The sequence below is a fragment of the Pseudopipra pipra genome, chromosome 6 (genome assembly GCF_036250125.1).
Source record: "Pseudopipra pipra isolate bDixPip1 chromosome 6, bDixPip1.hap1, whole genome shotgun sequence".
NCBI classification, from domain to species: Eukaryota; Metazoa; Chordata; class Aves; order Passeriformes; family Pipridae; genus Pseudopipra; species Pseudopipra pipra.
Window position 1 is genome coordinate 59,942,755 of NC_087554.1, and position 144,179 is coordinate 60,086,933.

The 144,179-nt window shown below is 41.2% G+C and overlaps 3 protein-coding genes and 2 long non-coding RNA genes across 14 annotated transcripts; 2 read left to right on the forward strand and 3 right to left on the reverse strand.

Moving 5' to 3' along the window:
* Positions 1 to 3,181: 3,181 nt before the first annotated feature.
* Positions 3,182 to 37,894, reverse strand: PPM1A (protein phosphatase, Mg2+/Mn2+ dependent 1A). Of its 3 annotated transcripts, none has more exons than XM_064659459.1 (6): positions 37,664 to 37,894; positions 22,709 to 23,560; positions 20,804 to 20,921; positions 15,719 to 15,827; positions 13,462 to 13,519; positions 3,182 to 11,169 (listed from the first exon to the last, which is right to left on the reverse strand). In XM_064659459.1, exons 2-6 carry the CDS (start codon positions 23,540 to 23,542, stop codon positions 11,122 to 11,124), a joined length of 1,167 nt encoding a protein of 388 aa, XP_064515529.1. In that variant the 5' UTR covers positions 23,543 to 23,560; positions 37,664 to 37,894; the 3' UTR covers positions 3,182 to 11,121. The 3 variants fall into 3 exon arrangements, with proteins under 3 accessions (XP_064515529.1, XP_064515530.1, XP_064515528.1); XM_064659460.1 differs by having other exon boundaries at positions 3,182 to 11,097; positions 37,664 to 37,892; XM_064659458.1 differs by lacking the exon at positions 3,182 to 11,169 and having other exon boundaries at positions 13,396 to 13,519.
* Positions 37,895 to 52,701: 14,807 nt separating this feature from the next.
* On the reverse strand, positions 52,702 to 58,197 carry LOC135416370 (uncharacterized). Its single transcript, XR_010431566.1, has 2 exons — positions 57,909 to 58,197; positions 52,702 to 53,581 (listed from the first exon to the last, which is right to left on the reverse strand). It is a non-coding gene; the product is annotated as an uncharacterized LOC135416370 (long non-coding RNA).
* On the forward strand, positions 57,536 to 75,477 carry DHRS7 (dehydrogenase/reductase 7). Of its 2 annotated transcripts, none has more exons than XM_064659467.1 (7): positions 57,536 to 57,696; positions 62,463 to 62,615; positions 67,909 to 68,015; positions 68,346 to 68,585; positions 72,822 to 72,944; positions 74,348 to 74,563; positions 75,266 to 75,477. In XM_064659467.1, the coding sequence occupies exons 1-7, from the start codon at positions 57,567 to 57,569 to the stop codon at positions 75,299 to 75,301; spliced, it is 1,005 nt and encodes a 334-aa protein (XP_064515537.1). In that variant the 5' UTR covers positions 57,536 to 57,566; the 3' UTR covers positions 75,302 to 75,477. The 2 variants fall into 2 exon arrangements, with proteins under 2 accessions (XP_064515537.1, XP_064515538.1); XM_064659468.1 differs by lacking the exon at positions 57,536 to 57,696 and adding an exon at positions 61,550 to 61,595.
* A 1,817-nt stretch (positions 75,478 to 77,294) lies between these two features.
* On the reverse strand, positions 77,295 to 94,010 carry PCNX4 (pecanex 4). Of its 6 annotated transcripts, none has more exons than XM_064659463.1 (12): positions 93,869 to 94,010; positions 90,660 to 90,712; positions 89,293 to 90,019; positions 87,486 to 87,665; positions 86,883 to 87,397; positions 85,967 to 86,067; positions 85,696 to 85,818; positions 85,083 to 85,446; positions 81,824 to 81,927; positions 80,335 to 81,371; positions 79,616 to 79,802; positions 77,295 to 79,263 (listed from the first exon to the last, which is right to left on the reverse strand). In XM_064659463.1, the coding sequence occupies exons 3-12, from the start codon at positions 89,979 to 89,981 to the stop codon at positions 79,012 to 79,014; spliced, it is 3,552 nt and encodes a 1,183-aa protein (XP_064515533.1). In that variant the 5' UTR covers positions 89,982 to 90,019; positions 90,660 to 90,712; positions 93,869 to 94,010; the 3' UTR covers positions 77,295 to 79,011. The 6 variants fall into 6 exon arrangements, with proteins under 6 accessions (XP_064515533.1, XP_064515531.1, XP_064515532.1 ...); XM_064659461.1 differs by lacking the exon at positions 93,869 to 94,010 and adding an exon at positions 93,267 to 93,731; XM_064659462.1 differs by lacking the exon at positions 93,869 to 94,010 and adding an exon at positions 92,643 to 93,234.
* A 1,796-nt stretch (positions 94,011 to 95,806) lies between these two features.
* On the forward strand, positions 95,807 to 112,678 carry LOC135416371 (uncharacterized). Of its 2 annotated transcripts, none has more exons than XR_010431567.1 (3): positions 95,807 to 104,818; positions 105,924 to 106,371; positions 109,452 to 112,678. It is a non-coding gene; the product is annotated as an uncharacterized LOC135416371 (long non-coding RNA). The 2 variants fall into 2 exon arrangements; XR_010431568.1 differs by having other exon boundaries at positions 106,337 to 106,371.
* Positions 112,679 to 144,179: the final 31,501 nt, after the last annotated feature.

Consider the following 144,179-nt stretch of genomic DNA (forward strand, 5'->3'; position numbering starts at 1 on the left):
TCAGACTTCTACAGAACACTCTGGCAGCTTCAGGCCCAAAAGAGATGGATAAGGAAGAAAAATCAAAGGGATTGAGTGTATGGGAGGGGTGGCAAAAGGAATGTGCTTCACTGCATGTAAAGCAAGAGCGAGGCACAGGACAAGACTCAAATGATCTCTGTATATAGGAAATATAGAATTGGGCTAAAGGTTGTAGTTTACCTAGAAACCAGGTGATAAGGTGAGTACAGCCCCTTATCAGATTTTAATATGAAAGGTTTGTCTTAGCTATTAGATCATGAAAGCTGGGCTGTGGCCTGGAGCAGGTTTATTCTAGCACTGAACTCATGCCCACGCTGAGGTTTTCAAGTGCAGGTACTGAGACCCTCAGCTTAACATCTGAAACAGGGCAAGGTTCAGCCTGTTAGGCAGGCACCTATCAATGTTTCCTAACAGAACAGTAAGGTTTTCATACTGAAACTCCTGTAAGCTTTAAAAGTGTAAAAGCATAAAGTTAATATACTTCTGTAATAAAATATTTACATTATTTCAATTCATGCTGTACATTTAATTGATATTTTCACTAAAAGGCTTCTAAATCAGCCTTCTGCTTTCTTTTTTTTTTTTTTTTCCTCCCTGAAACTGATTCCTGACATCCCACCAGTCTCCAGTTCATTACTGGGAGTCAGCAACAACCAGCTGGGTTGGGAATACTTTCCTATTCCAGTTGTATATAGTCTTCAAAGACAGCTGAAGGTGAGCATTAAAATCCCCCAAAGACACAAAACATTGCAACAACAGCAAATAAAAAGATCTGAAAGCACTCTGGGGTGTGCACTTCAGGATACTTATAGCAGGAAGTAAAACATTATCAGGATTAAGACTGATTTAAGTTGATGGTGTCACTTCACATTCTTCAGGTAACAAGACTACTACTGTATCCATGACAGGTGTGAGCACCACAAAAATAAAACACTTTTCTAAAGAAATACTTCAAAAGATTTCTTGCACTTTGGAAAAGACAATCTGGATAAGCAGGAAATGAAGGGGGGAAAAAAAAAAAGAGGACAGGTTTGACCAAATATCCTAATCCTCCTGTCCAGATCCTAGCCTAGGGACTCCACAGATTATTTTAAAAACAGACCAGAATATCTTTTGTTTCCTTAAAAGCCTTTTTAAATTATTTTCTATTGCATGCCTGTAATGGACCCTGAATTATTCTGATAGTTTATGGGACAGGGCTGAAATTTCAGAGGAAGGTGACTGTTCTTATCGAGTTATATTTGGTGTTCATGAGCCAGCAGCAAACTCTGACCTTCCATTTTAGAGTGAAGGGGAAGAGCCACGATGCAGCTTCAGCAAGATGACACTTCCTAAAGACACTCAGCAGGGCACTGCACAGTGTCACAAACACTTCTACTACTAAGGAGTAAAGGCAAGAAAACTCATAGAGCTAATTGTGTTTACTTTGTATCTGCTCTACTGTACAAATAAACTCCCTGTTTCAAATGTCTGCTCAGCAAACCCTTAATTCCAGACAAGTCCAAGTGGTAGGTCACAAAGTTTTCAGTCCTGTTTAATAGGATTAAAAACCTCTAGCAAATATCTTCTTAAAGCAGAGCATGCACCCCAGAAAAAGTTGCTAATTGGGAAAAGAAAATAAATCTCTCCCATAGCTGTGGCTGCTAAGTAGGACCTTTGAAAGACTGCAGGTAATTTTAAGCTCTCCCACTTCCAGTAAAAACATCGGAAAGCTTGCACTAAAATTGGTGAGTGCAAATTAACTTCATCAATATATGAATTCTTGTTATATTGATGAACTCCCAGTCCTGCAAACCCACAAAAGAGAGCCAAGCACCAAGTTCACTCAACTCCCAGAGCCTCTCCTGTGCATGTGTATTTGCAGGGATAACTGTCATAGTTATTTCTGTCACAGAATGTTTAAAGTTGGAAAAGACCTCTAAGACCATCGAGTCAAACCTTCAGTAACTGTAAACAATTCTTCTTGTTACTCTGCCAAATTCACCTTTGTTCCCTCAGAACGTATTAGAACAATCTTTTATATTCTTAAAAATTGTTGAAAACTACAACTGAAATGAGTTAAATGATTTAACTGGGCTTCAGGGTTCTGCTTCTTTTAAAATAACTCACATAAATGCAGGCTGATTAAATTCAGCCACAATGAACACCTGCAGTTAGCTTAATATTTCTATCTAAACTGCTCTGGTGACATTCAAATTTATTATCACGTCAAGATTAAAAAATTATTTAATGAATCGGCGATGCAATTCAGAGGTGTATTATTCTTTGGCTTTGGGGAAAAAACATTAAAATGTAAATTTGCAGTGGGATGGGATAAAATATTCTTTTTATAAATGCTGAGCTAGAAAGGGATAGATATACTTTGTCTCCCATGTTTGCTCCATTAATGTGAACCAAGGCTAATAGTCAATCTGATCATAGTAATTCCAGTTTTTTAATCCACAGAAAATATTCCTTTATTTTGCTAGACAATTCAGTAGTTCTGATTTTTAATCCTGATAGGGATAGGCCTGAATCTTTAAGATCTTTTAAAAGACAAGTTTGCTCCAGATCACAGGTGACAGAATCCCCTCCTGGCGCCCTCCCAGGTTTAATTTATTTAGTCCATGCCAGAATCCTTTCAGTTCTCTGCTGTCTATAAAGATTTCCGTGGAAGACAATTGTGAGTCTCATTGGCTCATAAAGGCTCATCTGTTCTCCAAATCATAAAGGCTAAAACCAGTGTAAATATTTATTTTAGCCTTTAGAATCCTTAAATTCTTAGAAATTACATTACAAAGGTCTAGCTTATATTTTATAGTGCTGAATCTGAATCGGGGCAGAAGTTACAAATGTATTTTGCTCCTGTGTGACGTGGTTTTCCAGAAGCTGGGCATCCTAATCAATCCCTAGTTCTCTTGAAAACCCCAGACCAGGTGGGGAACGCCAGGGCTGAAGCCAAGCACACACTGCTTTATGTTGGAATTTCAACATGTAAGGGAAAAAACAGGTGAAAATGGGGAGTTTTATTGTTGTGACTAAGAGTGATCAAAACAGGCCCTCGATACTCCGTCTAAATCTAACTCCCTTGAACCAGAAAATAGGAGGAGGCCTGGGAAGTTTGTAAATCGGGGACAGTAAATGTGGGAGTGGTTTGTAGCATTGCACTCAAATACACACACACGATGTAATTGCCTGTTTTATTTAGTGGAATCACTTTTGTAGATTAGAAATATTTCCAATTCCCGTTTACTCCAATGCAAGCCTCCACCATCGACAGGCGAAACGCAGTTTGTTCAACTGATTCCAAACCAAAAAAATAAAGAAAAGGAAAAAAAAAAAAAAGTACAATCTCAAAAGTTAAGTTAGAAACTAAGTTCACACATTTTCTTTGGGACCAGGAATCTGTACATAGTACAAAATATACATTTATTGAACTTTCTGTAAACACACAGTTTGAATTGTGTAAAACTGTAAATAGTGGGTGAACTACGTGGAGAATAATTTATTATATATTGTTATACATTCTACTTAAGGAAAATAGTTATGCTCTTGTATATTACTCTGTTAAATTTATAAATTCCATAATGAAGCTGTGTAATCTGCAAACATGCTTTTCAAGCTTAAATCTCTCCATTCGTAACACACATTTATACAGGTCATCAATGAAAAAAGTTACACTTTCCACAAAATAGATATAAAGAGGTCATGAATTTTCTAAAAAGACAGGCACAGCATGTCACTACAAACGAGACTCTTTATGATACGATGTGGAGTCAATTCTGTGAGAAGACAGGTGAAAACTCTCTAATTCAGCATGTTTGTACGTGGTCTTAGAAACAAGACAGATGCTAGAAACCAAAATCTCTGCTTATAAAGATTTATAAAATAAGAAGGTCCTGGAACTCAAATGTCATGCTTTTCAGACATCCAGCACTCCCTGGCTTAGGAGAACCTTGGCTTTTTTCTCATACTAACTCTTCATCACTAGTAATTTAGTTTTCTGAGCACTGAACTACCCGGTGCCATTGGCCAAGAACATTTGCATAATTCAGCACTTACTCCAAAAACTAGATTCCTGGCACCAAAGAGTTAGATCCGGTTCTTAAATACAACTCAACTCTTGGTACCCAAGGTCACTGCAAATCACACCATCAGCAATAACAGGCTGGGAAATCCCAACTCCCAGCACCCAAAGGCTGCAGGGCATTAACCCACAGAATGTGGGGTAACAGGTACTGCAGCTTCTCATGTACTGGGGATCTGGTATGTAATGCCCACTTCCCAATTTCAGAGGCTGGAAATTTCAAATTGCAGCAGACTCGTCAGTCTGGCATCACTCAGCAATGATAAAAGGTTCCCCTGTCAACACTGATAAAGATCCTTTCATAGAATGATTCATAGAATGGTCTGGGTTGGAAGGGACCTTTAAGATCATCCGGTTCCAACCTTTCAGTAGGTCCACCACTGGACATGGAAATAATGTTATGCAAATTCAGCACATTTATTCCTACATTTTTAGGGCCTCATTGTTCTTCCATCCCAGGTAACCCATTTTGGGTTTCATCCTTTTATTTATTTACAGCTAAAAGCATTTCATCAAACCTCCTAAATTGTGCCCTTATGAGGTTTTAAAAGGAAAAAAAAATCTTAGATGCTTAAAGACTTAATGAAATTACCTCCAAATAATCTAACATTTTGCTTTAACATTACCACCTTCTTCCCTTTGGCTCCAAAAAGCTTTTTCAAAACCTAAACTGGATAAAGATTACATTTGTTTTTCATTCCAAGAGAAGTGGGGCACTTAAGGCTCCAACAACACATGTGCAAACTTTATATGTTGTGAGCAAAGCTCCATCAATGTCAGCAGAATGTAAATGTAAGTTCGTGCCTGATTTTCCCAAGACTGTTTTAGTCTAATTTTAGTGTGAACAGAAACATTGTGCCTCCAATCTGAAATCCCCAAACAATGAAATCGGCTCCCCAGTATTTGCACTGCTCAGAATGGGTGGAATTCACTTACACAGGTGAAACTAAACTCTGGACCTTAGTCTATAGGAATTGATAGAAGTACATGATGTTTTATGACCCAATGTGTTTCCTCATTTTTCTTAAAGTTATTTCTAAAACTATACAACAGTGGCATCTCCCTCAACTCTGGAGGCCTCCTCACAATCCACATGGAGAGTCCTGTCCACTTTGGCTGTAAAACCCCCACGCTCCCACCAGCTCTTCAGAGCCAAGAGTCCATGGAGGCAAAAAGGGATTTCAGCTGTGGCTCAATGTTCTTGAGCACACTGAGAAGTGCAGATGTCGTGTTCCTGAAGGAAAATGGCACTACCTGACACAGCACCCACCCCTGCAAGTAAGTGGCTGCTTACACAGCAGTAAGGACCATTGGTTTTATTCTTCCTATTTTGGGGGAGGGGGGGAAGAAAAAAACAAAGCACATGCCTAGTGATATTTTAAAAAGCATTTGGGCAGGAGTCAGTACAAGCTAAGTGTAAAAATGTCACTAGGTATAAACCAATACATACTCTAGAAATCTGACCTGTCATCCCACCTCCACTGAAGTTCTGACAATATCAGAATAGAATGATTTCCTTAATTCTGTAAAAGGCATTTTTAAACTTAAGCCCACTTTCTCAACTTTTGTCATTGCAAAAGTTAGGAGGTTTGTGGTCATTGCACTCAAAGCAAGCCTCTCCCAAAACCCTTTCCTAGGACATCATTATCACTCCTGTTCCCTTAGCTTGGAAGCAAAGAAGTGTCTACATGAGGGGGAAAAAAAAGATCTGGTTTACTGCTACTCAAAAGGAACATCACATAAAAACACAGATAAAGCAATGAATATACATAAAGCCTAAGTCATTATAGGTCAACAACTGAAACAATCAGGAGATTAAAGCTCAGGACACTTTTTTCACTTATTAAGCAAATAGTAGAAGTATTTGTCATTTTTCTGAAAACAAGTTTTCAGGGGGAGACAACGTGAACTCAACTTTCAGCATGTCTGTTTTTTTTTTTTCCTACTTGAATGCATTTAGTGGTCCATAAGAATAAAGAGGAGCTTCAAGTTTTCCTACAGCTTCCTGAACTCCTGTGAACAATTGCCACGGCCCAGGTGACTGCTACCTCATTTATAAAGCAATTTATTAAGCAAAATAAGGCTACAGTGTTTCAGATGGGCACACCTGGGTCTGCAGAGACCTGCAGACTGTGCAAACACTCCACAGAAAGAGCTCACCAGAAGATTAGATTCTCTGATCAGTATTTCAGACAGGTCAGTCAAAATTATTTAGCCTCAGAGTGGTACTTCTAAATTTTGCTCCTTTTTTTACAGTTTATGGCAGGAATCACATTCATTTTATGCACTACAGAATCCTAGAAATCCATGTCTGGAGCCTCTTTTTACCACTTCAAGAGGTAAAAACCCTGTCCAGCCAAATAGAGAGTTTACACCCTGAGCTCGTCTACAAAGGCTCAGGAATGATCACCTCAGACACGGGTAGTGGTAGGAACAGGGAGCCACACTCGTTATCTAGGAGACATCATTTTCACGTCTTGTGAAGCTTGGCACAGAGTAACAATTCATTTTCTACAGAAGAATGTCAGGTACGGCTCTGTAGCTCTAAAGTTTTGCCGTTTCTGAACCTATGCAAGGTACATCAGGTTTGTATTAAATACTGTCTCTGCCGAAGGATGAGGAAAAGGGCACTCTTTTCCTAAAGGTTTGCCCCTTTCAGACACGGCCAAGTTTAAATATCAAGAAATTCAAATACGCCAAATCATTTGTGCATAAGAGCAATTCAAGAAGGTGCAGGTAGAGATGAAGGTGAACATCTCAGCATGATGAAATCCTGATGTACATTGAAATAAGGTGACCTGTAACAACCATATCATTAACCTAATTGTGGCAGCCGTGCTGTCTCTCCCACAGGACAGAGCCACACACCCCTAGAGAACACAAACACGAGGTTTGTCAGCACGGAACGCGCACACAAGACATTAAGACCAAAGTTTGATGATTCCAGTTTTAAGAAAAAGAACGTTTACCAAAGCAAAATGTCTCTCCTAAGTACAGAGCGGGGAAAGATCTGCAAAGGCTTCGATACCCCCTACACAGCCCATCATTTATCTGGGTGTGGTTTCCCACACCACGGCAGGACGGGTGGTGCAAACATTCCTTGCTCCCAGTCCTGCCTCCCCACCCTCCATCTCGCCCTAGCACCAGCACCCCACAGCTGGATTATCAGCTTACCCAGCTGAAGAGGACAGGGCTTCTCTTTGCCCTAACTCCATGCCCACATAAGGGCAAGTACTGGCACAAAGAAAGGCAGTAGGGACAAACTTGGAGCAACGTTTAGTCTTGACGTAACTTTATCATGAAACCATATCCTTCGTTCATAAATTACTAAAAATGGAATGCAACAGGAAGTCCGTCCTATCCCAATGTATCAAAGTAAGATGGGATTCTTATCAGGGAATCAAGTAAAGGGAAAACTGTTCCCTAATTTTGTTAAGTTTCCGATTCTTGAACTGAGCAAAATAGCTCAGACCTATATTGAGTTGAGACAGCACCAGCTTTGCAATAAATAAAGTAATGGACATTGAAGTCAGTTTATTACAAGGAAATGTTAAAAAGATCAGCTTTGGCACCTGCACGACCTCTCAAGGTAACTGCTGCCATTGCTCATCTGCTGCTCAGTATTCAGCAGGCACCTTGCTAGCACGACACAGCCAAGGATTAGTGCAGCTCAATGACAGGCAGAAGGAATTTCTCTCTCCAATTCTGATTTTTGCTCTGATGGCTGTGCCTCAAGGTCTTGGTGGTGCTGCTCCCGGGCCAGGTGAGAGCAAGCCCAGCTGAAAGGCTCTGGCTCTACAACTCGATGGGACCTGCTGATTTCTGCCCCACCAGGGACTCTATTGATAAAAGGGATTTACAAAGCCTTGCAAATCTAGGACCCTGATCAATGCCATGGCATTCAGTTCATCCAACATTTGTTTAAAAGACATTTTAGAAGCCTCTGTCTTGAACATATTTCAATGCTGAATTAGTGAGAATTATTTGAAACAGTTGTCTATAAAGCAGTACAGGTATTCTCCCAGAACGATCAGCGAAACATTTAATCTGACTACAACAAAACTCACAGAAACTGAAGCCAGTGAAGCTGTCAAATGTAGAAGGAAAACAAAGTTGCATGGCATACGAAGCAAAGTAGCTTTACAAATGTCATTTCCTTTTAAAAACAAGCAAATTGGGACCATCCTATTTGAACATGTATTTAAAAATACATCTTTTAACATCACACAATTTTCATTTCCATCACACAGGAATCTTTTTCCAAGAGGGAAATAAATAGCACACAATACTTCAAAATAAAAATTGCTGCCTTGCCCCTGAGGTGCTAATGTTTTTAGCATTTAAAAAAAAGTTTCTGGTGCAAGAAGGAGATGCACAAAGGTGCAAAAGTGCCTTTTTTTTTTTTCTTTTCAGAGCAGTGAAAAGTACAGATTGCCTCTTCTCTAGGATGCTTTATATACTCAACTTGTATATTCTGTAATCAAAATCTGTATCTAAAATGGCAGTGTTTATGCATACATCATAATTCAGTGCTCTGACCTCACCAAAAAGCTGAATGTAGGCGGGAGAGAGAAAGGCCTGAAACGGGCTTTCTTCCACTACCCTCAAACCTACTCACATCGCCTGTAGCAACAGCAGAATTATCTCCTCTCTAACCTTTAGGAGACCTCGCCAGAAGAGGCTTCAAATATCTCCTTTGTCACTGAGACAGTTTAAGTGATTATGGTTTGAAGTAAGTATGGCTTTTCACACCACAGTTTTGCTTCCGATTCGTACAAGTTTAAAACTCAAAGGTTCCACAGTCCAGTTCAAGGTTTTGCAGTTTCCAAAACTAAACTTTAGTCTCTATGAAAAAGGACAGAACTTTCTCTGCCTAGTCCTAAATTAAGTTTAGCTTTTCGCACTAATACGCCATGTATTATTAAATATGCTCGTTAATTAGGTGCCTGTGAAGCTATAACTTAACATTATTATAGTTGTGCACTCTACAACAAAATTAGACATTTTAAGCATTTATTCATAGGTAGGTAAGGAACTGGTTCTTTAAGCAAAAATTGCTATAAATTTATAAATACAAATAGTGCTTATGTTTTCTTCATTCATGCTTGAACAGATTACAAACTGAATACAATGAAGTTACGTTTAAGCACCCCACATAGACAAGAGGGATAAAAGAAAAGTTTGCTGGTATATACTATACTTAGTTCCAAGACACTATAAGTTACTTTTTTCACTGTTCAGTGTTCCCTAACTCTGCATTAGTTTTAAGGCTATATATACAAATATGTATATGTCAAAGTTAGGGAAAGACAAATATAGCAAAATGCATTGTACTACGTTTTCCTATCAAAAAGTAATTATACACCAAGTTTTGATTCTGTCTAACTGCAGTAAATGTTACAATCTACTTGTTTTACTGATTTTCCTTTTGGGGAATCTGCCTACTAAATGAGTAAACTACATATTAAATACAATATTCTCAACCAAAAAGACAATACAAGGTGCACAAAACAGCAGTTTTGCAAACACGACTGACTTGAAAACTTAATTTTCGTATGCTCAATGGGAGAAAGCTAAGCTTAAATCAAATTAGTTTATTATCTTATAAAATTTTAAATTAGAATTTTAAACAACGAACAGTTAAATATTGTCAACATGCTATACCTCAAATCACAAGTACTGTTTAACCACTAGTCTCTCATTCTAAGTAAGTGGGTCAATTAAAAACACACACCATAAAATGTTAAAGATTGTCAGGCTTTGACAAATGTATTTTTATCAAACAGTAGGCAAATTCAAACCAATGCACATCTTCAGTAGGGAGGAGAAAAAAAAACAACAAAAAACACCACCAAAAAGCCTGAAAAAACCCACACTTGTAAAAAATAGGGTAACGGATTAATCCCACATCATCCTCTAGCATATGGCTATGTCTTGGGCAATAATCAAAATCCTTCCCATTTTAAAAATGGGCTACCAATTAATAAAAATATTCTTCCACAAGTAAAATATCATTTACAATGGCACTGACATTTTCAAAGGCAGGAAAAAAGGAATTACACATTTATGGGTAAAGGTCTTGTTTGTTAAATCAAGCTTTATTGATAAAATGGAATTCAGAGTATTTTACTTGGAACAGCAGCAGACCCAGCCAATCAGGATTGTAAAAATGCTGCAGACTCCTACTGGACGTAGAAAGCTGCCTGTTCGTGCTCAGTGATCAGCAGTTTCAGGTGAGGGTTAACGGGAAAAGAGGTGCGAAGAATCAAGGCATTCTGATCCCAAGATTTGTAGGAAGAGGACACTGTTAACAGGGCATGATTTAACTCCCACTGAACTGAAAATCGCAAATCCCTTCGACTCCAACGTGAGAGCAGGAGTGCATCCAAGAAAATGATATCCATTTGTTGAAGAATGTGCACTACTTTTAAGTTATTTTTCCATTGCCAAGCAAAATTCACACACTGTAATTTCTGGTAAGTTGCCCACGAGTTCAGCTTTCATATAAACCAAAAAGTTATCTTTACAGTTTTGTGCACCTCCTGAGCACCTAGCTGGCTAGGCTGCTGCTCCTTGCAATCCAAAACCACAACATGAATTTAAAAGGGATATATATTGTTGCATCACACAAGCCAAAACATTTCTTCTAACCTTTATAGTGATTTAAAGCGGTTCATAATTAAATATGAGCATTTTGTACAAAGACAATTGCACTTTACAAAAACAAAATCATACAACATAAATTGCTGGAGTCTGATTTACAACATGAATTATGGTTTGAAATCACGTTTACAGAAGTCTGTTTTACAAAAATGATCAGTTCCTGGGCTAGGTGTCGTACTGCTGTAGTCACTCTCACCAACACATCATATTCCCTTCTTTAATTAAGGTTGAGGATGGATGTTAAGAAGGGTCACTGAGGTTGGGCTGCACTTTCATTTGCAGGATGAAACGTGAACTCCACAGCTAGATGAGCAGTTTTACCACATATCATCAGTTGAGGCAGAATCCTTAAAGAAAAAAGAAGGAACCCTTTAAAGTCTGGAGTGCCCATTGTTGCAGGAGTTTCTGGATAATCCAGACTGAAAAGGGTGGAGACTTAAATCATTTCATGAGTCTTGTTTTCTCTCCCCTTTCAGAAAGAGCATTTAAGAAGTATCTAAAAACCATATATTCTTAATAAATGAAACATTAGAACCAAGACATTTAAAAATCTGACCAAGTGTTTTATCAAGTCTCAAAATAATATCGCAGGAACATTACTAAGAAGCATTTTCAGAGTAGTCAGAAGTAATACAAAATGGATACACTCAGTAAACAGGTGTGATAAAAGAGCAGGATGTGCCTCATTACATGTGTTACCACCATTGTCATCTTTTGTGTTCTCAGCCCTCCCTCACTGCAGAGGAACACAGAGACTTAGCTAGAACTCAGAGCTATTTCAGCACTTAGAATTTAAGGTTACAGATGTGTAGTTTGGACAACTGCAGAAAACCCTAATTTTGGATAGTAATAAAACCACAAGAGGAAAAAATAAATGTATGTAACAAACAAAAAAGGGAAGTAGAAACATGTCATGCTCCAAATCATAACCATATGGCCACCTGAGTGTCATCAGAGAATCACAGAATGTTAAGGGGTTGGAACGGACCTTAAAGATCACCTAGTCCCAACCCACCCTGCCACAGACAGGGACACCTCCCACTAGACCAGATTGTTCAAGGCCTTATCCAACCTGGCTTTGAACACTGCCAGGGCTGGGGCACCCACCACCTCCCTGGGCAACCTGTTCCAGTGTCTCTAAAATTTGGTCCATTTAGTCCCATGGGCAAGAGTGGATTTTGTGTAACTACCACAGTCCTGGAAAATGTTTAACCAATCCCTGGTTTAACCAATGTTTAATTTTACTAGGTGGTTTTTAATCCAGTTGCCTTTGTGTCACGTCTGTTTCCTTCTCCCTTGCTCAGAGTGCTCTATATTCAGCTTTCTCTCCCTGCCCCCTCGGGGGTTACACAGGTTAACCACAACTAACTGGGACCACAGCTAAATCAACAGCTAAATCAACAGCTAAATCAGCAGCACAGGCATCAAACTGCTTCTGTGCAGCCACCTTTGGTTTGGTTGTTTCAGCATTACCTGCTCCCCTTTCCTTAAGTAATTAAGGGCCACCATGGGCTTTAACAACAGTGTATCCTGGTGCTTCCACAGCTACACTTCCCCGTCATTACTAAGACTGCAGGAGGCAGAAATATTACTCGTCTTTAAAGCACTGCCTTACTGCTCCTTGGAGAGAAAAGAGGCTAATTAAGTCTCTAGCAATGCCACACATGATAATTTCTTAGCACTGAAGTTCTGCACCCTTCACTCAAACTCGCACACAGAAGCCATTACAAACCATAGAGGGGAACAGTTGGCACGGAGGTGTAGTAAAAACAACACAAACTGAAATTACCCTTTGCAAAAGTACCACCTCCAGTTTTTCCTTCAAGACCAGAAGTAGCAAAGGAGAACAATTATACGAAAGACTAAAATGGTTGTTTCATGTGCCAGGATGAAGAATAAAAGCAGTATGAGTAAAAATGCACGAGCTGCTTGCCAACTATTCCATATGCAAATTTCGGTATCCAAGTCACGAACATCATCACAACGTTTGTGTACTGTACATTTGTAGGACAGCAACATTGTACAGAATGTATTTTCAAGGCAAAGCATTCTCTTTCAGCCACTATTTAGGAATTTTTATGCTAAAAATAGAACAAGGACAGACAAATAAATGAATGCCCAACTCTTTATTGTCTGGATGCATTTCACTTATGTCACATTTAAGCAATTTTTGCTGATGGGTAAAAGGATCAGTTTAACTACTTCATGACATACAGCACTTCTGCTGACAGAACGTTGTTTCTGGTGATCAAGCTGCAATTGGGACCACAGCTCATATTCTAGAGGTTTTCTCTTTGTGGGTTTCCCCCCCCAGTCCACTTAGTGAATAATATATTCTTAAAGCTGATAATTACATATCTGTTTAACCTTTAAGTAGAGGCATTATCTTCTTGATATTTGGGGGACAACATTGCCCATAAAGAGGGGAAAAACCGCCATGACTCTTTCCACCATTTGGCAGCATTTGGAAATCCAGGCAGAACTTAAATTATGACATTCCAGAGGACAACTGAGTCAACCACACTGGAGTTTTGAGACTGTGATCAGCAGAAGGCAGCAGAAAACCACCACAAAACACAGTCCCAAGAGCACAACACTGCTATTCCTTCCTTGGGGAAGAGGTCTTTAACAAAAACTAGCAGTGTTTCTTTACAAAGCAGCTAAAATGACTGGGGTGGGGGTAAAGGCAATGTAAGAGAAAGGATACTTACAGCATCATCATTCCTGTAGGGGTTCAGTCTGTTATAAACGGCTTCAATCACACTCCGTCTAGAGCAAAAAAACAAACCCCACAAGATTTTAAGGTTGTGTCTTTCTTTTTCTCTAAAGTCAAATTCCCTAAGTACAGTTTTAATTTAAAATGTAAACTTTAAAAGGCTGTAAATTCACAGAATACTCTTCTACAATGATAGGTCCAATACTCTCCAGCAACTTTTCTCCAAAAAGACATTAAACTGCAAATAGCAGCTTTGTGTTTTCTATCTTCAGACTGAGGAAAATTTTGTCTGGCAAAACATATTAAAAATTATTTCAATCATCTTGACAGTTTCCTCCTTTTAAAAGAAAACATGCTTAGCATATTTAAGATAGCTTGAAATTAACCTTCATCTCTGGGATTCTTGGTTTTTCTAATACTGATAGAAAATTGATAAGAAATGGATGGATAAATATTAATAGAAAATTTGCAATCCACATGTAAGTGAGCAACATGATTTTTATTTATGTAACACAGGGTGAAAAAGTTTTCTTGAAAATTGGTAGTAAATTCAAAAAAAAAAAAAAAGAATCCAATGTGAAGCTGAAGAAAGAGGAAGCCTTTGCCTTTCCCAGTATATAAGTAAACAACTTTGGAGGGAGACCAGGAAGGAAAGAGGGGAGTAAAAAACAGGAATTATAGGCTGGACTTTAAAAGCAACTTTCTTCCAGATCCCCTTCTGCAAAATCAAGTGTGACAAAGTAGAAGGAGACTGAAACTGTGATACAAAACAAACTTCAAAGAACCACCTTTAAACTGCTGATGAATGCATGCAGAGCAATCACAAAGGAGTACATGAGAAGAAAAAAAAGCAGATGACAGGCTTTGGAATCATCCCATAATACTGAAAAGTCAGGAACTACCATGAATAAACATCACAGTGAATGATTATAGGAAGAAGAGGCTAGATTTAAAGCAATAAAATGAAGCAATTACAGACAAAGTATGTTGCATGTATGAACTGGAAAGTTTCCCTTATCCCTCAAGAAATAGGTATCTTTGATTCTAAATAAAGGCAGATTTCTTGAAAAGCATTATATTCCTTCCAAATTGGCAACAGTGCTTTAAGTTACACTAACATCCAATTAAATTCACATTTTTATCAGTCCCTATTCAAACCAGCATCACTAAGACACAAAATCCCACAGAAGTCTGTCACTTCAGCATTTCTCCACAACCACGATGCTACCACTAACCAAAGGAGATGAAGGAAAACCAATTCGTATGCTGTATTTCATCAGTAACTGACTGATACTTCAAGACTACAGCAAAATGTCCCAAATAGATGCTATTTTACATGAAATTGCCATCTCTTCTTTTCCAAGTCAAACAGTTCATAGAAGAACAATTTTGTTTTGTAGAAGCCGTCTTTACAGTTATTTTATAATTATTCAATTTATTCATTTGTCATTTATTCAATTACATGCCTAAAGTCTTCACGTTTTGGTGTAACAATACAAAAATTACACTCTGAAAGGTCAAAAATACTCTGTACCAAATGTGCCCAATTCATTTTAACACAGCACAGACTCATGAACAATCTTTTGAACCAAAAAGCACTTGGTTTGGGGTGCAAACGAGCTAAGGACATTGCTTCCTTAAAGACTGAACATTTGAGAAGCCACAGAGCATCATCACTGAACTCTTCAAAGACAAAGCTGTAAATTTAACTTTCCACTTTTTTTTTTATAGACTTCTATCTTGTTTTCAGATTTGTCACAAGCAGAGAGAAAACAAAAGCAAATTTTTAAGTGATTACAACATGGCTTTAGCTACAGACAAGGAAAGAAAGCTGCCAAACAAAACATCTTATGCATATCACTTCTTGTCAAAGTGCAGAAATACATATCCAAGTAATCACTAAATTCAGTGCATTATTTTTGCACGTTCAAATGTAACCTCCCCCCAGAAACCCCAGTTAATTAAAAAAAACCAAAACACTCAGGCCACCCTTAAAAAACCCTCATTGCTTCCCAAAACTACAGTTTGACATTTAATTTTCGCAGTGATTCATAGTTAACTCCGTTCTTATGCCTGTTCTTTTCACTCAGAACAACTGAGTAATAAAAATTAGAGAACAGATCATCACCTTTTGTCCTGTACCCTTCTTCCCTCCCTTCTCCCCCTCTCCCCCCCTCCCCACTTTTAAGAGTGGCCTTGCAGTTAAGCTGGGATTTAAATCAAAAACCACATGTACACTGATGTGAACTCACTTGCTTGCCAACTCCCCCCCGGGCGGGAGGTTTGGGATGCTCTCAGTTGCTAACGTACGCATCACGTGGACTAAGTCTGGCACTCCTTCACCCTGCTTCTTTATGATCTCTGGGAATCAGAAGTACTTTTTTTGTAAGTGCAGTCCAAATTTAACTTTAAAAGATTGAAACACTCAGTTTTATAAAAAGGCAGCTTAACATTTAAAAAAAAAAAAAAAAAAAAAAAAAAGACAGATCGTACTCAACATGGTAATTGTTACTTTTGGTTCCAAAAGGAAAAGAGCCTGTAACAGATTTGACAATGATACACTGCTGTTAACATGCACACTTGGTTTTGGAAATACACAGCTACCTAGTAACAGTGGGGAAAAAAATTCTTTAATGGCTTTCCTGCTATACACTAGATAGAAGACGTAATATCTCCCCAACGAAATGCCCAGGGCATGAGGCAGATATTAACATCAGCTTTATGGCTGCAACAGAAGATAAAATATTATTGCCATCACAGAAAGCATAATATTTTCAAGAAACAAAACGTCAGACATATTAAAAATAACCCCTGTGGCTGTATGTGCATCAGCCAATACTTGTATCTCACTGCATCACAGCAATATGCAAATTTTAAGAATTATTACATACAAATTAATAGCCAGGGACATCACATCCAATTGACAGTTCCATCCTCGACTCAGGGGATATTTAAATATTGAGCAGATACTTAAAAGCTGATCCACTCCAGCTTCTGGGTGAAGAGAATCTGTATTATAGCCACAGTCTCGTTTGCCAAGAAATTAATTCTTTAACTTTATTCTTAGGCCTGGTTGGATTTTTTTTTTTTTTTTTTTTTTGGTGTTTGCTTTATTTTTTTTTTCCTCAAGCCATAAGCACACAATTTTATTTGAATTGAAGAGATTTCAGACCACACCACCCCTGAAGAGCCGCTCTTTAAACAGGGATTTTAGGAAACTTAAAGAACAAGCAAGAAATGCATCTCCTCGGTTTCTCTGTAAACAGGAGCTCTCAGAAATTGCAAAATACATGAACTATTAAGACCTGGTGCTGTTGATCTTCAAGTGAATATTGCAACATGCATACAATAATTTGTACATATGTGCACATCTATACATGCACATATGTACAGGCACACTATTTTTCATGTAATAGAGCATTTACACAGTTTGAAAGTAGTTGGAATTTATCAGTACCGTTTCTGAAAAATAGTCTAGCATTCAGTTTTTGCCCTAAATAATTCCAGAAGAACATACCAAGTTTCCATTTTATAATCTGTGAGATAAAGCACATTGAAATCCTTTAAAACCAACATGTATCCAGTCCCTTTTAGTTAAAAAAAAATAAATTAAAATCAACAGTTGTGAATTACTTCTTGTTCGTGTTATAGTTTTTCAGGGCTGTGTGTGTTTATAAAAAGCATCGGCTCTATTTTGCAGTCAGGCTGTGTAAATTATTTGCAAGGTATAGTGGAAACACTGTCTAGTCCTCAACCAGCATCAGACTCTGCAGCACAAAGCTTTAAGCTGTTTACTTCAAAACCTACATTTCAAATACATGACACCGCACACCAGAGACCCCTCAAAAATTTGCCATTTCCTCAAAATCTACAGCCAAAATTCATTTTACCATCTAATGTTTAGTAAATAAATAATCTAAGACTCTTAAATCTGAATAAGAAGCCAAGATCTCAGATTTGGTTTGCCAAGTTCCTTTATTGTGCAATTTTGAACATCTAGTATATGCTACATTGTGCTAGTGCTAAAGTTCTGCTGTACAAAAATAAGGAATTTATAGTTGACCTATGCTACACAGTTTCACAACCTGTAACTGCAGTACATTTAACATACAGTCTCCACTAAATGAATACATTTATACTTTGATAAAACTATAGATACAGACTGAATGAACACTGAAGACACAACAAATGGAGTCGGTCTGCTAGCTGTGTTTAATTTATTGGAATTATCTTGTTTCAATACACCTTCAACCCTCCCCCCAATCTTTAATTTACTTTTAAACCTTCTACACATTTTCATGGCATCAAGTACTGGAAAAAATGTACTTAAAACCCTAAAATAAAGAATTCAAAAATGGGAATTCCACACAAAGTTTAAGAAAAAGCCAGGGCTTTGTTTTTGTGAAAATAAGGGAAGGAACATGTAACAGCTAGCTTAAAATTATTTATCTCTATATAGGTATAAATATTGTAAGGATTATTTATTACGGAATGGTTTTATGTAAAAAAAAAATGAGAACAGAAAAAAAAGCTTAGACAAGTTTCTTTTTAGAGTCAACACATCAATAACACATATTAGTGCAAATAATAGCAACACATTTTGGAATGACTGGTTACTTCTACCATGAAGTTCACATGATATTTTAGGGGTAACATTGATTTATTGCAAGTAATGGCACAAGGATGCTTCTCCACACTTGCTGCTTCTTCCATTATTTATTGTAGCTATGAATCTGGACCACAAACACATCAGAAGCAGTTGAAGGAGAGTGCTAAGTGACATGGTGAGTAGAAAACTTCCTATGTTTTCTAAATCTGAGTCGTCTCTCCTTATTCAAGATGACCATCAGTACTAAGTCCTATTCAGTCTTAAAATTTGCACTACTTTTTAACAGTATAAGGATATATTCTGGGCTGAGGGAATAGAAATACAACCAGAAAAAAGATTAGCACACTAGTAAGCATCGACTCCCATTACTTGTTGGACTTCACTGAGTACTGAAGTGCATAAAAATACATAATATGCATTTTGACCAACTTTCCATTTTAATTCATTTTAACTTTAAATTGATGTTACAGATTAGTAAGATCATTCTAAAAGTACTCCTTATATGTTCTAGTTGCTTCAGCCAAAAATTAGGCTTTTAAAGTTAAGCACTGCTACTCTTATAGTATCCTAAGATAAGAGCAAGATTATTCACTGTAGTGTATAAAGTTTCAGATGCTGTAGCAGTCCTACCTTACTACTCAATAAGGCATTATCCATTTACTTTGGAAACAACTCAACTGCACAGGAATTAAGTTAAATGTAACCAAATTAATCAATTCCTGTTCTTGAAGTTCTGCTTTATTTCAGCCTTTCAACTTCTCTCATGAGTAAGTAAAAGGCCAAACTCTGTACACAGCTGATACAAATTGCTGCTGGGGTGAGTAGTGTTTACTACATATTTATTAATTTAAATAATATCTTTGTGCAACTATAGGCAAAAGATTGAGAAGAACTCTCAAAAAGAAGCAAAATCCTTGAGGGCAAGTACAATATATTTCCTCAAGGTGTTCAGACATCATTCCATTAAATTAGTATTAAAGTGCTTTATAACTACATACAGAATCCTTCTGCCTCTATGCAATTATCACACTTTGCTCATTCCTGAAATTTTCTATTTGTATAACTGCAAAGTACCAGCAGCCAAACTCATTGTATGTACCATAACCACATGCAGGTCCAGTGTTTAGGCTCTTCCTTTGTAAAATGAAGCAGCTGTACAAAAATGCCAGCTTTCCTCATTGTAATACTCCTGGGATACAATGAAGATGCAGCCTTGACTTGAACACATTTCCATATTCTAGGTCATGGGTTTGTCTGAACTCAGACAAAATATCTAAGATAAGAAGGCAACACTTGCCCAAATTAGGACTGTTACCATGCTGTAAATTAATGTGTGAACGTACAGCACACTTGTTCTCCACCAAATCTGTGGGTGGGCACACACACAGCAAGCTCTCCAAATGCCTGGTGCAAACCTGCTCCCTGCTTTGCAAGGCACGAAGCCATCTGACACTTCCCTCACGCAGCGTGACCGTGCACTCGTATTCCTGCTGCGCTGCCAGGGAGATTCACACCATCGCTCTCCGGGCACCAACTTCTCCTCTCAGGCAAGTGTTAAGATTAAAGCACAGAAATGTCTGCCTGGACATTTGTTCAGGGGCAGAACAGATGCAGTTTGCCAAGACCTTGTGAATGAGGCCTTTGAAAAACGTGGTACTTTCTGAAGGAGCACCTACACAGGTTGTAAGTGCTTTAAAATTGCACATTAATTTGTCTGAACCCACAATTCCCATGTAGGCAAGCTCTCTGTGAGATTTCTGAAGCTGCACTGTGTTGTCTTCACGCAAGTTAAGGAGGGAAAAAGTGCATAATATACTCCTCTAACTTACTAATCACTGCTACCATAGTTGTGAAGAAGTCTGCCTATTGTGCCCGGTGTGCTATTAAGGATTCTTGGGAGTACACACACAAAACTAGACTTGTAACATATAGGTCTAGAGGAGTCCACTTCAAAAATAGACTTAACCTATGCAAATAATGCATACAGCATGTCTTATGTTTCAGAAACAAACTCCAAGCTGTGGTTGGTTTTAAATACCAAAAGGCACTATAAATGCAGTTTGAACCAGAAATTCTTTAAATCGAATTGATTTCAAGTATCATTTTTATGTGATCCAAAAAGCCCAAGGCTTGCAGTTTCAGTTTATAGAACTCCAGAAATACAAATTAAAGGAAAAATTTTGAAGTTACTATCAGAGTAAGATGAGTTCCCAGCTTGTTTGTCATGAATGCTTAAAGATCAGCTTTCAAATAAGTAAATATATTAGCTTAAAGATTACAGTAATCAAGTTGTAATGCTACTATAACTGGTAATAAAATATTACAGCTAACTGATTTGTATTTAATTATATGGAAAAATGGCACTCAAATTACCATCTTCATAGACACTTTGCAAGATATTTTGATTATTTCATTTAACTCCATGTAACAGGAATCAGGATTCACTGGTCTGAAGTTAGTGCTGTCAACAGACTCAGGAAGAATTCTGGGCACGAATGCTTTCTCTGCCATCCTGAATAGTTTTCTGGGTTATAGGCTGCTGCACTTTCATAGCAGAGCTTTTTCAGGACATATATGAGTGCCTTTTTCAGAGGTACACAGGATGGCCAATGGCACTTGAAGGTCTATTAAGAAGCCTGTATGTGTTAAGGGTTTAGCTGTTGGAAGGGGAAGGGGGCCAGGGATCTGTTTAGAAACAAAGTTACTTATTTTTTTTTAAATGATCCACCTTCTACTCTGCTTTCCAGGTACTTGTCCAACTCTGCCTCTCTTTTCACCGCCTCTGGCGATACCTTTGGTGCATTCGGAAAACAGATCAATATCACACTCATGTTGTCTCGACTTCCCTGGTGGAAAAGAAAAAACGATTTGAGAAATGTATACACACACACCAGGCTAAATACACATCAAAGCATTTTACACACAGAAATTCACAAATCATAAGGTATTAGAATCCAACATTTACTACTGTGGAGGAATATTATCCTTTGCATTAATTTCCCCTTACAGAATTCCATGCCCGTTCATCCGGTACAACTGTTAAGTCACTTTGTTCTTTCCTCTTTTGTGGTCTGAAGACTACATGGAGCCAGTTACAGACAGCCCACGGACTAAAAACTGACATTAGTCATGAGTGATGTGTAATCACAAAGTTGTGTTCCATCTTGTTTCAAATACTATCCGATAGTTTGGGGTAAACAGCTGAATATTAGATGGGTGAACAGAACCATTACTGCTTAAAAGCAGTAGGCAGGAAAGCGCTGAGTTCAGACAGTGCTTCCACCTAAAATCACAGCTATTAGGTTCCCCCCCAGCCCTTTTCTTTTAAAACAAGGAAAGTTACAAGTGAGAGAATTTGTTTGAAGACCAGCTGGGAGGTGCCCAGGCCTTTACAGAAACATTCTTTGAAATGGAAACATTTAAAACCCAACTAAACAGAACCCCAATACTTGAATATGTTAAAATACAGCCACATTCTGCTTATGCAAAGTAATTGTTCAGTTTACTTTCAATACCCCTGTGCTCTGGTCTACAAAACATGCATCCATATGCCTAACTTTTAATGATAACTAAATCCACTGATGTCAGCAAGATCAAGAACCAGCGTTCAGAACAACAGTATCTGGGTGCATGGGAAGGTGCTGACAGCTGGCTCCTGCAAAGCTTACAGCATCCACAAGCCACTGTTCCTTTCCTGGAATTTGTTTTCAGGACTACCAAACAAAAATTGCAAACAAAAACATAAGGATTATCAATCTGCCAAAGTGTTGGAAAGCAATTACATTCTTCCAAACAGGAAACAATGACCCTGTTACCCATGTGGCAAAAACAGAGATGCTGTCTTGTCTCTTTAGAATCAAAAATGTTGGTTTTTTACATTATGACTTCTAGCTCCTTTGGAAATTAAGTATCAAGCTATGAAACTCAGTGCTTGGAACCTCTTCTGTAACTGCATCACCCTGCAACTTATAAATACAAAGTAAAAGTTATTGCTGGCAAAATTACACAGATTTGTTAAACCAAAAGGTCCAAGCTTCTACTTGAGCTGCTTTCAGAGCTGTATCACACAACACTGAGTAAGAAATACAGTAATTAAACCAAAATAAACACTAACATAGGAAGACAGGTCTTCATAGTTAAGCAGGAATTTTAAACTGCAAAATATGAAGTCAAGGTTCATTCATTCTGCATTTATCTTGGTGTAATTATATCAGTAATATTACTACTATATGTCCAAGAAAGGAGGGGAAGATTAGGAGTGGAAAAAATGATCTCTGGCCTGATTAAGTCTTAAGAGCTACGGTTTTGTAAAGTATGCTATAAAACAGAAGAGGGTAGTTACTGTCTTGCCCATAAATACCCATCAGCTCCTAGTTTTCCATCAATCACAATGTATCTGTACATGATTATAAACTCTAATTAACCAAAACCACCAGAAAGACATATTGTTTCTGTTGTGTGTTCATTCCCCCTCTATCACAATTTCTGTGGGAGACACGGTCATTACTGTCAAAGTCGTGTTAACATAAACCATTGGACACTTAGAGACTGGAATCAAAACTTATTCTTAACTTGTTCATAAACTTCTAACAGTCAAATCACAGTAAACTCAGCTTCTCTCAAGTCTGGCTACCTTGTACAAGCAGGTGTCAACTATCTCATTGCAAACTTTCTCAAGGTCATCAGTGACTTCAAGTCTGGATCTTACAAAGTCACACAGCTCTTCATTTCCCATAACATCCCAGATACCATCGCACGCCAGGATGATGAACTGATCGTCTTCTTCTGATCTCTCGATTTCATAGACTTCAGGCTCGGGTGAGACCAGCTGTTCTGTAGGACCTTTCCCATGGACACATTTGTAATCAAAGTCCCCAAGCGCCCTTGAAACAGCAAGGGAGCCGTTCACACGCTGAATCATTACGGAGCCACCTGCATTCTGTATGCGCTCCTTCTCCAGCGGATTGCTCGGTTTGTGATCCTGTGTGAAGAAGTGAACCTTCCTGTTTCGACAAAGCAACCCTCTCGAGTCTCCACAGTTGATGAAGTATGTGTGTTGGGGGGAAATCATGACACCCACAGCTGTTGACCCACTTCTGTCTGCGCCATGTTTCTTCTCCGAGATGACTCTCATGTGTTCATCAATTTGCAGAAAACCTGTTCTGATGCCGCTCTTTACACTTTCCACAGATGGTGGCCCATCTGGCCCTTTAAAATCCTGGTTGCTCGTGATGTGATCTAATAAATGCTCACAGCAGTACTTGGCAACCTGTGATCCAGCGTGCCCATCATATACAGCAAAAAACGACCATCCATCAAGTCCGTTTGGCAAACCGATCACGGCCGTGTGTGCGTCCTCCATCTCCACGCGCCAGCCCTGCATGCTGCTCAGGCCGTAACGGAGCCCGTTCCCTTGCCCCTGGGCATTATGCTTCTCCATCTTTGGCTTGTCTAAAAATGCTCCCATGATGACCTTCCTTCAGTTCTGCAAGGAAGGAAAAAAAAAAAAAAAAAAAAGAAAAGGATTATTAAGATATTTCCTTGTTTGAAAATCCTACTGGAAGCTGTTAAATAATGGCACAAATAATGTTAAGATGACAAAACACCAGAGCTATAAAGCTAAGATTTTTCTGTGTCTCGAGTCAAATCTGCATTGCTTTCATCTAATTTAAACAAGGGCACTACTACTAGCTGAAATGCACTTTTCCTATTTTTGTATTTTCAGCTGTTTTACTTGAAAAATTTATATTCCACTATCATTCATGGTTCTGACAAAAGCCTCTAATATAAGTATGTATGAAATCAGTTTCAAAGAGGACTTGTTCACTGGCACACATCTGAATAGCTGTTCCCTGCGATTACTGAGCCATGAAAGAGTTCAATGTTTCCAGAACAGTGGCATTCCCTAGATCCCTACCTGCTGGCCACAAATTCCTGCTCGAACTCTGCTTTCCTCATAGTGATGGGGAAGTGAAAGCAAACTGATTAGCTTTTCTTTTAGGGGGGCAGGTTCAGGGGGTTTTGGTTTGGTTTGGTTGTTTGGTTGGTTTTTTTTTTAAACAGATAAATGATCTCAGTGACCAAGACGATGCCAGAGTCTGTGTAAAGGAAAAAGCAACACTGGATAATCTAGGAGCAGGGCTGGGAAGGAACAGAGCAGCTGTCCCTTTAGGCAGCAGCAAGCCATTAGTTTGGCTCAGCCATCTTGTGAAAGCTCATCCTTAGATTTTCAGTTAAATTACGCAGCAAGCTTCTCAGATGTCTGTGCTGCAGATTTACTTAAAACCTTAATGTATTCATGCTTCACTGAAAGACAACTGCCCCTAACAAGTCTGAGGAAATCTGTTTGGAAATAAAATCGCATGCATTGTAAATTCATGTGTGAATCGAGATTCAAGCCAGACCAATACACTGCACACCCTCTCCTCCTCCACCTCCTCATTGGGATGTGATGCAGCAAATATTTGTGCTTAAGAGAATAAGAGTTATATTTGCAGGCAGCGTCAACTGACTGGTTTATCTTCATGGCTTTCACACCCTAACCATCCAACCCACCCTTCTAATCCACATCGGGTTATTTGTGCATTCATTATTAAAAAACCATACAAAATAGGTCACACATTTTACATACTTGCAAATTGTGCCCTGGGAAGCATCAAAGACTCTGCAAATCACTGTTATACAATGCAAGGTAATGGAACAGGATTATGAGCTTTTCTACTTGAAGACAGTGGGCAAAAATTAACTGTGAGAAGAGATTCTGAAGCACATTTTACCTGAGGCCCAACTAAGCAGCTGCACTAGCAGAAAAATCAGTACACCAGGGGCTTTAGAAATCTTTAACTTGCATGTGGAATATATTTGACCAGTTTTCTAAGTGACCACATCACTTTTCGATAACATCACTTTCTAATGCAATACAGCACCAGCTCTAAGTGACACCATACATCCAACAAAGCTTTTCACATAGCTTTTTTTCCAGCCACTATCAACCTTTCTAAAACATCTGTGTTAGAATAAACAGTCAAGAAATGTTTATATTTGATCTCACCACAACAGTGATTCAAATGTGAGGCACGGGGACTGGTTATACACTCTCTGGCTCACATGCTTTGTTAACAAAAACAAAACACATACTTCAGCGGTATGGAGGTGGCAGCAGCAGCAATACACCTCTGCTTCCTCTCACCCAAACCCTGCTCTGAAGTTCTGTCTCTTCTCAAGCAAACAAGAGATATTGATGCCCAAGCAAACTGTAACTAACCAACAAAACAGAGTGTGTACTGAGCGTGTCTTGTGTCCCAGCACATGCAGGAGAGGTTCACATTACTGCAGTTGCTAGGAAAAAAATATGACTTAGACTTTTTTATCTTCACATGCAACTCTACTGAAGTCAGAGTGATCAAAATAATTACAGAATGCTGCTACACATCACATGGGGAATTATTTTGCAGAATAATACTTTTTATTCATTCCACAATAGCAGCAGAGTTTAACACCTCACACTTTTTTACTGTCAAAGAGATCATAAAACAGAACGAAGATATTCAATTATTTCATCTTTAGAGCTCAAAAAGCAGAAACTGCCCAGGCAAATACCACATTTTCGTGAAGTATTTGACATTATTGGTGTGTTTGAAACAAAACAGAAAAGATTAAGAACAGGATACAGTTAAACTGACCACAAGCACTGTCAAAATTTGGATGTCAAAACTGGCAGTGTTCCTTCTGATCTCTCACCTTACTAAGTACACAAGATCCAGAGTTGTGCTTTGTAAGCAGTCTGTCCTATTTAGTAGTTTATCATGTAAACCCCAATAAAAATACACACAGACAGGCCACATGAAGTTTTAACAACTCCTACAGAACTGGCAGAACACTTCCAAAGTTAACAAATCCACTCTCCATTTAAAACCCACATTGCCTCATCCCTCCCCAGAAGGTAACCTGAAAGCTGAGGCTCTTCTAAATTAAGCCTTGCAGGTGAGATGTTGACCCGGGATCCTTCAAGGGCGTGAGTTCCCACCATGGATGCAAATACAAGCAGGCAGAAGTAAAACCACAATGTGGTCATGCAACAACCCCTTTGGAAATTATCCCCAGCCCATGGCATGAAGTGATCACCTGCAGAAACTGCAACAACAGAGTGTACTTGTCGTCCCTGCAACACTCCAGCCAATCATACTTCCACCAGAACTTCAGTTCTAAACCTGCAGGAAAGGAGGCCAAGTTTTTAAAATCTCACTATATCCAAAGAGAAAGCATCATTTACTTGTGGATAGAATGAACATGCCAGGCTTTTAGGTTTTTCCTGGAATTTCAATTCTCATTCAGAAAAAATTGAGTCAAATATGACCAATCTCTGCTTAGGAGTTGGAAGCTACCTGCTACTTCTCTCCCCACACCCTTAAGTGTGGTTAAAACCTGAAGAATTTAGAGTGTCTTGGTTAGGAAAAAAAATAATCTTAGTTTTAAAAGAAGGGACAGACACACACACAAAGACTGATGTAAGAAAGCCGTGCCTCCTTCCTACTAAAAATACTTTTTAGACTTGTTTTTGAGTACTTATCTACGGAAATATCTTTCACACACCAGTGTCTACCTAAATTACCAGTACAGTTTTTCATTCTTTGATGAGGTGCTTTGTGCACTACAGTGATTAAGTTGGAATGACACCTTTGGTTAAGCATTTAACTCTGTATGCAAATCTGATTAACCTATAGCAGTGCAAGTGCCCAAGTTACAGCATGACTTTGTTATGTAAAAACACTACAGAGACGTCAGACCCAGAACACACTGGGTGCACCATGTGCAATACATAAAGGAACAGATCCTGAACATGGCCTAACTCAGCCACTCTTTTTATTTCTTTAGTCATCTTTCTTAAGAGGAGTCCTCATTTTATGACCTTCATTCTCCAAATAATTCTACTACCCTTTCCCTTCTTAACCCAGCCACACATTTCTACAATCATGTTAGAAAACTGGTCTCACAGCAGGAGATAGAACCAGTCCTCTACTCTGGAAGCCTCAGCTTCTGGGATGCTTGAATAATTCACATGTGCTAAAGGAGAAGACATTTTCCTGCTCCTATTAATGGCAAAGTAAGAGAAAATGCACTTTAACCATAAAGTTTAGTGGCAAAGATACACCATCCACTTTTATTTTCTTAGAGAAGGACCATTCTGAACAGTACTATAAGGGTGGTGCCTCATAAAAAGATCAGAGGTGCAACATTTTCTTCAGAAATGGTAACTAACACATCTAGCACAGCAAATGCCACAACAATTAGCCAAGCAAACTTCGATTTTAATCTAACATGATTCTTTGTTTACCATCTTCATATCACGGACTTGCATTAGTTTTATGTCCTAAAAAAGAAGAGCTTTCTGCAGTCAAAGTTTCTGGATTTTGGCTCTGAAGAACAGAGAGGCTTCTGAGCAAAGCTAGAAGTGAAAATGGACCCCTGTGAACAGAAACAAATATGCAGGAGATGCATCTGTGAGTGCATTTAAACCCTGAGTTCTGAAACCCTGATTTTGTGGAGGTCAAACTGAAGGACAGCATCTACAACAAGTGCACGGAGAACTCAAGCTGCAGTTTGCAGACTGCAGGAAAAGCAAGAATACTGTACAGGGCCTATAAAAATCAACACAAGTAACAAGACCTTGGATAAAGCACAAGAGTGCCAAAATTCAAAGGACTGCAGCATTAGAAACAAAATTGGAATAATGAATGGAGCATGCCAAAGAGTCAGTAGCTAAAACTCCTTGAAAATAGACACAACTGGAGAACAGAGTGGCAAAGAAAAGGAGAGTAATTAGTATACCAGACCATGGACAACCAGGGACAACCACAGATACAACACTGGAATGCATGAAATCTCTTTGCCCCTTCATTTGTTCCTCAAATTGTGCTATCCAGGCAGCACAACTGTAATGCCCATTCTGATACACTGGAAAATAAATTTTACTGTTTTGGTATTTACTTATTGATTTGCTTGAAGGTTCAAGTGAAGGTAAGTCCTACATTGTTCACAAAGGACAGTTAATGTAACTCCACATACCTCTATAAAAATACAATTTATTTTTCCAAGGAATCTGGACAAGGATTTGATCGTTTCGTCCAAGAAAACTAACCACCCCCATCCGAAACTTCTACTTCAACAATATGTAAATTAATAATCCTCTTAAAACAATGTGCAACTTGTATTCCTTCCACTAGGATAAGCTGCTTATATGAACCACACTGAAGTCACAGGCACTTGTTCTAACTAAGCTGAGAAATACCCCCATACTCCAATTTCCTGGAACAATTCTCTCAGTGACATTACAACCCGTGTGTTGTAATGAGCACCATAAAGAAAGATTACAACCTTTACTTGAACTGCAGGACACAGAGCAAGTCACCAAATTATACAGACTGCTACTGAATAGAAAAAGGGCATTTGTTCAACTTCAACTCCAGCCTGATCCGCAGAATTTTCCCCTCTGCCTTAAGCAGGCTGGATGCAGTAGCCAGACAGCATGGAATTGTGCAAACGTGGAAACATTTTCAGGAGTTAGAGCCTGTTGAATGAAAAACTGACAGAATGTGCTGGATGCCCCAAATCAATTAATTTTAACAAACAACATGTCAGAGATCATCCCAGGGATCAGAAGAATGACTAAAATAAAGCAGAACACGCAGATGAGGAGACATAATTACACCACAGTCATGGGCTGAATGAAGTCATGAAAAAGCTTCTTGCCAATGAAACTATTTAAAAACTATTGGAGGCTATATGACTGAGTTCTGGCACTTACAGCTCAAAACAGCAGTAAAATACTAAAAAATTACAGCTGATGTTTCTGAATGTGTACTTTCAAATACAGGAATAAATGGCCAACTAGGAGACATGAATTTTCTATGAAAAAGATGTAAAAAAAAATAATAAATACAGAAGCAGGGCTATTTGAATAAACATGGACTAACACAGAATTTCCTCACCAGAACATTTGCTTCTTAGGGATGCAACTGTAGTCTGTGTTACACTGCAGTAAGACAACGGTGAAGGGAAGAACATAAGAAACTACCCATGCTTCTAATAACACCAACAATTTCTTGGTTTAGGAGAGATGTAGGAGCTGTGGCATGTGGCAGACAAAGGGAACAGGAAAAGGCAGACAGCTGGAAACATTAGTTTAAAGAAAGTAAAGAGAAATATCAAAACTCTCAGAAACAAGCCTTTGGACACGCAAGAACATCTACACATGGATGCAAGTGAAAGACAGGGCAGAAAAAAAAAACCAACCCAGAGTAAGCAAGTTAATGACTTTGTGTGTATGAGGGAAAGTATGAACTGCTCCAAACTTTCTCAACTTACCCTCCCTCTCTCCTGGTAATTAAAACGCAACAGTGACTGCAATTACAACTTCCCAGCACAGCAGAAAACACTAAATCCCTGCACCTCTGCTACCAACACCTCCGAGCTCTGACCATTTAATAGCTGGTCCAAGGCACGGCCATTTCACCAAGCTGGGCTGTTTTGCAAGTTCTTTTCTTTTTTTGAACATAACTTCTCTTCTGCTCAAAATCCCTTCTCCTTCCTAGGAGCTGACAGCCTTTCCAAATGCCTCCCTGTACTAAGCAGCAAAATATTTTATCCCACGTGGTGTGTATGGCAGGGCAGGTAGGATTTAGGAGAGGATTATTAAAGCCTTCTGGAACACAGAAGGTAACCATTCCTGAGTTAACACCCTCCCTCCAACAACATGTTTCAGCTTCTTCTTAAAACATCATTTTCTGCTCCTACCTACCCTTCCTGTAGACAACTAAACCTGTTCCAAGGTTAAACCAGAAGCTTCTCAGTATGAATGTGTTTTGGCTGAGGTTCAAACTCTCTCCAGCGGAGAGATGTGTAATCTGATTTCTGAAAAAGGAAGCCCTGGACATTGAAAAAGATAATTCGCCTCTAACAAATTGTTCCTGTAGAAATTTGGAAGACAGTGATGTAGTTTCAAGATTTCTTTATGGAGTTAATTTTGCAATATGGTCAGTTACTGAAGAAAATAATTTCTTTCCAGAATCAGTGAGACCACTGCTGGGAATGAAAAAAAAAAAATCACTACATTGATTCTGAGAGGAGTTACAACTTGCATCCACAAGCAGCAGTCACTTATCAGGATCCTAACATGACTGGCACCCTCAGAACACGACTAAGGGAGTATTTCTTGACCAAAATAGAATTTTTACTTCTTTCTAAATATTCATACTATAAATTACAAGTGGGAAAGCATAAAGAAAAAAAAACACACTAAGCAGCAGTACCAGAGCATGAGCAGCCCAATCACCATGAAAAACTATGTAGACAACCAAAATAGCACAAACAAGTACTATGAAAATCAATGAGGTAACTCTGCATAAATTCATATGCTGCTGTCTGAACAGTATGAGAATGAAAACACCAAGGTCCTTGCTTGAAAGCATTAATAAGCAAAAAACATGCCCATGCTGGTGGTTAGTTCAGCACCTTTCTGGTTATACTTCATTTTCCCAAGATTTCTTACTTAAAAGTGTAGGAAGATAAACAAAAGACACCCATTTTAGACAGTAAGCCTAGACAACCCCTTTGTTAATAGGACAGACACTCCTGCAGACTCCAGCCAAAATTCAAAGCCCCATTGAAGCAACTGCAAAAAAGAAGTGGAAGATCCAAGGAAGCTGCAGTCCCTGTAGACAGAAGTCAGGAGAAAGAAAGGCCTTGCTTCATTTTATACATCAATGAGATGCAGTAAGATTCAAATTTTTTGAAAGAGCAAGGCAAAGAAATAAATTGTAAGGGCTCCAACCGAACTGCTCATGTCAGGGCTACGCAGCCATTCCAACAGAACCACGCACAGCAACAGTTTCACCACAAAGAAAACACGGGTGAAAAGGAAACAAAAAGACAACCCAGAAGAATGGAGCCACAGAAATCACGAAAGTTGATTTACAATTTTTTCCAGTATTTGTAATACCACGAGTGCTCTGCCACTGTCATCTCTCATCATGACAGATCATTACCCCACTCCTGGACACTGCAGGCCTAATTGAAAATTCTTACTTGAGTACAAGCCACCTAAAGTCCAAGAATTTTAAACCTGACCATACCAAAAGCTTCAAATAATAGCTAAAACACTCCTATTCTTTAATTTCTTTTTTTGATCTCTCATTTACAGTCTCAGCATCTTTGTTCACTGTACTACCAATCACAAAATTCCTGCCATTTAAAAAAAAAAGTTTAAGATTCATAGAGGAATGCTTTATTTAGTGGAAGAATCACATCATTCCACTACTATTTCTGTGTCAGAAAGAAAAAAACAAACCCAACCAACCAAAAAGCATTTGCTTTTTTTTATCAAGTTCAGCTAAACCTATTTAGAAAAATCGAGACAGAATTGGAGTCAGAGCCTGTCCTGCCACTATCCCAAAAGAGGAAAGTGAAGATATTTGTTGAAAAGCCTCAAGACCAGGATGGCTTATTGGAATAGCCAGAACTGCTCAGGAGGTTCCAATGTGACTGAAGTCAAGCTGCTGCCAATTTGTCTTTGTGTTTTAGCTGAAGTGTTAAAATAACCAGGAAAAGGATGCTCCACGGAAAAAGGTCCCAATGGGATTATTCACTGAGACGCAAAAAACAAAAGGAGGCTCGAATAACTACAATTTAAAAAACAACAACACAGCAATTGCATTAACTGAACTATTCCTGAAATATGGAAACAAAAATTACTCACAGTCACTTTCAGTTCAGGAAACTGCCACGTTTTTTACAGCCGGTATTGTTGTCTGTAGTAATGTGTACAGGTTCTTATAAACCCCCTCCATCCGTCTGTCATACTGATTCACTGATAACCTCACCACAAATGATTTGAAAATTAAGTTAATACAGTCCTATATACTTCAAGAAAACTGAACACACGGACTCATCCCACAACCTGCTCTTTAATTTTTCCTCCCTGTGCCTCCAGTTTCTCACCAAGGTCACTGCTCCCTTTAAAAAAATAATTATTTAAAGCTTTCAAACTTCAGATCTTCCTAACTTCAACCACCTGTTTGTGATTTGTCTGATGAGCCATTTATTTATCAATATGGAAGAATGAGACCCAAGTGAAAAAAATAAAGTTTATACACATAGTGCCTGGGAATAAAATAAACTATTTAGAGAAAATGCCATCAGTATGTATGTGCCCAATGATTAGAAGATGATGTTTGTATGAAGGCCCCAAAATTTCCTGTTTAGTCAAGTACTCAGTATTATGAAATAATACACAAGCAATTTCCCAGTGCTTTCACTTTACATGAAAATATTAGTGGGGTTCTGATCTCAGCAATATTAACACTATTCTGGTGAGGCTACAGGAAAAGCAGCTACAGGAGAGACTTAAAACCTGATGACTACACAAGGGAATCAAATGGTAATAAAATAGGAAATGTTGCAAAGTGTACAGCTGTAACCTGGCTCTGCTTGCAAGGAAATGACATCAAAACCATGCCAGGAGCACATTAAGACCTGGAAGTCAAATCCTCAAAGCTTAGGAAAAGCTGGAATTTGTTCATTTGTACATATACAGAGCTTTGATTTATAAAGCTCTTTTGCCCTCACGTCCCCAGCATTCCTTTGTTCATTAAAGAACAAAGTTAAAGGATGACTGCTGCAATAAAGTAGATTTTCTCCCCAAGACTGCATAAAAATATAAAAATGACATACCAAGATAAAACAAAAAACCCCTATTGTTTTAGCCTTTTATGCAGACAGAACCTTTTAGGACAGGTTTTCCTCTGAGGGAAACAGCGATTACCAAGTTCACTTCTATCAGTGCAGAGATGATTTGCCCCTGATGAACAAGGCAGTAAAGGTGCTCTGCTCAGTCCAAGAGTTCATCACAGCTCTAAACACTCTGATCACTGAATGAGGCCATTGCCAATTCACTTGTTCTTCAAAATATAAGCAGTGCTAATTTCCAGACTGCCCAAGCTCACAGGCCTCACTCTGCAGCCTCAGAACGGTTCTTTACACAGAGAAGCAGCACAATATTCTTAAGAAGGGTCTGTCCAAATACTCACTAGAATTGACTGGGGGAACCAGAAAATTACTGATTGATAGAAACTGATTCATTCTTCATTAAATTTTCCTACAATTTAATGCTAAGTGCTTACCTGCCCACAGTTTTCCACATCCTGCACCCCTTTCAAAGACTGGGTTTTACTTAACAGCTGGAGAATTCCTTGAGCTCATCTCCAAACACAAAGAGCGTGGGCACAGTTTACATTTCTCGTGGCCATTGCCATTTTAGAGTAAAAAATTTCTAAGTAAAAAATACCACAGAATATTATGGACAAATTGCTCTGATATATGGTCAGGAATACAGGCCACCATTCAAATTCCAGAGCACAAGTACAGCTGGCAGTTAAAATGAACTGCACACATAGAGACAGAAAACCCTTCAAGTTACAGCTGAGGCCCAAACATGAGAACACATTTCATCCTCTAGGTCACAGTCCAGCAAGGCATTTAAGCATGAGAGCAACATCAGACATCTGAGTAGTCCCACATAATTCAGTTGCACGTGGAGTATCAGCACAAGCACACTGAAATGCTTTGATTTAAACTGCAGCTATCAAAATACAAGCCATGTTACATTTGAGTTTGTTGGGTTTGTAAACTATTATCTTCGAAGACTTTAGAGAGCTTTTTACCTACTAAAATAGTCTTACCTGAACTGAGAACTAATCTGTTTAGCAACAAAGAGGATAATGTACTTTTTCCCCTACGTGTAAACTGCTTTTCTCCACATTTCAATACTGAAACATGGTTAGCTAGTTTGGCTTTTTCCTTTGTATCACTCTTAAATGCTCCTTTGATATATATATACACATATATCCTGATACAAAGTTTACACTCTAAACAGTAGAAGTGTACTTCACTGGATGTGCCAATGAAGGAAGTTTTTATTCTGCTGTTTTAGTCACATCGAAACACTTTTTGAGAAGAGCTGTTAAAAAAAAATCTGAGTGGCTGTTTCACATATTTGTAAACACGCTCTGTTTTGCAGACTCCAGCAGCAAGCTGAAATACCCATCAGTGAATTTTACCAGTATATGTGTTTAAACACAAACAGAAATAGACAAATAAATAAGACAGAGACTTGACAGAAATCTGTAACTTAAATTTGTGGTTTAACACCAGTGGTTGCTACCTCTACTCAGGAACAAAAATCAGCCTGCTCACTCCCAAGGTATCACATTTGCTTTCTCCTCCTGCTCTGATTACAATTTTCTTGGTCTAAACATTCTTCCTCGTCTTAAGAGTCAAATGATTTACTCTGGCAATATTAAATCTTAATAAATGCTGAATTGTTCCTTCACAGACAGCAACATTACGAAGCTTCGAGTAGATAATTTTACCTCCACTGTGACCCACATCACGTCATGAATTCTCCTTAAACGTTATTTTTTAGCCTCTGGCTAATGGAATGTATCTAAAATGCCATAAAATGTAAATTTACCTGCATTCCCTGGACCTTCTAAATATCCCAAGAACACCGGCATTTTTTCAGGGATTACAAATTGTACACACATACTTGGTACTTTGCCATTCATTCAGTGAAGAGCACTAGAGTTAAGCATGTGAAATTTTACAGGGGTTTATTTCTTTTCCTAGTATTTTAAACTGAAACTTGGATCATGTGACTAAAACTACAGAGATCAGTGAGAATTCAGCAACAAAGTAGTATCCAAAAGGAGCTTAATTTTCAAAAAACCAAATGAGACTACAAGTTGCATCATTCAGAAAAAAAAAAGATAATAAGTCAATTTTTTTTTGAAGTAAAGTCAAGTATGATTAACGAGAAAAGAGGAGCAAAAATCACGAAGGGCCACATGCAGTAGCAAGAATAAATGCTGTTTGGCTCAGGTTTACCTATGATAAGCCACTACTGTCTTGACTTCAAACACTGCTACCAGTCAAGTCTTAAAAACGCCTCTGGTTTGCAGAGACAAAACGAATACAATTATTTTACAGTACTTTCCATTCCAAAACTTGCTTATTTAATAACACAACCTGCATCATTCCATCACTTGATTGCAATGCAGTTCTGCTTAGCCAATTATGTAAGTATTTTTTACATCAGAACAGACCTGAACACTTAAAAATTAAGTCAATAGCAACGTCAATATTTTTGTAAGAAATATGCCGTTCTTAAATGACTTTTATATTTAGGTCATCTTGTGAAAGAAGCTGCTTTATGTTCCATAGTTTCACTAAAAAGGAAAAGTGCAATAAGATCTCTTATTGACAGCTGCATTCAAAAACATACCAGTTACATAAGTTTGCAAATTATACTGTGACAGAGTTAAATTTCTAAGCATTTTAACGACAGTACTCAAAATGCTGTCTCAGCAAGAATGACTCAACTCCACCACATAAGCTGCACTCCAGATAAGAAGCAACTAGCTCGATTTTATAGAAAAAAAAATATTTAGTATTCTGCTTTAATTCAAATTGCCCTGAGTTGTGCTTGTTTAGACCTGCAAACTTCACCAGTCATTTGGCATTTCCATCTCTCCTCCTCTGTTTCAACAAAAGTAACTTAAGCTTACCTATAGACAGTTTAGGAAATACTTGGAACACAGGAATAGTTTTCGACTGTACCTCAAGGGGAGAGATTTGCCAGACAACCACCAACCAGAGGAATAAACCTGTAAATCAGAGCTAGGCCTTGCCTTTATACGACAAAAACATGGCTATGCCAAACAGTTAGAGAGGACAGAGCAGCTCTCTCCACATTTACCTGAGGCTTTTATCAGAGATCTCTGTGAGAAAAACATTAATAACTGGCATGATGCATCAGCAAGTCTTCTTACTCTTAGCCCAGTCTCATACACAAAAGGTAGACCCAGAAATGCCTGGAAGAGAAAACTTTAGGAGCAGCTGTCCCTACCCCAGGCAAAAATGCTGGTAACACCTACCAAAACTGTCCTTCAACACCTTCCTTGTGATTGATACTGTGATTGGACAGGTAAAGTGTAAAACTTCCCTGAGCCATGTTTCTTCCCCCATCCTGTGTCTCTGATGTCATTCATAGAAAAAACTATGAATAGTAACAGAAGGGAAGGTATCACAGAAGAAATGTGGGTAGAAATTGCACAATTCGTGGTCATTTGGCAACTCACGCAGGGTCCTGAGTAACAGCAGCCAACCAGCCTTAATTGCACTGGTACTTCACAAATCCTGCTTCAGCCACCTAACCACTGGAACAGCTCAGCAAAGTGCTACACGGGTTCACATTTGGGAAGTTATTTCCTAGAATCACAAGACTTAGAACTCCTACTTTATAAATTCATTCTGTTTACTCTGATGCTAAACATCCCAGTCTAAGGAAAACATATCACCTACCTTCCTTCTAGCTACTGCTCTCGGTGGTCTAAAATCACCTTCTGCTTAAAAAAAAAATAAACCCAAAAAATTCTTTTGGATGCCATACAGGACCTTAAACCTTAAGGTTACTAGACAGGCCCTCAATGAACAGCACTTTCTCATTTGACAGAAGGTACAGCTCTAAAAAAAAAAAATCTAGTTCTTCCCAAGTATTACTGTAGACTTAAACATTAGTTTTGCTACAACGAAAATTTTGCCATCCACATGGGCAACGCTGAAATATTTTAATCGTACTAAATAAATACAAATACGTATCGAACAGACGTCTGCAAAATCAATTCCCGTGAAAAACTATTAACCTCCAGCCGGTCTTAAAGCTGTATCACAGCCACTAGCACACAATCTAATGTAACAAAAAGCTTCAGACGTATGCTCAGAACCTCTGGCATTTCACACGCAAGCCCAATTAACCCAGCACAACTTTCTCATGCGGGGGGGGAGCGCTCGGTTCCACGGACTTTTACCACGCAGGCCGTGACAGATCACAGACCGTCACAGCGCAACCTTTGCTCAACGACATTGTTTTCAAAGGCACCGAAATCTCTCCCGAACTTTAAAACGCCCGAAAGGCGTTGGCGAGGGGAAGCCGCCCCGCTGCATCACTGTGTCACTATTCGGGGAGCGCTTGATGCTCCGACCCTCGCCAGGGTGGGGTGCTTTATAAATAGATGCGTGGTGGTTTTTTTTTTTTCCTCTCCTTCCCCAGTGCCGTGCCCCGAGCGTTTGGGTGGCGATGGGAGAGAGCAGGCTGTTTATAGCCTTTTATTTAATGAACTCCGGGCGAGGGAAGAAGGGGGGGGCAGGGAGAAAGGGAAAGCTGCTGGTTTTCTACCTGAGCCAGGCCCAGCCCGCGCTGCTCGCCCTCCTCTCCCGGTGCCCGGGGGGGGCTGCGGGGACACCCCCGCCCTCAGCCCCTCAGTAGGCGCTGCAATGCAGGGGCTGCTCGGGGGGATCCCGGCAGCGGCGTTATCCCAGCGGGATCGCACCCCCATCGCCGTTCCCATTCCGATTCCATCCCGGCTGTGCCGCCGGGGATGGCGCCGGGCTCCTCACGCCGCCCCCCCGCCCCCGCGCAGCCACCCCCGGTTGTTTACGGGCCCCGCCGCCCCCTCACGGCGCAGCGAACACTCACCGCCCCGGCCGCGGGGTCTGCGCCGGCTCCGCGGGCAGGGCCGCGCTCCCGCTCCCGGCGGTGAAGGACGGGGACAAGGAGGAGGAGGAGAAGGAGGAGGAGGAGGAGGGGGGCACCCGGCTGGCGGCCTCGCCTCAGCTCATTCACAGGGCGGCTCTGTGCCCAGGGGGAGCCCAGCGCTCATCTCGCCCCCACCGCCGCCGCCGCCGCCGGCCCCCCCCTCCGTCCCCGGGTCCCCCGTCCCCCCCCGGCCCGAGATGCCCCCGCGCCCACCCGCGCAGCGCCCCCGCGGAGCGCCGGCCGCGGACGGACGGACGGACACACGGACGGACACACGGACGCTCTCGCGCTGCGCCGCTGCCGCCGCCGCCGCCTCCGCCCCTCTGCGCAGGCGCGCGCGCCGCAGGGGAGGGAAGGGGGAAGGTGGGGAGGGGGGGGATGAGGAGAGACGGGAGCGCGCGCGCGCGCGCCCCAGCGCGTCCTTTCCCTCCTCGTTCTCACCCTCGTTAAAAACAAAAAACAAAAAAACAAACACGAAACACTTCCCCTCCCCTCCCCAAAAGAAAATAAATAAGCGTCAAACGGAGGTTTTTCGTGGGGTTAAAAAAAAAAAAAAAGGAGGGAGAGGAGGGGAAAAAAAACCCCCAGCGCACCACGGCGGGTACCCGGATGTGGGAGCGGGGCCGTTACGGGTATTACATCACCCTCCGCCCCGGGTCCCGCGCCGCGCCGCGCCTGCGCGGGACCGGCGCGAGGGGCGGTGACGTCATCGGCCCCACCCCTCTCCCTGAGGGATGAGAGCGACGCGAGGGTGGGAGGTGGCAGCTCCTGGTTGGGATCCTTGTCCCGATCTCGGTCCCGGGCCCGTGGCGGCAGTAGCTCAGCCCACCTGACGGCGATGGAGCGGGCGGGCGGTGGGTCCCGAGGCGCTGGGGGCATCAGCTTCGTCTCCCTGAATCACAAAATCAGTTAGGTTGGAAAAGACCTCTGAGATCATCTATGATCCAACACCACCATGTCAAACAGACCATGGCACCAAGTGCCACGGACAGTCTTTCCTTCAACACTTCCAAGGACCGAGACCCCGCCGCCTCCCTAGGCAGCCCATTCCAATGTCTAATCGCCCTTTCTGCGAGGAAATTCGTCTTGATGTCCAACCTAAACCTCCCCTGGCGCACTTTAAGACTGTGTATCCTGGTTCTGAGCGATATCCTCTTACCCGCCTGAACCGGAGCCCCGCAGATTTTCCCGCTGGAAGCACGACCGCTGGCAAAATCAGCAGCGGATTACCAGTAATGAACGCATAATGGGTTTAATAATCCCACGGTTTTCAGCCACCCTTTGATCAAGGCTGGCCTGTGGACAAAAGGGATGGCGGTGTGCTCAGGCTGTGGCAGAGACTCCCCCCGACAGCCTGCAGAGAACAAACTGAGAGGAAAAGCCTTTAAGACAGACCACTGTTTGGTCTCAAGAAAGGGGGGGGGATGCCTGAGGAGGCTGCGATGGGAGAGGGGTGGTTCGGGGGGGAAACTGCTAATTCCGGCAAGCCGTGGTTAAACCTTGTGGCTGGGGATTTCCGAGCTGGAGTGGGTGCCAGGAGGAGGGAGTGCTTCAAGGGGAGGATTAGGAATGCACCGGAGCTGCGAGGCTGTGAAGAAGGAATTGAATGCAAAGGGAGAGATGCTGAGGAGGACTGGGAAAGGTGAAGTGGGTGCTTAGCAAGCTTGTCTACTCTAGGTAGTTTCCATCTTAAACAGCGACGACAGCAAGCAGCCATACATGTAATGGCTTTACATCGAAAGAGAGTAGGTTTAGATTTGAAATTAGGATGAAATTCTTCACTGTGAGGGTGGTGAGGCCCTGGCACAGGTTGCCCAGAGAAGCTGTGGCTCTCCCACCCCTGGGAGCGTTCAAGGCCACCAGGCTGGATGGAGCTCTGACCAACCTGGTCTAGTGGAAGGTGTCCCTGCCCATGGCAGGGGGGTTGGAACGACATGGTCTTTTAAGGTCTCTTCCAACCCAAACCATTCTAAGATTCCCTAAGATGAATGTTTGGAAAGCCCTCCAATTGCTGGTTATGTTCCCATTGTAGATATCCATCGGTGCAACTTCATCAGGGACTGAGGGCAGTTTATCGAGGGCTTTTGCACAGATTAGACCAACAACATCAAAGCCCTACCCAGAGGTAGCTAAAAGAGCTGCGAAAAATCCAACAAAACCTCATAGTTGTGGGGCTTTCCTGTGATAGATAAACTGACCGTGTTTCGGCGCGATTACAAAATCTCCAGTTCCCGTTGCAGCCTGTGCCTGGATGGAATGTTTGGACCCAGACTCCCTGTATTCACCCCCATCGTGATCGTTATCACGATACTGAGCACCGCGGTATTGCTAATCGTTCTGTTAAAGTTTCAGGGCCTTTGATTTAGAAATTTCGGGCTTTTGTAGTTAAATGCAGTAAACTCTGTTAGTGGAAACAAACCTTTAGAGAGATTTAAATGCAAAATATACTGAAAATATGCAGCGTATTCCACAATGAAAGGGAGATTATGGAAGGTCGTGGAGTAATTCCCATAATCTCCATCAGTGCAATTTTGATTTTCTTTTTGGTATCCAAAGATAATTGACTACAATTTGAATGCAGTTCAGGCTTTTAAAGCTGCATTTCCCTTTCCCCTTGCCTTGCCTTGCTTGGCCTCGCTTTTCCTTGCCTTCCCTTCCTTTTTTTCCTTTCCCCCCCCCCACCAAATCTACAATATACAGACAAGGTAGAGGTTACACAGAATTCCTGCAGGCATGTGCCATGTTTCTTTAACCTCTACACTTAAACATAAATTTAATCTTTCACCCTCCTTTTCCACTTTAATAAATCTCTCCTAACACTTTGAATTATATACAATCATGGGTTTCATTTAGATTCCATGTTATCCACAGCTGTGTTTTGAGTGGTTTTTATTTTAAATAAAAGTGATTGAAAACATGGCTCTGCATATTGTTTTGTGATGTCCCAGTTTTAAGCTGCAGGAATGTAATGACAGCAGAGAGTTTGCTGCTGTCATTTTCTATTTATATGCTTTTTCAGGGGAAATTGGATGAAGTCAAATTACCACAATATTTTCTTAAAGTGTAACTTTTATTTAGTTTCCTAGTTTTGCTTGGCCTGTTGTACTGACAATGGTAATAAATATTTGCAAGAAGTTCAAACATCGCTTTTAATTAGGATAAAGCAGCTGTGTGTAACATACCCCTCTACTAAACTTATTTGTAGCTGATGAGACTACATCTCCCAGTGTACAACTCTTTATTTTCTCTTTAGCTGTTCATCAAGTTGTGATACAGATGGTTGGGACCTGTAGTCACTAGAGTCATTAGCACCACAGCAACAAGAACCATTGTGAAACTCAACACTGTATCATAAATCATTAATGAGTTATCGAGAAGAATCGTATTTCACTGTTTGGAACAAGAAAATTCTTTTAGCTTTATAGGGCACATTTAAAATGATGTGCTGCTCCACAATCTATTTTTAGAGAATATTATTTTTGGACAATGCTGTTTCCTGTCACAGCTTTAAAAAAGTCTTTAGATGGGTAGTAATTGCCAAGAGTATTTCTGAAAAAAAAAAATAAATCTAAGTATCTAAATAAACAGATATTTGCCACCTATACACATTTGGTTATTGCAGGCAGGAGGATGATTTTGTCCAATCTATTCATTAAAACTCAATTTAGAAAATTCCACACTTAGCCCAATGAAGCCGTTCCCAATGACATCATTTCCCATAAAAAGAGAAAATGGGACCGCAGTTGCTACTGGGATCACATGGCAATGTGCTTTTAGCTGCACTTTGGAATCAGTTTCCATCTGTAATGGCCATACTCTGGAGGAGCCTGCTGTAATCTGCCTGTTCTATTGCCCAACACTCCTGTTAACTCTTTCTGTTTTAATACCAGCGGGTTAAACTTCCTTTATTATAAGGTATATCATGAAGTATTGGAATTTTGTCTGTGTGTTCCTCAAACATGGGACATCCAGAACCAATATCACAGAGTCACAGAATAACTGGGGCTGACAATATAACCAAACTGGGACCTCTGGAGATCATCCAGTCCAACTCTCCTGTCAATGCAGGGTCAGCTGAGGCAGGTGACACAGGAACATGTCCGGGTGGGTTTGGAATGTCTCCAGAGAGGGAGACTCCACACCCTCCCTGGGCAGCTGTTCCAGTGCTCTGCCATCCTCAGTGTAAAGAAGTTCTTCCTCATATTGAAGTGGAACTTCTTGTGTTTTAGTTTATGGCCATTGCTCCTTGTCCTGTCACTGGGCACCACCAAAAAGAGCCTGGCACCATCCTCTCGGCACTTGCCTTGGAGATTTTTAAATGTATTAATGAGATCCCCACTCAGTCTTCTCCAGACTAAAGAGGGCCATCTCCCTCAGGCTCTCCTCATAAGAGAGATGCTCCAGACCCCACATCATCTTTGTGACCTCCACTGGACCCTCTCCAGTAGCTTCTTGTCTTTCTTGAGTGGTGGAGACCAGAATTGGGCACAAGTCTCCAAATATGGCCTCACTAGGGCAAAGCAGAGGGGGAGGATTACTGTTGTTACCATGAACTCTTGTATTGCACTGTTTACATTTCTTGACTCCTAAGTGAAAAAAAGCTACTTCTCTGAAACCTTGGTTTCAGGTTCCCTTACCTATTGTCCCTTTTTCTCCTCTCTTATATGGTCTGCCATGAATAGCTGACATAAGTGGGAAATAATACATTCGAAGTTACTTTGCAGCCTAAAAAGCTGTTAGACTGTGGGGTTTTGTTTTGTTTGGTACAGAATTTGTATCACCTAATAAATTCTCATCTAAATATCAGACATATAATCAAGCTGTTGTCCAGGCTGCCCTGGTGGAAGGAGAAGGAGACCTGCAGGTGATCATTATTCCCGTGCTTTCGCTGATGTCTGGAGCAGGTTGTGTGAGTTCTTTGGAGGTGACTTCTTTTGTCTCCTGTAGTTTCTGTGAGTAGAGAAGAAGCTGAGGTGACCACCTGGACTAGAACCTTCACTTTTAGATGGCTAAAATTAATAAATTATTTACCTGAGCTGCTTAGAAGTTATCTAATAGAAATCTTCATATTAATGATAAGTGTGGCCTGTAACAGTGTGATCTTGTCAAAACTTTATATTTGGCTTGGGAAGTACCGATGCCCTGCCCTATCCATTCTCCAGGGGGATGCTCCTATTTTTGGAATCTAAAAGCCAGCTGCATGACTGTGCTGCAGGCTTTACGTCTTCCCGGTGCTATTCCTGCAACATCCCGGTGTGATGACATCTGCAGGGATTTGCTCAGGCAGCTGTGCCACTGGGAACTCCATAAAATGCCAGTAGTGTAGCGATGATTAATAATCACACGATGTTTAAGTCATCCAAAGCACACACCTAGGGTGTATCCTGTATCCAAATGGAATTTATCTGAAGGATGTCACAAAGACTTCGGTCTTTTGAAGAACACCACATGCAAACGTCCTGCATTCTTGAAATGCAGCAGCTTTGATATAATTCACGTCCTGAAAAGTGCTTCCCAAACCGCCACACTTCGTCCCCTCTGAGAGGAGATCCATGCTCCCCTGATCTCTTTTAGAAACAACATTCAGAGCTATGGCATCAGTTAAAAACCAAATGCTGGTAATTTTCAGTCTACAAAATTAGGTACAAAGTCATTAGGGCATCACAATGTGGTTTTTCTTATTTTAGCCGTAAGAGAAAGCAAGCAATGCTCAGTCATGAGTTTTATTTTTCCAGGGAGAATTTGCTGATGGAAGTAACCTGCAATTCAGGAAAATCAGCAAAAGCAAAGTACAGTAAAGACCAAAATATCAATAGAGGCAAAATCCTTTTATGCTGAAAATTAATATAAACCATATTAAAAATAGAGGCATAATAACAATATAAGGCATGGAAAAAATAAGCATAATAAAACTACAAAGCATAAAAAGTATAAGCGCAATAAAAATATAAAGCATATAAAATATATTAATATAAATGAATATAAGATAGTAAAGACTAAAACTAAAATACTTAATATAAATTAGTATAGATTAATATTCTCAATATTCTATAATATTGTTATTTTTTTTGTCCTCCATTTTTCTCCAACTCTTTTCTCTATGTAATATGACAAAAGCATGGCATCTCCCGATTCCTTCAAAAGCCCAAAGTAAGATGACAAAAATCCAGACAGCTCCGGAAAAGAAATGCAGTTTGTTGAGGTATTCAGAGCTCATATGTGAATCACCTGCATTTTACGTGGTTCCCTCCATCTGCAGCAAAATGTCACTGAAGACCTGGTGGCCAGGAAAATTTGCTTTTCATGTGAAATGGGGAAATTAAAAAAGAATGTCAGTACAGTCTACAAACATTTTAAAGAAAATGAAAAATGGGGGGGGGGAAAAGAACCATTTAAATACTGATTTTCCCCCCTCCCTTTAGAATCTCAGCTGCCTCAGTAGTTGAAATGGAAAAGTCTTGGTAGAAAGGCTGTGTGTCCTGAACTTGGTGTGGAGAAAGGGACAAAACAGCCATGTTTGATGTCTGAAGAAGTGCTGGCACGACTTGCCAGGCTATGCCAACTCATTTTGGTGCCTGTCCCTGTTCCATCCACCAGCTTCATGGTGGTGGGATGCATATGGTCTCTTTGGGATCATCTGTGCTTCCCTTCAACACAGAAACCATCAATCAGCTTAAAGCCACATTAGGAGAAAACAGAAGTTGATTTGAAGTATTTCGAAGGCTGGGTCAGATTCTCACACAACTGGACTCCGGCAGGGATACCTTCCACAGTTGTTTCCAAACTGAAGGGGATACACTTCAGTTAATCTTCATCACTGAACACCAAGATGTGCCTGTGTCTTGGTGTTCAGTTTCTCACAGTTTATTTTTCTTGACAAGATCTTCTCTTGCTGTAAGGCAAGCTGTGAAGTAGAGAACACCCAGAATATTTTATCAGCCAGGCTTTCGCCTATTCCGTGCATTAGATGTTCTTCTCTTTCAAAAATGTGAAGGTGTATGGGAGTTGCTGGTTTCCTTTGCTGTCAGTAATCCGTGCAGGAAGGCCTGTGCCCTCCCTGCTGTCAGTGACAAAGCTCCCACTGACCTCAGCATTGGAGGATCAATCCCTCAGTCATTAGCACGTTGTAAAAACCACTGTTACCCAGCCAATTTTAATGGGCCTGCCCACAACTGTCAGTTGTTTAACCTAAAAATTAGCTTAGCAATCACAGCTGAAATTACAAGTCAGACTGTTGATGCATAAGAATACTTCATCCTGAGTCATCAAGAGTCTTATGATGTTCTTAAGAGTTTTATAATTATTAACATTCAGGCAAGAGATCCTAAAATTTGATAAAGACTGGAATTTCCAGATGTGAAGGAGATTAGTTCTGATGGGAGGATAAGATTTATATTCTGTAAACTCCCATTTTTTTGTCTTACCAGTCTTTTTGTTCTTTAAATAGCTGGGTCTACTCACGCTCTTTGCACAGCCAAACACAACTTAGGTTTTTCTACATTCCTTCATATATTTATGTCTCTTTTAACAAGCCTGTTAGCTCAGACACAGCTGAGGAGATGAATTTATTGTGTCAATTAAACAGTTAAATTAAGCTAAAAGCAACGTGTCAGAATCCAATAGCCAAGGCATGGAGATATTTGAAATCTAAAGATTAATTAGTATTTTGCAAAATAAGTTTTCCACAGTACCAAGGATTCTGGAGAGTCCCAGATTTAAAGGGTAGTCCTGTTCTGAAGCTGGATTTTGCCACTTATGCCTTTTTTTACTTGACAATATAACCAAAGTATAAATTTAGTTTCATTACATAGGTGCTGATGTGGTATGACTAAGAAGTAAAGACATTGTTTCATGTTTGCTGGCATAAGGGACATGGTAAAAATGGATATGAGATCACAAGCTGTATGTGATCATTTTCGTAGGAAAGCAAAACAATTTGTAATTTGTATTTTTAGCATTTTTATGACAACCCTCACCTCACCATGACGGTTTTGTGTTTCTTTGGCGATGGTACAGAACAAAATGTTAGCAAAGCAACAGGGGCCATTAAGAAAAGAAACTGCTTGTTGTGCAGATCAAGCTGAGAGTTTCAGGAGGAGGAACCTACCAAAGAAAGGAAAATCTCGTGTTGCAGGTCACATTAGCCTGTGTTCTTTTGTAGAGTGTTTAAGTGCAGCTTCATATCAGAGTATTACTCAAAACATGGGTGCTACTTGGAGGTAATTTGAGCCTCCACCCTCCTCAGGAAATTTCAGTTAATCCCATGGATTAGGAGGCCAACTACTTCTTGAGAGATTTGGGAATGTGATTTCTTTTAAGGATTTGAAATGTGCTACTTTCCTTGCTTTTTTTCTATCTTTGTGGTGTATCACTTATGTAGTTATTAAGACAAATCTATGTTTCCATCCTATTTGTGTGTGTAAAGGCATATACTATATTTTTACAAACTCACTGATTTAATTTTTTTACCTTTCTAGGAATAATCAAAATAATTGGCCAGTCCTTGACATTTATTTTGTCATAATTACTCCTTTGTGTTGTTTTACTCTGGTTTATGCTCAAGATAAATAATATGACCCCTTGTAAAAGACAAGTTAAGGAATAGGGAAAAAGCTTGTTTTACAAAGATGAGAAAAACAATGAGGTGAAAAAGGGAAAGCACTGGCCACATTAATTTACAGCAGCCTGCTGGAGACAGTATTGGAACCATTAGCTCACCCTACAGAGGTCACAAGATTGCCATTCTATGACAAAAATTTCAATTATTATAAAACAGTGTCTCAACACGAATATAGTGGTTGACCTGAGCTGAACCCACATTAGATGAGAGAGACTCATTACCAATAACACTTAGCAAACGGGAATTCTGCAAGTGTAAACTGAAAAGCAAAGTTACACCCCTTCAGAGCACTGAGCAAACCCCTCAGTCTGCTGGTGACTCTCTGGGAAGGATTTGTGAATGCTCAAAAGAGAGCAGTTCTCATTGAGCTGCAAAGGCAGCCTACTAGAAACCCACAGTAAAAAAAAAAAAAAAAGTAATATCTAGTGTCATCTACAAAAATAAAGTTTAGTATCTTTTCTGAACACTAATCCTAAAAGCATTGAAGTTGATTCAGTGCCCTTAAGTTAAATTCAAGATTCCCCCTGACTTCAGTGAGTCTGGCTTGGATTTAAATTTCTTATTTGCTTGGGGAAGCATTAGTACTGTCATAGTAACTTCCATCAGTTTAAGCTGGATTAATGATACAGTAGTCATTTATCATAAAATCATGGAATAATTTTGGTTGGAAGGTACTGCTGCAGGTCATCTAGTTCAGCTCCTGTCTCAAAGCAGGTCCAATGAGGAGTTGCTTAGGTCTTTGTCCAGCTGAGCCATACAATCATGGAATATCCTGAGTGGGAAGGGATCCACGAGGATCATCAAGTCCAGCTCCTGGCCCTGCACAGAACAACCCCAACAATCCCACCATGTGCCTGAGAGCGTTGTCCAAACGCTCCTTGAACTCTGTCAGGTTTGGTGCTGTGACCACTGCCCTGGGGAACTGTTCCAGTGCCCGACCACGCTGTGGGGGAAGAACCTTTGCCTAATACTCAACCTAAATATCTTTAAGAAGGGAAGTTCCACTTGTCTGGGCACCTGCTTTTGTGTTTCCCATCAGAATTTCCTGTGTTGCAATCTGTGTCTGTTGTCTCTTGCCTTATCACTACGTATCTCTGAAAAGAGTCTGTGGTTGAAAGCAGCAGTAAAATCTTCCTTTATCCTTCTCTCCTTACAGCTGAGCAAAGGATCTCTAAGTCTCTCTCCATCTGGGTAGCTCTCCACTGCACTTTCTCCAGTATGTTGAAGAACTTACCCAGGAAAGGTAACGGGAGGCTGCTTACAGAGCTTTGATTGAAATACCTGTGTCCAGTATCTTGCCTGTTGCTGTGACATATAAAGTGATTTTTATGTGTTTATGGAAAACAAACCATTACTGTCTTTTGTGACAGTCCTGAACCTCTCTGGGTTGACACCCGTGCTACCATACATTTCTGCCTGATTCTGGGCAGTGCAGGAAACGCTTTTAGGTATTAGTATTAGTTAGAGCAGTCTTAGAGCTCCTTTTTTTTTGGTTTTGGATAGCAGAAAGGAACTGCTGGAGTAGCAGGTGCACCAAACTCCCCCTCTCCCAATGCCAGCACGTCCTGTCCTTCACCTGATCAGGAAAGCATTGTGCTCCAGTTCATTTCTCTGACACCCAGGGACTTCCCCAGAAGAATAATTAGATCAGCTCTCTCTTTTATTGTGCTGCTGGAATGGAAGCTAATATTTAGCCACTGTATTTCCTTACCTTTTCATCTCCTTAAAATATGTACAGTCTGAGCAGGAACACTGCCTATGGCTTTTGTTAGCTGAGATACACAAAACCCCCCAATCTCCAGTGGCTTCTAGAGCTTACATAATATCTTCATTAAAATGCCAATCACAGGGTGATGCTAAGAGCCAGATCAGACTGGGATCAGCTTTTTGGGCCATACTCACTTTTGGACTTTTTGCCTGAGAAATTCCACAGGTTCACATGCTTGATTATGCAATTATTTTCTTGAATTAATTTAAAAATCTTCCCCCATGCTGAGTTCACAGCCCCAAAGCTGATCTTCCTTATGATTTATATTCTGATAGAAAAAGGTTTAGAAAGAGAAATCTGGATTTTTCTCTTAAAAATCTTGGTTGGTAATGAAAAATCTCTGGTATTTTGTGTTTTGCTTTGAGAAGACCAGCAGAGGGGGCCTGAGCCAGAGAGCAAACCCCGTCCCACATTTGTGCTGGAATTGTGAACAATAACAGTTTAAAACATGCAAAACAAAATCCACTTTAATTTAGTTCTCTGTTAAAACCAAAGAGGAAAACATTGATGAAAATGAAGGGAAAGTAGCTGTCTTAGGGAAACTGCACTATTAAGAGGCTGTCCAAAAAGTAGTACTAATTATTAAAGGGAAAAAAGATAATTTGGGGATTAGGAAAGGAATTTTAGTTATCTGATTCTGTCACTGGATAACAGTTACTAAAGGACTGGTTCCCTGAAGTATCTTTTCATGGGTTTTGGGAGACATTCCCTCTGTAAGTTACTCCATAAATTACCTCTGTATAAGGAGATGAAGGAAGAGAAAATATTTCAGGGCAGGATTCAGAGCAGGCTCCTAATTCATGTTCCTTGGCCACCCCCGCGGTGGAGTTTGTTTCTGCTGACAGGTGATCAGGGAGACAAAGCTCTGCAGTATCAGCCTCCGGGAAACCACCTTCCTTTCCTCCTCCTCTGTCTCACAATATCAAAAGCTGCAAGACAGAAAGTTTTCCCTGTTCCGTGTGAGCAGTCCTTTCAGTACTAGTGCACTGAGAGAGTCCACACAGGAAGAAACCCTTCTGGATTCATCACAACAGGTTGAAGTGGAATAAATATTGTATATATTTATACAGAGAAAGAGAGAATTCCAAATGTGGAAAGGGGATGCAAATCTTTCCATTGGATTTGGTGACCTTGAAAACCACCCTAAGATGATGGATGCAAAACAGGGATCTAAGAATCCGAATTTAAAGATCAATGATAATGTCTATCTCCTCTTCACCAGCAGAAGATTATCTGTTCTGTACCAAGAAAGCAAGAAAGCTGTTCTTTTAAAGCAAAATATAGAATCACGGAATGGTTTGGGTTGGAAGGGACATTAAAGGCCATGTAGTCTGTCAGGGACTAGATGCAGGGGCAAGGACACCCAGATCAGGTTGCTCAGAGCTCCACCCAGCCTGGCCTTGAACACTTCCAGGGATGGAACAGCCACAGCTGCTCTGGAAACCTGTGCCAGTGTCTCACCACCCTCACAGGGAAGAAGTTTTTCCTAATGTCTAATCTAGCCCTGCCCTCTGTCAGTGTGAAGCCATTCCCCCTTGTCCTGTCACTCCAGGCCCTTGTCCAAAGTCCCTCTCCATCCCTCCTGTAGCCCATTTAGGCACTGGAAGGGGCTCTAATGTCTTCCCAGAGCCTTCCCTTCTCTCTTCTCCAGGCTGAACAGCCCCAACTCTCTCAGCCTGTCTCCATAGCAGAGGTGCTCCAGCCCTCTGATGAAATATTGGCTTTCCCTCACTTCTCCAGATATGATTTATTCATATGGCACGGTACATTCAGGTATCTTCTACCCTTACCCATAGCCCTTCCTCTGAGGAAAATCCTTCATATATTTCTGTCTTGACTTCTTCTAATGTTTCATTCCAATAATCATGGGGAATTATGTAGAAATAATGTCACACAAACAAAGTGCCATTATTGTCAATTCACCTGACCACGTTCCATATTTCTGATATTTATATAAACACAGGTGATTTAGTCACACCTCTTAATGTAAACTAAAGAAAGTATATTATGAAAAGGAAATGGATAATATGACTCAAGGACTCTGGGTTCCATCACTGTCCCATCATAATAAACAAACCTTATCTTCATATAAAGAGAGGCCCATCTCCTGCAGAAAAAGTTGCTTTTTTTTTCCTGGATCTCTTGTTTTATTACTTCTCTGAGTAAAAGTGCTTTTAATGTCAATAAATAGAAAGAGAAGTCAAAGTAATGGGGTCTAGATGAACATGCAGAGCTCAGGCAGAGCTGAATAGAGTTGACCCTTATGTGAAGGACACATCTGGGTCTCTTAAGTCACATCTGAATATCCAGTTTGGCCGGGGAGAGAGACTTGATGTGCAGGAGCTCTTTGTCTGGAGGCAAATGTTGTCCTTTAAAAGCAGTGTGCCCCCTATTAAACAGATACAGTTAATGCAGGTGCCAGTGAAGGCTCACGGAGCACTTTGCAAACAAAAACCAAAGCCAAGCAGTTTATAATCAAATTGAAAAATCATGGATGTGAAATTGGGAAGAAGGGCAGGGCCAAGCGTAGCTGCAGGTGGCAGGGATCACTGCAGAGTTTTACAGCTCCAAACACAAGGGTCACCCCAGGTACAAAGTGGAAAATGGCTCTTGCTTCTTATTTTGAGGAAATCCTGTCTAGGGAATGCCACAAGAAGTCACCAACAACCAGGAATCATCTACTTCTGTGTCTGAAGATGCTCCTATTTTTGTTCTGGCTGTCTGAATAAGCCTTGTTTTGCCACTGTGTATTTTTATATTATTATTATGATTTTGTATTTTTCTATGATGCTCTGTTGTAATCAGATGTTTTCCTATATATATTTTTTTCTGAAGGAGGAAACAGTGAAGTGTAGGGAGGAGAGGAGGAGAGAGGAGGAGAGTTACATCACTTTAACTTATGGTTTGCATAACTAAACAGTCACAAAGGCTTGTATAACCATCTTTGCTACGCCTTTGCTAGTAAGTAAAATGATCTATGGACTTCCTAGTCCTGAGACCAACTGGACTGACCTGTCTTCTGTGTGTAGCTGATGTCCCTCAGACATACCCCACATTCCTTGGGCTGGTGTTTGTGTGCAAAGCCATACCATGAACCACGCTGACAGATCGAAAGCATGGATGATCAGATGCCAGTGTACGACTCCCTGCCTTGGCCCTGTTTGACTGACTGGTACAGATGCAGCTTATTCTAGCAAAAAAAGAGCAATTTCTCTGGCTTACCTTCTATTGCTTGGGAACAGGTTGTAGTAAACTGTAAAGCAGTGGCCAGGGAGCAGTGCTGACAGTTATATTTACTGCTGTAAAAATGGATAGAAGACACAGTAGTTCAGCTTGTTCTGTTTGTTCAAACTGGAGAAGGGAAGGCTTCAGAGAGGCCTTAGAGCACCTTCCAGTGCCTAAAGGGGCTACAAGAGAGCTGGAGAGGGACTTTGGACAAGGGCCTGGAGTGACAGGACAAGGAGGAATGGCTTTAAGCTGACAGAAGGCAGATTTAGATTAGGTCTTAGGAAGAAATTCTTTACTCTGAGGGTGGTGAGGCCCTGCCACAGGTTGTCCAGAGAAGCCATGGATGACCCATCCCTGGGAGTGTTCAAGGCCAGGCTGGATGTGGCTCTGAGAAACTTGGTCTAGTGGAAGGTGTCCCTGCCCATGGCAGGGGGGTTGGAACTGGGTGATTTTGAAAGTCCCTTCCAACCCAAACCATTGTGTGATTCTATGATAATTGGAATTAGACTTCGAGTTTTAACTTGATAGGAGCTCACACAGAAAAGTTTAACTAAACAAACTGAAATGAAATGGATGCAAGTCATAAGTAACAATAAAGAATGATTTGAAGGAAGAAAAGATGGGAGTTATTTCCTTCAAGTCTCTGAATTGCCTGAGAAAGGCAGCAGGCAGAAAGGGGCTATGTGTGAAACAACATGGAGATGGAACAACATACTAAAAGCAACAGGAACAATTTCAGTGACATAGTGTCAGCAGAATTGTACCTCAAATCAGTGTCAGATCACAATGATTGCCACATTTAAAAGGCACAAATGGATGTCCCTTAACTAAGATACACTTTTAGGTTTTCAGTAAATGCTATTACAGAAGAGACAACACTTCCTTAAATAAGAATTTGCAGTTAAACCAGGTATAAAATAAAAACTACAGAAAGAAGGTACATACCCACTGTCTGATCAGACAGATGGATGTAAGAAGTATTTTTGGCACTCTGTTACATTTACATGGGACTGTCTTTGCCTGGATGTGTGTTTATGTCTCCTCTTCTAGAAACACTAAACCATATGGCACAGGTAATGTTCTGAAGCTGAGAGCCTGGAGGCATGGCCTTACTTTAGTCATCATTCATTTTATGACAGATTCTCCCAAAAGTTTTGTTTTCATAAACTAAGCAAAGAGCTTTTCTCCTTATAAACTATTCTGTTGTGCTCACAGTGAAAGAGAAAATAGAGGAACAGGGAATACAGTGCTGCTTTACTTACTGCAATTCATTTTAGTGTTATTGTACCCTCATAAATAATTTAGTGAAGTAAGAGCATTTATCAAATCTATGTTTTACACAGACACTGAAATAATCTCAGATAATTGCACTGGAGCTTTATTTGCTCTAACATGGATCAAAGAAATTGCATCACAGTACTGTGGAAAGTACTTACACCCAATGCTCTCACAATACTGTTAGCAGGGCTGGCAGCAAGTCATGTGAGGCCCACTTTGTGAACATTCCAAGAGGAAGCACCTCACCCATAAATCTGTGAAAATTTACTAATTTTATAGAATCATAGGATCACAGAATGGTTTGGGTTGGATCTTAAAGATCATCTCATTCCAACCTCCCCTGCCATGGCCATCTACCTTTCACTAGACCAAGTTGATCCAAGCCCCGTCCAACCTGGCCTTGAACACTTCCAGGGATGGGGCAGCCACAGCTTCTCTGGGCAACCTGTGCCAGGGCCTCACCACCCTCACAGTCAAGAATTTCTTCCCAATATCTAATCTAAACCTGCCCTCTGTCAGTTTAATACTGTTGTCCTTTGTCCTGTCACTACTTGTCTTGTAACATGTCTGACTTCATGTTTCTTAAAAGCCCCTTTACATATTAAAAGACCACAATAAAGTCTCCCCGGAGCCTTCTCTTCTCCAGGCTGAACAACTGCAACTGTCTCAGCCTTTTGCCATAGCAGAGGTGCTCCAGCCCTCTGTTCATTTTCATGGCCCTCCTCTGAACTGCTCCAACAGTTCCACATCTTTTTTTCCCAGGAACTCTGTAGCTGGACACAGTACTTCAGGTGGGGTCTCAGTAGTGCAGAGTAGAGGGGGAGTGTGGGCTGCAAGCTCACATTGCCAGCTCATGCCCAATTTTTCATCCATCAGTATCCCCAAATCTTTCTCTGCAGGACAGCTCTCAGTCCTTCCATCCTCCAGTTCCTCTTCTGCACAAGGTCTTCTCAAGACCGCACAGCTGGAGTAAAATATACATACAGAGAAAGAGCAATCCAGTCAAATATTTATTTCTGCCATATTGCCTTAGAGACAGAAGGCAGCTTATCTTGCTTTTATTTACACTAATTGTGTCAATATAATTAGTGTAACTCTTGAGAATAAGGCATGTTATCATATTGTGTGCCGAGTTTAATTGTTCTGTTATCTGCTGCCACCGAGGAAACACGGGAACCTCAGCAAGGGTCACAGCAGGGTGTGGAGCAAGACTGTGACCTCCCACATTAGCAACTGTTCGTGATTTTGTTTTCAGAGCCTTGTACTTCAGCTTTGCATTGGCTCTTGCACTTCCCAACCGCGGTTAAGTACTTTGTGCAGATACTGGGATATGTTTGCTGAACTCCAAAGTGCTCTCTGCATCAGCCACAGGGCAAAGTGCAACAGAACCGTCATTCATTCTGCTGATGTTCAGGTTGACCTTGGTTGACTTTTAAAAACTGTTAGCAGCAATGGCCTCTTCAGAAAGTGAAAATTAACTTCTCATGTGGAAACTAAGTTCAGGCATTAAAAGGGGAAATATTTTTTGTTTTCCTTGGGAATTCAGACATTAGTCAAATCCAAGGGCTTTGTTATGATGTGATCCTTTAAGAGGTCATAGGATCATAGAATCGTTAAGGTTGGAAAAGACCTCCAAGATCTTCAAGTTGAACCTTTGACTGATCACCACCTTGTCAACTAAACCACGGCACTGAGTGCCATGTCCAGCTGTTTCCTGAACACTTCCAGGGATGGTGACTCCACCACTTCCCTGGGCACCAGCTCCCCTGGTGCAGTTGAGTCTGTGTCCTCTCGTCCTGTCACTTGTTATCTGGGAGAAGAGACTGACTCCCATCTGGCTACAACCTCCTATCTGGGAGTTGTAGAGGGTGATGAGGTCCCCCCTGAGCCTCCTTTTCTCCAGGCTAAATCCCCCAAGCTCTCTCAGCTGTCCTCATACAACTTACTCTCTAGACTCTTCTCCACTGTTGCCCTTCTCTGGATTTGCTCCAGCACCTCAATGTCTTTCTTGCAGTGAAGGGCCCAGAACTGGACACAGCACTTGAGGTGTGGCCTCACCAGCACAGTAAAAGGGGACAATCACTTCCCTGGTCCTGCTGGCTCCACTATTGCTGATAAAGGCCAGGATGCCATTGGCCTTCTTGGGCAGATGTTCCACTTTGCTTTGGTATTTCGTGAAACAGCTCTTCTCTAAGTAGTTACTGTCCCTGAAGCAACAAAAAGAGTTTATATTACTGTCCACACTCAATGCTGAACTTCAGCAAGGAAGGCCAGAGCACTGCTGGCCATAAAGGTTGGACTGGAAGTGGCAATCCTGGATGCCCATCAATCTTTTGCCAATTGCTTTGGGGTTAAGCAGAAATCTCTCAGTCTGGCACGATTTGCATGCCTTACAGCAGCCACGTGTAAAAGTTGCAGCCTGTGGTAACTTCACTGCTGGTGGGGATCTCAAAAGAAATCTTTTGAATAGACTTGAATAGATATTTCTTTCAGTATACTTATCTATCATTAAGATAATACTAATGAGAGGAGCACATTTGCTTTTTATAAGTTGGAAAACTGCAAAAATGGACATCACCTTGTAAAGGACATTGCAACTTTTCCCAGTGCTCTCCTTCCCAAGCTCAGGTTGACACTGAGCATGCTTTCATGCAATGAGCAGGAATTTCATGCCTGTCTTGGGGACAGGCAGTAAAATCCCCACTGATGGCAACTGCACAGGTCTACAAATGCACGAAAACTCCATAACTGAACCTTTTTTTTAAACAGGAGAAATCTGTTTTACTCATTTTGTTGTAAAAGGGTTGAAGTACAGAGTGAACAGGATAAATTCTCACCGCTCACCGATCACACGATGCTGAGACCTCGTGGGCTCCTCCTACTCATCCTTTCTGTGCTCAGCCTGAGCTGCTATATGCCTTGTCTTTGGGGATATCTGGGAAAACTGTCACTGGGAATATACTGTGCAGGTTCAATGTGCATCCTTTTCTGACTTTGTAGTGCCTATTTGGGTATGCTGTGGCACAAAGCTCCACATTTGTGTGTGCACCGCCTGCACTTAGCACAAGGAGGAAATAAGACCCAGAAAACACTTCAAATTACTTGCTATTTGTTTATAATATTTATGTTTTGTATGACATTAAGGTTCTATTATGATGTGCATTGCAGTAACACAAAATAAATAGTTCTCAACTCATAAAGCAGGAGAAAGCAGAGAAATATAAAGAATAACTGTAACCCCTAGCTGTGTAACTATGAACAGTCATAGTTCCTGTGACTTCCTTCCTAACCTCCAAAGGCCTGCTTCTATTCTAAAACACCACAACCATTTAATTTACCATTATTGGTTTGGAGATGGTTGAGGATTGGTATTATTTACAGAAAGAAAGTATGTTGGCAGTGTGTTTTTATTTTCTGTCACCTTTCCCTTGTCGTATGGATTAGGTTTGGACTGATTTGCTGAAGAGTCAGTCAGAACCTAAAGGTTCAAAGGAAGACAATGGCTGTGTTTTGCCTCAAAAAGCTGTAATGCAAATGTGTTAATTAAGGAGTTGATTCATGAAACCTTGGGTCATTGGTGGAACTGGAACAGATCAGGCAGCTGTGTGTTGTAAACACATCCTGTGCTAAGTCTTCTACAGGCCTTAACCTGCAAGATTTTGGGAACTGGCTGTGTGTCCTGTCCTACATAAGCTCTGCATGCATTTGTGTCAAGTGTCTGGCAAGAAGGCAGGAATTATTATGAGTTACCCTTTTCATAAAACCATGGAATCACAGAACGGTTTGGGTTAGAAGGGATCTTAAAGATCATCTCATTCCAAAACCCCTGGCATGGGCAGGGACACCTTCCACTAGACCAGGTTGCTCCATCCAACTTGGCCTTGAACACTTTCAGGGATGGGACATCCACAGCTCCTCTGGGCAACCTATGCCAGTGCCTCACTTACCCTCACAGGGAAGAATTTCATCCTAATACCTAATCTAAACCTACCTACTTTCATTTTAAGGCAATTCGTCTTGTCCTATCACTGGAAGCCCTTGCAAAAAGTCCCTGTCCAGCCTCCTTTTTGCATCTGTACCTCCTGTTATGAAAGACTTTGGTACATCAAAGCAGTAAGAATGGCGTTTTTCCCCTCTGCACACAAGCACCGGTAAGTGAAGAGCTGCAGATGAGTGATGTGATGTCCACACACGTCGCAGCCCATGTTTTTTAGCACTCGTGAGTATCCACCACCACGGATTTTTGAGCCTGGGGGTTAAATCCAAGGTGTGCAGTATTGGGTCCATGTGAGAACTAGGTTTGCGTTCACAGGTGGCAGAGCAGGAGGCACATCCAGGGGCGGCATTCCCGCAGGAACCTGGAAAGCCTGTGGTCTGTGACAGGGGCCAGGGGTGGCTGCAGGTGGGTTGGAAGCCCCCGTGGGGAGATTAATCGCCGGGTTCCTCAAGGGACAGCCACGGGGCTTTCCAGGAAAACGGCCAGTTTCTTTTATCTTCGAACATGGGTGTTTGAAACACCAGTGTCTGACCTCCGAGCACCAGTGTTTGATCTCCGAGCACCAGTGTCTGATGCCCGAACACCGGCGCCAAGCCCCGCAGGCCGCCCCGGGGGGCAGCGCTGTTTACCCCGGGGGAAGGCCGGGCAGCCCCCGCTCGCCTGGGGGCACGGCGGGGAGGGGAAAACAGAGCGCCCCGCTCCCAGAACCCGACCTTCACCCCGCGGCCACACGCGCGGGCTCTGCCCTGCAAACCCCGCGCTTATCGCCGCAGCCTTGACCGGCCGGCAGCGCCTCCCGCCTCTGAGGGAACGCAGCGACGGTGGAAGGGAGGGCTCGGCAGTGGAAGGCAGGCGGGAGGCGGGCAGGAGGCCGGCGCTGGCGGCGGGCGGCGGGGGCGGCTCCCGATAAAGGGGCGCCCCGGGCGGGCGGGCTGTGGCCGCGGCTGAGGCGATGGCGTGCACGCTGTGCCTGGTGCTGGCGGGCGGGGCCCTCCTGGCGCTGCTGCTGCAGCTGCTGCGCTGGCTGCGGGCCGACGGGGACCTCACGCTGCTGTGGGCCGAGTGGCGGGGGAAGAAGCCAGGTAATGCCGCCCCCGCCTGCAGCCTCCGGGGCGGGGGGGAGAGCGGGGCGGCCGCGCCGCGGTGTGGCCGGGGCCGGTCGGGCGGGCGGCGCTGCTGCTGCTCTGAGGTGGCGGCAGCGTGTGGGGAGTCCCCAGAGAGCCGCCGCTGCTCGGTGGCACCAACCCTCGCCGGCTGTCCCGTGGGCTTATCCAGAAAAATACCACAAATTTACCTGCCCCTATGCCTGGATAAGACCGCCCGTGGCGATAAAGCGGCTCCCTAAAAGCCGCGCCGCGGCGTCCGTGGGGTCCCCGCGCGTCCGTGGCGGGGGCTGGAGAGTTTGCCACAAAACTTGCTTGTTTTGGACAGTTTCTGGGCAGGTTCCCAGTCCTGGCACGGGCCCGCGGGGAGCCCGTGGAGAGGGGTGGTGTCGAGGGGAGGTTCGGGAAGGGGACGGGCGTGCCCGGGGCGTGCGGCGGCTTCGTCGTCTGTTTTAGCTTCTGCTTCGTCTTGTCCTGACATCTCCAAGCAAGCAGGTCTCGGTTTCGCAGGGGTGTTGAGAGTGTTTACTGCGAAGTAAACATGAAAATTAATGTTGGGTTTAAAGGGGTTTCCTCTTCCGAGGGTTGTTCCCTGAGCGGTGCCAGGGACCAGCCCCACGCGATGCTCTCGGGGGCTGGACACGTTTCTGTACGGTGCTGCCTTTGTCACCCGTGGGTACGAAAGTTCGATGAAATGCTGCCAAAACAGGCATTTTCAATTCTAGCTCTTGAGGAATTATGTTCTTCAAGTGTTGATCTTTCTAATCCGACTGCAATTCTTCCCACTTTGGGACAAAAATCTTCGGAAATCATAGGCTTTGTTTGCTTAATAGAGGCTTTTTTTCAGAAAAGCCATAAATTTCTGGATATCCCCCCTCAGCCTAGCCAGCAGTGGTGATTTGGGGCTGCTGTGAGCTGCTGGGTGCGGGTGGTTGAGGTGGAAGCAGGGAGTGGGGGCAGAAGCTGATCCGAAAGAAGGTGGGATGAGGGATGCTATAAGATGTCCCATGTGGAAGTTGAAACTGGTTGTTGGGTTGAGATAGGGAGATAGGACTGCATCAAATGAAGGTGGATCAGGAATGATGGAGTAAGGTTTGGCTTGGGACCGCGATTTGGTGGTGGGTGGTGGTGCAGGTGAAATTTGGCATTAGGAATGGCTTGAGAGAGGAGAAGGACAAACTCGTTGAGACATCCCTGTGTTTTGCTTTCAGTAGAAGGCTACTGCAAATGTGTATGCTTTTCTGTTCTCCATTATATGGACTAGCACAGGTAATAAAGCTCTAAAAATTACTAAATTTAAATCAGTGTGAACAATCTTGTGTAACTTTGGATATACATCCCAAGGTTTTATACTAACTCCATCAGGAAGATAGTTCCCTTGCTGTAAGAAAACTACAAAAAATCTTCATGTGTGGAGTTTGCCCTGAGCGTTTCCATGACCTTTACAGAGAAAAAAGATAAATCCTGACTAGTACAACCAGAATTGAAGCTCTGTCTTGAGGGATCTACGTGCAATGCACATCAAGGTGTAGGAGCTCTCAGGGAGACAGCATTACTGAATGTAGCCTTGAGAATTATTGGAAGCCTGGAAAGCTTTTAAGTAGTGTCTAAAAGTTACCATATAAAGAGGAATGTAGTCATTTTTTGATGGAGTTGTTTCAACATGTAATACAAGAAGAATCAGGCAGAAATTTGACTACGTAAGAGGTGAGCTGTGCTTTGGCACCCCACCCTACCCCCAGCCTCAGTGCTTGTAAGTAAGTAAAATACATAGCTGAAATGGTACCATTTGGGAAATCAGGTAGGAGAACAGAAGTGACAAACAGTGGAAAAGATGTTTATTTAAATAAATTTCTCTTACTCATCCCGATATTGTGCATGTAATGTAGTGTGTCTACATAAATTACATGTGGATCCCATAAAAAAACCCTTGACTTTTAGTTAAAGCTGTTGTTAGAGCTGTCACTCTTGCAGTCATTGTATTGTGTTATCACTTCTACAATATTATTATAGATGTTGAAGTTTTTGGACATGAAAATATTTGGGAGAAAGCAGACTGATCTCTTATATTTCTTGTGCTGTAAACTGTAATTACAGAGAAAGGCTTCAAGGTAGGTAGGACTGGTTCCATTTCAGCGATTCAATTCTATAGAGAAAATCGACTTCTGGATTTTTTTATTGGCAGATGCTGGATTGCTTCCCACCTTCTGAGTATGTTTGTGGTCAGGAGAGAAGGATTTCTGGGTACCTTTCCTTGTGTGTTGTGTTTCCTTAGCTGGACAACAGTCACTCTAAACCCTGTGCTTTTTACAGGCAGCCCTGTGTTATCAAGTTAAGGGGGATCCGTTTATGTATGAAAGCCTACTCCTAAATTTGGGGATAATGGTGTGGTTCTTTAGGTCTGTGGGGAGGATGTTCTGCTGTAAACTTCCCCACCTCAAATATTTTTCCTGAATGAAATGACATGGCAGCCTTGTGCTATAAGAGCCATACAATGTTTGAAAAAAACCCTCTAAATAGAGCTACAAACCCACCTTTTGGATTACTTGCAGTGTGACTCTGTCTGACCTTTCATTTGTTATGCCTGGTAACACAGTAGTTAATGGTTAGTAATAGTATAATCTGCTTTTATTTTTTAATTTCGCACGGTTAATTTTTAAACTTACTTCCAGTAACAGCAGGACACTTACTCTGGAGCAATCTGATGGTTTGATCCTTGTTCTGCACCAGGATTGGAGGTTTTCCATTATGGTAACTCTCAGTAGCTCAGTGCTGGGTAACTCAGCGCTGGGGAATCGGTGGAAAACTTGCCTTATCTCAGTTAATTATTCTGTTCACAGAACAAGATCCTGAATAACTGCTGTGAAGCTGCCCAGGACAGGTTGGGAACTGGGAAACTAAGGGGTAGGAGGAAGCGGATTTGTTTTCAGTAGCAAGAGGAATGAGTGTGGTAAGCAGGGCTGAAAGTATGTCCATGTGTTGTTTTGTTCATGTAGTGTTTGTCTACTTGTGTTTTCTTGTCATTAGTTCAATGAATTGGGAATATATTGGAATAAAACTGTAGTAAAAGGGTGTGAATAAGCTTTACAGGCAGCAGCCATTTGGTATAATGATGAATACAGTGGATATTCCTACAACTTCAGCAATATCTCTTTCCACCTCCCAAGCTCATAACCTTAGAATACATCTCTCCTTTGGGAAGTGACTGTTGTTGCTGTTGTTAGTGTTTTTAGAAACAAACAAAAAAAACCAAACCACAAAAACTTGTTTTTCCGAGGGATTTTTCTTTGGCTAAAATACAGTCAGCTTAAAAAAAGACAAATACCACTCACTGCCAGTCCCACAAAGTCAAGCTGAGCTCTGACAGTCAGTCTGGAGTGCTCTCTGCTCTTGTCAAAAGAGTAGAAGGTTTTGGTGCTGATGTCTTTGTGGGTTTTTTGTCATTAAGACTCCAGAAGTAGAAATTTGAAATGCAGTGTGGTGTAGAGAAAACCAGGAAATGAATCCCTGGAGTAAGCAGGAAGTAAGAGCAGTGCCAGCCACCAGCTGCAGTGAAAAAGAAGTACTTTTGCTAAATTAAATGATGGGTGAGTTTCAGCTTAAAAAGCTGAAAAATGCTACTGTGGCCCTTTTCAGAGTGGAACTGGCCTGAAGCCTCAGGAACTGCTTTTGGCTCTGCTGTTTGAATTATGCCATGACATCTTACTGGCTGGCAAGATGTTGAAATACTCCTCTTCATGAACTTGAGAAAGAGAAGGAGGAGCTCCTGTCAGCAGTGCTCTGAGACAGATCTTCCCCAAGACTACTATTCACTAAAACTGATCTTGGAGAACACAAGTGTCAGGCAATGGTACATTCTGGAAAGTGCTGTGATATTAGTGAGTGATCATTCATCCTTAAATCATGTTCTAGAATTAAATGGGTGATTTTCAGCCATGTGTTGTATTTGATGGTTTTGGATATATGTCTGGAAAGCTAAGCCTTTTCCCAGTACCCAGGTGTACCATGGAGTGGGAATGATTGTAAACAAGGGGGAACAGGCCTATCAGCAAAGGAGTAAGAGGAGTAAGATGTTCTTATTTTTACTGCAGGTTAAAAAAGCGTGTCAGGGCAGGAACTGTGACTACAGGGGGAATTCACACGTGAACTTACACCTTGGGAACTCTTCGTGGTGTGCTCTGGCCAGTGCAGGAATTAACCTGCATCAGATACAAAACAAAGTGAATTAACACTTTTGGGTTTTTATGATCTGCTGTCTTTGTTCAGAGGACTCTGTTCTGTCAGCGGTTACTTAGGAATGTTATTGGGATGAAACATTATTTGGAAGGGTTTGCTTAGGCTTTTCTTTGGATTTACAATACAGTAACTGTTTCCTGTCACTTCCAAGAATTCTCTTTTCCCTTTTCCTCTGAAGCTCTGTTTGATGAGGTTAGTGGAGCTGCTGTGTGTGGATGGCTTGCAGAAATGCAATCAAATTTCTTCCATCAGGTAAATAATCCATGTTTATTCAGATTACCCTTGGGACAAAGTTCAAATGGCAACAGGACAACTATGAACAATTTCACAACTTCATGTGACTAAAAAATAAAGAAGTCAGGATTTTGTAATGCCCTCAAACTGGAGCATATATCTTAAAAACAGTATCAGAATTCTTAAAAACAGTATCAGATTGTACTCCTGCAGTGAGTTAGATGTTTATCCTGGCATTGGCAATGTGTAAACTGCTGTCTTGATTCCTTTGACAGAAAATGAGCTGCGTGGCAAAGTTGTCTGGGTGACAGGAGCTTCAAGTGGAATTGGAGAAGAACTGACTTACCAGCTGGCAAAGATAGGAGCCCTGCTTGCCATCTCTGCAAGAAGGGAGGATGAGCTGGAGAGAGTGAAAAAGAAATGCCTTGGTAAGTACAACTTACTACTTCATGCAAACAGCTCCACTCTTGCTGTGGTGGAATTGCCACAGAAACACTAACCCACATGTCACAGGAATAAATTTAATGGTGAAAGTCAGCTTTGTACAGAGCTTCACTGTACCTTTGAAGCTGGTATTTTCTTTTTTTGAGTGAGAAGCCTTTATGTGGACTTGCATTACAAGTTCCTTCATAAGCCTCTAAAAATCTCCTTATCAACTGCAAGTGGTCTTGTAAGATACTAGATTAAGAAATGCAATAAATACTGTGGGGAATGGAGGAAACAATCTCAGGGGTATCATCCTGTAAAGAACCAAACCATGTGGGTGCACCCTGCTGAGAAATCTTTCTTCAGGTTTGTGTGTGTTACAGGAGAGCAACGACTGAGTTTGCTCTTTAGAACAGGAACGAGTAGAAATGTTCAGTAGAAGTTGTTCTAAAAATGTGCAAGAAAAAGGATCTCCTGTAGATCAAAAGGGACAAATGTGAAGTGGAATGTTTTACTATTCCATTTATCTTTCATATGCCTGTGGAGTCAGTAGTCTGGTTTCATTTCTCCTGTTTCTCTTTTTCCCTCCTGTTTTCTGTTTTGGCAGCGAGAGGTATATACAGTTAATTCACGCTGACAGAGGTCTTGAACATGGTTAATGTTACACCTCTTTCAGGCTGTTTATCCTCTACAGCTCAGGATGGAGTGTTTTATAGGGAATCTGTTATCACACCAGCAGCTCCTTCCTAGTAATGTTGATAGAATGTCTACAGTCTGCTTGGAACGTGTGCTAGGGAACACTGAAATGTTTTTCTTGGGTTAGCACCTAAACATTTCTAGAAAGCTAAAAGCTGCAGCAGCCTACTCAGAAAATCTCTCAAGGAACTTTCAAAAATGCACAACTCCTTAGTTTTGTTTACTGATGGTTCCAAAAAGCAGCCACTTAGAGGTTTACATTTAAAAAGAAGCAGGGGACGTGCGATGACAGGGTGGCAGTCATGACAGAATGTCAGTGCTGTGTTTAGTGGTCAGGAGAAGTATGCAACTACATCTGCATCTGTGGCTGTTTGTTATCATTGCAAAACTGATAACACAAGATAGGCTGGCAGGAGCTCTAATCCTGGATAGGCATTTTCAGGAAATACTTGTATGAGAGGGTTATGTGTCAAGGGAATATTCAGAAATACTATTTCAATTCTCGTGCACCAAGAGCACAGACTTATCTGAGATGATTTCTGCTTCTGCCAACTTTTAAGTGACCCTGTGAATGTCTGAGCTGTGCTGTGTATGAGCTTTAAAGTCTTGTGTAGCCCTGTGCTTTGCAAGTATTTGCTGCTAAACTTTAACCTTTAACTAAAGGTCTGATTAGTAGGAATATTGGAAACTCTTCAGTAACACAAAAACAAAACAAGGGCATGAAGTGATAGAACAAGGGGGAATGGCTTTAATTTGACAGAGGACATGTTTAGATTAGATATTTGGAAGAAATTATTCCCTGGCACAGGTTGCCCAGAGAAGCTGTGGCTGCCCCATCCCTGGAAGTGTTCAAGGCCAGGTTGGGCAGGGCTTGGAGCAACCTGATCTGGTGGAAGGTGTCCCTGCCAGTGTCAGAGGATTGGAACTGGATGGTCTTTAAGGTCCCTTCCAACCCAAATCATTCTCTACAATTCTATGACAGTTACTTCATGTTTTCTATCTCCAACCTTCCAGTAGTGGAAGAGAGTAATTGAACACACTTCACTCTCATCCTTTGCTTCTCAAGGCCACATAAATCCAGCTACTACCCCTTTCCTTGACCATCTTAGTGGCCCTATTCAACACTATCTCCGGTGTATGTATATTTGTTTTGAACTAGGGGGGTCCAAAACTGGACACAGTGCTTCAGATACAGTCTAAGAATGCTGTGTAGAGGCTCTTAAAAATCACTTTCCCTCAGTCTGCTTTTGTTAGTGCAGCCCATTAGCATTTGTAATTGCCAGAACCAATTGCTGACTTACTCTCAGCTTGCTCAGGACCTCAGGTCTTGTTTGGGGAGCTGATCTGTAACCAGCTGGATGTTGGCCTGCAGTACTGCAGAGCATTGTGCTGACCCAGGTGGGAAGTTTGGCATTTGACTTTACTGAGCTTAATGAAGTTTGTCAGACTGTTCTTAGGGCTTGTAAGATGCCTCTCCATGGCAGTCCTGCTCTGCAGCAGAGCAACTGCTCCTGTGACCTTGATGTTAACTGAAAATTTTCTCAAAACCTGTGTTTTGTCCCATCATCTGGTTCATTAAGGAAGATACTAAAATATATTGATCAGGGAGAGATACCACAGATCACAAAAAGCAATTAAGTTGATCAGGCAGTATATGGCCATGCTAGATCCATGCACATTTTCCCACGTACCTACTTCTCCTTCATGTACTTGGAAATTGCTTTCAGGAGGAACTGCCACATAACTTTCCCAAGGGCTGAGGTTAGGCTGTGTGACACTTCATTTGCTCCAGTCACTGGGGAGTTACTGCACTTACCAAGGACCTTCCAAAGACGAGTGATATCAGTCAGCTCTTGTAAATCTCAGATGTATATATTGCCCTGCTTATATGTGCAGTTTGTCCCTAATTTGTCTTCCTCTGACTCTGTTAGTATTTATTTCCCCCAGAGTTTAGCCTCAGGAGTGTGGGAGACTTGAGAGGAGATCTTGCCAGAGAAGACTAAGGCAAAGAAGGCAATAAGTACCTGACATTTTTCTGTGCCCCTCCTCACTTCCCCCTCCCCATCCCTGCTCAGCAGTGAGCTCAGTGTCTTTGGTTTCCTTTCTGTTGCTGCTGTGCCTGTGAAGCCTTTGTTGCCTTTCACATTCCTCGACAGTTTCAACTCCACCTGGTTGTTGATCCTCCTGATTCCATCCCTGCATGCTTGGGCAGTGGCTCCATGTGCTTCCTGGGTGGCTTGTCCCTGCTTCCACCTGCGTGTTTTCTCTTTGCAGTTGAGTTTAAGACTGTTCTGCAAGGTTTGAGCAGCGTGGGGTGGATTATTCACATGTAACATCAACGTGAATTTGGCTGAATTATGGGGCATAATTGGAGCTAATGGGCTGTGACACGGCTGCTGGAGAGGCTGTACACAGCAGCAACTGAACTGGGTGTCAGAAACAAGCACATATGTCTTGTTCAAAATTTAGTGACACCACCCTGTGATACAGGTTTATGCATTCTACACTGCCTAAAAGCTGAGGGACAGAGAGAAGGAAAGCCCTGTAAGAGCCATGGTAATACCTGTTGAGTCATGCACATGCCAACTCAACACTTCATTGCACTTGTGCAGGAGGGAGAGAAAACAACTTGTATAACTTACAAGGCTCCTGCAACCACTCTCTGCAACATGAGCTGAATTTTATCAGAAATGTTGGAGGCTGCTTTCTCTCAAAAGCCCTAAAAAGAATACAAGTAACTGGGATGTTTCCTGGCTTGACAAAGCTCAAATGTGATTTAAATATGGATAGGCCAAATGGGTGACAGGCCATCTGTAAGTTCAAGAATTGTGCAGTAATGGAGGTTGGGGAATGGACCCCAGGAGATCACATGGATCAGCCTCTGCTAAAAGCTCAACTTCTGTCTAATGGCATCACACAAGGGAGAAATAAAAGAAGAGGAAATGCTGAAGAGCTGGAAAACACTACACTGAGCAATAGTGTTTATCATGTTATGAGAAACTGAGATCTGGGGTTCACATGTATGGAAAAGAGTCGTTGATCTGAAACCTGAACAATGAACTCTGAACTAAGGTCTCCCACTTGGGACCAAGTGTTTTTCTGGGTGTCATTATTGTTCCCTTAAACACATCAGTTTGGTAGCAGGCAAAAAAAGGCAGTGGAATGTTTGGGGTTATTAGTAAAAGCAATGAAGAACATCATTCTGGCAGTGTATAAACTGGGACGTGCCCGTGCCTTTGGCACTGGGCACAGTGCTGTGCCCAGCCAGAAAAAAAAATGGGATGAGTGTCTCTTCCTTTGCTCTTTTCTTTCTCCTCTGTGTAGTTTTTGTGGCTGGGTTGAGTGTGTGGCCTTGTTAATCCAAGGCAGAAACACTCCACACCCCGACAGGTTTCAGCCCTGCAAATCTGCTTGAGGCAGCATGAGGTGGAGATGTGTCTCTGAGAGGGCAGCTTAAACTACATGGATTTTACTGCTGTATTTCTGGAAGAAACTGAAGGGAAAACACACATGGAGGGGTTGGAGGGAGCAATAAATGGAAATACTTGTAACGTTAAACCAGACAGATGGTTTTGTTTTAACCAGTGGCTTAAGTGCTAATGACCTTTGAACAGAGGCAACTGGTGGATTTAAGTAACCTCTTTATTTCTTCATCACTTTTAAGACAAAGTCTAACCTTCCTTGTGTGTGCAAGAAGTAGTAAACAAAAAATCAAGGCCTGAGGCTCTCTGTAGAGTTCAGCTGCTTAAAGGGGAGCAGGTACACTTAGTTGTGGCTGGGAAATGATTTAGAAACAAAAATGGCACTATCAAACTAATATAAATAAAACAAAAAAATCGTGCTATGTGTAGTTAAAAAAGGCGGAAGTGACGAAGATTTTGTTTTTGTGAGTCATCTGTCCCGAAACCCCAGGGTAACAAATCAGTGCTCAGGAAATGCTTTCTATGGAAGAGGTCAGTTGTTCTGAAGAGACAGTGGTAGAAGCACTCAACATGAGGGCTGGAACTTGATGGCAGCTGACTTTTATTTCAGGAGATGGATATGTTAAACCTGCCAGTTAAACAAAACCCTCCTGCTTCCTCCAATAATGCCCCAATAATCCAGCTCCTCTAGGCTTTGCCTCATAGCTACTCAGGTATGCATGTTGTGTTTTGGCTCTAAATTGTACTAGTCCTGTTATCAGGAATAAACGTGCTTGACCTGTTAACATCCAAGCAGAATGTCAGGGCTGCCAAGGTGCTGTGCTTCTGATTGGCTCAGAGAAAAATCTGGATGCACATTACTCCCAACTGTTGCAATTTATTTGGAGAATTGATTTGTCTGTGTGGAGCTGCACAAGACTGTTTTGATAAAGTCCAAGCTTTTCATGTACAAAAGCATAATGATGAGAAAAGAAGGACCTGGTAGGAACAGGTTAAAAATGGATTCTTCGTGGAGATAAAAATGAAAATGAAGGAAGCATTTAGTTTCCAACTTGGTGTTACAGTTTCTTGGTGTCTTTTTCGTGAAAATGTGGTGTGTAAAAGCATGTTACATCTCCCACAGTTGTTACATTAGCAGTCTCTTACTGGTTCCCATTCACTCCATGGTTGTTTTTAGAGATCAGCAGCTTGAGTGAAAAAGATATCCTTGTTCTGCGTCTTGACCTGACTGACAGATCCTCTCATGAAGCTGCAACCAACAGTGTTCTTAAGCATTTTGGCAAGGTAAGGCATGCTTCTGGGGTTAAACTGCTTTTTCTTCTCTACCTCCTAGACCTGCATTTATGTTCTTATTCTACTTTTATTTTATTATATAATAAGTTCACTGGTGTCTACATCTTTATTCAGTATCAATGTTAAACTTGCCAAAAAGTCCTTGAATTTTTATCCCTTCTGTTGCTTGCTTCTGGGTTTCAGCAGCCTTTGCAGAGATGCAACAACAAACAAATAATCCCTGGGCATAACTAAAAACTAATTTGGTGTCACTGAGTTGGCTGAGGAAGCACAAGAACTAAAGGAAATAAGTTATATTAATTTATCTTTATCTTTCCCAAGATTGATGTTTTGGTCAACAATGGAGGACGCTCCCAGCGCTCCTTGTTTGTGGATACAAACCTGGATGTCTACAATGCCATCATAGAACTCAACTACCTAGGTACAATCTCTTTAACAAAGTATGTCCTGAATCACATGATCCAGAGGAAAAGAGGAAAGATTGTTACTGTGAGCAGTGTGATGGGTATCATGGGAGCTCCTCTTGCCACTGGGTACTGTGCCAGCAAGCATGCTCTGCAGGTAAGTTAAATTTTGGAAGTTAATTAAGTCTTGCTGTGTAATAGACCAGCATCAGTGCTATGGCAAAGGACTATTCTGTGCAGAAAACACAAATCTCCCAAGAAATTAAACACAGCATCCTCAGGTATTGAAAGTCCTGAAATTAATTTGCTCTGAAATGCAAAATAACTCTCAGTATAGATCTATTTTCTGACTAGAATTCAAGTGCCATCTTAGTTGGTTCTAACCACTACCTGGGTAAAATTCCACTGTGAAACACAAGACCTTGGCCCTCAGATGAGGGAATACCTAAAGAGGAGGATTACTCTGTGTAGAAGTTCTCAACTCAGTGAAGGAGGAAAAATCACTAGTGAGAGTTTTAAGACTACAGGAAATCTTTAGGACAGTAAAGTGAGAAGAGTGAGTGGTAAAGCAAACTACTCAGGGAAAGGAGAATTTTTGATCCATCTGGGAATATCTGAACAAATCTTCCCAACAGTTCTGAATGTTGTTCTGGTGTGAAGAACTGGCAGCTCACAGTGTCCTGGGAAGTTTCTTCTGCCTAACACTTAACTTTCAGTATTGCTTGGAAGGGGTTTTTGAAAGTAGCGTCACTTGAGTGGAAAAACATAAAAGAGGAGCTCAGAAGAGTATCTGCCTGTATAGCTGAGGAATCATTTGTTTAACTGGTAAATTTGTTTAGACATATTCGTCTTTCACCACTGTTTGTCTTCCTGCTAATGTACATTTTGGCCTCAGTAAAACAAACTTCAGCTGTGCTCAGTGGTGGTTTAAATAAGTGGCACCTTCGCCCTCCCTGCTGCATTTAAGCACGTCAACAGAGTAAATAACTGCTTAAGCTGGGGGATCAATATCTTTTTGATGATTTGCCTAACAACAACAAAAATGTAACAAGTGGCTGACACTGCAAAACCACCTGAAAGAATGAAGGTGTAGACAATGGTGACAGGTCTCTGCTGACAAAAAGTTTTCACTTAGTGGTGGGGAGGGATCTGCTGCTCTTCACTGGTGTAGCAGTGCTGAAATTGCCCATTAGAAACCAACTTTTGGGTTAAGTCTAGTAGATTTAAATTAGAAGAATGCAGTCATCAGAAGCCTGGATCCCCCTTCATGCTCCTTTATTTATGAAATGTTCTTTTGGTTGAATTCTCTCTGGGTGTGGTGCAGTAGGGCTAAGCATGGCTAATTAATTGCAGAGCACAAGGAATTCATGTGCTGCTTTAAAAATACTTGGAATTCTGAATCTCATGTTAAGATTGAGAGCGTGGACAGAGCTTTAAAGAGATAGATTTCTAAAATTAATTAAAATACGTTCTCTGAACTGCTTATATCTTCCTTAGCTTCTTCCTCTGCTCAATAACCCGGCCAGGCTTTAACCTCCATTCTTGTTTCTTTCACAGTAATTCTACAAATACCAATTGCAGGTGTTGAAACTTGTGATTTGCAGCATAGATTTCAAAAAGACACTGAGAGTCTCTCCTGGTCTGGAGCTAAGGCTAAGTGTGGGCAGGAAGCCCCCAAAAACTAGGAAAAGCTTTTTTTTTTTGAATATTGAACTTCACCAGTACAGTTCAGGTAAGGGAAGTCTGCAAGAGTGGCAGCCCTCTTCAGATAGCACTGTAGCCCATCTCTGATGGTGACCAAGAAGAAATCACAGATATCACAGAATATTCTGAGTTGGAAGGGACCCACAAAGCTGGAGAGAAGGGAGGGGAAAAATAAGACAAAGCTTAAAATGATGCTTTTCCTGTTGTGTTTTCCCAGAATGTATTTTAAGACCTTCTTGAAATGAAGGTTGCATTTTGGCCACCAGTTATTAAGTTTGTGAGCCTGTCTGACATGAATTCATCTGTTCTGGTTTATTGGTTTGGTTTTTTTAATTCATGCCTTGGAGTCCATCACAGCTGACACCCTTAATGCTGCAATCTTAATCATACTTTTTGTGGAAAAGTCCCTCCTTTTGCTGGGTTTGTTTTGTTTTTGTTTTTTTTTTTTAAATTCTTTTAAATGGCAGTTGGAGGAGGAAGGAAGGAAGGAATTCTGCTTAGAATTAGAATTTGTTCTTGAAACAATCACACTTTGATTCATGCCAACTGGAATTCTTCATAACAATGTTCTAGTGATGAAATTATCCTTTGTTTCAATGCTGTAAGAGTGTGAGTTGAGTCCATGGGAGTCTGCATCTGACTGAAGCAGTTTCTCTCTTGGTGAGATGATGCTCATGGAGATCCCGTGCCACTCATCCAGTTGTAATTTGTCTAATTGGTGGCACGTGGAGTGGATCAGAGTGGCCTTCAAAGTGTCCCTTCATCAGGAACTTGCCTAGTAAGTCCATGGACTGCACTGAGCAGCAAAAACTCCTCTTTTTGTTCAATTCTCTGGTCATTAGTGGAATTTGTAAATGTTTCTGTCATAGGAGTCATTTCAGCCTTGCCTTCTTCAGCATCTTCTGGGATTTGTTCACCAAGCTGGAAAGGCCCAGGGATGGCTGGGAGCAGTTCCTGTCCCACACACCCTGTGTGTGTGTGGCAGAGCTGGCTGCAGTCTGGGCTTGGTGGAGACACTCAGGTTCTTCCTCTTGCACTTGAGTTCCTTTACTGCTCCCAAATCCGGGTCTGTCCCTGCCTGAATTCAAAGAGGGCAACTGCTTTTCTTTCTTAGGAATTTAAAGCTTGTCTTCTGGGAGGAAGTGGAGGAATTTCTTACCAGCTATCTTTGGATATCAAAGATAAGTGTTGGAATTAGAGAGCATGTGCAAACTGTATATAGAGCCTCCAGAGGGGACTGAGTACATGTAAGATTCTGGTTTTCACAGCTGTGTTGGTGCCACATCTGAAGGTGCTCAGTGGGCTGGAGGAGGCTCCTCTCAGGGCAGGAGGTAATCCAAGGGAGGGCCTGGCTTTTTAATCCAAAAAATCTGGGTGGCTGGTAGATTCCTGTGGTCCAGCAGCAGATTTCTGGGCACATAAGTGTCTTTAACATTAGAACTTGGTCCTCTCCAGGCTTTGCTACCATGCTGTGAAGGAAGGTCTGACACCAGCTCTGGGGCCTGCAGGTACTTATGACTTTTAAATATGCTGTCAGGGTTTTTAGGGAACTGAACTGCAAAGCCTGTGTGCAATCCATAAACTGGAATTAGCCACCAGCAACTGGGAAATTGGAGCTCATGTTCTTGGTCAGAGTGTACAAGAGCTTCTGTGGCTTGTCCCAGCTGATGCTTCTGTGTCATCACAGCCTCGTATCTGGCTGGTTTTAGCCCTGTATTGCTACTCAGTGAGGAGCTCTGGGTTAGCCAGCCCTCTTCCCAAGCTGGAGGGGAGTACAAGTGATAACATTTTACTACAGTGGGAGTTTATCAGCCTGTGCTCACTCTCTGTCTCTCTTGTGACACAAAATTTCATGTTGGAATAAATACAGGGAACTGCTACTAAGCAGGCCAAAGATAAGACATGATGGGGTGTTGGCTAAATCATCATTACTTGACCAGTGCCTGACTAGTGCCCTCCAGAATTGCTCGTGTTTCCCATAACAGTTGCCATGTAAATGTGAAATGCTACCCAGATTCAGAAAACTTGTATCCTGTTAGCTTAAAGAAAAGAAGTACTTGCAGTTTTTTGTAATTACTGTTTAACTCGGATACACTGGTGTCATATTCCTGAGCTGAAATAAGATTTATGTCTGTGTGGATGCAGATTTCAAAGTTTGCAGTGAATTCAGTGGTGCAGAATTGCCCCCTCTGAATTTGTCAGGGTGCACCTTTGACTTGCTGTGCTGAAAAGTTTTCCTCCTCCTCTTACATAAAACCAGCCACTTACTCAGTAAAGCCACTTAACCGATAGAAACCATATAAAACCTTTAATCTCACCACAAAGAGCAAATCACCCAGAAAAGGTAATTTCCATGATATTGTAGTTCTTAGAATTGGTGGCATTTCCACTACTGAATAGCAAAGCTCGTCCTCAGTACAGGGACAGCAGAATCTGGATGTAGTTCAGCAAAATTGTCCTTGTCTTCCCAAATACACAATGCACTGCACACTGGTTTGTATGTCAATGTCTGTAATTGCTGATAAAATGTTAAATTAGCCATTGGTAGTGGAAAGTCAAAGAAAGTAGTAGGAATTTTAGTGGAATACTGTTAAATTTTTACAGCATGAATTAGTATGAAAAGATGTAGTCAGTTAAACCTTGCAAAAACATGGTAAAAGGAAGATTTCATTATATTCTTTTCTTCTAGGGATTTTTTAATTCCCTACGGACTGAGCTGACTGACTACCCTGAGATCAGCATCATCAACATCTGCCCAGGGCCTGTGCAGTCCAAGATTATCCAAAATGTCTTTACAGAGAATCTTGCAAAGGTAAGAACTCAGTTCTGTTGTTATAAATCCAACTTTTGCTGCAGGGCCAGTGATCCTCTCATGGTTTTCTTTTCTTTTTCTCCTCCCAGCAAACACTGACCTCATCTTTTTTACCAAGAAGTGCTTTGAGTGGTACAGAACTCTCAAGTCTGTATGATAAAAAAAAATTGAGTTTGATAATTGTTTTTATGCCTTCTCTCTTCCAACACATACAACCCAAGTCTGGTAAAATTTACTGTACAGCCACTGTGCTGCAGTTCTGGGGGAAAGTCCAGGCTTTTCTGGACACAGCTCTGCCTGCAGAACACTGTCCTTGGGCACAGGTAGGGTTTTGTTTGCCCCGGTCACGCTGTGCCCTGGTGGGTGACGCTGCTGCTGGCACAGCCCCAGCTCAGCTGACAGGAGCTGTGCATTCCTTTCCTGTTAGGGATTGTTCCAGGAGGAAAAGCAAAACCTTCCAACTGCACAATGGCTTTTAATAAAGGCTGTCCTAACAAAGCAGCTGGCAAAAAAATTGCCACTGTGATACATCAAACTGTAATCTGCCCTAAATTCAATCAATCTGAAGCTCAGGATAACCCACCAGTGAGAGGGAGGGGTTCTCCCATTGCTGAATCCAGTTCTGGAAGGATTTTTGGCTTGCAAAGCTTGATAATTGCGTGAAAGAAAAGATGTACTCTTTGAGCAATGGGGAAGGCTTGCAAAACACATTCCTCAGATTTCAGCGTGGCAGAAGACCAGGGAGGAAGAGCAAATCTAGACCAGAACTGCCTTTGTCCTGAGAAACAAGAACAGATTGCTAGAGCAGTGTGTTTGTGCTGCAGTGAAATTATGTGTAAGGTCACAGGGGTGGTTTATGTTCACTAAGTGATACTTGGGGACAAGACCTGGGGTAGACATCCCTGCTTCAAGGCAGCCTCCTGCTTTTCCCTTGGCTGAGATTGCCCATGGAGGGAGAGTTGGCAGGAATATTTAAGTTAATGGGGAATGTGTCCTCATCAACCAACTTGATTACTGAGTAACTTGTAGCATAGCAGGGGGCAGAAAGCTGGGAATGCTCCCATTTTCCACGGGGTGTTCCCATTTCCTGGAGCTGCAGGAATGGGGGTAACCTGTTCCAATATTGTGTCACCATCCAGTAGAAGCTGTGCTGAAGCAGGGCAGAACTTGGAGATCCATTTTTTTTTTTTTTAAACCTTTGACCCATCAATCAAGGCATTAATTAAAAGGGTGCTTTAATTAAGCCAAAGGAAGGTGGGAAGTGTTCCCACAGTGAAGACCAGCCCCAGCCTCTGCCGTCCTGGCTGGGGAGGCTGGGAGGAGTATGCCTGTCACACAGAGCTTGGCCTGTGTCATTCCCTGGGATCCAGCTCTAATCCCTGCTCGCCCTCTCTCCCGCCCAGTCCCTGGAGAGCAGCGGTGACCAGTCCCACAAGATGCCCACGGACCGCTGTGCGCGGCTCACCCTGGTGAGCACGGCCAACGACCTGAAGGAGGCCTGGATCAGCGACCACCCCTACCTGGCCGTGTGCTACCTGTGGCAGTACGCGCCCACCTGGGCCTGGTGGCTCATGAACAGGATGGGCAAGAGGAGGATACAGAACTTCAAGAGTGGAGTGGTAAGTGCTGACTGACTCTTTCGCCAAGGGAACGTTGGGATTGCGTTTTGGATCCGTTCCTGGTTGGTTTGTTTGTTGTTTTTTTTTCCTCCTCGCTTCCATAGCAGCTGATGCCCGGGCAGAGTCCATCCCTGCAGCCTGCTGGTGTTGAGTTACACGGTGTGGTCACAGCACAGCAAAGTCAGCACATCTTGTAGTGCCCCAGGCCTTGCTCTGATCTCCATCACATGGGCTGCAAGTTCAGGACTCACCATTAACGCAGAGTTACAAGTCACTGACGTTAATTGTTTAATGCAGCTTGGAATTAGGACTGTGGAAAAAATCTCCCTTGGTCGTGTCTAGTTTTTGTGTCAGGCACGTAACCTGAGCACCTCCCAGGAGGGTGTTACACAGTGCTATTGTCTGTCAGGGCTCTTCACCCACACTGGCAGCCCCAGGGTACAGATGTGCTGCCTTCTGTCCCTGCAGTGCTGCTTGGGAGATGCTATTTATTATTACTCTGTTTTTGTTGAACTGAGCACAAAAAAACCCCACATTAAAAGTACTCCAAAAGCAGGAAATGCAAAAATGAAACTTCCTACTTCCACAGTGTAACTGCCCCCTGTCACAAGCTCTTTCAAAGAAAAAAACATTGTGAGTGAAGAACTTTAACACAGTAGAAAGTGGGGGGTGAAATACTGATTTAATGTCTTCTCCCTTCAGGATGCTGATGCCTCTTACACAAGAAAGAAGAAATAAGGATGGGCCTGTACGACATTGTGCTGTTCTTGTGCTAAGGCTGAGAAACTTTTCATACTGTGTGACTGCAAGCAACAGCTTTTTTTTTTTTTTTATTACATCTTTATCATCCTGTATCTTGACAAATCTATCAAGCTGATGCCACACTTGACTAAATAAAAATCTCTTTCTAAACACACCAGTTTCATGTCAAAATTCCCACGGGCTGAATTTTTAAGCTTACAAGCATTGAGACACACGAGAGGCTGGGCTGCTGTGATGCTGTTTTTCTGCTGCTATGACATTGGCAAATACCTGGTGAGCAGCCTAAAAATTATATACCCCAGGATCCTGTTTCCCTCACTTTCATTCCTAATTCTTGTTGAGCAGAAAAACAAATGTCTAGTCTGTGCTTGTGACGTGTTCCTTGAGGAAAATGTGTATGGAGGGCTAAATCCCTGAAGTTCTGAAACAATGTTTAGAAGTTACTTAATCTTTGGGTCTTGGCACCCCTCCAGGGTCCACAGGCCTCAGTCCTGTGGCTTTTGGTGAAGACAAACAGTGGATGGGGCAGTGGGGAAGGGAGGGAGCAATGCTGTTCTTGCAACCCATTTTAGGCAGTGCTTAGCCCTGTGCTAAACCTGGCACTTGTTAAAACTACAGAGCAGCAGGAGAGAGGAGTGGGGAATGTTCCTGCAGCAGGACAGCCTCTGGCAATTACAGTGTGAAATAGAAGCTGGATTCTAGTTCCTGTACAGAGCAGAGGCCAATCTCAGCAGCACTGGTGGTGCATTGGGCAGTGGCAGCAGCCATGAGGAAGCAAGAACTGCACTTTTAAAATGTTTATCATGGCACTGACACCTAATTCAGCCCTTGGCTAAGTTACCACTCCTCTGCATTGGTTAACTCACCTGCTCTTATACCCTTGGTGACCTTGCTGTTGACAAACTCCTCAGTAATCTCTGGATGTACCTCTGGCCACACGCTATCCAGGTAAGAAAAATCCTTACTTCACTGAGTGATAATAAAAGACTAACAACCCATTTGTAAATTATGGGAAGTTTCCAACCAGAGCAAATCATGTTTATGCCATGACAAAGATGGAAAGCACTGTCTAGGAAGAAAAACCCAAACCAAAACCCCTAATCAAATGGCAAATGTCTTGAGTGGAGCGTCCACTCGACAACACACCAGCTCCCACCTCACAGGCTCAGAAAAGGGGATGAGAAGCCTCTACTAAGGATGTAAAACTGATGTCATTTAAATAAAGGTTCTCCAAAGCCACGATGAAGGTGTCTTACACTTACCTTTGTGTGCTGAACATCACAGCCTGTAAAGCAAGGAGGTGTTGGTAGGAGTTGAGTACAGCTGGTGCACACACGTGGTTACAAAGCAGAGCAGCTCTCAGGGGTCACAGGGGGAAGTGGTGGGGTGGTCTGTGCCAAGCCCAGGCCTGCATCCTGAGTGCAGTACAGTGGTAACCCCAACAGGAGCCTGTGCACACAGACTAGGGCCAGGCTGGAAGGTGCCCTGATTCCTGAATTCCTGGTAAATCAAAGAAATGCTCCAAACCAAACAGGACACGGTTCAAGAGCACGCAAACAAACCAACATGCTGAACAGGGGCAGTCAGCTGCACAGAACAAGAGGCTGTAACTTTTGTTTCTGCCCAAAAAGAATATAAAAGAGTGTAACAGGAAAGGGCATTGGGAACTGGGATCACACTGCAGCAAAAAACGCTGGGATGTGCCGATGGCTCCGTGCAGCACTGAGTGAGGGGCGTGGGACACGCTGCCTGTGATAGCAGGGGACAGGATGTTGCAGGGCATTATAGCCCAGCCCCACATTCCTGTGCACAAACAGGAATTCTGCCCATCACTAATTGTGCTCCTCCATCTGGTACCAATCAGGATCTCTGCTGGAACTCCGGGGCCGGTTACCAGCAACACTCCTCAAGAAGGCTGGGTACCATATGGAGAGAACCCGAGGAAACCAAGGGAAAAGCATCACAGCTCTCATTTTTCTTCTCAACTACTTTATTCAGTTTACAAAAGACAAAGAATGAGGGCAGAAATCACAGCTATCTCTGAATAAAAGACTGCTGCAAAAAAAAAAAAGGTCATTAAATTTTCTGTGACCGTATGGAAGACAAGTATTAAGAGGTTTACAATGAGGCAGGGAGGGTTAATTGGATTCAGGAAATAACTCCCAACTTTCCAATTGCTGCAAGAATAGCAGAGAACTGGAGTGAATGACTTGAGGGGTTCGTGACACTCCTGGTATTGGAAGTTTTACATCAGAGTAAACATTTGCCAGGGTAGTTCCTTCTGAGGGAGCTGAAATAGGTTCTCTCTACAAGCCCCTTCCAGATCTCTTCCATGACTCTGAATTTCCAGATGCAGCTCAGGGCCGAGCATGGCACCAAACAGGTGTCTCCTGACTGCTTTGGAATTCCACTACACCACGTGCATAGTTTTTAAAAATCATTTATAGTCACTGACCAGAAGAAACAGCCAGCACCCAAGTACACTGCTTTGTGACAATGAGGAGTAAAAGTAATAAACATGCTCCAAATCAGACTAGGCTGGGTGTTCTAAACCAGTTCTACTTCAGTTAAGGAGCAGGTCTCATTTAAATTCATTCTATAGGTTAAGGAAATATAATTACCTGCTCCCTGCTCAGCATTTGCCAGCAGTACCTACATTGTAACTACTGACCTACAGAGAAAGCACATTTATGTACTAAGTGGTGGTAGTGAACAGGATCAATGAGCCACTGGAGACTGGACCCAGACCTGCTTTCGAGGAGACTAATATTGCAAACCAGCTGCCAAAGTCTGTTCCAACCTGTGGTAAGGTTAAAAAAAATAAATTACTTCTGGCATAGACAGTTGGATTTCCACCTCCCCCCCTCCATCATCAAGCTCTCACTGTATTTGTGGAAGACTGGTTAGTGAGGTGGATATAGGTTGCAAATAACATAATATATATAATATATATCATACATATGGATACTGGAAGAAGGAGATGAAATTATTCCATTTGTACTCTCCTAATTATACACATTTACTTCTTTCATCAGTAGGTCACACAGGTTATCAGTGTGTCAGAGCACACACTGTTTTATATAAACTCTCTTTACCAAAACAAATACTTTTGTAAAAATTGTCCCTTGGAACTCACTTTTGTTAAAGCATGACTGAGAACTTAAAACAACTACAGAATATCAGTTTAAGTCATATAACAAGTGCTAGAACTGAACTCAGTCCAATAAAAAATGGCCAGAATAAAAAACCCCTCATATAAATAGTCCTATGTACACTTTGGTTGCCAACTCTGGGGTAGACAGTACTACAGGGAGCTGTAACCTGACTGGCAGTGCAAGTCACCTGTCCAAGAAAAAAAAAAAGTAAAAATGCACCAAAAATAGTTAATGATCAGAATCGTGCTGCTCCTCTCTAAACTGGAGAAGAGAATTTCAGCATCTGGCTTGTCGGCCACACAGGCAATGGTGTCTCACATTCCAGCAACAGGAAAACAATTCCAAGCTTCCTGCCTGCTGAAGGTTCTGGCCAGCACCATCTCTGTGCCAAGGACATGCACCGGCCTGGCACCGCCACCGAGAGAAAAACCTGATCTGTAGTGCACAAATGGAGCACGAGCATTTGATTCCCAACATGCAGCTGAAAAATACAAGATAAAAACAGTCATAATAAAAAAAGAGAAGGACATTCTAGAGCAGAGGGAGCTGCAGGAGCTCTGAGGAGTACACGGGGTAGCCCAGGGGCGGGTCGGCAGCCTGCACCGTCAGGTTGCGCAGCAGCACCGGGTGTGCCTGGATGCTGTACCGCTCCTCGTCGTCGTTGGTGGCATAGAGCAGCTCCCAGGACAGGTTGGCCCACTGACCTCGGACAGCCTCAGCATTCAGCTTTCCCACTTGCACCAGCAATTCCTGAAGAGTGAGGACCCGCCCGGTGTAAATTCCCTGTGAGAACAAACAGATCACGGTGTCCAGCGCGTTCTCCGAGACGAGACACGAGCAGTTTGGTTACAAAGCTCAATGAAACCTTGGGGCTACATGCCATGAATATCATCCCTTTAAACACAGTAAAGTATATAAACCAGTCTCCTGGTTTTGACTCTTCCATCTAGGGAGATAATCAGGAAATGCTGCTGCATCTGTGGTGTGATTTTCAACAACAGTAGCGTCAGTTCCTCTCTAGTACAAACATAAACTTTGCACAGCCATCAGGGAACACAATTACAAAGGGAAAAGAAAGAACAGTGGAAAGGAAAACCAAATTTAGACCTTGCTCACTAGTAATTCTTCTTCTTACCATGCTTGGGTCATGCCCCAGTGAGAAAAGGTATGGCTTTTCCTGCAGAACTGCCTGCTGCCACTCCAGGTCTGACACCAGCCCAATGTACCAGTCGCTGTCATATTCCTCCAGGTAATTCACCAGCTCTTCAAAGTTCTCCACCGGACCCAGGCTGGCTTTGTCCACCATAAGTTTAAAAGTGTATCTGAAAGGTGCAGAACACCACATGGTCACTTGTGCAGCAAAGACAGGAGGGAGAAAGACTCTTTAGGCCACAGAAGGTGGAAAAAGGCTCCACCAAACCCTGTCAGTTACTGCTTGTCAGCTGAGCCACGGCCAGTCGGTCTGGCTGTGCTTTTAGCCCACCCAGATCTAAAACACATCAGCTTAAGCTTCTCTCATTCCCCTCCAACACCGTTCCTGCTGCCTGATAATGGAAAATGCCAAAATCCAAATCCATCACAATTCTCTTAGATATGGGGACAATGAAAATGGGTTGTTTTTTCCCCACTTAACACAGCAGATTGGAGACAGCTGCTGTTGGGAAGGGAGGAAAGAAGAAAACTCCATACCACAGGCTTCACTGCCAGGGGTCACAGGCAATGGTTATGTAGGAAGAAGCTACAAATACATTTAAATGACACGGGTTAAACATAACTTCAGTGAAGTGGTATTCACTTCCAAAGCACAGGACTCTCTAATTTTTTCATATATATGAGGGAATGTTTTTCTTTTACCTGAATGCTTTTAATGCCAGCTGGAATAGCTCTGGTTTGCCTGTTAGCCAGTCCAAACCCACGGACCAGGGAATGCCCCCAGTGTAGGCCCTGAACACGTGGCTCGGGGCAGGCACAGCGTTATCCAGGCCAAACAGACCAAAGCAACACGACAGCACTCCCTGGATGTACAAGTCCTTCAAAGCTTTATCTTCCATGAGGTCTGCAAGTAAATTGGAAGGTTTTTCTTTCAGATGGAAAAAGTCCAGCTGACTCAGAACGAAGTGGTACCATTCCTCTGGAAACCTCTGCCTCATCTCACTGACTCTGGAAGGCGGTACCGGTGCTGTTCTCCATTCCTCAGGGATGCTCAACAGCTCTGAGTAAGAGCAACTGAATTCAACCCGAGGCAACACTTCTGGCTGTTTCCCTTTGTCTACAGCAGGCAGCCCAAGCACCACAGCCCTGTACAATTTATCTTCTGGTGACATTTCTTCTGTGAAGTCTTGGCTCTGTGTTTCCACAGACCCTGGAATGGACAGGTGCACTTTTGGTGTCAGTCCCAACTGCCCAGGTTCTTTTCTGTCTTTTGTTCTGCCACTGGGTTCAAAATCAAAAATGTCACTATCATCAGTCCAGTCCTCCACTGTATCCACACTAAAGCTGTCGTCTTCCCTTGGAGCCCTGGATCTTCCTCCTGCACCGCTGCGCTGATTTTCTGGAAATGATCCTTGTTTGTTCTTGTTGGCACTGCCTGGGCTTTCCCACATCTTTGATTTTTTATAACAATACTGGACAAGCATCCACACAAGCACTTTAATGAAATCATCTTTCAGGTGCTTTAAATTCTCATGAGAGTCAATGATCCCAGATAACACGTTCCTGGCATCGGAGTACAGCCGCACAGGTACCACAGTACAAGGAGTCAGGATGTGTCCAAAATGGGGATTGGGAGAGAGAATCTTCGTGCGCTCCTGATGTTCAAAAGCCATTTCAAAAATTTCGTCAACTCTGTGAGCTTCAGCAGCATGACAGGATGTTTCCTGCAGTTCTAGCCCCTAAAGCACACATGAAAACAACTTCCTCTTAGTCTTCACCAGGACATGTCTTTATATGCTAGCAAGCTGTTTGCTTCCAATAACATTTTTTCTGAACTAAAATATATGTTCCATTGTCAATACTTTCCACCACTGAACCTATAAATCTAACTGGAGAGAACAGCTAGATGAGCAGATGCAATAACAGAGCACTCACTGCAATACTAGACACAGATCAATGTCTTAAATGAATCTTTGCCCCATGCAGATCTTATCAGCCATTCTATGAAGATACTGTGTCACAAGCTGGATGATAAATTCCACATCTGCTACACATGACTGGCTAGTATAACCCTCATCTTAAAAAATTAACTATAGCATCAGGTAAATCAGTTACACTGATGAAATGCTACACAGCAGAATGTATTCATGATTTCCAAACATGAATATCTCAGTGCTCAGCATACAGTTACCTTAATGTTAACACCACAGTACGTGAAGCCTTTTTCCAGCACCAATATCCACATCAGCCTGTCCTGAAAGCGGCACAAGTAATGTGATCCAGGTAGAGAGAGACCTAGACAAGGGAAAAAAACCAACAAAAACTATGTATTACTTTGGTATCATAGTGATGAAGACCTTTTCTCCCTGCCAATGAAAGGATTCAACTGCAAACACAAAATATTTCTGCATCAACATCACAACCAGTTAAAACTGGCTAACTAGGACCTTAGAATCCTAAAGAAACCAGCTGCAAAGCTGGATCTTGAAACTGCAGTGTTAACTTTGAGAAAAGCTGTGGAAAACTGGGAAACCCTCACACAACTGCAGGCTACAATATTAATTCTGCACTAGGGTTAAGAATTCCCTTAATTCCCTTTGTAGAGATGATTTTCATGATTAAAGATCATCTTTGTCTCCGTTTCCAACCACTCGGTTCCCACTGATGTTCTCTGGAGACCTAAAATTCTTATGACTGAATGCATTAAAGAATCATGATACTGCACATGAGTACCCCAATGGCCCAATTTGCTGTGGAGTAAGAAGTTTATTTGTTATGGGAGAAATAAATACATAACTAATCAGGATTTGTTACCTACACCACCAGTTCCTAAACTGATTGTCTGTATTCCAGCATTATTAGGAAATCACAGAATCACAGAATGGTTTGGGTTGGAAGGGACCTTAAAGACCATCCAGTTCCAACCCCCTGCCATGGGCAGGGACACCTTCCACCAGACCAGGTTGCTCCAAGCCCCATCCAACCTGACCTTGAACACTTCCAGGGATGGGGCAACCAGAGCTTCTCTGGGCAACCTGTGCCAGGTTCTCACCACCCTCACAGGCGAGAATTTCTTCCTAATATCCTGAAGTATCTTCTACATTTCTTCCTAAAATATCCCCTACAATGTGAAATCCAGAGTGTAAATGATTCTGCCAAGTGTCAGCTCACCAGTGACACAACAACACACCCATTTTACCGACACATAAATAGAGACAGGGCAAGAGCACCTGCTCATCCTTAAATATTTGTGAACCAGCATCAGACACACTGAGCACAAACATCTGCAGTCAATCTGAAACACCTTTGTGTGTCTGTGCATAAATAAATCTGATCCCACGGTACTAAGCTTGACATCGCCAAAAATACAGCCACACAAAATAAACTGGAATTTGAAAATAGGGATCTGAATGACATTAAAGTAGTTAGTACTCAAAAATCCCACTGCAAAAATTAATGACACTCGTGTCCAAAAAAGCCACACAAAAGGTACCTTTTCTCTTTTCTACCTATTTCAATAAAAAGTGCAAGGCCAAACTTTCTAAGAACTGGTGGTTATACTGTATTTGAATTATAGCCTCATGTCAACTTCCCTAAAACAATGGTTCTATCCTTAAGCATGACTTTGCTGCCAGTTTATGACCTGCTTCTGCTGTCACTCATGTCCAGTGACCACTCACTTGCACAGAGAATTTTAGTTTTAGAACGCTGTAAGATGAAATGAGTGAAACCAACCATTAAGCTGTAGTTAAAATTTAAGTAACCTTTTCTATCCCACTGAGCTAATGAAGTGCATTTTCTTGCTAACATTTTGCAAAGATTTTAATTCCTTTCTTGCTAGCTGTTAAAGCTACTAAAACTCCTTTACACAGAGAAAAAGTACGGGTTTAAATTAGTGACACACAAAGTGGTACTGCTTCATTTTGAACTCATCTGAGAACACCACATTTTTTCTTGCTTGAAGACATTCATTCACAGATTTTCCCATTAAAGAAGAGACTTTTTCTCCCCCCTCAAGACTAGTCTTTTAAATTATTTATTCTGAGGCAGACATGCCATCACAGTCATTATGGCAAAGGGGAAAAAAAACCTATAAAAATACGTATAGACATAACACAGAAGAGAGATATAAATATATATATATTATATAAATATATATATTGTATATATAAAACACAGATGGGCTGATGCTGTAGGCAAACTGAAGTATCTCTCTCTAGAGGAAAAACACTTCCTAGTTTAATACCTCCCTCTAATCAGTACTAACAGTGCAGCAAATGTAAAAGTAAAGCACTTGGTCATATTCTTCAAAAAAGCATGATTAAGGCTAACTTCCACTGCCTTCAAATATTAGTCCATTTTGTCTAATCATAAGCCATTTTCTAAGAGGCTTATGTAAATACTTGCCTCTTGTCTAAGGGCAGCAATCTTCTGATTATTTAGGTTACACAAAGGCTGTTCCTCGAGACAACGAGCTTGCAATTTTAACAGTTATCCTGTCTCCAGCTGGGAAAAAGACCAGGCATTTCTTCACCTCTGTTTCTGTAATTCTGTGAAATCCCCCTCACAATGCCTTTCACAGGCTGTAAACCCACAAGTGCTGTTACAATCCTGCCCCGACTGCCTGCACAAGATATGACATTAAGTCTTATCAACTGGTTCTGTTCTCAACTGAATACTTCTAGTTGTGCTATATCATGTATTTTATAAACATCCAGTCCATATTCACCATAACCAAGTAACAGAACCAAATCAGCAAAGCCAGCTTCTGGATCCTGAGCAATGGGATCGATGCAGAGGACACAGCCACAGAGAGCAGTTTGACACACATCCTTCTCTGTGCTGTCTGGCAAGAGAACTCAATTTATTGCCTCCAGTTAGGTGGGATGAACGCATTCCATCCTTTTTGTTCAGTATAAAAACATTAGGATTGAGACTGTTTCATCACCATTTAATTTCTCCTTAAAGGGAACAAACCACGGTTATTTTTTTTATGGGAATGTAACAAGTAGAGGTCATAGAACCATTAGGGTTGGAAGAGACCTCCAAGATCATCAGAGGCCAACCTCTGGCTGAACACCACTATGTCCACTAAAACCAGGGCACCAAGTGCCACATCTACTCATTTTCTGAACGCCCCCAGGGATGGTGACTCCACCACTTCCCTGGGCAGCCTGTTCCAATGCTTGACAATCTTTACAGTGAACAAATTTTTCCTAATATCCAACTTAAACCTCCCCTGGTGCAACCTCAGGCCATTTCCCTTCATCCTATCGCTGGCTGACTGTACAAGAAGGATCAAAGTACCCACTTTTTCCTCAACTGAACAATCTCTGAGCATCAGATTTAACCCACGCCGTGAAACGCGGTTTAAACCACGGTTCTCCCACTCTCCAGCAAAATCACCTTTCCTAAGGTATTTAGCTTCATCAGTGTTGCTGTGCACCTACCCAGGCTCCCAGTGGCCAGTGCAGACTGCAGGGCCACTGCCAGGCTGGGCACCAGCTGCTGGTAGTACACGGTGTCGGGGCACACACAGGCCGTGGCACCCACAGGTCCCGGCCAGCTCCGGACAGGCCTGGGAAAGCCGACCAGGAAGACGGGCAGCGTGAAGAGCGGCAGCAACGGGGAGGAAAGGAGGGCGGAGATGGCGATGAGGGTCAGCAGGATGGGGAAGAAAACCACGTTGAGGGTGATCAAGGTGGCGGTGGATTTCCGGCGCTGTTTCTTCTCTGTCCACGACGTCAGGAGAATGGCCAAGGCAAACTGCAGCTTGGACACAAACTGGAGCAGGCGATCCCGGAGGAGACCAACCTGTGGGATGCAGACAAAAAGCATGGCATTTGTAGCCCGTGTCATATTCAGCACTGCCAGAGCTGCCTTGGCTACAGTGATGTTATGAAAATTAAGCATGGCTATCATTGATGGGTGTTACTATTTATCTTAGTACACAGTTCTGGACTCAGTAATTCTCTAACAGGAGAAAGCAAGGAAATAAGGACTTTCTTATTCTCAAGAAAATAAGTGACAACTACCTGCTTAAATTTACATTATGACAATTACCAGCAAGAGTCTGATTCCTGTATCAAGGCTTCTGTTCCACCAGAGGTCTGGATTAAACACCAACATTTGTGCTACTGACACAATCACAATGTCCAGTAAGGCATTTTCTGTATTCTGCCAGACCTAAAACAGAGATATGTTAGACACACATTTAAAAATGTATCTATTTATCTCTGCTTTCATGACCTGGAACGTTTCTTCCAAGCCACCTTAATACTTAAATCACGCAGAAGAGCATTTCTTAGGCTAACAGATTTAAAATTCAAATTACCATCCTAAATATTCTCGTGAATCCAATGCAAACAGACACAGAATGAAGGTTTTGTAGCGAACGGTCTAGTGACAGGAACGCTATCATAGCAAACGGAGACACTGGAATTGAAATAAAACAATCATTGATTTCCTTTCAAAAACATAATAAAAGTCTACAGAGGTAAGCAGTCTTATTGCAGAATGGAAATCTTAATAAAAAAAACTCTTCCCTTCATTATCAAACTCCTCTTTGTGTTACACTCCCAGGATATCGAACAGCTTGTTTGCACTAATGGCCCAGGACAGCAAACATTTACATCAGTGCTCAGTTGTTACTTGCTATTATGGTTTTTCTGGCCTTTATTTGTTTCTCCAAGAGAATGGGAATACTCAAATAAGTAAAAATAAACATGGAATAGCAGTCATCAATCCACTTTCCCAAATTAATGCTTCTTTATGAAATAGTTTAAATCAAATTTTTATTCCCTCAAACCAGATGCATTTCTCCCTGACCTACCACAAAGGAGGTTCCCTTTCCTAGCAAGTTGTAAGAACCAAATATTTAGTCATTTGAAAACTCTTAGATCACTTTGTTGTGAGAACCTTTTAAAAAATCTGCAAGTGCCATTTTTTTCAAAAGTGAGTACTTAAGTCATAACTGAAATCCTTTAAAAGGCCTTGCTTTCTGAGCTGGGCTTTTAAAAAGCTGAACTTTTTAGGTTCACCCCTAAAAAAAAAATAAATAAAATCACTTTCAAATATTCTGGACCAGTAACTTTGACCTCAGTGCACAATTTACCAAGACATCAACAAGTATTTCAAGCTATTTGGTTTTTTAGTTCATTTATAGAATCTTGCACATACAGCAGTTCTAGTGTTGTTTCAATCTCCCTACAAGCATCATCTAACAAACAACAGACAGTGTGTATTCCTACCTAGTGTTAGTAAAATCCTCCTGACAACACCAACTTTCATTAGCCTTCTTTGCTTCTCCATGAACACAGTCACAGTCCTGACATCCTTTGGGTAAAAGGGGTTTCGGAAGACTCCAAACAAGTACACTCTCTGAATCTCTCTAAGAATCCACATAATTACAAGTAATAGGATCAGAATGTAACTTGCTATGGCCTGAGGACTGGCCTGGGAGAATGATGAAGAGCCTGCGAATCGGTGCAGCAGACTCGCTTCCGTGAGGGCAAATGTCAGCACAGTCAAATAGAAAATAAATTCCCTCCACCCAAATTGCATCCTAAGACCTCTGTGCATATTTTTAGGTTTGCTGGAGGCTAAATGGCTGATCATGGTGTGATTGAAGGCAAAACCAATCTCGCTTAGGTTAAGACTCAGTATGAACCCAAATCCAGTCATGAAGAGGATCACACCGAGAGTGCTGGGAATGAAATACGATGCTATTGCTGTTCCAGCAGAAATGAGAAACATTACTAACAACCTGTGAAGGAGAAAATAAAAAAGATTTGCTTGAAAAGAAAAAGGTTATGAACAATACTGATATATTTTACAATCATATAAACATTTACTTTGTGTTACTTGACATAGGTGAACCTCCTAGTCCAAACTCCAACAGTTGTTCCATTCCCCACAGAAAAAGTGCGTCAAGCGGGGGCAGAATTCCCATTGCCCACAAGAATGGCAGGAAAAGAAATAGGATGTGCAAAATCTGGTTTGTCTGTTCTAGAATGGGTGCGTTGACAGCAAACCTGGATAAAAGAAGAAATGGATTTGACTTCTGTGAAGGAAAGGGTAACTTATGTGTGGGATTTTCGTTTAAATACACAGCAAATCCCAAAGTAAAACCATTACGTATTCAACCTACAAACCCTCAATTACGATGTTTTAAAAGGAAAAATAAGGACATACATTAATGCTTGGGGCAGTAACACATTAATTAGAACATCAGAACACAGCCCAATTTTCCATTTAAGAGATCTGAAGTCTTTGGATTATGCAGATGAATCCAGTCATGCAATTATCCCAGTTGTTTTGATACTGCTGTGATAATACACTGAAGAAATACTTGGGCAAAAAGAAAGGTCCACAGGCTCCAAAACCTCAATAGTTTAACAAAAAAAATGCAAAATATTTTTTTCAGAATCACAAAAGCAAAACTTTATGCCAGTCCAAGACCCAAGAGGTAAGTCCTAACACTGGAAGAACTGGCATGTTGCCTGCACACCTGAATTCTCTTTAGGAATATAAAATATTATTTTCTATATAAAAGTGTCAAAATTGTCCTGTAAAAATACAAAGATCAGTGTCAGAAATCTGCATAAATTCTATGTCATATGTAGTTCACCAGCTAGCTAATTCAGTTAAAGGTGGGCTGCCAAGATATTTGGTTTCTCTCTACTTTTTAATAAATAAGCAAGTAAGCCTCAAAGGAATTTTATCAGGAATTCAGACAATGTCTGAATTTTCTCCTCAGGAAATTAAAAGAAGAATTTGGAGTATAATTCTCCTGACTTAACTGAAGTGGAAATGAGGGTAAATCTTTAACACAGACATCTCCAAGTGCAAAACTAGTAAAATCAAACATGCTTTTTTTTTTTTTAATGCATCTGAAGTACCCCAACCATAAAATATGTACATGTGACAAAGTGATATAAATATCACTCGACAGGGAGAATGAATGCATAAAGTAAATCTAAAAGCATCTTGCTTTAAGAGATTCTGCAAATACTTGTTAAGAAAAACCCATCTGAAAAACAGAAATATAGAAGTCTCCTATTTGTAGCTCTTTTGTATTACAAGAGCATTTAAAAATTCAAGTTCAAAATCCATACAATCAAGATATAGCAATGCTCACATTTGCTTATCCACTCATTAAAACCAAATTTAGAGTCCTTTTTTTTTTGCCTGTTGTTTAAAACACTCTGCAATTGTTTTGCAGAGATTAAATGAGAATATATTCCAGGATGAAATCTGGACATAAATCCAGTATTCCTGAAGTCTGCAGTGTTTAGATCTACAATTCCAGGTGAGGAACATGTGTTTTCAAAACACACTTTTTAAAAGTGATGGAAATGCTCTGGTACAAAAATACTAAAAATTACATGGTAGAAGACAATTTTATCTGTATCATATGTACAAAATGCTTTAACTGTTCTTCCTAATTTACATGGAATGCTATAAAAATTTAGGAAACTTTTATACACAGCACAGAGCCTCAATTTTCACCATACACATATCTGGTTTCTTTCTTTGAAGTTCCTACAGTTGATTAAAGTCCCAAAATAAATTTTCCTCAGAAGAATAATTTCATCTCTCTCATCAAAAATACACAGAATAACCACTACTTAAATTAGCTAAATGCATTATTAGGTTTACCTGTGTGCAAGATCCACTGCAATAAAGACAAAAATGTAGAAAGGTCTCATCAGAGCAGTGATTTCGTAAGTATCCAGTGCTTGGAAAGTGGCTGTTTCAGTAGCTGTGTTTATGATTAATGAATACTCTCCTATACATATGGTCACCCATCCAAATACAAAGATCACAACAGTTCCTCCAATGTTGCTATATAACAAGGTTATTCTGTTTGGCAGCAAATACCAAGTTCCCAGCCCACACAATACCCCTGCCAGAAGGGAATGAAATACAGTGTTGATTATATACTTCTTGCCAGGAATAATAAATTTTACTGTCTCTGAACCTACACAGCTGGAAAATTCAAACTCATCTTCATCTGTCAGGGTATTCTGAATTTGCATTCTCTCTACTGTCACTGTTTTCTGCTTTGCATGTAGATTTGTCATCTGGAGAGCAAGTGCAGTGACAAACATCAGTCCTCCTGACAGTGCTGCAGTGCAATAGTCCTTCATGACTCCCAGCTGGTACAAGAGTGTTCCTACTCCTCCCCAAACCCATGGTGTCAGAAAGAGAATGATCTGGTTCACATATATGTAGGGAGGGGCACAATAGCCTAATTTGAGCCGGGGACCTCCCAGCACAGTCTGAGGAAAGCGCTTCAAGAAGAACTCCTGTTTGTAATCGTTGAGCAGAGGTACATCTGGCCCCATCCTTGTGACTCAGGAATGCTGGCTGAGTGCCATCTTTCCTGTGAGAGAACAGAAAGGAAAATACGGAAACATTACTGATTCTGCAGCTCAGGACCCAGGGGATTCTCGTGTCTAATTTTTATTTACCGAGTTACAGTGGAATTCCGACACGTCAGGGGTAGAATCTGCCAGAATACAACTACTAAGCAAACACCTATTTTAAAACGTGAACATATTCTTTAATCTGAAGCTTTAGGCACCGAATAAAACAAATAACCTGTTCTTGGGAGATGATAAAACCAGCTCATTTCCACACCAGAACACCTTCCTAAAAGTGACACTCTTCCCCACCTGGTCTAATACCAATTGCATCTTGCCACAGAGCTCTAATTCCAAATAATCCTGTTAAGGATCTCCTTATACAAACAGAAGAGTCAGGGATTTCAGTGAGTAGCCACATAAGTGCAAGGCTACAGGCACTATAGGTCCCTGTAAAAATCAAAGCCTTATATAATAAACTCAATGTAGGAAAATATTAGTAGAAGCATTAAAAATTACTTTCCACATCAGCATTGTTAGTGTCCTCCCTACACAGCCCAGTTGCAGAACAGGATCTCGCTGTACTCAGCAGTACAATGAACTAAAGAGTTCGCTTTCTGCTTCCTAAAACACATAAAATTAAAAAAATAAATACAGTACTTGTGGTTTGTAGCAGAGTCAGCATATATTCTTCTGTATGTCAGTGGAGAAAGCTGGAAAAAAGGAAACAAAAGATAACCTGTAAACACTTACAGTGACCCATCAAACTGGAATCGGGTACAAATACTCATTTAGAGGGGATCAGGCAGTGTAAAAATAATGAATGTAAGGTGGTACCAATGATATTAAAATATAATTCTGTGCTACTAGTCATGAAAGCAAGAGTCTATGAATGACAGGTAGAAATACTCAAGCTAAGAAATAGGGCGAAAAAACCAGCACAGAAATGCAGTGCCAAAGCACTTCATTAATAATAATTCTAAAAAAGAGATGTTGGTGTGCATTAGGAGATGTGCAAGTTCTGAAATTCTGACTTTCTTCCGCTGGACCTGTACAGTCTGATGAACACTTATTGCCATCATGGCACTAAAAATTAAACACCCTGCTGCCATGGAGTTGCCAAACTGCTGTGATCCCTTCTTTCTGAAATACCAAATGCTTCTGGGCTCTTCTAAGAACAATTTACCCCTTTCATTTAAACAGGTATCAATCATTTGACTGTAGGTAGATGTTGGTCATCACGGAATGAAGTCAGAAACAGCACAACTGAGAGATTAAAGGTCATTCACGGGCATTACCACAACTGGAAATTTGCATTCAGGGTCCACTAATTCAATACACTCCACCATGAAAAGCAGGACCCCACGGGCTCTGTAACTACTCTCCATGTAGGATGTGGAATTTATTTTTTTTTAAATATAAAATATTTAAAACACAGGGATTTTTTGGTCACAGTATTTCAAGCCACTGAAAGTTTCTTAAAGTAAGGAGAAGGCAGCAAGTCCTAATGGAAAAGACACATGTTGACAATGGAGAGGGGAATTCATCCCAGTCAGCTCAGGAATTTGAAAATGTAACAGTGACACACCCAACTAAAAACAAATTTCAAATGTAATTTAAAAAAAAAAATCACAATTCAGCCAATCTTCTTTAGAAAAATAAGCATTGTTTAGAGGGTACATGGGTATGAGACTAAGCTGCTGTGAAGGTTACAGGCAACTGAAGTTTTATAGGCACATAAATGACAGAACCTGAGTTTTAAAACAAACATGGAGCCAATAGGTGCATAGTTTTCCTTGAAAAACAGTTTTCAGGCAGCTGTGTTTTTCTGTTCCAAGAAGGGCTATTTTTGTTTTGATTTCTGGTCTGCGCTTGTGTTTGTCAGTTTATATTGCTAACTAAATGTTAACAAAACATTCCTCTTACAGTTTCTGGGTAAACAATAGGCATCTTTGTGTGAGACACAAAAATCTACACACATAAACAATATAGTTCTGCTTGGCTCCACTCCAAAACGAGCCATGGAAAGACGTGAATTTATTTATAAATGAAAATCCTGAGACTGAAGCTCACAAACTACGGAAACTCTATCCGCCACCATCCTCCTGGCTTCCAAATAGTCAGGTAGCACATGAGCACTTCAAAGAGGGACTCATATGTGTCTCTTAATTCCAGTGCAAAGCCCTAGCAACAAGACTCCATAGATCACTGAGTGTTTACAGGACCTGGCTTCAATACACATTCCTGACATACAGGCCTGGTCCCACTTTGACAACTTGCCTGGTTACCCAAACAATTCACACAACAGCCTGTCATCACCAGCGGGGATCCATGCGACTTGGATACTGCCACAACAAGGATGGCAAAAGGGCTTCAACACCATACAGTCACTTAACCAGTTCTCCCCTGCAATATCCTCTCTTTGTTCCCGTTACAGAAGGAAACAAAGCAAATCTTGCCTCAAATTTAGGTAGAAATTCACAGGAGGGCACAAATTTTGGTCTCAATGAACATCATCCTTCATATACGCTGGTGGTGGGTCAGTTCAGTTTAGTTTGGGTTTATTTCCAGCAGGTTATAGAATATGTGTACAGCTGACTGCCGCCTAAGCAGCTGAAACACGTAAGTCTTAAAAATACTTACCTCGGTGGTCTTCCAGGTGTTTTCACGTGAGGGTAAGTGAGGACTACAAACCCCCTGCTAGCACAGGAGGGTGGACGGTGGTGGAAGATAAAGAAGAGTTTGTGGCATCCCCTGTCCAGGCAAACCCAGACGTACCTTGTGCCTACCTGTGTGCCTGGACAACCTGCACCCCCGGTCAGAGATTCCACTGGTTAGACATCCCTGGTTAACGATTCCACAGGCCAACTTCCAGCCAGGAGCCAGCCAGAGCAGGCTGGGGCCCTCTGCTCAGCAGCGCTGATGCCACCCCCCACTGAGGCTGGGGACGCAGCATATTGGGACAACATTCCCCATCCAGCTTTGGGATGAGCATCTCAGGACCACCTTCGGGAAAGGTCACAGGCCACCTCCTCCCGAAGCACCTCTGCCCCTGACCAGGCGGGCTCCCACCGGAGCCGCCACTCTTCCCACCAACCCACCTCGGTCTCACCTCATCTGAGGATGGCACATAAATTAAAAGACCCAACCAAGCGACCGCAAAAAACACCTCTGTGATCTCAGCTCCGGAGAGGATGGGTCGCCGGGCAGCACGGCCGGGGGGGGGGCAAACCCGCGACAAAGAGCCTCAGCGAGGCGGGCACCTACCTGTGGCCGGGGCTCGGAGCGGGGCAGGGGGAGCAGGGACCGGGCCGAGCCGGCGGCGGGAGGAGGAGGATGAGGAGGAGGATGGCGAAGCGCGGCCGTGCTCTCCCCGCCCCTTCTCCCTCCCCTCAGCTGCCGCCGCCATTTTGCCCGCCTGAGGCACCCTGCGCGGACCCGCTGCCTGCGGGAAATGGCTCCGGTTCGCGGGGCCATCGGGGCTGCCCCGGGCGGCTCCTCGGCGGGGTGGGCCCGGGGGCGGTGAGGGGCGATCGCCTTTCTGCCCTCTCACAGCGGGCTGTGCCCCGAGCCCGCGTCCCGTGGCGGCATCACAGAATTAATTAGGTTGGAAAAGACCACTGAGATCATGCAGTCCAACCTGTGACCCAACACCACCGTGCCAACCAGACCATGGCACTGAGTGCCACATCCAGTCTCTCCTTAAACACCTCCAGGGACCGCGGCTCCGCCACCTCCCGTTCAAGTGTCCGATCGCCCTTTTTTGAAAAAATTTCTCCTAATGTCCAACCTAAACCTCCACTAGCTCAGCTTAAGACGATGTCCTCTGGTCCTGTCACTGTTCCCTGGGAGCAGAGCCCGACCCGCACCTGGCTACAACCTCCTGTCAGGGAGCTGCAGAGAGCGACGAGGTCCCCCCCGAGCCTCCTTTTCTCCAGGCTGAGCCCCCCCGGCTCCCTCAGCCGCTCCTCACAGAATTTGCGCTCCAGCCCCTCCAGGTGGGGCGTTCGCAGCTCGGCTTCCACACACAACCATCGTCCTTGTGCTGTAAAATGCGGCGAGAGGCGTCTCTGTAGCTGTGCCGGAGCAGCAGCTCCCGGAGTGGAGAGAAGGGCGAGGGAACCCCCTCAGTGAATAATTTGTCACCCGGGCAGCTTGGGTTTCCTCAGGTGTCTTTCCGACCCGCTGAAAGTTGGTGTGGGAGTGTTGGAGCCTTTACTTTTCATCGCCTTTTTGATCCTATTCATAATCTTCCCACATTAATAAAAGTGCAAACCCAACCACATTAGTTTTTTCTTTAATTATTGCAACATTTAACATTAAGATCCAATACGCAGCATTCTAATATGATACTAAAACATTAATCACAAATACTCAATCCACAGCATTCTGACATAAAACCAAAATACTTAACAGTTCCCTTAATCTTGGCTATTAACGACGTTCCTTTATGTCTAACTGGTTCAAGATAAGGACACTGGTTTTAGCCTCAGGTAGAACAAAATGCATTCTCAGTTTTCTTCTAGGTTAATTAAAACGTGAGCATTCTCTGGGAAATTGAAATATAAATCCCAATACTGCAATGCTACTTACTACTTCAAATTATGCCTATTAAACATTGGGAATATTTAATGGAGTCATCATGCTTAATATAATTTACATCCAATAATACTAAAATGTATAACTCGCTGTACTCATTAGAACACCAGGGCATTCATGTCTACCTTAATACCTGTTAAAAAAATCACCATATAAATTGTTATAAAAGTTATATCCATTTTAATGTGAATCCCTAATTCAATACACAGGCATGTGCTTGGCATTTTAGATAGATGAAGGATTCACTGCAATCAGGTCTTATCAGAAGCATCATGACCTTTTTGTAGGTCTGTATGTCTTTGTTCTTCAGAGATAATAAAAAGGCAGTTAGATTGGGATGTTCAGTGTAAGACCTTGGAAACACCACAAAAGGAAAATGCTCATTTGTCTCTACTGAATTTCTTTTAAATGAAGTTCAGTGATACCAATGACTCCTTTTGGAAGACAAATAAAGGTATCTGAAAAAAATGCAAGTTTTTTCAGTATTTTTGATCTAATATTTATTCACCCTGTCTTTCAAATGTATCTGTTGCTATCCTATTAAAATTATTTGTACATCTCACAGGTATTCCAAGCATTAAATAGCATCTCTGTGCGATTCCCTAAAGGCTGGTAGCAGGTATTTACTTTTTGGTTGGCAAGTTTCATCCTGTCCCAGTTTCCCAATTCAGTTACAGTTTTGTAAAGATGATGATTCCTTTCTGGAATACGTAAAGCCTAAATAACAGTTGCAGCAGGGAGAGGCAGACATTGTATTGGTTTCTTTGCCAGTTCTGTCACTTGTGCTTCAGAATTCAGAGAAAGCTTCTTCAAAACTCTTGAGAAATCATTTTCTGTGATTTCGCTCTTGCTCAAAAGAATAAATCGGAATTTCAGTCAGTGCAAACTCCAAGATATTTACTGGAGAATGGAGCACAGTAATTTATTTCTCTTAAGACTTCCAAGAATTTTCTTGGTCATAGAAAATAAGATAAAACCTGCTAAAACAGAGTAAACTCTTTTAGGTGAATTTTGCCAACCTCCAGCTGTCCTTTGCTGCTTATGACGCAATTATTTCCGGATTTGGGACTTTGTTTTTGGCTTGCTTATTTTTAGTTTGTGAAAAAGCTATTAGTCCTGACTCCCCAAATAATAATAATATGCACATTTCTATATTTTTAATGTTTACTTTGTTGAGAGTGATGAGTGCAGGTGGAAATATTTTTCTTGCTGACCTCTCTTCTCTTTAAAGGTAAACAGAAAAAATTATTTCTGTTTGGAATGCATGTTTTTGTGCAGCTATAGGGGTAAGAGAAACAGATGCTTTCTTGCTTTTATTGATTATTAAGGAAGAGAGAGCTTGTAGGAAATTATTTTTTAAAGATAATTAGTGCTAGGTAAAAAAAAAAGTTTACTTTCAAATTATATCATGGAATTGTTTATTCTCTTTTTCCTGATGCCCAAAGTTAATTATTGTTATACTGCAATCTGTAGGCTGGCATTCCCAAACAGGAGATGTCAGAGTGAAGTCTGACTCAGTGTTTTACTCAATCTATTTGTCCTGGATCCTACAGGGATGTATCTGTCTGTGTAGCTGTGGAAAGCTGCATGTGCTGGATGTATGTTATCCATGACTACTTTCCTGTGGCTCCCTTGGAAGTAATGCCTTTTGACACATGGCCTTAGGCTGGCAGAAAAACATGCAAAGGAGCTCGCTTCTTTCTGGGTGACTTTATCCCTTTAAAATAAACTTTATGGAAAGGTACTCCTTTCCTACACGTGGAAGATACCTGTGTTTTCCCAAAGGCAAAGGCTTTTGATGACTTTCAAGAAGTGACCACTAAGAGTTCAAGAGGAACATCCATGTAATGAGTTTCGTCCACTGAAGTGTCAGCTCCCATTCAGCTGCCCTCCCTGTCTGGCAGCTAAGCATATGCTTCAAGTCATTTCAGACTTGCTATCTAGCTATTTTTTTCAATATTAAAACATGAATGTGTTTCTTATAAATTTAATTTTGTGTATAACGTGGTTTGGATTTTATGAGAACTGTATTCTTCCCGGGGAAGGATAAAGCAGTCTGAGTTTGCAGATTTCCTTTCAGTTTGTGTAGGATATTCTTAAAATCAGGATCTGGGAGTGGAATTCTTTTTGTTGTTTAACACGGCAAGGTTTTCCTTTTTTTCCCCTCTTTGCATCTAGTGCCGAAAACATCTCGATTCTGGAAGCAATCTAGTTAAATATTTTATGTTTTGGGAAAGACTCGCTTCCCGTGGAAGTCTCTTTCAATTGCTGTGTTTTGAGAATCTGTCACTGATCTGAGGAGAAAGGGACAGAGAGAGAATTACAAATTGCAGATTTGTGGTACTGCTGGAATCGTAAGTGACAGCCCAGGATTGACTATGGGATATTCTGCATCTTTAGTTTGACAGGGTGCAACAGTCCTGTGGCCATGCAGCCTTCACAGTTGTCATTTACACCACAGTCCGTGGCCACACGGATGTTGTGGTTATAAACGGAGACAGATCGTGTGTGAGACACTCCGCCCCAGCGACACACGACCCTTTACTGCTGGAGCTCCAGGACAGTTTGTAGCTTCCATTGCAGTAGGAATGTTTGTATCACCTATGAGGCAGCGTGTCCTGTGTCCTTGAGCACTTCACCCAATTAAAAATGGTCATACACACACGTGCTACTTGTTAAAGACCAGGTTTGGGTCACCACCGTAAGGCATCCAACTTCACAACAACTTAAAAATATTCTTGACCAAGAAAATTCAGAGATCTCAGTAAGACATTTGGGCTTTGTGCAGTGTTGGGAATGGAGTGAAGGAGGTGTCTCTGGAGGGAGCTGGATGCCCACTGAGTGGAGAGCTGCCATGTGGGTCACTAGGGAACATCTCTGCAGGAACAGGTCTGAGCTGCTGTCTTTGTGCAGCTGGTTTGTGATGGTGCATAAAGTGCCTTGATCCACTCAGAGCAGGGATGCCCCTGGTAGGGCTGGTACCTGCTTAACAAATATTAAAAAGCAGTGGTGTGGTGCCAGGAACTGCTTTGTGTGAGGGGGGCTGCTGTCTGCCCACCCCAAGAGGAAGGAGGCCAAGGACCTTCTTAGCTCACTGTGCTGTTCCTGAAAGATGTCCTAACCATGAAGCTACAGATGAGACTATGGAAGAGCCATTATCTCCTATTCTAGTCAATCAAACTAGAGAAGGAGTCTGATCCCATCAACCAAGGACAAGCATTTCCCTTGTGTGCCTGACTTAAAGTATTAATTAGTCCTTACCTGTTGCTTCTAATTATGTCTTCAAGAAAGCAGGGCAGCAAGGGAAGATCTCAGTGTGAGGATTCTCAGGTGAAATTCCCACAATATCAAGGAGTTCAGCCCTGATGCCTTGGCATACACCAGGATCATCTCTTGTCCCTACGGCATTACAGACTCTTAGGATCCACATGGAGAAAGGATTCACTGCCAACCATCCCAGTACTTCCCAGGAGCAGAACTGGCCCTTCACAGTTCTCTCAGGTGGCGGTATTGTACAGTATGCTTAGACAGGAGAGCAACATTTTGGGTGAACTGGTTGCTCTTGAGAAGAGCTCAGCCTCTGATAAAGGCTATCCAGGTCTGTCCTAAGTAGTAAAACAATATACAGAGAGACAAGTGGTAAAGTCCTGTGCCGTGCTGGTGCTTAGCACACTGCAATACTGTTAATTAAGCTTCGTTAGTTTGATGTCCAGTTTTTCTGACATGGGGTTTTGATCTAATCTTGCAGAATTCTAAAACTCTGCCTTTTTTCTTTTTTATGTACAAGTACATCTAGAAAAGATTTTCATAATTTCTTTGTGTCCAGCTTCTCTAATAAGGTTGGACAGATTCTCACAGTTTCTGTTGCTAATATGATTCCTGGCAAATAGAGCAGAAGGTTCAGGAGAACAAAAGAAGTGATCTAATTTTAGTAATGGTACAGACTGAGTCTGTCATTTTTCTCTCTCTTTTATCCTCCTACCCTTTCTGAATGTCAGAACCTCTTCCAGCACTGCCTCTTTTCAGTTTGAATTGAATTCTTGTTCCTCGTCAAGGACTGGGCATGATGAGTTTTAAGATACTCCTCTGAACAGACACTGAATATTTGAGAGGTTGATCAGTGAAATCCTGACTTGTCACAGGTAATTTGCTGAGAACAAACCACTTCCAGTGAAGCTTTTTGCAGATTAGAAACCCTTATATCTGAAATTTCACTTAACATGTATGTCATATTTCTATTCTCCACTTCAAAACTTAAATTGGAGTTTGAGTCTATTACAACGTAAAGACAATAAAGGAATTTAATTTCTGTGCAAGTAGGTCTGCTCAGTTTGTGAGGTGCTCAGACCTCAATCCACTGAAGGTCTTTAAGCCTGTGCCTAATTCAAGTCTGAGAATTTCTACAGAGAAGCCTTAACAAAAAACATATTCTTTCAAAGGCAATGGAAATACTAACATGTTTTAAATTAAATATATGCTTACAAACTTTGCTAGGTTTGCATCTCGGTGGATTGTTCTAGTGAACAACAATTATAGTTGTGTTAGTCAGCCTTTATTCTTGTGCTTCTGTTTTGGATGTGAGAAATAAACAGGCTGTGTTTGCAATTTTTGGGGGATGGCAATTATAGACATCTGATGTGCAGAACTGGACAAGAAAGCAAAGAGTAAAGAATAACATGGTTTGAAGTGAAAATTGCTTGAGCAGCAAGAAAATGCAGAGGACGTGCTTTGTTGGATGTTTATCGTGTGCACTACAAAAACACCACCGTGGTTAGAAATAAATTATAGTTCAACATTTAGAGACATAGTATATTACAAAATGAAAAATAAAGCCAGCCTTAAAATTAATTTTGTTCCTGAACAAGTCCACTTAACTAACCATGGCAAACATGATTAAAAATGTGCAATCATTTTTCAAAACAAATAATGCCTTAGTATCTATCTCCAGTTTGTTTCATTTCACGTCATCATTATAGAAGGGGGCAGACAAGCATTGCAATTGAATCTATGGAACCTACAGCCAATATGATGATTGATGTAACAGACCACACTATTAGACCTAAAATTGGACTTTGGAATACACTCCACGTACTTTAGAATAGTATTTTCATCTGTCTTTGCAGATGAAATAATTAGGTAGACCTCCTCCCCTAACTTACATGATGGATTTAAAAGCTAGGCTGAACGATTTTGAGATGTGAAGAGTTTTGCTTCTCAGCTCTGTGTCTTTAGGAATTATATTTAGATTGCTTTTTCTGAAATCATTAGGCCTGAAAAAAAATAGAAGCTTAAATGTATTCCAGGAACTGCAGCTTTAAAAAGCCCTCTGCCAAACAAGTAAAGCTGGCAACAGAATCTCCCTTATTGTGACCAAACAGCTCATCATTTAACCAGGAAATGGAAGGGAGGGACCGTTCTTTCTCCATTCCTGTTTTCCATCTGTGAAGAGGTTTGGATGGTTCCACCCTGACGGTGGTGGGAATGGCTGCACCACAGTGTGGATGTCCCCAGGACGCTGTCCCCCACGCCCATGGCACCACGTGGTGCTAACAAGAGCCAACTCTTCATCCTCTCCCTCTCCTGCCACAGCAAATATACGTGTGACTGCCAGCCCACCCCTTCTAGAACTGTTCAGTCTTGCTTATCCCTCTTCCTGCTCTGGTGCCTGGCCATTGCTCCCACTCCACCGACAGTCACAGAATAGCAGGATATTTCTGCTGAAATGAATGGTCATGAAATGCTTCTCATCCAGGGGCTGGGTGGAAGACTAGAAATGAACAGGAGGGTCTGGGGGCTGCTGGCACTTTTCCCCAGAGTACAAGAAGGCCAGCTCTGCCAGGTGTCTCTGTTGGGTGCTCTGGAACCATCTCCGTAGTTCTTTCCTGTGTCTGGCACTTGTTTGCCACGGGGTGATTTTCTGGCTGGGCTGAGGCATCTGTACCCCTTTTGGTGCAGGAGAGCTGGTGGCATGGGCTCAATCCCCATTTCAGCCTCTCCCATTGCTATCCCATGCAGCTCTTATCAGGGAGCTGATACTGTGACTCACAATGTCGATGTTCAGGAGACACATCAAGAAATCTGGCATACAGCCCACGGCTACAGCTCGGATTCTGCAACAATAATGTTTATGTTGGCAGGCCATGGAACAGAAACTTGCGTTCTCTCCAGCTGACTGGTGTGATTCTAGCAATTAATTCAGCTTTTCCAGGCGCAAAAGTTTGTTTATACAGCTTGTGGCTCTTCCTATTTCAAAACACATCAATAACTTGGGAAAAAAAACTGGCTAGGCAGTCACAGAATCACAGAACTCTTGAGGCTGGAAGGGACCTTCGAAGGTTGTCTAGTCCAAGTACTGCTCAGAGCAGAGTCAACTACAGCAGGTTTCTCAGGGCTGTGTCCAGTCAGATTTTGAGTATCATCAAGGAGGGAGACTCCACAGCCTCTCTGGGCAACCTTTTCCAGTGTTTGACTTCCCTCTCAGGATAAACTTCTCATATTTAAATGGAGTTTCCTCTATTGCAATGGGTGTCCATTGCATTTCCATTGTCCTCTCACTGGGCACCACAGAGGAGAGTTTGTCTCTTCTTGCTCCTTCACATCATGTGTTTATATACATCGATATGATTCTCTTGTCTTTCTCCAGACCAAGCAGTCCCAGCTCCTTCAGTCTCTCCTTATATAACAGATTCTCCAGTCCCTTAACCATCATCATGGCCCTTTGCTGGACTCATTCCAGTATGTCTATGTATCTTTTGTACTGGAAAGCTCAGGACTGGACCCAGCTCTGGAGATGTGACCCCCACTAGTGTTGGGGAGAGGAGAAGGATCACTTCCCTTGACCTGCTGTAGGTATTTTTCCTAATGCTGCCTTGGAGGCTGTTGTCCCTCTTTTCTGCCAGGTCACATTGCTGGCTCGTGGGCAGCTTGTTGAACACCAGGATCCCCAGAGCCTTCTTTGCAAAGCTCCTTTTCAACTAGTTGGCCTCATCCTCTACTGGTACTTGGGGTTATTAATCTCTGTGTGCAGGACTTTGCAATTCTCTGAGTTGCCCTTGATGAGATTGCTGTTTGCCATTTGGAAATCTTTATAAAGAACTACTTGGGACAGAGGTGGAGGGATGGAGGTTGAAGTATCTGAGGTCCCCATAAAATGCACACATCATTAGTTGTCTAGTTTTTTAACTTCATGACCCTCACATCTGTAAGACCATATCATCATCCAGAGCTCTGGAGGATGTCAGAAATCTGAAACGAGGACAAAAGCAATACATACAAGTATTACCTGTGTAAATCTATACAGAAATGAGCAACTGCAGTTATTTAATTCTCTGTGTTGTAACTTGAGTCTTAAAATGTGGTATTTATAGCACTTCTGTTTCAATCACAGTAATTCTGCCCCAAAAGAAACATGTGTGAATGGAATCCTCGTGGTTATGAATGAACCACTTATTTTCTCTTTATTTATATGACTGAAATCCACGGTTTCCTCTGTATCCTGATTTTTTTCTGCATGGTTGTTCTTTCCAACAACAAGGCCTCACTGCCTCTGCCCTCAGCTCCCCAATGGTGAGAAGTAGTGTCCATGTGGTGCCCTGAGTACAAAGGATACAGCAAAATCCTGGCTGTGAAATCTCACCAACTGGAATCGCCATCAGATTGCCAAATGTCCTAAATATGTCCAATTTTTTTCTTTGTCTTTATCCTGTTGCATGTTATTTTGGGGATAGAAGGGGCCTGGAGCCTAATGGAGCTGTCTGAGAACTCCTATTTTTTTCCTTTACTTTTGCCATTCTCACGGGACAGTCATTGATTCACGACAGGGATTTACACCCAAGTGTGAAATTTGTTACTTTGGGCTTTACCTTGAATCCAAACTTTCCAGTCTATATTGGATGTCTCAGACAATGAACTAAGGACATTAAGAGAACAATCCTGGTTTCTTGGAAGTGAGTAAGGAAAATGCCTTTGTGTTGGAGGCAGCCTTTATTTTCAAATGTTTGGAGATAGGAGAATCCAGGCTTGTTCTTTCATCCACACGGAGAAATTTAAGCACATGCAAAACCTTCTAGCTACCTTTCTTTACCCAGACTCACAGAGTAATTAACCCAGTTTACTTACTTTATTTAATTTACTTCCTTTGGTTTGAAATTTCTTTGTTTTCTTTCAGGTTTTATGCTGCAAATTCATCAATAGCACCAAAAATTTGATTTGTCCAGAGGGTGTACAACTAGAATAACTTTATAAAGAGATGTAGCAAAGAAAAAGTAGAAATGTTGCTGAAATTCATTTAGGGTATTTACAATATGCTCACTCCTAACTTCACTGTTGAAGCAAATCAGGGCAGAAAGTCTTCATGGTATGGTAGTATGACTCACTTTGGGTTCATGGAGATCTGGGCTGCAGATTTGAACCCCTCAGCTCCATTCCTTGTGTGTCTGGACACAGCCCAGCCTTGCCTGGGGCTGCCTTTCTGTCTTTATTCCCTGCAAGTTCCTGCACCTCCCCATCGGGACATTTTGATTTGGAGGATGGAAGAATGCCCTTGAGTTTAAGATGCTGGATTGAGACGCGCCCAGGCTAAAAAAGTCAAAAATTCCTTTCTTTAAACATATGTGGTTTCATGTGACCTTCAGTGAATCTGCCAAAACTTCAGCTTTCCCCCTGCAAATTAGGTACTGTCCAGCTGAGTTGGTTGGATACCAGGTGGTAGGAAGGAAAACACAAAATTATTTATAAAAAAAACCCAAATCCTGCTTCACAGACAGAGCTCATCTCTTGTAAGTGGGTCAGAGTCGTTGCAGAAAGAGTTGCCGCAATCACACGGTGTGTTTGAAAGGTCTTGTTAATGTTCAACACTTTTCCCCCTTTTAAAGCTTCCATTTTGAAGTCAGATGATTCTTAATACGTTTTTCTTTTTTCCCATTTGCAGTTAACACACTGACCCGGCATCTTGGCAGCAGCACTGGGAAGCTGCGTTGGTGAATCCAGGTCCTCCGGTTTTCTTTCCTTCCTTCCTCCCTTCCTTCTGAAGGAAGCCCCCATGAACGGGTCCCTGGGATTAAGGGGGAAGCGGAGGTTTTAATGAAGCAGGGGTGAAGGGAGGTAAGGGAAGATCCTGTTGCTTATGTGATTATTGCTAATTACTGTAATTGAACATCCTCATGACAGGAATATTTGGTGCCTGAGGTAAAGCTTGTTTGCTTCCATTCCTTTTTTCAACTGTCTCGTGGTGCCCTCTCGAGGTAGGAGAGCAGCCCCTTTTATTCCCTGTTTTACAGCAGCTGGAACACAAGCTGGAAGCACAGACCTCGGTGAAGAAGCTGAGAAATTGCTATTTGCTTTGAAAAAAAAATTAAATTTGCTAAAAATCCTTGCAAAATAAGTGGGATTTTTTTGATTCCCATTTAAAAAAGCACACCAGTCTTTTTGTTTCCATCTTTTCAGTGAGATCAAGCACTCAAAAGGACGCAAAAAGCACAGGGGATGCTTCTTCACAGTGCCCTGAGGCCACAAAGGTGCATTTCCTTGGAGCATGAACAAGGTTAAAGGCTGTTTCCATGAAGGAAGGGAGCACATTTCCCACAACATGCTCTTGTGCCCTTGAAGCAAAGCACAAAATGCATCAGGAAATGCTGACGTGTTTGGATATTAAAGTGGATTAGGAAACCTTGACACATGAGAAAGGCTGACCTTAGGGCTCGAGTCAAACAGAGGGTATTGTGCTTGTGAGGGAGGTCTGAATGCCTTGGATGTCATCACCACCTCACTGTGAAGGACTGCAAACTGCAAGATTCTCTGTAAAAGTGACTGTTAGATGCTCAGTCTTGAAATATCTCTTGCCAGGTGACAGCAGATTATCCTTCCAAAAATGCCTCATCTTAAATCCAGCAAGGAGCAAGGACTGGCAATATAGTGGGCCCTCAAGAGGCAGTGAATTAATCAGTTTGGGTTTGGACTGGGATAGGGTTGATGCTCAGAGTCTGGGGCAAGGACATCCAGTTTTAGAGAAGAGCACGCTATGGGTACACGGTGATTTATTTAAAAATACAGATTTTAAAAAAAAATCTCTGTTTCTCATAGATAACTTTTGAAGGGGATAGATGTAAGCAAATGCTGAACAACATGCCGATTCTGAAGGCACAAATCCCCTCCACAGAACTGCAAATTGAAGACTCAAGGCTCCTGTTTTGTTGAAGAGAGACTTTTGAGCCCAACAAGGGGTAAGATGTTAATAAAACCTTTGTTCACTGTTACAAAAGGGAACAGCTAAGTGTGGGTTGGGGTTTCTGCCAAGTTAACCCTGACTTCTTCCCATTGCCACCAATACTGCTAAGAAACACCTTAACATGTTATTTAAGACAAAGAACAAAAACCAGTTAATACTTTTCATTTTGAATGCTGTATTTAAAGCAAAAGCTTTCATTTTAAACACATCTTTATTCGCTTTCCTTGTTGCTAGACTAGGGGCTTTAAAGAAAATTCACATTTTATGTGGCATTAACTTTCTTTTTGTGGGGAAAAAACAAAGTTAGCTTAAGTGATCTGAAACTGGCACTGTCTTTAATACTAATGGAGTTTTATTTTCTTTAAGGTGAAAGTGCAGGTGTTCTGAGTCTCCCCAAACACGTGCTAACCAGGTTTATTTTATTATTTCCTCCCCTGTGGTCTGCTGGGCTTTGCCCATCTGTAGTTGTTGTCAGCTCCTTCAGAGCCACGATCGGACAGAATTGCTGTGGTAGTTGGAATAATAATAACAAAAAGCCATGGAAAAATAAGGCGACATTGAATCACCATTTCCACTTTTTAATTCTCCAGCAAAGAAGGACAAAAAGGAGATGGCTTCTGTCTGCAATGTTGCCTTTCATTTGCAACTGTGCTGTTATGGGATCAGAGGCTACTTAATACATGGTTTTGAAAACCCTTTGGATTAGTATGAGGTGGTAGGAGTTGCTGGATAAGATGCATCTCCATGAGATGCTGACGGTGGTGTGATGACATTGTAGTATTATCTGAGAGCAAGGGAAGAAGTGAAGGAGGGAGGTGGCAGGTGTGCCTGGGTACTCTCTGGTCAGGATTTGAGCATCAGGGTCACAGAGGTCCTGTGGTGTCATGTTTAAAAGCAGGCTGGCAGAATATGTTGGGATGACAGCCACATTTCCTCCAGCCCTCATACCCTCCTCTGCTCTCCTTTGTGCCACCCCCTCATCTAAGGAAAGGTGGCATCTTTATTCTGGTAGAATTAACTAATCAAAGTATGCTGTTGGTGATTTCAATTATAAATGTTTCCTCCCATTCTTAAAATGTTTTCACTTGTTTTCTTGGCAGGACCTTGAGGAGCTCTCCTGAGAGTCCCTTTCACATAGATATGCACAGAATGAATAGTTTATCTCCAGCTCCTGCTGACTTTCATGAATAATTTGATGTAAAAAGCTAAGTTGCATTTCTGCTGTGTCGGTTAACTTGGAAGTACCAGCTTCTAATATTCCAGCCACAGACTGAAACAGACTTTCCAGTTTTAGAGGCCAAAGTGGCCTCTCTGGCTTCCACTCACTGTGAATACCTTACCTTTTTTCCTCCTTTAACTACCTGGCTGCTTCAGGCTCCCCAGAACATGAAAGAGGCTCTAGAGCTTCCAGCTGACAGAACATCTCTTGTGAATGAAAGCTCTTTACTTAAACACAGAAGATTTGGTGGGACATACAACTGTGATTTTTACTGTTTCTCGTTTTCATTCCCAGGTGTACGCCAGAAAATCCTGTGGTCAGCCCTGAAGGTAAGCAGCTCATTTTACAGAGTGTATTCATCTGCCCACTCTCATTGAAGGCAAACAGAATTGCTTATCTGAGTAATGTCACACGTGTGCCTAAATGATTGCAAGAGACTGAAAGGAGCTGGGAGTAGAAATAATAGCACTACTTCATCTCTCACAGAGCGGAGCCAACAAAATAATGAAGCCGTGTGAATAAAGAACCAACATAATAATCAAGGTCTAACCATTTTGGGAAAATTAGCACTTCTTCCATAACAGTAACAGGCTGCTGGGAAAATGGTACAAAGTATTAACTGTCAGGTTAAGCACACCTTAATCAACATGTGCCAAGTCCCACTGATGTGTCCTCAAACCTGTTACTTAAGTACTTGTTAAGGCCAATTAAATAAACAAAATTTTAAAGCCTAATAGCATAAACCACACAAATAACATAAAAGAGGCATAATGGTTGAATGGGTGGGCGTTTAGCCCTTCTTGATTTAAAACAGTGAAGTGAAAAATGTTGGAGCCCTTGAAGGTGATTTTGAAGATGAGGAAGTGACTGTGCTACACAAACAGCAATCAGAGACAATTAAGAGAACTGGGACAAGGGCCTCATTCTCCCAGCAGACTGCATGGGAAATTGCACTTTACATTTCAGTCTCATTGCATTTTCAAATAAGGCCCCCAGCTATGTCATTTTTTCAAGTCCAACTCAAATCAAAAGATATTGCTTAAAATCTTCCTATTACTCCAGAAGTGAAAGGAATGATTGTCTATGCTGATGAGCCTGGAAGATTGTCTTGGAAAGAATTTGACAGTTTTGTCTCCGGGTCCCATTATAACGTTATTACTGCCCCTGAAGGAGACTGACAGAGCCTGAATGCCGGCGTGAGGACGAGGGTGGTTGAGGATGGCTCTGTGCCGCTGCAGATTTTGTGTTGTTTCTCTACAGAAACAGCAGAGAAACTGTGAGCTACGCTGTGCATGTGTTTTCTCTTAAAGCTTAATCTGATGAAGAGTCTCAGCGAGACCCTGTGCTAACAAAAGAACAGAGCATACAAGCAAGCTAAAAATAAAAACAAAGACATAAAAATGGAAAGAATGAAAATAGGGAAATTTGGAAATAGTTATCCAGGTCTAATTATACCCCGTCCCTCTGCAGAAAGCACAGCTCACCAGTGATACTTTTTAAAGAACTTTCTGTTAGGCTCGGGAAGGTTTCAGTACATGACTCAGAAATTTCCTGAAGTGCTGAAGTGGTTTCACTTTTGTAGCCTTCTTCCCACAGACAGGAGTACAGTGAGCTTGCAGAGCTCTTGTAGCTGGTTTGGTTTGCCAGAGTAAGTAATGGTGCCTGGGAATGAGCCCTGCCCTTATCTCTGGCTCCTGCCAGGATAGAGAACACTGGCCCAGCTGCTGCTGTTCCCCAGCACAGGTTGGAGTGCAGAGGGACACAGGGGGACCCTGCACTCCATCTGACTGCCCGTGTGGTGCCCAACAAACCTTCCCTGAACCAGCCCTGGCTCCTCTGCTCGGTGTCATGAAAGCTGTAAGATGGGGGGGCTGTGGTACATCCACAGAAGTGATGCAAGCCTTCCCTGACAGCAATTTTCCCATGGAATTGTCTTATCTTACTGTTTTCTTTCCATGGGGCACTTTTTCCTTTTAAAGATTTTTATTTTAATGAAAAAGGCTCTGAATGTAAATGTTCAATTATAATGCTAATTGATAGAAAGTTAGTGTAAGATCTCTCCACTCAGATACAATTAACTCTGCATAAACCAGGTCGTCATAGCAAACAAGGACCTAAATCAATTATTTTCAGATTAAAGATTTAAACTTCTATGTTTCACTGTATAACAATTGTCTGAGAGATAAATTATGGTTACAGTGACAATCTGGTACATGCTCTCCTTAACCCAAGTCATAAAATGCTCAGATCTCAGACAAAAAAAGCAGTGCCTTTTTGCTTTGTGAGGGTTGCAGAGCAAATATGCCCACTGAAATTAAGAGGAATTTGTAAAGAAAACAAGCTGCTTCTGAGCCAGGGATTTTAGAAGTTATTTATAAATTGTGATGGTCCCAACAAGAAGCCTTTTGCAACTCCAACAAGATCATTCACGTATTGAACTATACAGAAGAAAGAAAAATACTGCAAAACCACTCACTGCACTCAGAACCTTAACCCGGTTCCCAGAACCACAATGGATAATGTCTCTATTAGAAATTAATTTATTTTGCTGGGACTTCCTTGGAGCGTGGTACTACTCAACTAATGACTGCAAATTTGGGTCCTAACCTGCTTGATTTAAAACAGCTTCAGCAAAATTACCCTTAGGGGCAAATTCTTGTCGCAATAAGACTGATGGGAGTTTTGTGACTGAGTTTTGATATTATATAACAATTGAATTTTCTTACGTGTCTGTGTACCTCAAATACGTAACTCCTAAATGTAAGAAACACATTTATATATGTAAAAATGATGCATATAAAAATGCAGGGTCTATTATTTTATATTCACTAGTAGCTCTATGGCTCTGCATCCACATCTCTCTGCCGTTTTCTGAAACAGAGCAGAAAGGCCAACGGGAGCGAAATACCAACCTGAGATAGCAGTCTAGCAAGGAAGGCAGTGCTGTCACTGCAGAGGGACTTTGAGCACAAGAAGTGACACTTGCAGTTACTGAGGCTGTCAGTCCAAATCCGTGTTGCTTTGGTACCCTGGATAAAGATCGGGCCAACTTAAGAGCTGGCGACACGCCACGCAGACAGATGGACAGATGGGTGAGCAACACAGAGACCGTGCTGGAGCATCAAGTGTGGGTTCTGAAGGCAGCATTCCTAGCTGGGAGACTCCAAACAGCTGGCCAGCCTGAATTTTTTAAAAACAATTTATGTTTTAGGAAATGCCGCAGTTTGTTTGGTTCTGGTAACGTACTGAAAAAACCAGTGATGGGAAGGGGGTATTGTTATTTATTCTTGGTAAATATGGCTTGAGCTGCACAAAAGGAAGGAAGTGAGGAAGGGGCATTCCCTCTGAGCTCTGGAGAGAGTGAGGATGAGAAATGATGATAGAATTTCCCTGTGTTTTTCTGTGTCAGGGCAAAACAGATCTCTGCTGAGCAGAGCAGCAGAGGGAGTGTCAAAGCTGCGTGTTGGAGATGGGGAAGAAAAATCTCACCTTGGATTCAGGAGCTGGAATTCATCCTAAACTCACACTTCAGCCTTCTTCTCCCAGGAGGATCAGCATCGGGGTAGAGGCGCTATGGGACAACTCCTTTCCTGGGACAAGGGTAGACACAGGAGAACCTGAACTTTTATTACAAGCTGGAAAACTGAAACCCAAATGTGGAAATCTGATACCAGTGCATTTCTTTTTTTTTTTTTTTTAATAAAATAGTTTAAATGAGCTTATCTGAATTTAAATATCTAGATTTAAGCAGTTTATTTCCTTGCACAACAAACTAAACAGATGATTCAAGTGCATGTAAAAATTCAGCTGCTCTGTTGGAATTTGGATGGTTTGTCCTCACATGCATCAGCATCCCTTTGACTTATAATATTTCTTGCCTTCTGTTTGCAAAATGAGTAGAGTTTTCCCAGGCAGATACTTTGTCTGGACTGCACCATATTCGGTCTTCGAATAATCAGTTCAAACTGCAAGTCAAACACCTCTTCTACTCCATTCTCTGTAATTGATTCATTATTTCTTTCAAATTCCTTGGCTGCCTCATGTCTTTTTGCCAGTGCATATTGAGCAATCAGGTCATTCCAGGTTGCTTTTGTTTGTGTTACTCCTATGAATTCAGTTTATATTTAACCCTGGGAATAACAGACATAAAAAGCCAACACGAAAAAAAGAAGGGAGGATGCATCTGGTGCAGTCAATATCATGTCCAGTCACAGAGTTAGGAGGGGACAGGATGATTGAAGGGAATGATAAAGGGCACAAGCTTCTAGTTTTTGGAATTGGTTTAGGTTTGATAAATCAGAAAACTGTTACCAAGTAAGAGCACTGAAGGGACAATGTTTCTAGTGCCATCTCAGGTCAAGACTTCAGGATATTCTTCCGTATTCCCTGGGCCCTACAGTTCCCACATAAAGGCAAGATGAGGGTCATGTTGTATTCAGCATGTTTGGATCATCAGAGGCCCAAGGCCACAGCACCCAGTATAGTCATTATCTAACTGTTGGCCCTATCTTGGCTTACAAAGATCAAGCACAGAACATTGTTCACCACCAGCAGAGAGGACAAAGCCACCACCATGACCCCAGCCCTAAGTCAGTGATGGTACAAAGGGGTGAACTGAGATTTAAGTCTGCCTTGGCTTTTTTAAGGTCACTGATTCCCTTTAAAGAAACAAAACAACACAGAGACTTGTGTGTGCACAAACACACACACACACAATAATTAAAAGAATTAACATGGGAATTAGTTTGTGTTGCAAACCAAGGCTGTTGTTAGGTGGAAATTTGCCATATGCTCTCCAACACTAGACACAAAGAAGGACCATTTTACCACTTAAACCTCCGTTTTGCTGTAGGATTGGAAAGCCCAGTGCTGTCGATTGGCTCCTTTAATTTAAAGCAAATTAATTGTGGGAGCCGGATATCAAGATTACTCAGAAGTTCTTGGAAGCTCTTTCTTTCGGGCTGCTGAGCTTTTATTTTGAGGAGAAGGTAACACAAATAATAAAATACAGAGATGCATGGGCTTAGTGTAAAGAAGACTTGGAGGTTTATATGTCTTCCTTCTTTTTTTTTTTTAAACAGTCCAATTATGTACCACGTAGCAGCAACTGGGCTAACACCAGCCATATGATGGAATAGCTTGTAATCCGGTTGTGTCTAACTCCATGAGACAGACTCCAAGTAGATGAGTTTTAAATCTCCTTAGAATTAAGAAGGGTTTGGCAACCAAATTAATTGTTTTGGAAAAATCCCGCTTTATGGATCATGAAGAGGATAAAAAGGGAAAAAACATGTCATCTGTAGTGGTTAGTCAGATGTTCTTTTGGAGTTACAACGATTTCCTCTCTAATTCCTCTCCTTGTTGACATTCCCGTTAAAAGAATAATGAGTACGATGTTCGTTGCCTCAGCGCTGCTCATCCCTGTGTACATTACGAAATCTTTGCATTAAGCCACCCAAATGGATTGGATCCTACGGCGAGGCAGACACTGAAAACAACTGCACTCAGCTGTGAGATGCATAAAAGCCACGTATAACCCGATACGCTGTGCTACAAGGGGCGATAATCGCCGGGACCCTGTACGGGAGTTTGTTTGAAAGCAGTGGTGGGGCCCAGACAGAGTGCATCACTCTGGTTTAGCAGGGCTGAATTATTTCAGCCTCTGGATTTTTAATATTTATGTAGTTACCCTTTTACCGGTGCGGTTGTGATGCTTTGGAGAAAATATGTTCTATGTATTATTAATGGCATGTTTAAATAATGAGAGACAATTAAATGATCGCTGGGTGATAGTTTCCCAGGTGTATTTCTGTTTTATGTGTTTTGTAGATCTGTACTGTATTCTCACAGAGGCTACGTTACTTAATTACCCCGTGCTTTTACAGAATTTTGGTAAAAATAAGTGTGCAAAAAAAGATATTATTATTTTACAGGTGTCATAAAAGCAGCTTCATTAGGGAGCCTGGTACTAATAGTCCTTTAATACAGAAAGCCAGAAGATGGTTCTTCACATGGTACATTAAACAGTGAAATATGCCAATTTTGACTTGATTTCTAACGTTGCTAAACTACCCCACATTCATTTGCTTCAGCTTTAAGCCCTTTCATTCTCATATTCTCCAGCCCTGCTAACAGAATTGCAGCTTGCTTTTCACCTATCTCCTAACAGTTTAACATGGATGTCTGGGTCCAGCCCATTGTTCCAATTGTATATAGTTTAAAAAGCTCTGCAGTATTTTACTCTTTCCATTATATCTTGGCTTCCCCGAGCGCTCTGCTTGCTGCATTTTGCTTGTACTGGCTCTGTTTTCTAAACCCATTTATGGCTTTTTCTTCTGTACACACTTGTTCATTGGGGAGCTTAAATTGACTTCTCTCCATTCTGTTTCCTTAACTAAAAACGCACCATTAAGGTTGATTGAAGTCTTTTGAAAACACTTCATAAAAAATGAAAGGCCATAAGAAATTAGGCTACCAGTGTTTGCAAATACCTGTTTTCAGCCAAATTGATGGGAGGGAATAAGAATTGAAATTTAAAAATGCTACTGATATGTATTTTGTTGCGAGTTGTTTTTATAAGAATAGAAAAAGCGTGTGTAAAACATTTTGAGGAATAAAATGTTGAGACGTTAACAAGATGTGCTGTGCAGTGGCTTGTTGTTGCAGAAAGCCTTTTCTCCAAAAAAAACCATCAGGCACAGTTCTGAAGAGAGAAAATTGCAGAATGAACAGAAGTATCTGGATCAGTTATTTTTCATGATTTTCTGTTGTAAAAAATATTTTTTACTCTCAATTATTTCTCTTCAAAGAATACTGTAAAGTCTTTCTTTAAGAGTAACATTTGAACCATGGAATAGCATATTCATCAGGAATAGGAGGAGTTCGTAATACATTGCTCTACAAATTGGAAAAAAAAAGCTTAATTAAGTCGGTGAAACTTTGAGTGCCTTTCAGAACAAAAACATCTGTGCAGTGGTCAAGGATATAAAGTATGTTTTGCATTATGTACACATATCCTTAATGAACAAAGCAGCCTCATTTCACGAATCCCCCACCAGGACTCAGGGAAGTCATTCTGAACACTGGGCTGAATTGTCAGGGAAACTTTTATGGACATATGGAAATGCATCTGCTTTAAAAAGAGGAATATCAAGAGGGATTTGCACAAAGTTAAAAGCAAAGCAAGTGCTTTAGAATCAAAAGTGATTACACTGAAAATGGCAGCTTGCCTGTCAGAGCAGCTGAGGCGGCTCCTCACCAAACAAAATACTAATAGTTCCAGCTGTTTCCAGGCTCTCCTAATACTGCTGCTGATCATTAAAAAGTACAGACTTTATAGAAATGTGGAAAGCTCTAAAAGAAAAATTATTTGATTTTAGTTTATTTCTAGATATCTTTTTCAGACAGCTGCCAAACATGTTTTATTTACAAGATGTATTACTTCTGTGGCTTTTTCTCTTTTCAGAAATTTAGATATTCATTCTGACAATCATCTCACTAAGTGGAGACATCTAAAATGCAGAAGACTTTCAGTAAAAGACTTATGTTGCAGAATAGGAGCAAAAAAATCTGCATAGGGTGAGTTTTACGGTTTTAAAGGACTGTTTAAAAAAACCCCAAATCTTAATATTGAAAAGCCACACCTACTGAGCCCTGAAATCAAACTCAGATTTGAATTCAGAATAAAAAAAAAAAAAGTTGTAAATAACAACTGTTTCCAGGCTTTGCCTTTAATAATATGATGAATTTAAGATTTTTGTTCCTTTTTATTTTATAAAAGCAATAGAATAAATGCTCCAGACCTCGGCTGCGGCAGCGTTTGATGGTGTACGTGAGCACAGACTGTAGCAGACTGTATCACTTGCTTTAAGAATTCTCCTGTTAATGGAGGGAAAGAGCAGTGAGATCAACAAGCAAAGTAGCTGAGTACAAGGAGGTCATGCAGCAGCGCTGAGTTCTGTGGCAGAGCTACAAGGAAACCCTGTCAGCTTCCATCCCATTAAACGAGCCATGAGCTATGTGTTGGACTCACTGGGATTACCAGCAAACCCCTACCAAGCTGTCTGCTGGCTCTTGCTCACATCCTCTATCAATTATTCAGTTCCTTTTATGCAAATAATGTTTCATGGAAGCAATGGAGATCCATAATGGGAAGAAGAGTAACGTCCATTTAGGAGAATTAAATGGTAGATGAAAAGCGTGACACTTTGCAGGCAAAAGCTATTGAAGTGGTGCAGTACCAGGACTCTCTAAATGTCTGTGTGCATGCACAGATGGGGAGAGTCAAAGTTTTGTTAGCTTTTTTTTGACAATCAACTTTATACAGAATTAAAGAAGGTGGCAATAGACACAGACTCCAGCATTTCCAGTTCTGCCCAGGGGACAGTTGAGAAGCAAGGCCTCTGTAGCAGATCTGTCTGTGCTCTGCAGGCTCTGAGCTCTCATTTTGTATCTTACAGGGAGTGTATTAAGCAAGCCTGGATGCCAATGTGTTTGTACTAAAGAGAGACTTTGCTGCTCTTTGGAGTCAGGAGTCACAGAAAAACCGAGGGCCACTCTTGCATTCTTTTATCAAAGCATTATGTTGGTTTCAATGCATATATGGGATCAAAACTCTGCTGTAGTCCCAGTACAGTTCATGGGCCCAAACTCTACTGCTGTGTGCAGAGGCACTTCCATTCCCAGCAGGAAGTAAGCTCTGAGTGAAGTTCAACAATGATGCTCTGAGAACATTTTGTTTCTTCTGAGATTCTTCCCTCAGAAGAGATTGATGAGCAAACGCAGACAATCCTGGCTGAACCCAGCCAAAGAACTGATCATGTCCCTGTTGCGAGCCTTTAAATCCTTGTCTGGGATTTTACTTGAAGGTTTATCCCTTTTCTTGTCAGTCAGCTAATGATAGTTTGCCTGCTGAACTGTCTGCAGGCTGTTTGGCCACTAATGTCTGGGTCTGCACTGTCAGCTTCAGAGGTGGTGGTACCCCACTAATGCTCTGCACTGCAGAGGCTGTGGTGGAGCTGCTTTTATTGAACTCAAGCAGGTTAGCTGGGGTGAGAAAACCTCCATCGTCCTGTGTGCTCCAACATCAGTTACAGAATCTTATAATAACGTTGGATTTTATACCTGTTTAATAAAGCAGAAGCACAGAAATAGGACCAAAGCCTCAAGGCTTCTGTCTGTGTCCTGTTGCAACCCCTCTGCCACACTGCTACTCTTTGTGTGCAAGGAGTGTGAATCAAAAACAAACAAAATGTTATTAAAACATAGAATCATTTAGGGTGAAAAGACCTTTAAGGACATTGAGTACCACCACTAACCCATCACTGCCAAGCCCACCATGTCCCTTCTTTCAGTCTTTCAACTTAATTTGGGAGACAACAGCCAAGAGCTAAGAAACTTCTCACATCTTGAATCTATATTTCCTGGAACTCACATACCAGATCCAATGTTGTAACTTTGTCTTCTAGACATACAGACGTCTCTTCTAAAAGCTTTATAATGTGAGTACCCTGTATATTTATGGTGCTTCTGCATTTAACTGGTTTTTTTGATGACACTGTTATTTGCAAAGGAAATTTTCTTTTGCTAAACCAGGAGAGACTGAAAGTGTGTTTAAATGGAGTGCAGTTAGCTCTCCCAACAGAAATAGCTTCCATTATAAAATTCTGCACTTAAAGAAGCCCTGGCAATAGGCAGAGATGGAAAATTGAAAGAGTATTTTGCAGCATAAATCAGTTCAAGAGAATTAAAGCATAGCTAAGTTCAGAGAAATAAAAAGAAGCCAAGCTATAGGGGGTACAGGAGTATTTGAGATGTCATGTTTACCACACTGTGCTTTTGCAGCCTACAGAGATGAGAGCTCTTCACCTGTAACAGGCTGGCAGAGCAGTGGAAGCAGCAGGCTCCAAGCTCCAAGACCTTTAGGAAACTTTGGCTTCTTTAAGGCACAGAATAGTTCTACTGAGGATTATACAAGGGGCTTTCTGTAGGGGTCAGAATGACACAAACAGCACAAGAGCAAAGAGCTGCTCCAAGCAATCTCTGCAGAGAACTATCTGAGCTCACTCAACCCTTTCCTCTCCCCTTATCCCACCTAAGGCCGGTTGTTACGTCTTGCCTTAAAATCCCATTGTTACCTGAGGGGGCTGGGACTGACCTTGTGCAGAGATCAGTAACACAAGGCCATGGATGCCACATGCTGCATGAGCAGTTCTACTCTTCTTTTTCCTCCTCTTTGTATTTTTACGACCAGTTCACTACAAGGGACTGTCTTCTGATTTGTGTTGTTCCTCTGCTTCAGCTACACTTGTGATTCTCCCTCCTTTTGGCTCACCTTAGAGGTACAAACTGTTTTCCCTGACACTACTGTGTCCTTTTTTGGGTCCTTGTGGCTTAGTGAACACACCTAAAGGTTCACAGGAGTGACCAATGTGGTTCAAGTTGTCTGTACCAAAAAAAACCCAAAATTGCAAGAATGGCGTCCAAATATAGGATTTATTCCGGTGCAAATCTGCCATAACCTTGCTGAAGTGAGGGGAGAGTCCTCGTTCCCCAGTGCGCTCTTAGCGTGTGTCGGTATCCCTGATGTAGAAATTCAGTGGTGCAACAAAGACACCTCGTGGCTGCCCTGCAAACCACACACAAGACAAAGAACTCGCCAGCCAGAAAGGGGAATGTCTGCTCTGGTAGCAATCTTCACACTTCCTGCCTACAGCTACTTGTAAGTAGAATTAATACTAACCCCTGGTTCAAATCACTTAGGAGAAACAAAACTTAATGCGTATAAATTGAGCATGTTATCTGAGTTGTAAAAATTAAATAATATAATCCAAAGAAATTTGATGATGGCTTCCAAATTAGCATGGGAACTCAAATTATTAAATTAAAAAACCCTCTCAATAATTCTAGTAGTAATTTAATTTGACCTGATATGCGAAGGGAATGCTATGAAATATTCATCACATCTAGAAGTAAGCTTTTATTTTAGAGATAGTCCTCTAAAGTCTTCTAAGAACTAAGAACTTCTAGGAACTTTATACCAAGATAAGTTATCAACGTTTGCTTTTAAACTACTTATAATTTTATTAGAAATCAGCAGATACACACTTACAGCTTTGTATACCAGTATATTTGTTAACCCCACATATAATCCTATACACTGCACCCCAAACACTATATTTAAAAAAAAATATAATATGAAAAGTGAAATCTATTTTTTTTAAATAGTGGAATAATAAAGTCCATAATAATAACAAAGTCCATTCAGATGCAGTTTTATTGCCATTCCTTCCGTCAGTTCACACACACATATATCTGAGAAAGGCTCTATGGATATGGTAAGAATCATCTAGTGTAACAAAGTGGCAATTTTTGTGATTAAACTGTTTCTGAACAGCAAAAGAAAATCTTGCACAGTGAATGTACCAGCCCAATACCTTGAGCTGGTGTGTAGCAATGTTTTTCTTTCTTCCTCACCTTTGCATGAAAATTCACATGGTATTTTCCCAGTTCAGTAAATATGAGAAATTAAGATCATGAAGCTCTTGGAAAATAGACCAACTCACTATGTAGTAAAATTGGGGGGATCAAATTTTGCCTTCCAGTTTTTACAGTGCAACTCAGAGGAAATAATTTTAATTTAGACTTACTGTAAACTAAATTCTGAGACTTTATTGCTGATTTATACCAGGGTGAGTGAAAACAGAACAAACCAAAGGGATCTCCGAGTCCCACAGGTATTCTCTGTATGCATAAATGGTTGCTTCACTGAATTAAATAATTTCATTACATAATTGATATTTCTTATTCATTATACATTCACAATCACTGTATTAAAATGAAAGTACAAATGCCCAAATTCTCCCTTTGGTAACACCACTTAAGTCTGTGGAGCAATCATCAGGAAGATTTTTTTTCCTCCAGAATTTCTCTAATTTTTGCAGTTCTTTTGGCTCTCAGGGTTGATTTAGGTGGAGATGCTGGAAACAATTCCACATCAAACCACAGAGACTTTGTTTTTAAAAAAATCCATGAATTTAGAGAAGCAATAATCATAATAATATGTATTTAATACATTAGTAACATGACATTCAGTCCTATCATGTACCCCCATGACAATAACTTTATAATGTTCCCTTCACGGATGAAATCAGGACTTTGCTTAATTAACTTGGAGCTCTACTGCTAATGCAGACAAGCCAAGGTTTCACCATCTAGTTCAGTACATCCCTCTACAAGTATTTTTAGAACTTTTTTTGTTTTATAAAGAAGAGATTGTTTACAAAGAAGATGAAATTTTCAGTACCTAAAGGGGCTACAAGAAGTTTGGAGAGGAGCTGTTTACAAGGGCATGTAGTAAACAGACGAGGGGGAATGGCCTTAAGGTGAAGGAGGGCAGGGTTGGATTAGATATTAGGAAGCAATTAATGAGTGTGAGAGTGCTGAGGCCCTGGCACAGGTTGCCCAGAGAAGCTGTGGATGCCCCATCCCTGGAAGTGTTCAAGGCCAGGCTGGATGGGGCTCTGAGCAACCTGATCCAGTGGAAAGTGTCCCTGCCCATGGCAGCAGGGTTGGAACCTTCCAACCCAAACCATTCTGTGATTCTACAATTCTGTGAAATACTGAATTCCCCTAGGATCACATTTATAAACATACCCAGGTGTTGCTCTGATAGCCCTTCAAGGCCTCAATATCTTACTAGTTCTAATTCCACTGAAAATCAACCATCATATTCCCCACAGGAACAGGTCATTCCACAAATAACAAGCAGAGAAATGTGCCATTAGTGGTCCATAAACATCCCGTTGCATCTTTTAACTGCACTCTAACGTTTTGATTTCTCTGGGTAAAGAGAAAGCTTTTAACCCTGTTCCAGTTGTGTTAACATGAAACCAGCACTGACCTGATGCTAGAGCACATGTGTCCCAGAAGGTGACCTGGAAGAACTTGTCAGATAATAACATATTATCTCATGTTCACTCTCATCTACAAGCAGCAGGTGGGTGGAATGACTTACTCCAAGCCTACTGCTTGGTACCATTGAAGGATAAAACCCCAACACTTTAAAACACAGGTGTTTCCATTTGAGTCCAAATTATCCTTTTAAAATAAAATCTCTTTTTGCTAGAATTTGCCTTCTTTTGAAATATACTTCACAACTAAAATATTTAAAACTGAACAAAACAAAGCCTGGAAGGTCTTAATATTCAGAAAGGCGGACATGTGATGTTCTCTTTTAAGCAGGGAAGGCTCCAGTGGTAAAACAAAGTTGTTTTCCGTATTGAGCAAGGATCCAGACTCCTTCTTTTGTACATTAAACAGTGCATGTCTCTGTGCATTAAACAGCTCGTTTTCATCTCTCTAATACAATGAGAAAATTCAAGCAAATCCATTTGTTACTTTTTGAAGTACAACGAGCTTTGCCTTCCCATGTGAGTTGTTTCTTCTCCTGATCATAGCAAAGGAAAAATACACACACTTCAAACTTTCAAGGGAAACCTATGTATTATACATAGAATGCACTTGTATAAATTAGTCTACAGTAAATTTAAGTTACTAATTCAAATAATACACGTGTGTTATGGTTAATTAGGTCACACATAAACCTAGGATAAAAATTCAGTAAACTCCAAAGGGTGACTTTCTTTGGATGCATCCATCAACCACTCCTGCTGTGGCTTCCACTGCTAATTTTCATGTGATATTTCCAAGTGTTTTATGCTTGGTAGCATAAAGTTGTTAATTGGATACTTCCTGTCCTAGGAAACCTCACGGCTGCATGGTACTTTGAGTATCAATGGAGCAAAGGACACTGAATTGACTTTGGGAACTGGAAGAGAGTGGGCAAAAGACCAGAAGCAACCTGAAAATTTTTGGACTCAGAAAACTGGGATCTCCCTCCCTACAGAGAATACAGAGTCAAAGTTGAACTTGCATTACCATGCAAAATAACTCTGTGACTACCAAAGAATAAAAGAGAAATGCATGAGTTTGTATGTTTTCTAGGGATGGAATGAAACTATAAATTTAGCTTAAATGATTACTGTAGTCTTCCTACTTTGATGTATCAGGAGTACAAAAAGTAAGTACTGCTTAAAGACAGATCCTGTAAATAGAAATTATGAAAAGTATTACATAACAACATTCTTGTTTGATTTTTACTTTAGGGTTGTGTGCAAGATTTACCATTATTAAAAAAAACTCCAAAGTTAAAATAGAAATTAATAAGTAAACATCAGGAGCAACTGTAAAATGCTGAAAGATGCTACAAATATAATTTCAGTTAAGAAGTGTAGGGAACACAGTACTTCAAATAAATTTAACCACAGCAAGGTAAGAATTAGGCTGTTAAGACACCTGTATAGGTTTATCTCTGCCTGAAGACATGCCATGAGGGGAAAAGTTAAAAAAGGTCTGAATTGTCCTGAAACATCACTTTACCTGATGTGACTAGTGTTGCTTAATCAAAGGCAAACATTTCTGGTGGGGTTTTTTGGTGGTTTTTTTTTACTCTCTAGGTGCCTTTGTGGTGTTCTCCTAATTTTAGCATGCTGGATTTAATAAAAAGCACAGTTAAACTGGAAACACCCAGACACTGAGCACAGTGTTGTAATGTTACAGCAGGCTGAGAGATATGGGAGAAGATCAAAGAGCACATGTGCCATGTGAGGAAATGCAAACAAAGCTACCACTGATAGAGGATGGTTACTACATCAGCTCATCTACTTTACTTCAAAATCCATATGTTGGTTGTTTTTAATGTGTGAATATCAATTTACAACATAGGGAAAAAGTCCTACAGAACTTTAAGCCTGAAAAGCCCACATTTTAAATACTTGAGAGAAGTACCTGTACCAGGATCCTGGAGAGTGTGAAGGAAAGATGGAACCCAGCCCTGTGAAGAGACCAGCTGAGGTCAAGGCTGTGGGGAATTGAGTTCTGTACAAACTGGTCACGCTGAGTAATGTCGCTTCCTCTGACCACTGCTTTCTCATCTGCCACATCTGAGTCAGCACAGCACTGCTTTGTTTAAATAAAGGTTTATTTAAAGTGTTTCCTCTCTAGAGGTTTGGTGGTACCAGTCACCAGAAATACGTGTTCCTTTGGAAACTGCTCCCATCACCACTATGCTTGTGTAAATAAATGCTGTCTGAAGATGGTTGTGGGGAAATACCTTTGGGAACAAGCCCTTAATTAGCACTTTTTCGTTGGCAAATATGACCTACAGCTTTTAAACATCTTTCTAGCAAGGAAAATTCACAGCTTATACCATGGTGTATAGATGGAATAATGTATGAAATATGCCTGAGAAAAATCGCTTTTTTGAGATTAATCTTACACAAAAAGCAACTATGCAGACTGATTCCAGAATCACCTCACTGGCTTACACAGCTGATTTTGAGGGAATCTCTTTAGGAAGTAAATATTAATAATCAAGATGGAAATGTAAAAGTCCAAGTTCCAGGTTTGTTCACTTCCCTGTTGTGGAGAAGTATTTGGTGTGTTAAGAAGTTGGTGTAACATTCAGTCACACACTGTCTCATTGCAGCTGTTGACAGTCAGTAATAGCACGATATTCCTGTTTATATCATAATTATTAGATATATTTAATGACAGTAACAGCTTTACCCTTGCATTTCTGCTTCCATATTTAATATTTTTAATTACTAAGCAAAACCAAACTTCGTGCAAGAGAAAACAAACAAACAAATGAAGCAAAGTCTTGAGTTAGGGATAGAACAGGATTAAGTGTGGATTTGGAAGATACGAGCTTATTTCAGTTAAACAGCTGGTTCCATTTCATAGTACAGTCATCATTTTAATTTCAAAATTTTAAATTGTCATCTGAATATTTTCTTAAACTCATTTCAAGTTTTATCAGAAGAAAGAGACTAAACACATCTTTGGCGGATCTGGAAACTGAGATAAAGAAAGCAGAGAAAGAAAAGTAATGTTTGAAGAGAAGTGCTTTGCCTGTAGCCCCTACCCACCAAAAAAACCCCCAAATGGAAAGAAGCCAGAGTGTTTTGGGCTGGAAGGAGCCTCACCTGCCTGGATTTTCTGTGTGGCCCTGGTGCAGTTGGCTGGTTCGAGCAGCAGCAGCACTGTGATGCACCAAATGGTTTAGAAGATTAGTTGCTGCTCCTTTGGCTTGCCCAAGAGCTCTTTCTGCATGGGTGCTTCAAAGATTATTTGTTGTAATTCCCGTGTTCTTAGGCTTATCTGTAACACAAAGTGCACATGGATATTATCCCTGCACGGCCTCCCCAGCTGCCAGTCACCAAGTACTGCACTCGTTCTTTTCTTCTTAATTTTCTTCTCCAGAACAATGTTACATCATTTCTTTTCAGTTCCTAGCGCAGTTAAAACTTTAATTTACGGCCTGAAATTGATTAATAAATTAAGAAAAAACCCAAACAACAACAACAACAACAAAAACCAACAAAAAGCCAAAGCTTTTGGAAGCACTGAAACGCTAATTCTTTTGTCAATGGTTCATACTGAATCTGAAGATCTATCCAAAGTGAAGAACTGACAAAGATATGTATTCCTCCAGTAAAACATTTGCCAGCTCTCGGGAGGTTGTGTGAAAGCTACGGATTTGCAAGATATCCAGGAAAGATAAAGATGTCCCTGTTAAAAATGCTCTATATGACCATGTAATATGCAGCATGAAGGAGTGTAAATATGTTAAGTGTCAGGAATATCATAGAATCCTAGAATGGTCTGGGTTTGAAGGGACCTTAAAAACCATCCAGTTCCAACTCCCTGCCATGGGTAGGGACACCTTCCACTAGCCCAGGTTGCTCCAAGCCCCATTCAGTCTGGCCTGGAACACTTCCAGGGATGGGGATGGGTAATGAAGGAGCATAGCATGAAGGACTGTAACTGTGTCAGGTATTCAGGAATCTGTAATCCCATTTGTTTATGTTCACTTTCATTTGACTTATTCGGTAGAGGCTCTCCAAATTCATGGCCAAATATAAGATCAGAGCCCAATAAATACTTACTGTTTTCATTCAGCTTCCCATGTGTTCTTCTGAGAGGGTTATGTCTTGTAAAGTTTGCTGTCAGTTCAGGAAATCCAGAGTCCTCTGGAGAGTTTGCAACTGGAAAACACTTCATAAGACAAGAAAAAAAAAAAAAAATAAAGAGTTTATATCTTAGTCTTCATGATAGAAATGTCTGTTTGGTTTTGCAGTAATATAAAGAGTAACGATCAACTTCTTGTGAGAAAAGAACTGTAAATCATCTCAAATTTAGCAGTGACAACATTAAAAGAGATTTAATCAATAGCATGAAACAAGAAAATATTATTATGTACAGAGTGTTCTGGTGTCTACCTAAATCAGTACTGAATAAAGTGCCAGCCTACTTAATGCTGGGAAAATCTCTTTTGAAGTTTCGGATCAAAAGCACTTTTTAAGCTTAAGCAACACCATACGGTTTCAATTCTTGCTTTCGAACAAGCACTTTAAAAAGCACAACTAAAATGCAACTGACAAACTTGAAAAATCTTTTGTGTTGTTCCACTTGGATGATCTAATGAGAAAATGGCTCAGTTCTGTCGTAGCTAATGAGGTATAACATCTTCACTGAACCTGAATATAAACCAGATATTTCTCTGAAGATATAGTCTTGACATGCTTCTGTTTCCTTACTCATTTATTCTGCCGTGTTTTTATTTAAGTGATGTCCAATGAATAAAAGCACAGGTCAGTTTTGAAATAGAGCATTTACACGTGAATTGACTCAATCCAAAAGTGCTTTGAACTCTGTATACAGGCATTGTGGTTTCAAGTGGGAAAATGTGTCTCACCAACTCATGAAGGCCCCGAGTTTGTGAACAGACATATTAATGTAGCCAGACAGAGATCTGTGATAACACGTTTTTGACAGATGAAGTTCTGAAACAGAACCTGAGCGTACATGAATTTTAACCTACCTGGTTTCAGCAGCCACCTGCTGTCAATGTGAACACTGAGATTTGCCAAAGCAGTGAAGATAGTATCGAATGATAGCATTTATTCTGGTAGGACCTGGAAGCTAGTATCCTGCTTAAGGGCTTTATTTAGATAGTAAAATATTTATGCCAGGAAATTTACACAGGGATTCAATAAGGACATAAACCCATAGGCGTGAGAAGTATAAGATATTAGCAAAAGAGTTAGGTTCAGTGCTGCAAGTAGTGTTTGCAGCTCAGCAACAGTTTAGATGTGATTGGGCATGATGACAGCATCCTGGCTGTAAAAAATTTAAGGAGACAATTGGAGTACAATATCTTTGTGATGCAGGTGTCTGCTGGTAGAGTTTCTTACCACAGAATCATAGAATCCAAGAATGGCTTTGGTTGGAAGGGACCTTAAAGACCATCTAGTTGTAACCCCCTGCCATGGGCAGGGACACCTTCCACTAGCCCAGGTTGCTCCAAGCCCCATCCAACCTGGCCTTGAACACTTCCAGGGAAGGGGCATCTGCAGCTTCTCTGGACAACCTGTTACAGTGCTTCAGCACCCTCACAGGGAAGATTTTCTTCCTAATATCCAACCTAAACCTACCCTCTTTCAGCTCGTATTTATATCTGTAGATACAGATATATCTTATATTGGCATCAGCTTTATCTATAAAGCAAAGAGGTGTGAGGAGAAGCTGAAGAGGTTGATGAGGATGTGAGAATAAAATTGATTATACTGGTTCTTCTCGTCATCCTTAGTACTTGTGTTTCAGATGTGTAAAAGAACTGTTTCTGTGCTTCGTAAATGTGAAACTGAGACGTAAGGAGAGAACTGGCCTGCAGAACACAGAGTGGCAACAGACTCTAGATGTCCTTGTTACTCTGTTTCCTCTCCTGTGGAAATCGATGGTTAAAACGAATACCGCTGGCTTTTGAGCTGGGAGGAGGGAATTCAGTTTATCAAACAAATCTCCAGAGAAGTTTCATGCTGTGATACAGAACTCACAGGTCTGCAGTGGGACAATAAACTCTTTCATTCAGTGAGGTCTTAATGATAAACGGGGCTACAGAGACAATGACCCTTCTGTTCATAGGAGACACGTGCTGGGCTGGCCTCCTCTCTGACTCCTTGCTGTTGTTGTTATTCTTGTGTTTAGGAAACCTAACAGTGAATCCTACTAAAAATCTCCGTTCCAGTGAATTTGTACTGTAAAATGAGATGAGAGACACCCAGTGAATGCAGACAGACTGACAGATGGGTGAGCACAAGAAAATGAGCAATGAAATTGGTCAGTGTGACAGACAGTGATCACAGCAGATGCCCAACTGTTGGGAAGCTTTCTTTTGGTTTCACTGTCAGTGAGGATTTCAGGGCGAGGTCTGGAGCAGAACAACAAGGTAGCTTGTCCAGGGGGGCCCCTTCTCAACAGGAGTGGCAAAGGTAGAAATATGGCAAAAAGGATGCTGATGACCAGTAGCTCAAGGCACACAATTGCATCTCAAGACATAGGTAAGACACGACCTCTCAGCAAGAAGGATGGGGATAGGCAGGACTGAACCACAAGTACTTTGATGAGGAAGGACAGTGAGAGCTAACACAAACCAGCAATAAAAGCAATAAATGAAGACTGTTACCTGTTGAAAGTATTTCCAGTGGATACAGATGGGATGAGATAATATCTTTAGTATCTTTAGATAGACAAGACAATATGTTCTTGCATTATCAAATTACAGCTGAAAATAATTATGTAGGTGACTATCGTAAAGAAGATAAATTGGAGACCCATTTAATGATAGTTGGACAGAGAATTTTTAACAGCATTGCACCTTGAAATTACAGTTTCAAACATTGACACAGCACTGCTGGATACCTGTATTATGTAGTAACATTAAGAGGTAAGAGAATTAGGTTCCTCTGAAACTTGTATGAAAAAATATCTGACAAAAATATTTAATTATGAAGAGTACATAGGTATGACTGCAACATCACCAATCACTGGAGCAGGTTTCACGAGAATTAAACCTGTATATGATAAAAGAAATGTGTTGAAAAATGAAACAAATCTATTACTTGGAGGTGGAAACGCTACATATATACCCTTCCACTCTGTTGAAACTGGGTTGAATTTTTGGGATCCAGACAATGAAAACCAAGCAAACAAATAAACCCACTCCTCTGCTCACAGAAGTCAGAGGACATGAAGAGAAAACGTCTTTAAACTGTTGTTTAATTTAGTAAAATACTTACCATGGACTCATGGAATAGTTTGGGTTGGAAGGGACCGATAAGGTGACCTTTGTGTGTGTTCTCACAACACTTGAATGACAGTAGGGCAGAATAAATCCACATGCATTCTTCACTTAATCTGCTTGTCAAAACTTCCTTTCTGTTATGCCTGACCTGTAATCAGGTAGCATGGATGGATAGATTAATAATAAAGAGAAGGAAAAACAAAAGCCCTCATTTTAACTTTGCTTCTTCCTTAAGTCCCAGCTAATGAAACAATGGCCTTGGCAACCTCAGTTTCCAGAAAACCCTTAAATATTGGTGACTGCTGAGCAGGTAGTGGACAAGAATTGATTACATTCATACATTGCAAACAAAACAATATCCAAACTGTATGTTAATATGCAATATTAATTTGTGTTAAGATGTGTAAATATGTGCTATGCATACTTTATGCTTTATGCAGGCTTATCTCACAAAGCTGCAAAAATTAAGAACTAATTCAATTTCTGGAGACAGTGTCAAGAGGATCTGGAGTGTGCTTAAGAACATTTTTGTTCCTAGAATATCTCACAACTGAGGAGGAAGTCAACAGTCGTTAAGAAGACAGTACCCACTTAGTAGGAAATTGAAAAATAAAGAAGTGAGCAAAAAGAATGGACAATAAGAAGCAAAAGCTTCCAAAAACTGATGAAAAGAGCCAATGCAGAAAAGGGGACAGTGAGAAACAGTTTGAAAGTATATCAATGACAGAAGCAATCTTGATGATGTTACTGCATCATTACTAACTGAAGATGGTAGAAGTACCAAAAGACCTGAAATGAAGCATAATTGTTTGCTAAATACTTTTGTGCTGCATTTTGGGGTAAAAAACCCCAGTCTTATTCAGATCACATAGTAATAATAAAATAATTTCCATTTCAGTGTTGACTTTTAGGTTGTTAAGTAGCAGCTACTGAGCAAGAATCTGACATGTTCTAATCAGTGAGTCTGAGTAGGTCACATTCAAAATAGCAGTCTGAGAAACATCATGGAATATTTATGTTGACTTACACTAATGTTTGGGATCATCAGCCAAGTTTCAGGGGCATTCAGGAAAGGTAGAATTTCTCATTATTTAAAAAAGAAAAGGGGACGAAGCTGGAAGGCATTGGAGTAAAAAAAAATCCCTCCCATGATCAAGAGGGGCATTACTCAAGTAATTTCTGAGCCCCCAATCTGTGCAAAGAATGTTCATGTCCCATGAGGAAGCAGATAAGCAAAATGAGCACAGAAATTTATGACATTATGATGAATTCACAGACATCCCTTTTCTATGTGTTCTTCTGCCAATGTCCCTTTCCCCCAGGAAATCTGAAAACAAATTCATGTTTTTCCCACGCTCCAGGTGCTGAACATGTGCAAAGAATGAAAGCAAGAAGAGGTGGGTGAAGTCTTGAGAAGGATGCACATGATAACAAGGTTCTGAGGGATTCTCTCATGCTCTGTCTCTGTTGTTTCTACAAAACTTGACCAATGTATAGAGGGAATTCAACGTATAGAGGGAATTCTTGCATGGTGACTTTGCAAGACTTGTCTGAGAAGATAAAACTGAATTTGACAATGGATGTTGCCTTATATATGCAGAAATGAGTAAATGAGTCCTGACAGGTCCCAGAAGTTTCAGTCCTGAAAAAGTGCACAGATGAGAAATGCAGACTGAAAGGTGATTTGAAAATGCTTTTTAGGACACAGGCTGATCTAATGTTGATGGCAAAAAGAAGAAGAAAGGAGTACAACTGTCTTCTTCAGAGGATGATGAAAAGAATATCACTTATGAAATGAGCAAAGGAAAGGAGGTTTAATGGCAGGATGAATGATTGCTCAGACTACACACAACGCTGCAGAAGAACTCTGGATGAATATAGAAAAGCCTTCTTTATGCTCATAAAAGGTGCAGTAATCTGAACCGACTGAACTCAATGATTGTAACAAGGGGTTGTGACAGCCATCAGAACATTATACAGTGTAAGACAGCTGAATTTTCACAGGTCAGGCTCAAGGGACTGAAATACTATCTCAATATATTTCTCACTGTCTGAGTATATTCCTAAAATTTTGTTGTGTAACGCTGTACAAATTAAAGGATGAAAACAGAATATCAATGATCAAGCTGATCAGAGATACATGTACACACTCTCTCAGATCAAACCAGCAGAGAGAGGCAAGCGGTTCCCTTGCTCAGAATTAAATTCTTTGTAGGAAGGTGAAAACATTTCCGTGTAGCCTGACCACCAATAAGGTCCAAAGAGCAGATGGCAGCAGCCTGGCATAGTTGCTTTGATGAAGAACTGGCCTAACAAGTTGCTCACAAAGAACTCAGCTAAGAAAAGCCAACAAGATGATGCCAAACATACCACATGTATGCAAAACAAACAACCAAACAAACAGGAACACCAGTGTACTGGGTTTCTTCAACTGGGAGGAGGTAAAAAAGGGAGATCCAAAGCTGCTGACACCGAAGGCACCTCCTTCCTACTCAGTGGAGTACAGGAGAAATAAAAGTGTGTTTTAAAAGCTTCCTTTGGCACACCCTTGCTGTCTGTAGCCACAAGGCCACCTCTCAGTACAGCTGCTGCCTCTTTGTTCCCTGGTTTGGGAGCTTTTGTCCAGGCAGTATTGATTCAATCTGACTGTAGCTCAGCCATAATACATGTAAAGAGGAAACACAATTAATCAAACAGAGTGTTCCTCTGCTAACACATTAGCAAAACTGCCAATTGCATTTTTCTGATTCGGGAGATTGATCTTTAGACAGATGATTGGGCAGTTTAAAAAAGTTTGGTGCAATTCACTGATTTTGGATCAGATTACTGCAACACTACCGTAAAATGGAAACCGTGGCTGCAATCAGCTTGGTGCTGATTGATTGCTCTTGTTACAAAAACCCACAAACAACAGGGTATTAAGGGAGATTAAAGACCATTTTCCATCAAAGAAAATTAGTTTATCATTAGTATTATTACAAAAAAAAAAATAGAAGACTGTGTCACAAACCCCCCTTGGCATTAGGAAGAAGATTAAATCACTGAAAGACAGGAGATTGTTGTTCTGTAAATTCATGCTGCAGACATCTCTAAACTGGTCTGCTAATATCAGATCCAGAGCTCTGAATTAAGCAAAAAAAGACAAATATGAGCAGAAACAAATAAATGTCAATACCAAACATATATTTTGCTGTCCTTGCTGTGAAATGTGTCTCTTAGAAAGGCTCTGACTTGCTTCCTGCAAGGGCTGTCAGGGATCCTGTCTATAATCTGTATGACTACGACTCTCCATTTTCCATAATACTGTGGTGTGTTAGCAATCATTGTAGAGCTGAGAAAAGATCAGAGTCCCAATCAAAACATTAAAATTGTATTGTAGGGACCCAAATCCAGTATTGTATCTAGGTTGTCTCTACAGAAATCACTTAAATAATCAGTACCATTAGGTTGGCTTTGGTGATAACTGAAGAGCATTTTCTGGCTGTATTATTTTATTTTCCCGAAGTGTTTATTGTACCCTTTATGAATCCCTTCTCTCTGATGTCACAAAACATTTATGACATATGCTAAAGCATTAATTTTCCTGGCAATTTTTCTAAACATGAATTCCCTAATGCACACAGAATGGAAATGCTACAGTTATCAGCAGAAATGTGTTTTCCTCTAGCTATGCTATATTCCAATAACAAATTGAACTGACAGAGGAGCTTTTAACCTTTCATACTGGGCAGATTAACATGATTTCAGCTGATGGATCAGAACAGGTTAGGATGACCTTGGATCTTCCTCCACTGAGTCTTGTGGCCTTTTGCTAGGTCCCTTTCCTAAGGAAACAAGGCTAATGGGATTGTGCTGTCTCTGTATCCCTCTGCTAGCCTTACCACTGATTTTTAAACCTATTGATGGGTTTTGGCCCAGTTTTTCAGACCAGTTTTTCAGCACTCCCTGACTTCACACAAATTCTATGAAAGTGAGCAGCTGAATTAGAGTTTTAAACCGATGATCCCAGTGAAGGAACAGCTGCAGTATTGGCTCAGCTACAATGCCCGACACTTGAGGATCCAGAAGAGACCTGTCCTGATTGATCCGAGAAACTCTGAGAGTTCACACCTAATTAAGCACTGCATAACCCAAAGACAAGGCTCTTCCCTAAGACAAACCAATTTCCCTCATCCTGCTACTCATCACTGACTACTTAATTACTTCATGATTTTAGGTGGTCTTTCAAGGTGAGAGATAATGCTCAAAGGGTTGTACTCAAAGTTTGGTGGCTTGAAATCAGACCTACTGGCTCTCTTCTTGCAATCTGTTTTTCATATGGGTATTTAGTAGAACTCTGTGAAATTTTAATCCTGCCTGATCACAAGAAATGGATTAGTGTAGAGAGTTTAATATGCACAAAGCTCATTTGGCTTTAGACATGCAATATGCCTAAGCCTCTAAATTTTAGGGCAGGGTATATTTGAAGGGTTGGTATTAGAAAACTGTGTTGCTGAATTTATGTTTATAAATTTACTGGAAGAATTAATGTTTCAACATGTTTCAACGTTATACTTTTGTGACATCTGGAAAAATGTCGCGTTCTGACTTGGCAGAGTAAATAAAGTAAGCATAGCCACTGAATTTTCTAATGAAAAATTCACAGGGCCAATCTTTACTGATCACAGGGAGAATGCAAAGTAGCTGGCTGCAATTTCCTGACTCACTCTGGTTCTGTCACTACCCTTGCCACCAACATCCTTGGTCTTTAAAAAATTGCTCAACATTCTTGAAGCTTCACTTCCAGAACATTTAGAATTCCTGGAATCCTTAAATGAAGCAAGTAGATTTAGGACTTGGTCTTGCCTTTGAAAGAACAAGCAGGTCTATTTCATAAGCAAGTGCATTGCATAGCCTTGGTGTCTTAAAAGGAAATTTTTCGTGTGCTGAAAGCAGGCATGAGCAAAATGAGCGACACAAAAACTTGATCAAAAAAATGGGAAGGCTATTTAGGAGATGTTTAAAGACACAGAAAGTTAAGCACTAAATGCTTTGTCGATACACAATGTTTCATTTACACTAAAAAACATTTTCACCCCTTTAAGTTTACAGATTAAAGCAAGTATTTGTGAGTGCTACTCCGTGGCCCTTTTATTCCACTACAGAAGAAGCAAATGAAAAATAGGAAAAATGATAGCGTTGAGAATTAAACAGTTGTTAGAAACACAGATTTCTGAAAATGAAAGCTAAAAATGTCAGCGGAAATTTGATGGCTAATACAGATCACAGTCAGGACCCAAGGAAATTCAAGCAATGCGATAGGCTTGATCCTGTCTAAGGATTTTAAAATGGTCAGTCAAAACACAGAAGAGAAAGAGAGTTCCAATGCATGTTTTTCTCTGCCTTTGGGAAGAACCATGACTAGATGCTTAAAATTTACATGGATAAGAAAACACTTTGTATTTCATTAATAAATAAAAAGAATCTAAGACTAGAACTACTCATGATAGCATTTTTAAAGCATGCATTTTTCAGTTCAGGATATTAATGAACCAATTGAAGAACTTCCAGTTCATTTTGTACAAGTGGTAGTAAGCTTGGGAGGTTGTAGAAGATTATGAACAAACTGAAGTTACAATTGTATTGAGGATAAATGTCTTTGAAAGAGAATATTAGGAGGAAATTCTGCCCTGGCACAGGTTGCCCAGAGAAGCTGTGGCTGCCCCATCCCTGGAAGTGTTCAAGGCCAGGTTGGATGGGGCTTTGAGCAACCTGGTCTAGTGGAAGGTGTCCCTGCCCATGGCAGGGGTGTGGAATGAGATGATCTTTAGTGTTCCTTCCAACCCAAACCTTTCCATGATTCTATGATTTTCCTCCCCATTTTTTTTCTATTCGACAACATAGTTATTTTCTTCCGTTCTGAATTCAGCAAGAACTTGAACTAAACTGTTTTCAAGATCATGCTAGAATATAATTTTTGATACCAGCAAAGATCTTTTTAAGATCGTTTATTATATAATTTCTGAGCTACTGCCAGAGGCAAGGACAAAACTTCTATCTTCACAAAAAACAGAAAACAAAATGTTCTTTATAAAAAACGGCTGCAAAATTATTCCTGGAGTTTTCCTTTTCCATAGCACTTGGGATAAGTTACAAAAAACAATAACAACCCTCATTCATCTTTGATCCTGTGATATATTGTGATGCTTCTGCAACTTCATTAGAAATAAGGACTCCATTTGAGTCGGTGAGAGCCTTTAACTGGCTGGTGACACTCAGCTGAAAGGAGGCTGGCTTGAAGAATGATTTTTTTTTTTAATTGCCAACATAATTTACATACAAGAAAGAGACTTGCATTTCCTTTCTGTTTGGTGTGCTGTCACCTTGTGGATGTCAAGAACTAGAGCTTTGCTATGATCTTTGACAGAGCCACTGTGTCATCCCCGCCTGAGCTGTTTGCCTGAAACACGTGAGACAAGGAACCTTTGGGGCCGTTTTGATTGTCTGGATTTTATGTGACATTGATGGTAATAAACTGCCCTGGAGTCACATGGGCTAACTCAGAAGTTTATTAATCTTACAAAGCTCACTGATGTATAAATATTTGTTTTTAAAATCCAAGAGTTTCATTTTTGACCTATAAATATTAACAAAGAAACCCCAAAATCAAACACCACTCACAGAAACAAACAAACAAACAAACAGCAAAACAAACCAAACAAAGCATCATAGAACACTTGAGGAATGTTTAAAGGATTTAGAGGTGAGACCGAAACTTCAAGAAATCACCACAAGCCTACCCTATACACACAGAATATGTTGGACTGCCCACTAGTTTAGTGTATAATACATGAAATATACACTCACATAATGACTAAAAATGTCTCTGTTTGTGAATGGAATTTTAACAACCAAACAAGCCAAATGCAATCATAGAATCATTGAGTGGTTTGGGTTGGAAGGGACCTTAAAGATCATTTAGTTCCAATCCCCCAATCACTTCTGAGGTTAGTGATGTGTAATACTCAGGATCTGTTGCCATACAAAGAACACAGTAAAATTAAAAGTTTAATCTGAGAAACACCTAAGCAATAACAACAAAGAACCAGAGACTGGAACTGGTGGCTCTTTTTATTTCTTTTATATATTCGATATATATACTGTCTCTCTCTGTCTCTCTCAATCTCTCCCAATCTCTCTCTCTCTCTCTCTCTTCTATATATATTCTCTTATTATTTCTTTTTATATCTATATCTAGGTATCTATATCTAATGCAGAGGTTCATTGAAGTTTAATTGACAAGCCACATAGACAAGACAGCATCTTTTTAGATGCTTCCTGGGTGCCCCAAATGGATTCTGTTTCCTGTGTTAGCTTATTACTTAAATTCTTTGAGAGTTATTCTATTCCGATAGTATTCTGTTGGCCTGGCTTTGACTTGTACAAAATATTAAATTTAGTCTTAAATGATCATTAAACCCCCCCACTTTTTAAAGAGTCTCTTGATGCCTCAAATTTTTAATGTTTAAACCTGCTGATTCTGACTGAGCCATTTATATAATGTTAAAATGTACCAATTCAACGGGGATAGAGCACGGAGAGAAGCATTTATTCCAGAAGCTGTTTGGGCAACAGGAATGAATGAGAGTCAATAAAAGGGCTGAGTATTGGCTGTGTTGTGGAAGCTCCAGGAAGCACAGCTGTGCTGCTGAAGGCAGATCCAGGCAGGAACAGGGACTAACGGTGTGTGGGCACCTCCCAGGGCTGGGAATGCTTCTGCTCCCACCCCTTCTTCAGGGCAGCCGAGACAGCAAAATTAAAGTCAGGGCTTGGTTTTGATATCCAGCACAGACCACCATGTATTTAATTCCTAAGGGAAGCAAAAAGTAAGGAATTATGCCTCAGAGGTGCCTGAGGCCAAAAAGGCCACCAGGTTTATTCATTTGGTTGGATTGGGATCATAAAAAGAAGTGAAGGCCCTGTGAGAACAAAGATGCCATAACGTTACCATAGGGCCTCTTACACTGCAAGGGGCCTTAGAAATATTAGGATGGAGGACCAGATTTTAGGCCTTTATAACTGTTGGAATGCTTTCCCAGGAATTTCAAGGGATGGCACGTACCTTATGCCATGGGTTGTGTGTGATGTCAGGACTGAGTGTGTTGGGAGTGTGTTTTTGTAAAGTATTTATGTCTTCTCTGGACTTCTTCAGCTGATTCCCTCTCAGGTTGGAGAACTGCACTTTATTTAAGCTTTTTATGCCCTCAAAAGTGATCACGTGGTTATGATTCACATCAAAATATCTGATTAAAGTAATCAGATACATTTAATCTTTAAATAGACCTAACTGGATCCAGAGCCTGGCACTCCCTTTGTTCAGTATTGGGCCCATTGAGGGAGGCCTAGTGTGCTCCAGAATTGTTTCTCTATTTGTTCATATGAAACTACCATCATACAGGTCAAATGGGTGATAAAGTGATACCACTGTAGCATTGTGATTCAAATTGGAGATAATATCAACAGGCACCAGAACTGTGGGCTGCTAATGATATCCCAGTATTTATGATCCAAGTCTAGCCCCCTATTCTGTTCCTCTCTGCATCCCAGCCCAATCCTGTCTTGTGAGCACAAAGGAAGAATATTTATGCTATTAAATCTTCCTTATAAAAAAAGGATTAGAGCTTAATTTCTCACCAGGACATAAATATTATTTAATGAAATAAATTCAAGAAAGCTGATGATAGGCTTTAGAAGTGTTTTTAAATCTAGAGCTGTCCTGCAGCGTGCTCAGGCTGTTCCCATTCAAACTCAAAACCTAGGCCAAACATAGATCAGAAACAACAATTTTGCCAGACCTGTAGCCAAATTCTATAATACTCCATGGCTGCCCTTAAAATGAGAAAGCTTCAATTGATGGTGTGCCAATACAAATACAATCCTACTGCTAAACCATAAAAATACCATAAAATATGAGTAAAAACTAACATGAAATAATGAAAAGACAATATATAGGCTATGATGACTCTTTTTCAGTTATTTAAAACTATTCGTTCTCTAACTTCTCCCTGAAATAAAAGCGATGGGGAGTCAGAGAGGAGGGAACAGATGCTACTGGCACTAAGAAACTGGCAATTCTTCCATTATGAAAGAGCAACAAAGGAAGAGTGGAGCTGAGCAAAGACAGGGAGCAGACCCTTAGGAAAAGGAAAAGAGAGGGAAGAATTGTTAGTATCTCAGTGTAAACAGAGATCACTGAAAAGATGGAACTTTGGTAAAATAGGAAGAGAAATGTTATCCTCCTCTTTCTCCTCTTTCTTAACATTGCCTCTAAAATTGCTGATTTTTTTTCCCCTAGCCTTCATCCCAATAATTATAATTCACATTGCATCATAACTGATAGGCAGAGGAACACCATATCTAGTGGTGTTAAATCAATGTAAGTAGCATCAGAATCAAACCCAAGCGGAAACTTTAATTTTTAACTTTTGCGTTTGGTTTAGGTCATGAGCCAAACTGAATAACAAAGTAACAATTACATAATACATTCATTTTACTGGAAATTTGACATAACTATCTCACTTGTACCTGAATAAATATTGGCCTTAAACACTGCAAATACTGTGGGCTTTTTTCATTGAAGCAGTCTGAGGCCTGACCTTTACTGTCAGTTCCATGTTCAAAACACCATCACGTTACAAATCATGAGACAGAATAAATCTTTCTGTGTTTCTCTTTCCCTCTTTCACTATTATATTGCACATAGAAAACAGACACTGTTTTTTGAGCTATATAAAATAAAAGGAATTTGAAATTTGTAAACGTTCTAATTTTTAAATAAATAATGAATTTAATCCTGAGGGTAAAATGAGAGATATTCGATTAGGAAATGAATAGCAATCAAGTCAGAAAAACATCTTTCTATAACACCAATCTGCTAGAAACTGGGTTTAATTGCCTCATAATCAAAGTGTAGCAAGTAGCAGAGTAACACACTCAAATCCAGCAATGTATTCTGTCAGGACCAGTTCTTGGTCAAACACAAACCTGTCACAATGCCAGGGGCTGCAGTCACAATTCCTCCATTCCAAGGAAGCCCACATTTCTACTGGACAAAACAGGGTAAATATATTGCTTTTTTTAGCTAAATTTGACAGTAATTTCAGAATGTTGAGTCAAAGGTATCTTCTTCCATGAAGATCTATCAGTTTAATCCTGTTCTACCACTGGACTTCTTTGACATACAGATTCACACAGGCTAATGAAGGAGTTTACCTTGACTCTCTAATACCCTGTGCAGAATAAACAACTGTCAGATTCCACCATGAAGATCTCAGCCTGTCAAAGCCTATCTTAGATCCTGAAAGCATGGACAGCTCTCCAGCAGTGCTTCCCTTCCTGCACTGTCCAAAACTACTCCGTATTATGGTGCGATCACCTTCCAAATTACCTTTTATTCCCTTCCTTCTAAGAAACCAGAAACAATCCCAGTTCCTTTATAAAGAGACAGATGTTGTTCCCTGTTAGCATTTCAAAGTTTGGACGGTATATCAGAGTGAACAGGTAAAATTATTACTCAAATCCCACTCTGTTCTCTTGCAAAAAATGGGGTAAAGCAGAATCTATTGCTCAGAGGATACACATGATATGGTGATTTAATCTGTTTGGTTACAACTCTATTTCTTGATTTTATTTGCTTAAAGAAAGAGTCTGTGGGGTTTAGGGGTGAAGATTTCCCCTGTGGTATGTGTATATTGCCCTTTGCAACGCTCAGTCCCGCTGTGTGAAGAGTAGGTGTGAACCTGCATGAAGTGAGCTGTTTTTAGTGTGGACTCCTGCCTAAATAGCAGCGTGGCACTGCTCATGTTCTCCCTGTCAACAAAACAAGCACGAATCTTTAAGAGAATATTCAGAGAAGAATCTTCTTATTTGTTACTGTCTTGAAAAAAAATGCACTTTAGCTGAGCAGAGACTGTGTCCCGAGGAATGAAACTTCTGACGCAACCCATAGTCAAAGATGAATTTAGAATACAACTGTTAATTCATCCTTAACTTTTTGCTGACAAAGTGCTTACAAATACACACCATTGCCAGAAGTAGATGCATCACTTTCTTGGCATTTCCATGGCCTGAACACTGAATTAGCTCCTGGGTAGTTGACTTGATAGATGGGATTCATTGCACAAGCTGGAGAACTGTGGCCAAGGAACACTTTTGCAATTATCACTTTCCCTAAGGGAGGGAGAAAAGACACTTAGTGCCTTTAATTGTAGCATGGGGGTGCAGAGAGGATAATACAATTGTGATGCTTAATGTAGTAAAAGGCAGGCTACTTCTTGGTCTGGCAAATGAATGCTCTAATAACTATGTAATACATAGTAATAAAAAGAGTATTTTATATGTGTTATGATTCTGGTTTTATTGGTTTTTTTAATGAAACAAATTGGAAAAAAATTACACTATGAGATCTGACATTTGTAGGTGGCTAATATTGAAAATAATCAAAATCCAGAATGGAAGTAATGTCATAAAGAGTGGAGCCTGTGAGGCCAGGTATTGTTTGGATTTGTGTCATAAACACTTCATTACCTTAAAAGCTTCCATACTTTTTTTCAAAAAGTGACTGGTGTCACGAAAAGATCGGGCATATCTAGTTATTTCTCTCTCTTCAAACTCCTGTCTGGGAATTACTCCCAGCAGCCAAAGCCCTTAGTGGAAATTCCTAATACTCTGAAATGCCACTGGGACAGATTTCAGCAATATTTCAGAGCTCCTTTCAAGGCTGCATGTGCCACCTCATGGCCATCTACAGTATCTACAAACTGTCCTTTCTGTAACAGCAATTATTCAGGCCACACAGCACATATTCTACAAGATCTCTCCAAACTTTGAATTACCATGCTTGAACAACTTCTTAGGACCCCTGCTGGTTTTGCCTTCTGTCTTAGCTTACTATTTCAGAAACTCTGTTTGGGGACATGCACATAAGCTGAGACTATTACAGAGAAGAGAAGGTTTTTTTATGTCAGACTACTGCAAAGATTAAAGCAAAGGCCAGGTGTCTTTATTTGACTGAGACCATCCCTTAAAAATGTAAACAAATTTAAGCAGCATGAAAATATAACTGTGAAGTATGGTAAGGTGTGGCAGGCAGGGAAAGCAAAGAACAATGAATAAGAAAATAATTTATGGTGTCATTATTCCAACAAAATGAGAGATACATACAAGAAAATCAACCTGTTAGCTCTGTGTGTTCATACAGCATTTAACATCAGATAAAGGGACCTCAGGGGGCTTTGCAAACTGGCATATCAGAGAATCATAGAATGGCCTGAATTGGAAGGGACCCTAAAGATCTTCCAGTTTCAACTCCCTGCCGTGGGCAGGGACACCTTCCACTAGACCAGGTTGCTCGAAGCCCCATCCAGCCTGGCCTTGAACACTTCCAGGGATGGAGCATCCACAGCTTCTCTGGGCAACCTGTGCCAAGGCATAGTCAAGAATTTCTTCCTGATATCTAATCTAAATCTACTCTCTTTCAGTCTGAAGCCATTCCCCCTCATCCTATCACTCCAGGCTCTCATAAATAGTCTCTCTCCATCTTTCCTGTCGGCTCCCTTCAGGTATTGGAAGGCCAGAGTTAGGTCACCCCAAAGCTTCTTTTCTCCAGACTGAACAAGCCCAATTTCCTTATAGGAGAGGTGTTATATAAGCAGTAATAAAGTAAACCATGACAATAGATGCTGCATTTGAAAATACATGCTTGCAAACCAGAAATCCGATATCAGAGCAAGAAGAGAAAGGCAGACGTGTGAAAGGTTGGAAAGAAGAAAAGGAGAGCAATGGGGACTAGAGAAGAGTTGTCCTAATTGATTTTCCTACTTGCTGTGCCAGAATGATCCTACATTTAGGGCCAAGCACCTGGAAATACCAGAGAAAAATAGACTGAGATTAAATTTAAGATTAAGGACAAAGGAGGCAGTGACTTAGAGTTTAGGACAAGGCTTGCAAGCCAGGACTCGAGTGTTCCATGACTGGAACTGAGACTGCAAGAACTGAAAACCCATGCAGTGCTCTGTGTAGCACTGGTAGGAAGAGCACAATATTAGTGAAATGACATTGTGTTCAAACAACTGCAAATGAAAATTATAAAATAAATGGCTGAAGAAACCACCGAGCAAATCTGTTCCACAGGCAGTAAATGCAGAGGCTGCAGGTGTTACTGTGGAGACCTCCAAACTAGTCCTGCACCAGTTCTCACAAACTCTAGTGGGGGGCACTGGTGAGAAAGGAATGTGAAGAGACAATTTGCAACAATAGGAGAAAGGGCAAGGAAAGGACAAGAAGATAATGAGAAAAACTGTAAAGCGTTAATCGTGCCTTTGCCACAGATCGCATAAAGATGTGAAGAACGAAGAAGAGGTAACACCAAGAAATATAATGAGAACAGAGGAAGAAAACATCAGAAAGATGACTAGAAAAATGATGAGAGGAAAGAGAAAAAGGGGAGCAGCAATTTTCTGCCTGCAGTGTTCTGTGTTATCCTTTACTAAACAACAGCATTCTTCTGTCCATGATGCAGCACAACACACGTACTTCCAGACCCTGGAAACTATCCACCAGCATTTGAGGCAGCTGCTTTTCCTTAACTGGCAATTCAGGGTTGCATACACAAGAGAGAAATTCCATCTTTTCTTATTAATAACCTACAAACAGAAGAAATAGGGAAAGACTCCAGGTATTCATTATGCTGTTACAAGAGCAGGCAAAAGACAAGAATAGACATTCTGACCATTTAAAGTTTGCACATAGAACAACATTTACTAAGGACAACAGACTAGGATTGACACAAATTCCATGATACTGATTTTCAGAGTCACCATGAGATCACTTGTAAGACTTTTTCCTCCCCCTTGCCTCTTTATAATCAGTAAGAGTAGTCTCTATGTTTGGTATTACGAAAAAAAACATCCCCAAAACCCAACCAAGTTATTCACCTCTGTAGCCACAAGTCTTGTCTTTGCTGAAGATCCCAACCAGGGAGGTAGCAATAATATAAGAAGAAAGAGAATAGTACAATAAATGTTGGCAGCAGATCCCAAACCACATACAAATACCACAACACTGTTGATGGCTTATTTTCTTCTTAAAATTCTTTTTCATAAGGTTGATATTTCTGATGATTTACAACACTGCAGTTTGAGCATCTGCGTGTTAGTGTGATGATCTGGTTAATTATTGCTGAACTTGTCTGCTAAAATAAAAGGAAGACCATGAGATTTCAACTTAACAATGTGGGCCTGATAGTTGCTTCTCAGGAAAGACATAAATTCCTGTCACCACCTGGAATGGAGTCTAATAGAAGAGTCATAACATCCTAGAGTGGTTTGGGTTGGAAGGAACCTTAAAGACCATCTAGTTCCAACTCCCCTGCCATGGGCAGGAACACCTTCCACAAGACCAGGTTAAAGCCCCATCCAACCTGGCCTTGAACACTTCCAGGGATGGAGCATCCACAGCTTCTCTAGGCAGCCTATGCCAGGGCCTCACCACCACAAATGCACAATTAAACAAAAAGAAAACCTGTCAAATAATTCTCCAGCCTGTTATACCATTAGCTGAAACACTGCATCTCAGAATGGGCACACTCTGAATCCCAGGAAATTTGTTTTGATCTTGGCAGCTAAAATATTCTGAGCTCAGAGGGCACCTGCTATCCCTCAGGGAGAAAAGGTTTTGCTTGCAAGATTGAAAAGGTCTTCTAGCTCCCTTCAGGCTCTTGGCTTACATATAAAATAAACTTTCACATACTTAGAGTAAATGCACTTGAAAAGATGGAAAGCACTGCATTAACTGTACTAAAATTGTGAAAATACCATCACAAATATCAAGGATGCAAAGAAAGGGATTCATCAGTTCTGTCTCAGAGCTACAAGTTGGCAGCTGGGTGTCCTAAGACCATTGCTCCACTGGGGACACAGCTCTACAAGCTGCTCAGGGCAGATGTTCCCCAGTGCTTATGACAGAGATCTTGGCTCCGTTACGGGTCTCAAACTGATTCCTGTAAGGCAGTGAAGTAAATAAGTGCAGTAATGAAAATTTCAAAGTTGAGACTTACCCAGAAAATCTTGGGACTTACCTGCATGGATACAAATCCACCCTGTGACTGTCCTGACATGCACGTGCTCTCCTGTGATGCAATGAGACACAGATGCAGGTGTGTCTGGGTGGGATTTGATTTGTCTCTGAAGTCCAAGAGCCAGTCACAGAAACACCAAGTACAGGGACTTTGGGGAGCTTCAAGCCACCTCTGTCTGGGTAAAGTTTCTTAACAATCCTAAATTACTTAATGCTTTGCAAAATGTTTCTGTTCTTGTAAGTCCAGAGTTAACCAGGACAATGCTACATTAAATATCTTCTACAATTTAGGCACTTCGCTACACTGAAAACTTCTTCTTACAGAAATTTTTGAAACTTCTCCTTAAATTTCAGCCTCAGAATTTGATTGGACACTCTAAATATGCATTTATTTCCATTCTCATGATACTGTATGTTCTGAAGTCCCAAGTACAGAATGGTTACTTGGTGCAGAAATACATACAGAGAAGCAGTTAACAGTATTTTTTCTTGTTTTGCACTGACGTTTTTCAGTTCTTTTACATGATCTTCTTCTGTTTCCTATTTAGAAGAATCACAAGAGGTACCTCTAGCCTGTTTCATTTCATTATTTGCTCTCACAAGCAGAGACAAATAAATTTACCTTTTATTATTCAAGGCCTGCATTCAAAATGAAGCACCAAATATCAATATCCAATCATACACGATTCACTGTGTTCCTTTTGTCTCTTTGCACTGTCATATTTTAAATCTGTTTAAATCCTTCTAAAGCAATCATAGTTTGCAAGTACCTACAACAGTATCTATAGTCAGACTTGAGAAAGAGGAGGCAGTCCATACAAACCTGGGGGAAGAACTCACCTATTCTCTGTGGTACACAAGTCAAATAGCTTGAAAATACTTAGCCATTTTCTCTATGTTTGACTATGAAGACAATAAACTCTCATATTCCATCTGGTGCTACAAGATTTCTTAAAGATTATGGGGTAAGCAATCACCTTAAAATGAGAACCATCCTAGAAATGAGGTAGGTTCCCCAGTTTTTCAGTCAATGGGAAGTTTTCTTAAAAAAGAATAATATATAACAGCCAAAATCAGTACTACAACTATTAAAACTATTGTTCTCTCTCTCTCAAAAAGAAAAGATTCTGTGCTAAGATTGCTCATCCAAAAACCTTTGGTTTGGCTTTCATCCCTACAGGAGTGATTTATTAATTTCTCCTTGCCAGAACAAAAAGATCCTTGGCTTGAGAAAGTGGCATTAGAAGTAAAGAGAATTCTATTTATAAACAACCTCAAATGCAAACTGTAAGCACAGGAGTACTTGCAGCTCTAACAAGCATCCCTGAACACAGAGAAAAGGCTTACCTGAGGTGGACAAGCTTGGAGTATTCAAGCAGAAAACAGTCCTTGAAATACTGCCAGTCTAAATTTGAATCTCCCCTCAACTGAGCATCAAGGTTATTCATACAAAGGTTATGTAAGTGCCTTCTAATGCTTCTTTGCAAGTAAAGATGTGTAGGAACTTAGAATAATCACATTGCCGTTGTTATAAAGCAGTTGGATAGCTTGCTTATTCTTTTACCCTCCTTTTTTAAGATCAAGACCTTCATATATAGGTAAAATAAAATAAAGACAGCAAAAAAATTGGTCTTTGTGGGCTCAAAACTTCAGCCCAGTACACCACCAAGAGAAGGAGAGGAGAGGGAGTGTTTTCTTTCTTGACAGCTGTCTTCAAGTGGAGCACTGATACTTCAAAATACTCCAGATCTTTGTAATAAATCTGTTTTGTTAAAAGCTATCAACTTGGAATCATAAGAGACAGGTAATTGAAGTACCTTTAAAGTTTACCATGGATTGTTTGATAAACCTTCATCAAAGGGAATGTTTTCCACTGTTTCCAATTACATTAACAAGAATTGTACTACCAAACTAAAACTTTTCCTAATTTCCACTTGGAAATATTTTAAAATTCTGCCTGGAACAACGATAACAAAAAGGGCAAATTGACATAATTTTGATTTTTTTGTAAATAACGAATTTAGAGAGATGAATGATTACAGAAAAGTTTGTTTGTTTGGGGTCTTTTGGGGATTTATTTTTTATAAATCTGAAGGTGATAGATGATGCCAGACTACAAATGTGGTTACAGTGATCCTAATACATGGATATACTGATCCTATATTGATCCATAACACCAAGCTTCATTCTGATGCATGAGCTTCAGGGCTATGCTGGCACCCAACACTAGGTCTGTGGCATCACTGACATCCTCCACGTGCCCTTTCAGGAAGGATTCTCTGTGTGTAGACTTTGTGCTGGCCATTGATTTTAGATGAATTTGACTCATGAACTCCTAAGAGAGAATTGAGAATGACAAGAAAAAGAGGTCATTAAGATCACACTGGAATTACAGGCAACTCTCCCACTCCAAAAAGCAAACAAACAAAAACCCCCCAGCTCTTTGCTGGATCTCTGCTGTTTAAAGGCCCAGAAAACTTTTCCAGGTGTGGGTTCAATATAACTATTTATCCCAGCTATTTTTGTTCAATCATTTTCCTGTTTTCTGACATCATGAGTAATGGGAATGGCAGCATCTAGGAGCCTACTAGAAGCTGGCTTGGATCCACATAAGATCAGACCACATAATATCTGCCACTTTACTGATATTTGCAATACTCCTAGTTTGGACCTTATGAAAACCAAATGCAAGACAGGCTTGAAGTCCTGTCGTTGATCTCCCAACCACAAGGCACCATCACACCCAACTCTGGGGAGACTTTGGAGTTCCCTCCAGTACCTAAAGGGCTCCAAGAGAGCTGGAGATGGACTTTGGAC

Excerpts from the sequence above, each read along its gene's own strand:
- PPM1A (XM_064659458.1), bottom strand. The coding sequence starts at position 23,542 with ATGGGAGCATTTTTAGACAAGCCAAAGATGGAGAAGCATAATGCCCAG. Across the intron at positions 20,922-22,708 it reads TTGACACCTGCTTGTACAAG|GGAAGTCGAGACAACATGAG; the intron begins GTAGCCAGACTT and ends CTTTTCCACCAG. Across the intron at positions 13,520-15,718 it reads GGGGGGGAGTTGGCAAGCAA|ACGGAGTGTGATTGAAGCCG; the intron begins GTGAGTTCACAT and ends TTTTTGCTCTAG.
- PCNX4 (XM_064659463.1), bottom strand. The coding sequence starts at position 89,981 with ATGGGGCCAGATGTACCTCTGCTCAACGATTACAAACAGGAGTTCTTC. Across the intron at positions 87,666-89,292 it reads GCAGTGGATCTTGCACACAG|GTTTGCTGTCAACGCACCCA; the intron begins GTAAACCTAATA and ends TCTTTTATCCAG. Across the intron at positions 85,819-85,966 it reads TCACGAGAATATTTAGGATG|GTCTGGCAGAATACAGAAAA; the intron begins GTAATTTGAATT and ends TCTCTGTTTTAG.
- DHRS7 (XM_064659467.1), top strand. The coding sequence starts at position 57,567 with ATGGCGTGCACGCTGTGCCTGGTGCTGGCGGGCGGGGCCCTCCTGGCG. Across the intron at positions 68,586-72,821 it reads CCAGCAAGCATGCTCTGCAG|GGATTTTTTAATTCCCTACG; the intron begins GTAAGTTAAATT and ends CTTTTCTTCTAG. Across the intron at positions 72,945-74,347 it reads TTACAGAGAATCTTGCAAAG|TCCCTGGAGAGCAGCGGTGA; the intron begins GTAAGAACTCAG and ends TCTCCCGCCCAG.